Source organism: Gossypium raimondii, chromosome 10 (assembly GCF_025698545.1).
Source record: "Gossypium raimondii isolate GPD5lz chromosome 10, ASM2569854v1, whole genome shotgun sequence".
NCBI lineage: Eukaryota > Viridiplantae > Streptophyta > Magnoliopsida > Malvales > Malvaceae > Gossypium > Gossypium raimondii.
Genome location: NC_068574.1, coordinates 4,294,858 through 4,437,571, shown reverse-complemented (window position 1 = coordinate 4,437,571; position 142,714 = coordinate 4,294,858). Strand labels below are relative to the sequence as shown.

At 32.3% G+C, this 142,714-nt stretch overlaps 15 protein-coding genes, 1 non-coding gene and 1 pseudogene across 21 annotated transcripts; 10 read left to right on the top strand and 7 right to left on the bottom strand.

The window, feature by feature from the left end:
* The first annotated feature begins 1,471 nt into the window (after positions 1–1,471).
* On the top strand, positions 1,472–2,020 carry LOC105776546 (agamous-like MADS-box protein AGL62). Its single transcript, XM_012599259.2, has one exon. It carries the CDS (start codon positions 1,472–1,474, stop codon positions 2,018–2,020), a length of 549 nt encoding a protein of 182 aa, XP_012454713.1.
* A 2,884-nt stretch (positions 2,021–4,904) lies between these two features.
* LOC105776547 (FCS-Like Zinc finger 17) lies at positions 4,905–5,804 on the bottom strand. The gene is made up of 2 exons (XM_012599261.2): positions 5,403–5,804; positions 4,905–5,300 (listed from the first exon to the last, which is right to left on the bottom strand). The coding sequence occupies exons 1-2, from the start codon at positions 5,708–5,710 to the stop codon at positions 5,069–5,071; spliced, it is 540 nt and encodes a 179-aa protein (XP_012454715.1). The 5' UTR covers positions 5,711–5,804; the 3' UTR covers positions 4,905–5,068.
* A 20,442-nt stretch (positions 5,805–26,246) lies between these two features.
* Positions 26,247–35,335, top strand: LOC105777787 (1-phosphatidylinositol-3-phosphate 5-kinase FAB1B). Its single transcript, XM_012601248.2, has 11 exons — positions 26,247–27,929; positions 28,254–28,976; positions 29,134–29,287; positions 29,421–29,765; positions 29,925–30,782; positions 30,865–31,196; positions 31,591–31,714; positions 31,798–31,968; positions 32,290–33,786; positions 34,340–34,603; positions 34,735–35,335. Exons 1-11 carry the CDS (start codon positions 27,316–27,318, stop codon positions 35,056–35,058), a joined length of 5,406 nt encoding a protein of 1,801 aa, XP_012456702.1. The 5' UTR covers positions 26,247–27,315; the 3' UTR covers positions 35,059–35,335.
* A 16-nt stretch (positions 35,336–35,351) lies between these two features.
* On the bottom strand, positions 35,352–36,317 carry LOC105777788 (uncharacterized). Of its 2 annotated transcripts, XM_052622767.1 has the most exons (4): positions 36,195–36,317; positions 35,946–36,064; positions 35,707–35,822; positions 35,352–35,618 (listed from the first exon to the last, which is right to left on the bottom strand). In XM_052622767.1, exons 1-4 carry the CDS (start codon positions 36,232–36,234, stop codon positions 35,504–35,506), a joined length of 390 nt encoding a protein of 129 aa, XP_052478727.1. In that variant the 5' UTR covers positions 36,235–36,317; the 3' UTR covers positions 35,352–35,503. The 2 variants fall into 2 exon arrangements, with proteins under 2 accessions (XP_052478727.1, XP_012456704.1); XM_012601250.2 differs by lacking the exon at positions 36,195–36,317 and having other exon boundaries at positions 35,946–36,183.
* A 5,570-nt stretch (positions 36,318–41,887) lies between these two features.
* LOC105778237 (uncharacterized) lies at positions 41,888–44,893 on the top strand. 3 transcript variants are annotated; one of them, XM_052621746.1, is made up of 6 exons: positions 41,893–42,036; positions 42,162–42,285; positions 42,391–42,961; positions 43,249–43,759; positions 43,838–43,919; positions 44,502–44,893. In XM_052621746.1, exons 2-6 carry the CDS (start codon positions 42,229–42,231, stop codon positions 44,715–44,717), a joined length of 1,437 nt encoding a protein of 478 aa, XP_052477706.1. In that variant the 5' UTR covers positions 41,893–42,036; positions 42,162–42,228; the 3' UTR covers positions 44,718–44,893. The 3 variants fall into 3 exon arrangements, with proteins under 3 accessions (XP_052477707.1, XP_052477706.1, XP_012457349.1); XM_052621747.1 differs by lacking the exon at positions 42,162–42,285 and having other exon boundaries at positions 41,888–42,036; XM_012601895.2 differs by lacking the exon at positions 41,893–42,036 and having other exon boundaries at positions 42,076–42,285.
* A 5,423-nt stretch (positions 44,894–50,316) lies between these two features.
* Positions 50,317–53,559, top strand: LOC105777887 (proteasome subunit alpha type-5). The gene is made up of 10 exons (XM_012601390.2): positions 50,317–50,417; positions 50,505–50,552; positions 50,641–50,722; positions 50,814–50,894; positions 51,486–51,599; positions 51,679–51,780; positions 51,998–52,056; positions 52,842–52,944; positions 53,092–53,157; positions 53,261–53,559. The coding sequence occupies exons 2-10, from the start codon at positions 50,539–50,541 to the stop codon at positions 53,351–53,353; spliced, it is 714 nt and encodes a 237-aa protein (XP_012456844.1). The 5' UTR covers positions 50,317–50,417; positions 50,505–50,538; the 3' UTR covers positions 53,354–53,559.
* Positions 53,560–54,537: 978 nt separating this feature from the next.
* LOC105778074 (alanine aminotransferase 2-like) lies at positions 54,538–58,739 on the bottom strand (annotated as a pseudogene).
* Positions 58,740–70,779: 12,040 nt separating this feature from the next.
* Positions 70,780–72,876, bottom strand: LOC105775078 (pectinesterase). Its single transcript, XM_012597615.2, has 2 exons — positions 71,615–72,876; positions 70,780–71,537 (listed from the first exon to the last, which is right to left on the bottom strand). Exons 1-2 carry the CDS (start codon positions 72,660–72,662, stop codon positions 70,846–70,848), a joined length of 1,740 nt encoding a protein of 579 aa, XP_012453069.1. The 5' UTR covers positions 72,663–72,876; the 3' UTR covers positions 70,780–70,845.
* Positions 72,877–78,529: 5,653 nt separating this feature from the next.
* Positions 78,530–82,676, top strand: LOC105777017 (ubiquitin-conjugating enzyme E2 34-like). 3 transcript variants are annotated; one of them, XM_012600057.2, is made up of 10 exons: positions 78,530–78,674; positions 79,367–79,433; positions 79,959–80,013; positions 80,774–80,812; positions 80,959–81,022; positions 81,117–81,178; positions 81,269–81,308; positions 81,439–81,466; positions 81,588–81,679; positions 82,119–82,676. In XM_012600057.2, exons 2-10 carry the CDS (start codon positions 79,377–79,379, stop codon positions 82,372–82,374), a joined length of 693 nt encoding a protein of 230 aa, XP_012455511.1. In that variant the 5' UTR covers positions 78,530–78,674; positions 79,367–79,376; the 3' UTR covers positions 82,375–82,676. The 3 variants fall into 3 exon arrangements, with proteins under 3 accessions (XP_012455511.1, XP_012455513.1, XP_052478699.1); XM_012600059.2 differs by having other exon boundaries at positions 78,538–78,674; positions 79,375–79,433; XM_052622739.1 differs by lacking the exon at positions 78,530–78,674 and adding an exon at positions 78,757–78,779.
* Positions 82,677–83,581: 905 nt separating this feature from the next.
* LOC105777018 (uncharacterized) lies at positions 83,582–84,911 on the top strand. Its single transcript, XM_012600061.2, has 3 exons — positions 83,582–83,731; positions 83,905–83,991; positions 84,214–84,911. The coding sequence occupies exons 1-3, from the start codon at positions 83,675–83,677 to the stop codon at positions 84,616–84,618; spliced, it is 549 nt and encodes a 182-aa protein (XP_012455515.1). The 5' UTR covers positions 83,582–83,674; the 3' UTR covers positions 84,619–84,911.
* An 89-nt stretch (positions 84,912–85,000) lies between these two features.
* On the bottom strand, positions 85,001–86,756 carry LOC105777016 (RING-H2 finger protein ATL3). The gene has a single exon (XM_012600056.2). It carries the CDS (start codon positions 86,152–86,154, stop codon positions 85,291–85,293), a length of 864 nt encoding a protein of 287 aa, XP_012455510.1. The 5' UTR covers positions 86,155–86,756; the 3' UTR covers positions 85,001–85,290.
* Positions 86,757–92,530: 5,774 nt separating this feature from the next.
* Positions 92,531–92,637, top strand: LOC128034193 (small nucleolar RNA R71). Its single transcript, XR_008190325.1, has one exon. It is a non-coding gene; the product is annotated as a small nucleolar RNA R71 (small nucleolar RNA).
* An 8,989-nt stretch (positions 92,638–101,626) lies between these two features.
* On the top strand, positions 101,627–104,853 carry LOC105776362 (uncharacterized). The gene is made up of 7 exons (XM_012598972.2): positions 101,627–101,823; positions 102,105–102,500; positions 102,594–102,646; positions 102,918–102,955; positions 103,075–103,393; positions 103,563–103,876; positions 104,043–104,853. Exons 1-7 carry the CDS (start codon positions 101,811–101,813, stop codon positions 104,629–104,631), a joined length of 1,722 nt encoding a protein of 573 aa, XP_012454426.2. The 5' UTR covers positions 101,627–101,810; the 3' UTR covers positions 104,632–104,853.
* An 814-nt stretch (positions 104,854–105,667) lies between these two features.
* Positions 105,668–108,403, top strand: LOC105776363 (O-fucosyltransferase 36). Its single transcript, XM_012598974.2, has 3 exons — positions 105,668–107,116; positions 107,381–107,630; positions 108,012–108,403. The coding sequence occupies exons 1-3, from the start codon at positions 105,918–105,920 to the stop codon at positions 108,186–108,188; spliced, it is 1,626 nt and encodes a 541-aa protein (XP_012454428.1). The 5' UTR covers positions 105,668–105,917; the 3' UTR covers positions 108,189–108,403.
* Positions 108,404–108,769: 366 nt separating this feature from the next.
* On the top strand, positions 108,770–110,528 carry LOC105775143 (uncharacterized). Its single transcript, XM_012597675.2, has 8 exons — positions 108,770–108,788; positions 108,938–109,176; positions 109,275–109,339; positions 109,429–109,527; positions 109,716–109,763; positions 109,846–109,915; positions 110,003–110,074; positions 110,214–110,528. Exons 1-8 carry the CDS (start codon positions 108,770–108,772, stop codon positions 110,331–110,333), a joined length of 732 nt encoding a protein of 243 aa, XP_012453129.1. The 3' UTR covers positions 110,334–110,528.
* Positions 110,529–114,067: 3,539 nt separating this feature from the next.
* Positions 114,068–117,857, bottom strand: LOC105776364 (26S proteasome regulatory subunit 7A). Its single transcript, XM_012598975.2, has 10 exons — positions 117,691–117,857; positions 117,314–117,395; positions 116,554–116,645; positions 116,392–116,469; positions 116,147–116,208; positions 115,575–115,719; positions 115,224–115,442; positions 114,957–115,138; positions 114,546–114,721; positions 114,068–114,447 (listed from the first exon to the last, which is right to left on the bottom strand). The coding sequence occupies exons 1-10, from the start codon at positions 117,775–117,777 to the stop codon at positions 114,290–114,292; spliced, it is 1,281 nt and encodes a 426-aa protein (XP_012454429.1). The 5' UTR covers positions 117,778–117,857; the 3' UTR covers positions 114,068–114,289.
* Positions 117,858–121,155: 3,298 nt separating this feature from the next.
* On the bottom strand, positions 121,156–127,198 carry LOC105776855 (protein STRUBBELIG-RECEPTOR FAMILY 6-like). The gene is made up of 16 exons (XM_052622080.1): positions 126,904–127,198; positions 126,060–126,192; positions 125,891–125,962; positions 125,743–125,808; positions 125,577–125,648; positions 125,406–125,477; positions 125,225–125,296; positions 125,077–125,142; positions 124,902–124,964; positions 124,507–124,811; positions 123,510–123,793; positions 122,945–123,216; positions 122,539–122,671; positions 121,932–122,071; positions 121,673–121,829; positions 121,156–121,578 (listed from the first exon to the last, which is right to left on the bottom strand). Exons 1-16 carry the CDS (start codon positions 127,004–127,006, stop codon positions 121,423–121,425), a joined length of 2,166 nt encoding a protein of 721 aa, XP_052478040.1. The 5' UTR covers positions 127,007–127,198; the 3' UTR covers positions 121,156–121,422.
* Positions 127,199–142,714: the final 15,516 nt, after the last annotated feature.

Here is a 142,714-nt window from a genome sequence, read left to right as displayed (position 1 = left end):
ATTAATTCTTTTCGGGTTCGAAGTAGAGCTGTCCGTGGAACGAACTGAGGCACTATTCCAAAAAGAGTTTCATGCTCAGGATTGTTTTTGGGTCAACTTGGCACACCCAAAAAACCCATTAAAATAATAAAATATTTGTAATTATTATTTTATATATTTTATATTAAATTTAAACTTCAAATTATTTTTTTTATTATCTAAACTGAATTTGGTCTAACCAAAAAATCTTGTCCAAATTTAATTCAAGTCGAGCTGTACAGACTACCCGATCTTTAAACAAGTTTAGTCAAAAGGACTACTTTAGTAATACCTTCCCACTGAATATGCAACTTGAAATTCAAACTGAAAAAGCCTATAGCACCATAGGCAATGGGACATTGACGCCCTAATGAAATTGAAAACTAAGGATGGAGGGAGGAGTTTAAGAAGTGGGGTTTTTGCACAACTTTACATGCAAAATTGAAAAGATTGAATGGTGGTAGTAAAGGAAGTTGTAAATGTAGTATCCAAAGAAGGTCCTTGCATCTTCCCCATGCGTCTTTTCTTTCAATAATTATTGTCACCTAATCCGAGTTAATTAAATAATTGATTAAATCGTGCGTGCTCATATATAATATTAACAACTTAATCCACCATTTGTTTTTATGATTATAATGTAATAATAACTTATTACAATATGTAGGTTTCATGAGACATTGATTACAATTTGAAGACTTTATCTACCATAGAAAATGACAACACATTGGTCAAAAGTTCCACATCAAATTTTTGATTCAAAATAAATGCATATGGCATTGGTCATCCATATTTATTTTCACTTAATTGTACAGGGAAAAGAGAGCAGCATTTAAATATTTCATTCATTTTTACGTTCATGTATTCTTTGTTCAAAAGTCCATTCAAATCACCAATAAAATCTTACTACTATTGATAAAAAAATAAAAATTTTGAGGTTGGGTGTTTTGAAATTTGAGTTTTATAACGATAATTATATATGATGGGTAAGTGTTTAGTCGATTCAAATCACCGATAAAACCTTAATATTATTTGGTTCTTGTCAGTTCTTCTTGTGCTATATATTGATTCAATATTTTGATCCGACATATATTTATACTATATAAAAAGTTAAATTCGAATTTATTTTTCTAAAATAAATAGAATTGAAGTTAGTTTTATAAAGAATGGGGTCAAAACATGGAGTAGCAAATATGTAGGACAGGTTCGGCCCAATTTTGGCCCAAAATAGCCTTCTGTTAATTTTATTATTTTATTTTTAAAATTTTTTAAATTGGCATTAAAATAAATAGTAAGCTTGCAAGTCGGTTTCTTAGGACAAACAATTAGCAATGGTTGTTTCTTGTCGTTTAAGTTAGGTTATTGAGTAAACTATAAAAACCCAATCAAGCTCACTGTTGAACTAACAATATGTCTCTCTTGGGTTGATCTTCTCTATTTTTTTTTCTCGGTCGCCATGGAAGACGTCGCAATGCTGATCACAACCGAGGCGAAGAAAGCGAGAAGCAGCCGAGGTCGTCAACGGATCGAAATCAAGAAACTGGAAGTGGAAAGCAAACGTCAAGTAACTTTCTCCAAACGAAGACAAGGGTTGTTCAAGAAAGCTAAAGAGCTTTCGACGTTGTGCGGGGCCGACGTTGGTGTCCTCACGATATCGAAATCCGGAAGAGTATACACCACCGATGATGTTGACATAGTCCTCGATCGACGTCTAGCTGAGTCATCACCCAGTCACGGCAATGATTCGGTGCGAAGGCAGAACGAAGTTGTGGAGCGACGTACTAATGCGGGGTTTGGGTTGGACGAGTTAATTGAGAACTTAGCGGTGGAGAAGCTGGTGGAGTATGTGGCGGCGCTTAAGGAGTTGAGAGAGAAAGCAGCTTTTAGATTGGAGGAGCTTAGCATCCAAGATTCTTCTTATTTATGGCCATTCGTTGCTGATCGAGAAGTGACTAAGGATGAATTTGTAAACAATTTCATGGCTGAAGTAAAAGATTATAATTAGGGTTTTTAAGTCTAGAATTGAATAATGCAATTGCAATATATATACAAGGACTAAATTGCGAAGTATGGTATTCATATATATTATTTCTAATTATGAAACAATTTTAAGTTAGTCCTTTAAATTACCTTTAAATTATCAAAATTAACTATTATATTTTATAGGATAGATCTCATCTCGAACTATACATAAAGCGTGGTCTAATGTGTAATTTTATACATGAATTTTGATTTTGCACAATTTTATATAAAATTTTGATTTGATCAAATTCTCATAAATTATTAACACAATTATTGATATAGCATCATTTTATGTTTATATATTGCATTCACATATAATTATATTTATCCAATATAAAATAAATTGATTATTTATTTCTTTAAATGTGTATGATTGAATCAAAATTAAAATTTCATGTATGCATTTGAAACACAATCAAAGTTACATGTATATAATTACATCTAATCAAAGTTCATATATAATTTTGAGATGGCTTAATGACAATTTTGGCCACTAACGTTTGCATATTTTGTCAAAATGACCCTAATTGTATTTTTGAGCCTTTTTTGGCCATCAACCTTTATTCTTTTTTTTCAATCTGCTTTTTTTAATAGATTTAATAAATAAATTCAAGGTTTCAGTTTTTCTTTTCTTTCAAAAGTTTTCAATCTTTCATACGCCATCGAGAAGTTTTTCTCCTGGTTTGATTTTTTTAGATAATTACATTTATTTACTTTAAATTAAGAGTTATTTTTAAATTTAATGTATTATTGATTTTATTATTTTCCACATGTAATTATCTTATTGGGTTATCTAAGTAATAAATTATATCTCATTAACAATATTTCACATATGAAATTCCACATCCCCGTTAACTTTCTTAACCGTATTTTCATTAAATCATTAAAAAAGTAGATTGAAAAAAAGAATAAAGGTTGATGACCAGTAGCCAAATTTGTCATTAAACCTTTTGAGGTTTATCCTAAATCTGATTAGGTAATATACATGAACTTATAAAGCTAATTTTGATGGAACTGTTATTATTATTTTTGTTAGATTCTTACATATAAATTGCTATTTAACCATAAAATTTAACAATTTATCTAATTAAAATGTATGAGTGACTTCTTAATATTCGTAAATAGAAAAATAAAATTCAAAATTCTTAATAGAAAATTTCATTAAGTAGGAGGTTTTGGTATTACTTGCCACATCATTAATTTGTGGCATGTTGAGATAAAATTGGATAAAATATTAGGAATTAAATTACATTTTATCATCTTTATTTAAAAATGGATAAATTAGTCTTTATATAAACTAGTCATTGTATGTCAGCATAAGATACACGTGGCATGTTATGTGTAACTGTCTGGTTATTTCGTCAGTCACATCAGTTTTTAATAATAGAAATTGATGAAATTTTTAACAGAAAGGATCAATTTACTTTTTGATCTGATGTACAAGAATTAATAAATTATTTTTTAAATAAAAAAAAAAGATATTTTCTGTCTTAAAGTAGGTAGTGGTTTTGAAATGGCATCTGGAGGAGACGGTGGAAGCTACTATTGACAAACAAAATGAAAGTGATATATCTCTCTTTCAAGCCCACAAAGGAAAATGCCAACATACTGCCCTTTTCCTTTAGCTGGCATTGGATCTCTCTCAAAACACACAAAAATCCACCAAACATAGTCAGCATTTCATGCTTATGATTTTTATTTTATTTTTTTTATTACATATATATATCGACTTCTTTTTTATATCTTATTTATTAGAGTTGTTATCCAAATTTTTATTAAAATAAAATATAAGTGACAAAATATGTGATCCACGAGGACGAAGGCCGAGAATAAAGTGTTTTAATTTTATTACATTAATTCTATTAGATGTTGATTAGAATAAGGTTTTTTAAACCTATAAATAGACACAGTTTATACTCATTGTAATTATTCAAATTCAGCATTTTAAATTTTCTTTCTCTTTGCCCGTAGTTTTTTCTTCCAAAGGGTTTCCACGTAAAATCTATGTGTTCTGTTTTACTCTCTTTTCTCGTCATTATCGATGTTATATTTTGACACTTATAATTACATTAAATTGAGATTAAATTTAGATTCGACCCGAATAAATTATCAAAATGAAATATAAAATTTCCTTAACAAGTTTTACGTTTGATATTTATATTTCCACATACATTTTCTGATAACTTGTATTAACACGTAATTTAATATTTTTTAGAAAAAACTATGCATTCATATTAGACAAATATTGGCATTCGCACAATTACATCAAAACTAGATAATGGAATTGTGAACAAAATAAATGATAGTGATTGGCAATACTAAAAAGTGATATATAATAAACTTTTGAAGAAAAACAAAAATTATTAATATATTTATGGTTTAGTCATTCAACTTTAAAAATTTATAAATTGGTCATTAAACTATTTGAAAGTTTTCATTTAAGTCACTGTGACTGTTAAAATTATTGTTGTATGACCTTCTTTGTTCGCACTGCCTTAATCAATTGAAAGCTCTATTTCTCCTTCTCTTCTACAACACTAACCGTCAAATTGAAGTCCAAAAAATTTTGTTATCTGATCTCCAACACTGACCGTTAAATCAACTTGGATCTAATGTATGTTCTACTCATCGATGTATACTGATCCACCATACTGGTTGTCAAACTGTCACTTGGAACGCGCTAGCCGGTCTAACTTGAATAAAAACTTTTGAATAGTTAAGTGACCATTTTGTATGTTTTGAAGTTGTATGATCAAAACGTAAATTTATTAATAGTTTAAATGACATTGGATGTAGTTTATCCCCTTAGAATTTTTTTGTCAAATACCTTTTTATCCACTATTTTCCAATTTCTCATCTCAAAAGAATTAAGAAATAAAAAAATATATATATTTCTTCTCTTTAATTTATAGGTACGAAATCTCCCAAGGCATGCTAACAAAAATCCATTACATGACACCCTTTAATTTACTCGAAAATCTAATTGTAGTTACCAATTTATGGTATATATGAACTTCAAAAAATTATGATTCTATGAAACAATTGCCCAGGGCTTTTGGCTTTCATGAGTTGATGATTGGTTTCTCCGGCGAAGATCCTCTAGGAGGAGATGGACCTCTCGCCGGGCGGAGGCGGCGGCGCTACAATGCCTATAATGACCCCCTTTAGCAATCCTTTGTTTAGTAGACTGTTCCAGTTCCCTCATTTCATCCATCAAAATTTGCTTTTCCCTACACTTTATGCTGCAAAAGCCTTGATCACCCCTGCACTTACGAAATTTTATATCAGAAATTAGCTTACGAAATCCCAAACTTTGCTCAATGAAACACCCAGAACTTAACCATATATGAATCAATATTTGTTACCTGTACATGTAAACTTCTTTATCTAGGCTCAAGTTCTTGCGGCATAAATGACATGATTTGAGAAAGCAAGAATCATCGGCCGGCGACCGGAGAAGGTGATGGTTTCGAGAGCCGGGAAGGCTGATTTTGAATGCGGGTTTAACGACCACGACATTAGATTTGACCAGTGAAGTCTGGGTAAGGATTCTAAGCCCAACAACAACTGATGAGCATGAGCTGATCTTGTTGCTAAGGTTTGCAGTATCTCGAGGCATTGGGTTGCTCTTTTCTTCCACCTTGAAAGGACTACTGTTAAGTTTCACAGCCATTGTTGTTTATTTGAACAATATAAGCAGAGAGAAGAAGATGATGATGAAGAGGCAATTTTGAGGGAATTTGAGGGATTTTCTGAAGGTGAAGGAGTGATGACTATTTAAAGGCACTTTTTTTAAAGATATATATTCTTTTTACTGTACGAGGGATATTTCTTTAGAAAATATATTATTTGATATTTACATCAAAATTGTAAAACTAATATTTCATCAAATGTTTTGTCCTAATAGCAATATGATATTAAAAAATAAAGAAATAATTATGTTGACTTATTTATAATTTGGGTAAATTATTCTTATATCCTTATTTTTATTTTTTCTTTATAATAATTTACATATTAAATATAAAGTTATAAAACAAATTAATTTTTTATTTGGATTAACTTGTTATAATATTAAATTAATAGTCTTTATTTCTTTTTGGAAAGTAGATATGGCCCACCACGAAGAAGACCTTTTGGACTTTTACTTGTTTGTTTATTTTGAACCATTCACTTTGCCAAACATGGGAAATGTGCTCAAATAAATAATGTATTCCTTTATCTTTAATTATTATTTTATTTTGTTTTAGTAATTAATGTTTTTAGCATGGGAAAATTATTATTTTTAATATACGTAAATTAGAGTAATTGGTCGTTTCTTAACCACACGAAGAAAGAAGTTTAGGTAGCTCTATTTATTTCAACAATATTGAATAAAATATATTTAGCTTTTAATATTTAAGTTTTAGTTGAATTGTTTGAGGGAGGAGAGTGTAGAGATATAAGTAGAAGGAGAATTGAGGAAGATAGTGTGTTGGTTCTATCATTTCCTTACAGGTGAGAGTCGTTTATATATAAATCGACTTAAAGGAACACGTGATTATTCTTGATACCTTGGTTGGTCCCTTCAAAGGTCCTAATTAGGTTGGTGATGTGATCGTGTTCAAGAAGTAGTGTATGTAAGTGACAAGTGATTACTGTCTCATCGGTGTAATTAGCTTGTTAGAGGTCCTAAGTTCTGATTGAACACTAGCTTTAGCAAAGGCAGAGTTGAAGACATCAGGCTCTGGCGGATGTAGCTTGGTGGCAAAGGTATCATATGAAACAAGCTTAATTGTTACATTTTAATGACAATAACATAGCAGTTTATATGACAATCACATGTATTTCATTGCTAATGTGGAGTGCTGATGTGTGAAAATTCATTTCGCAAGTGTACATATCGAATCAAGTAATAAAGTGATAAGAAGATATCATTCCCATAATGACCAAATTCTAAGCTGATAAGTACAAACTATTCATTTTTTATCTTATCCGGATCAATAAAATAAATTCTAATTACTATTAAAATTAAACTAAGCTAACTATGAAATTTCAATTAAACTAAAATAATGAAAATCTATAAGTTTCTCAATCAATTTTAAAATCTTGGAACTCTAACTTCACTTATTTCAGTTAAGCAATTATCTCTCGTTCAATTTTCATTATATATAGTTATTGACCTAGGATTCAACGATATTAACTAGACTCTTCCAATATTTAGCTAAGTTAATCCCCCTTCCCCACTAGCTATATCCCCATTTTAGACAAGTTGGACAAAGTTACTACAGTCAAACCTATTGGGTTGATTAGGGTACCAACTATATCCCTATCCTAATAATAAATTAGCTCGTTCGTCGACACTACTAAAGTTAATCCTAATTTATTCAGCCAAAACCTAAATCTTAATTTTCTCTTACAAGACATATCAAGATTATCGAATTAATGCAACTTGGTGATCAAGAAAGGGATTAAATAAGCACTTGACTAAATAAATAATTAACACAAATTGAAATAATTGAAGAGAAATAAATAATTATTTAAGAAATAGGATCCATTATCATTCCAAGAAAATATATTTTAGTTCATAATGATTTGAGAAAACCACACAAGAAGAAATTCAAAACAAACTTGCATTTGGAAAAAGTAAAAAGAAATAGTCTAGAGAGAAAAATAATTATCAAACTAATGTTGGGCACTCTGGATCTCTTTTTCTTCTCGTATTTGCAAGCTTGAAGTTCCCCATGACTGGAGAGAGTTGTTTCTTAGCCTCCAAATTGATTCCTCCTATCTTCCCCCCCCCCCCTTTTTTTTTTCTTCTTAAAATCACATCATCCCTTATTTTTAAGGTTTTAATCGTTTCGTTCCACCAGATGTAGAATTGTGGTGGAGCAAATGGCTTGCTGTTTGAAAATTTTCAGTTGAAGATTATGCTCCACCACACTGAAGTCCGGTGAAGGCGGAAGACTCCTCTTCACTACTTTTTACTATGTACTCCAAGCCTTCTATTCTTCATTCAAAACTTAATATGTCGAGAAGAAAATAACAAGTAAATCCGAGTTAACTCTAAAAATGATAAAAATCAAATCAAATATAATTAAGTTTAAAAATTATAAAATATAATAAAACAAACCTAAATGTTAAAATTATCTCCTAAAATGCTATAGAAACTATACTAACATAACTTTTAAATATGAGAGCTATCAATTGTCGTGCAAGTTATCACGTTAGTACCGTTGAAATTTTAACAGTTCAATCAAATTTTATTTTTATAAAAACAAATTGACTAAAGTTTAAAAGTTGAGAACTAAAATGATAGAAAAAAATCAAAATGATAAAATGGGTAAATATTAGGGGCTAATTTATGATTATAGCTTTCTTCCGATAAACAATTATTCATATGAAAACATTTTTATGAAAGATTACAAATAAGTACATTCAAGATTAAAATGAATTAACTAAACCAAAACTCACACGTTGCAACATAACGTGGTGAGATTGGAAGAGTTACCCATGATGAGTATTAAGCTTAGGTATTCAGAACGCAAGTCCTTGGCCTTTTTCAACTGCCTCAAAGCCTCATAGGAAAGCATTACAGAAACGAAAATGGGGGTAAAAAAATCAATAAATTGAAACAATATGAATTAGTGTCATTTATTAATCGAGTCTGAATTCAATCTGAATTCAATTGTGAAATTATAAAAAATTGGTTCAATTTACAAAATAAAAAAATATTATTTTAATATAGAATCTACAAGATTACACACATATCTATGACGATGTAATTTTCAACATCTCAATTTTATCATTTGAAGTTCGATTTGTTTTTAATCAATTTTAACAAATATATTTGTTATTTAATTGTGTTCATCCACATCCTAAGCATGCTATAATATAATAAATTAAGTTGATATCATCCATCAATCAAATCGAATTCAAATAGAAAATTATTAAAAAAACTCATTCCTTTTTATAAAATAACAAATATTATTGTAAGTATTTTTATATTTTATATAAAATCTAGGTGGGATTTAAAACTAAAACATCATGATCTTTAATATTTTGCTTTACCATTTCAATTAAAACCCCTTTTAATTTTAGGCTTAAGGGTGTAAAAAGTCCTCAAAAATTTTCAAAAATAGCAATTAAGCCTCTACTCTCTCTCTCTCTCTCTTTGCACTCAATTGGGTACTTGAACTTTCAAAATGTATCAAAAAGGCCCTCAAACGTTTTTAAAAAAAGCAATTAGGCCCTTGCTTTTTTTTTCTACACTCAATTGAATACTTGAACTGTCAAAATGCATAAAAAAAAGCTCTTTGACCGTTAACTGTTAAAATTAACTACCCCTAATTTTTTTCAATTAAAACCACCCCATGTCATAACCACAACATGACATATGACAAAAAAATAAAAAATAAAAATCAATAAAAGCTATAAAAATTATTAAATTTTAATAAAAATATTAAAAATATATTAAAATTAGAAAAAAATTATAAAATGCATCAAAAAGACCATTTAACCATTAACTTTAATCGTTGACTATTAAAGTTAATGACCCCCTGGTTTTTTTTCTGTTAAAGCCATCACGTGTCGCAACCCAGAGTGCCATGTGACGAAAAATGATAAAAAAAATTAACAAAAGTTATAGAAAAATTATAAAATGCTTCTTTTGGTATGATAATTTCTATATTTTTTTTTACGAATTTTATACTTCTTTACATTTTTTATAATTTCTTACGACTTTATAAAATTTTATAATTTTTTCCTATATTTCTATATATTTTATACTTTTTTACGATTTTTATAATTTTTTTCTAAATTTTAATAATTTTTTAGATTATTTATTAAAATTTAATAATTTTTATTGATTTTTATTTTTTATCATTTTTTGTCATATGTCACGCCGGAGTTGTGACACATGGTGGCTTTAACCGTTAAAGTTAACCGTCAAAATACTTTTTTGATACATTTTGACAGTTTAAGTACTCAATGAAGTTTTTACACCCTTAAACATTAACTTTATATCAAATTTTTTTATAAATATATTTATTGCAAAAAAAAATTTCATCCTGGTAAATAAGTAGCATATTTGGTAAAATTATTTATTTAAGAGTTTAATTATTATAATTGGATATATAGTAGATGAAAACATGTGATTTTTACTATTTCAAACTTTATTATTTTATTGGATATGCGATGATGTAATGTTAAACAGTTGAGGTATAATTGTGCCGTCCAACACTCTTGCGTAAATTCGGCAAACTTAATAAAAACGTGTTTCTTTCTTTGTTTTTGGGGGGACATCCATAGTATAGGTTAAAATGTAGAAACTATAGTCACGTGAAATTTGAGAAATTAGAAATACCATACCTTAATGATTGTCCTTCACGCATCAAATTTGGGAAACTTCCAATAACAAAGTTAAAATTAGAACTAAAAAAATTATTCCCAAAAATACAGCGTCTCCAATGCGAGTCATATGTCACTGGTAGTGTAAATAATTTTAGCAAAGAATTTGCATTAATACGGACAACATGGACTGGGGAACTTTGTTTGCGGTTGTGTTGGAAATTAAGGGACACGAAATGCATACATTTTTAGAGGGGAGAACTGCAGCTCCCGAGAAGTATTAGCTCAAAGTGTCTCATGAGTACGGAATATTGTTGCCGGGGATTAAATTTTGAAGGCAAGTTAAATGGAGTTCACCACAGATGGTGCAGTCCAATTAAACTCTCCAAGGGCTACAGCAGGTGGGGTTCTAAGAGATCATAATGGTACTTGATTGTTGGGTTATGCTTCGCTTAGTAGTTGTGGAGTGTGACAACATGTATGTAGTGTAGATGCTAACGTCAATGGGAAGTTTCCTTTAAGCACATATTTAGGGAGGCAAATTAAACTGCCAACTACATGGTGAAACTTTCATTGAGCAAAGATCCTGAATTTCAATATTGAATAGAGAAGCTAAATTTTAATAGTATAAAGACTGGGTGAATGATTAAACCAAGATATAATTTGTTTTTAGGAGAACTAATTGTAAGAGGTTAATATATTATTAAGTATCTAAATCTCTTTTGTCCCAACTAAAATGTTGGTATTCTGTTTTCTTTTGATTACTTTTGTGCATAAAAAATACGTTGTAGTTGTTATGGCTTTTATAGTCGATTTACAACATTATTTATCTTTTTTATCTTTTTACTATTTGCTTTTGTTGTTTATGCGCTTGTTTATGACGAAGGGAGTCTCGGGTGGTGTGCCTTCGAAGAAGGAGCTTATTTATTTTTTATTTTTTGGTTTATGGTGGGCCGGACAAAATTGGCTTGTTACAGTATTCTTCACTATTCTTAAATTTAAAATTGGCTTAAGTGTGAGCTCAAGCAACACTCATAGAATGAAAACTTTTATTTACTTTCAGTGGGAAAGTAAATTTTTTCTACAAACTTAAGCTACTTGTTTTTCTCATAAAATAGAATTTATTCTTAAAAATAAATTTTCATTATTTTCTAGTAGAATAACGACGTAAGAAAAGTTGTCTAAGTAACTTAATCGATGATTCCTATTTATAGAGAAAAGTACAAAAGTTCTACTTGAATAAAACTTGATTAAATAATAATATTTTAATAAAAATATAATTCTACTCTAAGTAGCGTAGAGGGAGGGGTCGTGGCATCCCTATAGATTTACTAGGTTGTGGTCCCCTTTGTATCCAATAAGGCACAGTTGGACTTTTAATGTATTTAGTCTAATTATATGTATTTTCTAGATTTTTAATTCAACATTTATAGTTTATCTAACACAATAATTATTTTTATTATCCAAAATATTACTTATTTAATCCTCAATTAAATAATTTTCACAATCCAATTCTAATTCCGTTAAAGTCATAGCAACTTTATTGTAATAGAATCTATGAAAAAATATTTAATTTCTTTATTCAACAAATTCATAATATCTTAATTAATTTAATTCCATCTTTGAACTTCAATTATGTAATTATAATTAATTAAATAATAATTTGAATAACCTTAAATTAATTCCTAAGTTATCTTTTGTACTTATCGAGAAAACACATTCACTGCGGATAGTGATACATGCAATCTATTTCTCTTACTTCATCATTTTCATTCATTCTATATTATTGGTTCTTACATGCAATTTGTTTCTAGTTATCTCGAGTTAGCAAAGGGACCAATTGGGCATATATAATTAGGACTTAAATAATTTATAATTAAGTTTCAACTTTTCACCTATTAATTACAACATCATTTAGTCACAAAGTCATTTCACTAAAGTACCGGGACATAGCTCTCCCTTATTATATATCATTACAAAAGTTACTTAATAAGTGCTTGTCCAATGACTTTGTCATAAGTGTGCTACCCTCATAGGATATCATTAATCTCTTTGGGATAAATCCATTCTTCCAATATGATTACATTTTATCTCACAGTAATCATTACATATTTCTTCAAAAAAGTCAATTACTATTAATTAGTAATTAAATCATTTATAACAAAGACAAATTACCCATGACCATGTTTACTTTTCATCTATCGTGTAATACTGATGAGAGGATATCATTTACCCTTATTGGGATATAAATTCCACTATTGTGGTATGATGCTACATACTGTAGAAGTTGTATACCCAACGCACAACTTTCGATTCCTTATCTATTTGAATTTAGGCTTTCATTTACACCAAGTATACAAGTCACACATAAATAGTCCATTATCCACTCAGGATTAAGGTATGTCACATTATGAACATCACAAGTGAATAAATTTATAAACGGGTCTAGGGTCTATTCTACTTAGCACCTGTTCGATGTATTGTCAATCTAGTAAGTCACATCTATGTCTCTATCTTCCGAGACTCATCTGCTCCGATACCCAAGACAAGGTACCTATTTAATTGGACTTGATAGACGATATATTAGTCTTTCAGTCAATTTGCTCAATCTCGATTAGACTAAGGACGTGTTTAGATTATCTACTAATATAATTCATCTTTTCGTATTACAATCCAACCACATAATATTGCTTAATATTAATTAAACGTTAGATAATTAGTGAATCAATACTTGCTTTTCATTTTGTTTTGCATACAAAAATCATTGAGGATAATATACAAAAGATGTAAATGAAACTGATGAATATTTTATTAAGCCAATTTGTTCAAAAAATACAAGTACATATAGACAAAAATACTACACCAAGGGCACTAGATTCCAACATTTAATTCCTAGTTCGATTGAAATTTTTTTGAGAAAATCATTGCTGTCAAGATAATTGGGCCACACGCTTTTCATTAGTAAGTCCTATCTCCAAATCCACTTCCTTATAGCTGTTAAGAATTTTACCCTCCAAAAAGGGGAGCTAAGCATTCCTCAACGAGATTAGCTTCTCTAACTCCAAAGGAAAGCCTTGATGCAATCGTTCGAACTACTTTCTGCGAAATCCTCATTCTATGGAGGCATTACATTACAAATCATGTTCCCCAAAAGATTCCACCTTAAGGGAAAGGAAACTCGCGAATCAATGGGAAATGAGTATGTATTTCTCTTTATTGAGACGAATATTGCTCACAAAATTATTGAGCAAGTGCTCATTAATCAACCCTCTATTACTTTGTATTTTGGTGAAATATAATCTTCTTTTTTTTTTTTTTTTTGCAAAGGTCAAGTTGAACAAATTTTGGAAAACAACTAGAAGAGAAAGCTCTTTGCGAACATAACAATCTAAAAAGAAAGCCATTAGGTTCCTCTAAGATAGCCTTGCAAGTTGCCTGGGAGCCACACAATACGCCTAAAGCACCTTTGCAAATGAGAAGTCTTTGCAAAGGAAACCAACAAAAAAAGTGCAATTTTGAGCATCCAAAATAAGCAGCCCCTTTTACAAAGATCCAAGGTGTGAAAAACGTGCTATGGTAGTTTCACGATTATGCAATAATGCCTTAAGTGCATGATAGAACAACTTTGAAAAACCACCATTGGGGGCTAATAGGAAGGTAACTCATGACCTAGTTCCCAAACACTACCAACTATAATGCACATCCTACTTGAAATCACACTCTTGTTAACTCAACATTTATTTCACCAATTCAAGATTTTTCAAAATTCAAAACACAAAAAATATACCAAAATTTTAAGTCCAAATACCTACTTCTTAAGGAAAACAAACATTACAAAGGAAAATGCCAAATAATAACACAAATCACCTTGCAACAATCAGGACAAATCCCACTAAAGTGAAGCGTGGATCGCAAATGGCCAACATCTTAAAAGAGTTCACATTATACCTACACTCATTAGATTATGGGGCAACTGTTATACCTACACCTCGTGAACCTAATTCAACTTTGCATTTAATATTTCTATATTATAAATTTATATTTTCACGCTTATTATATTGATAGAACTTAATTATAAACTAACTTAATTGAGCTAAAGTTATAGTTTGAATACGAAAAAGGATAAATTAACTTAATTGAACTTGAACTCAATTAAATATCAACTTAGAAAATAATATATAATTGAGCTCAAACTTAGTATCAAACTTTGAATTTAGAGTCAAGCTCAAGCTTAACTCGACCAGAATATAACCCTAATTAAGAATGTGGAGTATAATTTTTGGACAACTAAGTTTCGACTTATTTGATGATTTTGAGAGTTAATTGGATTGGTTTGGTCCAAAGTCACATTGATTCAAGAACTTTGGACATGTGATGTCAATTTAGGACTTACTAAACAAAGGCTAATACATATTAATCAAAGAAGTTCTAATCTGTATAATAAAGCCTTGGCCGGTTGAACTTCCATTTATTACCAAAACTAACCTTGCAATTTCCATCTCTCCAATCCTTTTGGCCCAACCCATTTTTGCACACTTTTAAAATATTATTGGGGAAAATAAATGTGCTGATAGGGCATTTGGAAAGAAAAACTTTTACTAGCAAATCATGCGAAATTATTTTATGGATTCTTCCTATCGTATCAACGATCCTTACTAATTAAAAAATAATATATATAGGGTAAAGTATAAAAATAATCACTAATGTAGTGATCACGTTCTATTTTAGTTACTAAACTTTTAACTTGTTTGATTTTGATCACTAAACTATACAAAATCAAATATTTTAGTCACCCACCATTAAAATCTGTTAAAACACTAACACAGAGTTGACATGGATTTATGCTTTTTCCACCTAATTTTTCAAATTTCCACATGTGATAAAAAATATAAATAAAATGAATGGACCTGCACTGAGTCAACATCTTTAAATCCAAGTTGTGTACTTCCTTCCCCACCATTCCCTACTCTTTCTTCCCAACCACAATGTACTTTATCTTCCCCAGCATGCTCTATGTTTTCCTCCATACTAATAAACCCAGATCAAACAATGTCTGGCCATAATAAATATAAGTGACAATAAATGATAAATAGATATGGTAATGGAGCGGAACGAGGTGGATGTTGCTAAATCCACCACAGCTGCACAGTTGGTACACGTTGTTCCATCATCCGTCCCGCTCCATTGTGGATGTATAATCTTGAAATCCACAACCATCTGCATGGTTGTTGGATGCATCTGTCTTCGTTTCACCCCGTTGTACTTCAATTTAATTTTTGCTGCTTATTTTTAACATTTTCAATATTTTTAAAGTCAAGTAAATATTTAAACATAATTATTCAAAAAAATATTTGAACATAAAATATATGATTTTTTTATAATACATTATTACATTTTTTTCCCTTTTAATAGTTATATCAATACAAAAATAAAATGTTAATTTTATATAATGGAACAGGGCAGGACAAGCAATTACCATAACCACTCTATACCCACTGTTTAAAAGAATAAATCCACCTCACCCTGCCTCACATCAATTTTTCAAAAAAAAAAAATCTACTCCACATGGAATGGATCGGTTTGAAATTCATGGAACAGTTCAAGTTTAGCTATCCCTAATGATAAACCCAAATAAAACCATTCATGTTTTAAGCACCACAAGCCATAAATTTCAATTAAACTCAAACATTTTATGGAATGGCATCCCTTCTCAAATGTTTCGACAGGCTAGGGGTATTCGCTAGGGGTGTATGTTATCCCCGTATCTCTTTGTTCTGTGTATGGAGTGGCTTGGTCACCTCATTCATTCAACAATTCAGTCTGGTTAATGACATCTTATCCATTTGAGTCATTCAGGTCCTTTTATCTATCATTTTTTTTGCTGATGGTCTTATTATTTTTGGGAAAGCAGATAAATATCAAGCCAAGTTGCTTAAAGGGATTTTGCAAGATTTTTGTGATTTTTCTGGTCACAGGGTGAATGTAAAGAAACCTAACATTTTTCTCTAAAGGAATTAATGAAGAGTTAGGGAGACACCTTAGTGAGATTTTAGGTTTCTGCAAGGTACAAAGCGTTGGTTCATATTTGGGAGTTCCTCCCCTTCATGATAAGGTGACTAATAGGACTCTGAGGTTCGTGGTAGATCAGGTTCATAATAAATTGCCAAGTTGGGAGGCAAGGAAATTGTCTTTAGTTGGTAGGGTCACCCTAGCTCAGTCAATTAGATTAACGATACCCAGTTACTTTATGCAATCGATAATGATACTTAAAGTTCTCTATGATAAAATAGAGCATCTAGTTCTTCAATGCATTTGGGGTTCGTCGAGAGGGGAAAGGAAGATGATGTTGGTTAGTTGGGAGGCTATTTTTTAGTCACGATCTTGTAGAGGTCTTGGTATTAGGCGTTTGAAAGATCAAAACTGTAACACCCCTAACCCGAATTTATTATTGGAACAGGGTTACAGAGCATTATCGGAGTTTACAAATCAAACAGACAGAAAATGCAAACATTTCACATCATATAGCATTCATGTCAAAAACAAATCAAAATCATACATATTGTCCAATATACAGGCCCTCGAGGCCCAATTTACGCATTAGAAACAAATCAGGACTAAATCAGAAACTCAAAAAAAAATTTAAAAACATTGAAAATTTTCAACACTGCAGGGGTCACACGGTCATATGGACATTCGACACATGGGTAAGTATACTAACTTACATTCTTTAAAAGATACAGGGGACACACGGCCGTGCTTCTACCTGTGTGAACGAAAATAGACTATTTTATAAGTTATTTTTCTCAACCAATAAGGCATGTACCTACAATTAACATCGTACAAATAAACAAGCCATATTATGACATCCAAAACAAGTAAAAATCAAGCCTTAAACATATAATATATTCACATACAACCATTATGCCCTTAGGCACATCAAATGACAATTAGAAACATGTTTAAACATGTAATCCATGTAACCAAGAAATCAACCAACTTTTATGTATAATTGCATTAATACACAACATGTAAATCATTTACCAAAACTTACCATTTGGTACCAATTGTACCACTTATTCAATAGCATCGAATACATATACACTTACTATAGCATAGTACCAAATCACACAAAGTTATAAAACAAACCTCATATGTATATTCAACTACTATTTTACCTTTCATCATTCAACCACAAATCATTCCACACATCATCATTATAAGGCAAATTATGCACATACCAAAACACAAGCCAAATAAGTGGCTAATCTCAACAAAACACATATAAGCCAACATTTAGCCAAAATAACATATACATGCCATTATAACCAAAATCAAAACATCTGAAAGTACCGATAGAACCGATGGATAGTGTGATATAACTCTGACAAACTTCCAACCCAATCGAGCTTCCGATAATCTGAAAAGTAAAGGAAAACAACTACGTAAGCTTAGTAAGTTCGTATAAACTTTAATCAAATCAATTCATTTCAAATATGAAATTTATACATATCAAGGATAATCCAATATCGATACCGCAGGATTCATGAAGCTATATTTAACAACTCACAAGGTGAATAAATCCACAGCATCACTTATACATAACTTCCCTAGCATAGTAGGATTTTAAATAACTTTAAACCTTACCACTCTTTCATGAGCTCAAGCATATTTTCATTTGAGCACTTACCATTTCAATGCAACTTATAATTAAACATATGACCATTGAACCAACAGCTTGGTACTTGCCTAAACATTAAACAACAACACTTATTAGCATACTTGAACATATTTCATATAAATTCAACATCAATAACCTTATTATCTCAACATGTCACACTTGAGTTTATTATTCGTCTCAACTTACATAATTTCCATATATCAACATGTCAAAAATATTCATATATGTACATGTCATGATACATATCAATATATCATATACCATCATTTTCATATATTTAATGTATATACCTATATTAGTTCATATCGAACTCATATCGTCTGATAACATAACATTGCTCATTGAACCATTTAGAATATCATTGGATACTCGGGTAGCACACATAAGATGTATTGAACTGTAATCCATCAATTCCTGTACATGTATGCTCATACAAGCTCCTAATCGGTATGCTCTTACGATCTGTAAACGGTAAGCTCATACGAGTTGAATATCGCTAACCCTAATGACATGTCATTTGTATCTTATAAATTCCTAAAGTTCAAACGGGACTTAGTAATCATCGTATGTCTTCGAATTTATGTCATTTCATAACATAATAAATTGCATACTAACATATATATTGATTTAATCACAATATAATCACATATTATCATTCAATTTAATCAAAATTATACAGAATACAATTCATACGAATTTACCTGACTAAATTACAGAAATACCAAGATTCAGGGGCATATTGGTAATTTTTTATTTTTCGATTTTTATCTTGATATGTAAAAGAAATAAGCCAAAACCAAAACCCCTTTATAGCTATGGAGTTCGGTGGAGTGAAAATAATAAATGAAATTAAAGTGTTTTAATTTCACTTTAATTTGATTTAATTTTTCTTTAATTACAAAATTGCCATCAAATTTATATTATTTAATTCATTTCCAACCATTATGCCAACCCACTCATTATTTATGGCTTAATTATCACTTATTCCTTTCCTAATTTATTAATTAAACCACCTAATCACCTAAATATATTAATTAACAAGTTTTGCACTTTTTCAATTTGGTCATTTTCTCTTAATTAACCATCAAAACGTTAAAATTTCTTAACGAAACTTTAATACCACCTTAATGACACTCCTTAAATATTTATAAAAATATTTACGGCTTGTTTTATAGAAACTAGGTCCCGGTACCTTATTCTTTAAAACCACTTGACCTTAGGGTCAAACCACTTAATCTTAATAAATCATTTATATAACATATATTATCATATCAAAAACCTTTTCAAAGTCACAATTAACTCGTAAATATTAAATATAATATTTTTGAGCTTACTCGTTGAATTTGGTGGCCCTGAAACCACTGAAAAATGGGCTGTTACAAAAACACATCCTTTCTGATGAAACTTGGATTTAATATTGTGTCCAACTCCAACGCTTTATGGGTTTGGGTTCTAAAGTCGAATTATGGCGTCCCAAATAGATTGCAAAAGTCTTTAACCCAAGGGCATGCTTTTTTCTTTGGGGAAGTCTTTCTAAAGTCTAGCCACTTGTCAGGGAAAATCTTTTATGGTTAGTTGGGAATGGAAACTTGATCAATTTCTAGCGGGATCCTTGGATTTAGAATTATGGCCCTTTGGTTAATCGTATCCCTGCACATCCAAATATGGAAAAGAAGTGCATACTTTGTGAAATGGTTACGGAGGAAAGCTCTTGGAATCTTGATCTGTTTCGATTATGGGTGTCGGAAGATGTAATTAGGTGTGTAATGAGTATTCCTTCACCCCATCCAGAAGCAGGTTTGAATAAAATCATTTGGGTTGGGTATTCAAATTGATCATTTTCCTTAGAGAGTGCTTATTGGAAAATTCGAGAGGGGTAATGGAATTCGAAGGATGTCATTTGGCAATTCCCATTGAAGTTTCAAGGTCCTTAGAGGGTTAGATATTTTATTTGGCTCATTCTCAAACAACGTTTATTTACTAACTCGGAGCGTATGAAGAGAGGGATTGGGTCAAATGGTTCTTATGGTCTCTGTTGATGTGCCTCTAAAGATATCTTACACATCATTTGTGATTGTCCTGTAGTTAAGGATATATGGACTCAGATGATACCAATAGACAAGTTTAATGTTTTTTTCTCTAGGGGTTTGCATGAGTGGTTAGCAGCCGACTTACAAAATAAACTTATAATGCAATTGGAAGAGGTGGATTGGCAACGTTTCTTTGGAATGATTGCCTGGTACATATGAAAGAATCGTAGCTTATTTATTTTTCAGGGAATAACATGGAGTGCCGAGGAATTGGTTAAAGTTTCATACAGTTGGGCTAAACAATATACCGTATACCATAAGGTAAATATATCTAAATGGTAAGTTTCAAATTCAGTTCCACCTTTATCCAAGAATTGGATTCAATTAAACATTGACAGTGCAATAAAAGAGGATTTCGAGTTTGCCACGATTGGGAGGGTTTTACGAGACAGGTACGGGGGTTGGATTCTTGGTTATAATCAATTTTTGAGAATCTTTTCTATCTTAGATGTGGAATTATGGGGTATTTGGAATATTTTGATAATTGCACTCGATAGAGGATTCAACAGATTGATAATTTTATCATACAATCAAGAGGTGGTACAAGCTATACAGAACAGTCCTATAAAAGGTTTGAATTCTACTTTGGTTAGAAGAATCCAACTATTATTGCCTAAAATGGTGCATTGATTGATTCATCATGTCTCCAAAGAATACAACAAAGAAATTGATAAGCTAGTTAAAATGAATGTTAGTAATAACGGTGGCCTTCAATTTTTTAAAATGCCTCATGCATCTCTAAGTAGTTGATTGAATTATTTTTCTTTCATCAACAAAAAGAAGTTTAATATTTTTTAAACCCACAAAATAAAATTGATAAAAGAACCGACAAATTGAAGAATAATAATATTTTAAAATTGAAAGAACCTAATTGAAAAATTCATGAAACTTCAATTGGATTGAAAACTCAACCACAATCAAAGAAAATCCTTCTTTTAATGAAAATCCAATTAAAAATATGTTAAAACAATCTTTCAATCTAATCAAAGTAAACAATAATAAAACCCAGCAAGAATCAAAGAAAATCCAATGAAGAACAAAATAAATTTGTGAAAATTAATAATAAAACTTCCAAATCGAGTAACAACACAAGAAAATCTTAACTTCCATTGAAGGAGTTGAGATGGAAATAAATAATGAATTCATAAAATTTATAATTACATGTAATATTTTCTTACTAACTACTGATCATGACTTATCAAGTGAACAAAACTTAAATAGCAACGCGATTAATATGACTCGAACCTAAATTATACTTGTGATGATGAACACCTTAATCATCAGACAACACACGAAATTCAAGTTATATTCTATAATTGTTTTTGGTTTGTTTGTGGGATATGGATGAAGTAATAAATTAATGATTAACATGAACCTCTCACAATAAAAGGAAGTTCGCTTGTTTGACCAATCAAATTATTTAAAATTTAAAATTTGCCACTCGGTTCGGTTCTTACATTGAAAACCATAAACTATGAGAAATTTCCAATGTTTCTTTTCTAGCAAGGTTTTGGTTAGAAGTGCTCAGGATTGGGCCGGTTGGGCCACGCAAATTATCTGGGTTAATTTTTTAAGTTTATATTTGGTCCGGCTTAAAAAATAAATTTATTTTTGTTCAAGTATAACTTAATTAAAAAAAAAAGAGAGGGTAAATTTGGATCCAATTTGACCCATTTAGATCTGAATTTTTAAGATTAGTTTTTATTTAGTTGGTTTTTTTTTTGATGTTCTGTTTAATTTTTATTAGGTTAGTGATTTAAAATAATTATAAATATATAATTGTTATTTAACATATATAATTAATATAATATTTTTATAACATAATATATTCATCAGAGACAAAAAAAATATCTTGTTCAAGGTCCGACCTATATAAAAAACAAGTCTTAAATTTTACCCCAACCTATTTTTCAGACCTCGTATTTGTTTAAACCCTCCCATTTTTTAAATAACCTTTAAACCTAGATGAATGACTGACCCATGAGCAGGTCTATTTTTATATAATATCTCAAATGCTAATTAATTCACTTTTTAAATACTAGTCCTATGTTAAACTTAATGTGTGGGTAAAAGAAATAAAAAACAATATAAAAATTTAAGTAGTGATTTTTAAATAATATTAATAATTATTAATAAAGTAATAAAAAATGTAAAAAAAAATATTTTATTGTATAGACAAGCGCGAGACTTAAGTTCTTGCAAATTTAAATATTTATGAGAGTTTTTTTTTATCTTATTTAAAAATATTTTTTATGAATTACAATAACAGGTAAAACTCAAATAATTAACACGTCAAACATTACTCAAACCCAAATCACACTTGGAGCAGTAAACTTTATTGACCATCAAGCTATTATATTGGGTTCAGTATATAGATAATATTTAGATATGAAATGGGTAGCATGTAAAATATGCATTTGCTTGAAAAATATCTACTAAATAAATAATCAATTTCTGATAATGGTTCCTTAATTAATTTTCAATTAAGAATGGGATTAATAAGAAAATATTTAAATTTCTATGTCTGAAAAAGAAGTTAGACTTACCTGATTAAATTTTTAATTAAAAAGAAAGAAAGAAAGAAACGACACATATATGATTTATATTTTATTTTGCCATTATTGAATTATTAATTTCCACGTCAATTCTTGATTTAATAATGTTTTTCAATCTATATGGATAGCAAGTATATGCTTAAAGAAATACAAATATGATTGACTTTTTTTTTTAAAAATAAGATAGCATTATTTATCAAAGCATAATTTAATAATGTATTAAATTATGGGTAAATTTTTGTTTTGTCAGTTAACTGGTTACAATTTGATTATTGAATTATTCAAAAGTTTTCATTTAAGTCACAGGACTTTCAAAATCGATGTTATATGGTTTTATCTGTCCGCACTATCTGCACCAATTGAAAGCTTTTTTTTCTCTTCTCTTCTACGGTTCAATTTCTTTTCATGGGACAGTTTTGAATATCAAAAATCTGCGAATCAAAATTTCAACTACTTTTTTCTCCGATCTCCAACATGGACTGTCAAATAGACTTGGACCTAACGTATGTTCTTCTAGTCGTCGATGGGTACTGATTCACTGTATCAATTATCAAATCGTTGCTTGGAGCCCGTTGGCGGAACTTAAAAAAAAAAAAACTTAACAACTCAACGACTTAAATAAAATTTTTTAAATAGTTCAATGATTTAAATAAAAAATTTCAAATAGTTGAGTGATCAAATTATAACTTTTTTTAATTAAGTGATCAAAACGAAAACTTGCGATAGTTTGATAACTAATGGTGTAATTTACCCTAACATTAATAGTGTTGTTAGAAATTATAAGATGAATTAAAATGTTTAAAATATATTCATCAAATAATTAAAAAACTATTAGTTGTATATATTAAATTTATAATATTAGTTTTTGTTTAAATTTTAATGAATTTCTTCAAAATATCATTAATACATTGAAAAAGCAACTAACTACAAAATATTTTTCAAAATATTCAACTAATTTAGAATAAGTTACATTAATATTATTTAATTTTAAAAATAGTGCAAAAATTCATCATAGTTTGAATATTGATATTAATATATTATGATTTAAATAATATTATTAATAATTTCTTACAAGTTATTTATTTTATATATACAGTTAAATTATATTGTTCTAATATTAAAATTGTTAAAATTTAATTTTTTATAACTTTATCTTTATATTTAATTTAATTTAATTAATTAATGCAATTAACTCTTATTATATTTGAAAAATATAAATTTAATTTGATAAAGGTTATTAATATGTCTTTTTAAACTATATTTTAATTTTAACAATTTAGTATTAATTAATTTTAACATCATAACATTAAAAGCTGGTTCAATTAAGTAAAATTTTAAAAAAAATTTATTTAAAATCAATTTTATATTTAACATATAAAAATCATAAAGAAAAAATTTAAGCAAAAGGCATGGAATAACTTAAAAAATTAAAAGATAAGGAGTAGAGGTGTTCATGGGTTGAGTTCGGGCCATGCCTAAGTATGATATTAACACATTTTATACTTACACAAGCTCGATCTGATTTGAAATATGAGATTAAAAATAAGTCCAACCCCGCTCATATTTGTAAATGGCCAGTTCAACCCATTTTTGACACACGCATATTATTTTTAAAAAATTTAATTTAATTTAACATTTAATAATTTTATATATAGTCATCTTAAATTTTTTAATGTTTACATCATAGTAGCATTATATATTACTAAAGATGTAATTTTCACGTGCTACAAATTGCATAATATATAAAAATAATATTCAATTATTACAAAGTTTATAACAAAAAGGAGTCGAGATTAGGTTTGAACGGGCCTAATTCTTCTTGCCCAAGCTCATTTTTGAGCTTATTATTTTTGCCTAAATCCTCCAAAATTTTTTTAATAGTTATTTTAATTTGATTATCTCTGCATGTAATTTAATATTGATATTATTTGGAAAACCAAACCAGTAGGTGGTCCAGTACAATGGTGGAGTGTATAAGTGTCAAGGAAACCGCAAACGCGGTTTTGGTCTTCGTGGGGGAGAGCCACAGCTAATTGATTGACCTTTCAATGTCCGTTCCGTTCCGTTCCTATTGCAAAATGCAAAGTTGTCTTTAAATGATAATAATAATTAAAATACAAGGGTTAATTTCACCAAAGGCCCTCAAACTATTATCACCCATTCTCAAACTTCAAAACATTTTAATTGAGTTTTTAAAGTATCAGTATTGTATTAATCACATCCTTCTATCAGTCTAGTTAGTAGCATGAGTGTTAAATTCATACTCAAATTTGATGCGAAGCATATTTAAATCACGTGGATCAAATTTTAAATTTATTTGAACATATTGCATCGATAACTCTGATTTGAAGTGTTTAAAAAAAAGAAATATCTCTCCTCAATTTTATTGACAGTATCTTTTTTCTGACATGTCAAATCCAAACTATTTAGATGGTAAGTATAAGTGTTTACAATTAACTTAATTAACAAATTGGCCCCTAAATGTATTCCTATTTCAATTTTCAATTTGATATTTCAAAATTTTCGTAATCAAAAGTGCTGTAAACTGTGAAGGTTGTCTCAATTTACCAAAAGAACAATACCACCAATAAAAATATGACACGTGACACATTTTTATTGGACCTTGTGCACTTTTTAAGACAAAATAGGATAAAATGACAACTTAATCACCATTTCCTAAAAATATTTCTTTAAATTGAAAATAATTTAAGAACAATTTACTAATAAAGCCTTTATAATTTAATTTACACCTTTTAAATATGATCAAGTCAGTTTCAATTGGCATTTAATAAGGTAATACATATGCTGTTTTTAATCTTGGTATTGATACATATTTATTAATGTGTTTTGATGTACCATTTGAGATCATTGATGTATAAACATTTTCATATATATATATATATATATATTTATAGTTTAAGTTCAATTTCATCAATATAAATACATTTATATGAAAATATAAGTTTTAAAATTATTATTTTGGTTCTTAACTTAATTTAATAAATTATATTTTAATTTTAAAAATAAAAGCTAATTTAAAACATTGAAATTCTGTTCCTACCAATATGGGTTGGTACGCATAGGTGTAAGCCGATATTGATCAAAATGGGTCAAATCGACTAAAACACATTGAAATTTGATTAAAATAGAACTTAGATCATTTGGTACTAGTTTAGGACCATATGTGCGATTGATACGGTGCCGACTACAATGGTATTTAAAAACTATATTCATAGATTATTTTAAAGACTTAATTAAAATAATTTTGAAGCATAGAGAACAATTTAAAATTTGAATAATAGTTTGAGGATGTTTAATCCAATTAACCCAAAATGAAAAGGTCAATGCTTCGGACATAAGTAGAATATCTCGGTCCCTTCTTACAAAGTCTTGAAGCCCAACTTTGAATTTTGTCCTTACACAACAAAAAAATAAAAATAAAAAGTAAAAAATGCTTAAAATTCTGATTTGCTACATTATAGTCTACAGTTCGAATCATGTACCCACGTTAAAGAGTGTCGCTTTTTCCGCCAAAATAATATGCATCAGCATGTTAAAAGAATTCGAAAAAAAAAATTTTAAAAGATATTTTTGACTCAATTTTGTACGTTGTGAGATTAGATATAAACATACCCAGGTTTTTTTTTGGTGTATAGATACAATTCAAGGCTTTCTTTCAGGTGTTCTGTTCATACAAATTTGTTAAATATTTTAACAAAAGGGGTTCTGGTTTTCTGATATCGAGAACCAGGTGCTCATGATCAAGAACAAGGACAATAATTTCATCGATTTGTTGGTTTTTTGGTAAAGAAATCTGTTCTGGGTTGGGGGAGCTTTTTTTTTTTTTTCGTTCACCTTTTTACCAACTTTTTAAAAAAAATCATATAACGGTTTGTTTACGTACGTGGCAAGAATCTATCGGTTGGCTGTTTCATTCTTTGAAGAGGTTGACATTGATTGACGACGTTCTGATTGGCGGTTCGAGGTAAAGGTGGTTTTTTTAATCATAATAACACCTGAGGCGCGTATGATTTTGTTGGTTTTATTGTGTGTTGGGGAAGGAAAAAAAATTGATTTTGTTGATTTTTATTTATTTATTGTTTTTGGCTGCTATGAGGAAATGATAATTATATTTGCTGATATTTGGGTGGATAATGAGATTTGTTTTAATTAACGCGTGGGAGTGATTGATTGACAGATAGCTATGAGTTGTTTCATCAGAAAGGGTGTTCTTTGATCTTATTTATAGTCACTGAGGATCAGTTTGTTGGCCCTTTGTAAGGTTTCCTTCATTGCAATTCTTGTGAATTTTGCTCTACTAGTTTTTGGCTCTGGAATCTGTAGATTGCAGAATTTTAAGGTACGTTCATGGAAATTATGAACTTGTTTTAGTTTATTTGAGCATTGATTTGGATTAGTCATTTGCTCTGAGAAGGAAAAGTGAGAGTTACTTTGATAGGTGGATTGGTGGACATAATAGTTCGCTATCTGTTCGTAGAAATTCTGAAATTGTATTGTTGCTGTTGGTGAAAGTATCTTTTGGGTGAATTGCGCGGTACATGGTTTATGGTTCGATATGAGTGTCGAATGAAGATAACATCATGAGTAGGGGCAGTAGGATTGTTTACAGATGGATCCTCCTAATAAGAGATTTTCCGAGATAGTTGGTTTAGTAAAGTCGTGGCTCCCTTGGCGAACAGAGCCTGATGTATCGAGGGATTTTTGGATGCCTGATCATAGCTGTAGGATGTGCTATGAATGCGATTCTCCGTTCACATTATTCAACCGAAGACACCATTGTAGACTCTGCGGCAGGGTTTTCTGTGCCAAGTGTACGGAGAACTCGGTTCCTGCGCCATCTGATGATCCAAGGATTCCACGAGATGAGCGGGACAAGATTCGGGTTTGTAACTATTGTTTCAAGCAGTGGCATCAGGGCATAACTGCAGTTGATGATGGAGTGATGGTGCCGACTCAGGATGTCAGTTGTTCTCCTTCAGCCACTAGTTTCCTCAGCACTATTTCCAGTGGAACTGCTCACAGTAGTTTTAGTCTTAGCTCTCTACCATATCCTGCTGGATCATATCAACAATTTCAACCGAGGTCTATTCTTGTTGCCCATCAACTGTCTGCAATTAATAAAAACATTGATAGGCCCATAAAGATAGCACCAAAGAGGAGCAATGATCTGACAACTGATGCAGAAGATGCATCTTCAAGCCAATTTGAGTTTTCATTCCACAGGTGAGATCAAAATGTCTTGCAGTCTTGATCGCATTTTCCTTTTTTTTTTTTGTTTCGTCTATCACTCAGCATAACTTGAAGTTGGACACCTAAGTATGGATGTACTTTTGCAGCTTTACCCGCGCTATCGTGCTTTTTCCCCCCATTTTTTATTGTTGCTATCTACCGAATAGGTTTTTTTAGGAACAGAAACAGAAAAGGGAAAGGAAGAACTAGTAGTAGTCATTAAGAAGACCTAGTGGAAGAGTTGGAGACAGAAGGAGGTCTTAATGTTTTTTCTGTTTCCTGTTACTTACTTGTTGCTTGCTTTTCTTGTGGCATCAGGAGCGATGATGAGGATGACGAGTTCAGCTTTTATATGTCTGATTGTGACACGAAGCATCTCTCTCTAGAAAGCGGCTATCATACTCCTTTTGAATTTGAGGATATTAGCAATGATGACGGGTCATTTAAATTTCATCCCAATAAAGAAAATATTGAGTTCAAAAGTGTAAGCTGTTCTCCAAGAACCCACGCTTTCCCTTCACCAGCTTTGGAACGAATATCACAGCTTGCGAAGAAAGATGAGCGGGAAGCTGATGATGAATGCAAAGCATCATCTTCGGATGGTCCTATAGATTTTGAAGATAATAAACTTCTCTGGCTCCCTCCTGAACCCGAAGATGAAGAAGATGATAAGGAAGCTTCTTTCTTTGATGATGATGATGATGATGGAGATTGTGATGTTACAGGAGAGTGGGGATTTCTTCGCACAAGCAGCTTTGGAAGTAGGAAGACTCAGTTTAAGGGTAAGTCGAGTGAGGAGCAGAAGAAAGCAATGAAGCATATAGTTGATGGACATTTTAGGGCTTTGGTATCTCAGCTTTTACAGGTTGAGAACCTTCCTGTGGGTGATGAAAATGATAAAGAAGGCTGGTTAGAGATCATCACTGCTCTTTCATGGGAGGCTGCTACGCTTTTAAAGCCAGACAGAAGCAAAGGGGGAGGGATGGATCCTGGTGGATATGTTAAAGTGAAATGCATAGCTACTGGACGTCGCTGTGAGAGGTAAATGTTACACAAGACGATATATGTTTTTATATTGACTGATTATGCCATTTGCTCTTTTGAAATGCATGATACGAACACACCAATTCAGTTTCAACTATGCTATGATTGTCAATATCTTCTTTTTCTCTTTCTGATTTTGCTATGGTTCTTATAGCATGATTGTCAAAGGAATTGTTTGCAAGAAGAATGTTGCTCATCGACGAATGGCTACAAAAATGGAGAAACCTCGGTTGTTGATCCTTGGTGGAGCTCTTGAATACCAGCGAGTGTCTAACCTACTTTCAAGTTTTGATACTTTGTTGCAGCAGGTGGTTCATGTTTATATGTTTCTTTCCGTTTAGGATTATTGCCTTTTGTTTCAATGAGCTTTTATGCTTTTCTTTTTCCCCTTCTAAATTCTATTTTTGGCTTCCTGTTTATTGCTTTGACATCTTTATCCAGGAAATGGACCATTTGAGGATGGCTGTAGCAAAGATACTTACACAGCAACCCAATATCCTTCTGGTAGAGAAATCAGTTTCTCGATTTGTCCAGGACAACCTTCTTGAAAAGAACATATGCCTTGTTCTCAATGTCAAGAGGTCATTGTTAGAACGCGTTGCACGCTGCACAGGTGCTCAAATTATCCCTTCAATTGATCATCTCTCTTCTCAGAAGATGGGTTACTGTGAAAAGTTTCATGTTCAGAGGCTCGTGGAAGATCTTGGTTCTGCTGGACAAGGAGGAAAGAAATTGACCAAGACATTAATGCATTTTGAAGGCTGCCCAAAGCCATTCGGTTGCACTGTAAGTTATCAAAAACTAATAAGAGTAGATGAAATTAAAATTTACACTGGAATTTTTTGGTGATAATATTTCTTTTCACAACAGTGTTGGTTTATATTAAATTTGCAAAAATGGATCATTTAACCAGTCTAACTCTGTGTGCGTGTGTATTTGCTTCAGATATTACTTAGGGGAGCAAATGGAGATGAATTGAAGAAAGTCAAGCATGTGGTCCAATATGGAATTTTTGCAGCTTATCACTTGGCTCTGGAGACATCATTTCTTGCTGATGAAGGAGCCTCTCTGCCGGAGTTGCCTTTGACTGTGGCACATTTGGATAAACCATCAAACGTGGCGAGGTTCATATCAACAGTTCCTGGTTTTGCTTTTCCTGCCAATATAATGTCCCAGGAACAACAAACAGCTAATAGTATTTCCTCTTTAGATCTACCATCATCAAATGTCTTTAGTAACTTTCAGAAGATAAAAAAAACTCCACCATATTATTTACCTAATGGTACAAGCTTGTTGTCTTCAAGCGCACCCCCTTTAGAATTCACTGCCCTTCCACTATCCACTTCTGGAAAAGATATCTCAGATGCATTTTCCAAGGAAAATGATATGGACACCAAAGAATCTTCAATGATGGAAGCTTTTGTGGAGAAAAGTCAGGGTTTCTTGAATAATGATCTCACTTCTAGTAGTGTTGTACCATTAGAATCTTCAGGGCTAGTTTTTAGTGCACACACTGACCAAGAGAATCATAACAAAGCAGTTGAAATTCAGTCAGGTGATTCAGAGTCATCCTCTATGCAACAAGATAGTAATAACCTTAATAACTGTCCTGAGGAGCCAAAAACTTTGAAAGAAGAATTTCCGCCATCTCCCAAAGACAATCAGAGCATTTTGGTTTCTTTATCATCTCGAAGCGTGTGGAAAGGGACTGTCTGTGAAAGACCCCATCTCTTTCGAATAAAATATTACGGCAGTTTTGATAAACCTTTGGGTCGGGTTTTACGGGATGATTTATTGGATCAGGTAAACATTTTTTCCTTGCATTTATATATTGCATTGTACAAACCCCAGCAGTTCTTTGAAACTGAGATTATTAATTTTTCAGAGTTACCGATGCCATTCATGTGACTTGCCTTCGGAAGCACACGTTCATTGTTATAGTCATCAACAAGGAACCCTCACCATATCTGTTAAGAAACTCTCTGAAGGTTTCTTATCTGGTGAAAGACTGGGCAAGATCTGGATGTGGCACAGATGCATGCAATGTCCCAGGGCCAATGGCTTACCTCCGACCACTCGGAGAATAGTGATGTCTGATGCTGCTTGGGGTTTATCTTTTGGGAAGTTTTTGGAGCTTAGTTTTTCAAACCATGCAGCTGCAAGCCGGGTTGCAAGCTGTGGCCATTCTTTACATAGAGATTGTCTTCGTTTCTACGGGTAACATCCGTTTTCTATATTTGTTTTATAGTTATTAACCGAGTATCATATATGTACAAACAGTTTCCTCGTTAAGAATGTGCTACAACTTCCTTGACCCATGATTATAATTAACCACATTGTGTCATTAATTATTGGTGTATAGTTTGCTTGAGTTAAAATCAACCTTTTTGGCCGTACAAACTCGTTGGTCAATGATATCAATAATAGAATAGTATGAGTGCTCTTGAGAGATTTTTTGAATGTTCTAATGAACTGGTTATGAATTTTATATAATTTATTGAATGACATAAATCATGACTTGGCTTATATAATAGCAGGAATTATAAGTGATTAAAAAAGGAAAAACTCCATCTATTATATTCCTCTCTACTCACTGTTTAAATATCTGTAGATTTGGGAGAATGGTTGTTTGCTTTCGTTATGCTACAATCAGCGTCCATTCTGTCTACCTTCCACCCTCACAAGTTAGTTTTGACTATGAGAATCAGGAATGGATACAAAAAGAAACAGATAAGGTGCACGGATATATTTGGTTTTTTGAAGTAGCCGATATAGATCTCTCCGCATGTTAGTAATCTAATCTTATTATTGCAAGCAGGTGGCTGACCGGGCAGAGCATATGTTTTCCGAAGTACTCAATTCCCTAGGTAAAATTACAGAAAAGTTAATTGCCACAGTGGCACCTCATGGTATCGCAAAAATGCCTGAGCTGAGACAACAAACTTCTGAACTTGAAGGAATATTACTAAAGGAGAAAACGGAGTTTCAGGTGAGACTTCCTTAACATGTTTTACATTTTTGCTTTGTGAATTATCTGGACCATGTAATATGAATGAATATGACTGCTGATGATTCAGGCGATAAAATATCTGTTAGAAAAATGCTATGTCCGTATTTTGTGAACTATTCATGTTTAGATATCTGCAACTGTTATTTTGAAAAGTTCATGTGGAATGGAACCTTTAAAAATGGCTAATTCCCTTGCTTCCATTAGTTTGAGTTGAAAGATGACTATAACTGAAAAGCAAATGACATATATTCATTTCTATATTTAGTGTCTGGTTTCTTATTGTTCTTGGACTTGGTTTAGGAATCGTTGCAAAAGGCTTTGAAAAGGGAAGTCAGAAAAGGGCAACCTGTTATTGACATTCTTGAAATTAACCGGTTGAGGCGGCAATTACTTTTCCAATCTTATATGTGGGACCACCGCCTGGTTTTTGCTACCAATTTGGAAAACTACAGCCTTCAGGACAGTGTCAGCGATTCGACTTCAGGACATGAGGACAAATCCCCAACTGGTGACGAAAAGCTCAAAGACATCGATATGCTGGAACTTGGAAAAAGCAATGAATGCTCTGACCAAAGAGAACTGAATGGCAGCACCAATTGGTCAGACCTGATACATCAAGAACCAAACACGAGTGAAAATTTAAATCCAGTATCTGAAGACTGTGGTAATCTTTCTGATAGCCACAGCATGTATGACCGACTGGATTGTGAGAAACCTATGGAAAATGTTCGCCGGGCCTTGTCTGAAGGCCAGTTTCCTGTCATAGAAAATTTGTCAGATACCCTTGATGCTGCTTGGACTGGCGATATTCAGCGAGCAGCAATACTAGCTATGCAACTTTCGTGTTCTCTTTCTGATTCTGCTGCTTTTGATATTGGTGCTGTAGATGCAGTAACAGAGGGGTTAGATTTGGATGTCCACTCTGAAGAAAAGATTGGGCCAAAAGTTTCTCATTCTCTTTCACCAGCATTGTCCACTAAAGGTTCTGAGAATTTGGAAGACGCTGTAAGCTGGTTAAAAATGCCTTTCTTAAGCTTCTACCGTTCCTTGAACAAAAACCTTTTAGGCAATGCTTCTAAGCTCGATACATTGAGTGAGTATGATCCAATCTATGTTTCTTCGTTTAGAGAGTTGGAAATGCAAGATGGGGCTAGATTGCTTTTGCCAGTGGGTATTAACGACACTGTTATTCCTGTTTATGATGATGAGCCCACAAGTATGATATCATATGCTCTAGCATCATCCGAATATCATTTCCAGGTAAGTGATGAAGTGGATGGGCCTAAAGAAAGTGGGGATTTAACAGCTTCAGTATCTTTAACGGATTCAGTGATTCAGTCGTTACTTTCTGTTGATGAGATGAACTTAGATCCTCATAGAAGTTTTGGTTCAACCGATAACCAAACTGGATCTCGCAACTCGAATATGGACCCACTTTCATCTACAAAGTCTTTGCATGTCAGGGTATCTTTTGGAGATGATGGATCGTCTGACAAAGTGAAATATACTGTTACATGCTATTATGCGAAGCGATTCGAAGCATTAAGGAGAATGTGTTGCCCATCAGAGCTAGATTTCATAAGGTCTTTGAGTCGTTGTAAGAAGTGGAGCGCACAGGGTGGCAAGAGCAACGTTTTCTTTGCAAAAACCTTGGATGATCGGTTTATCATTAAACAAGTCACGAAGACAGAGTTGGAATCATTTATAAAAATTGCATCTGGATATTTCAAGTACTTGTCTGAATCAATTGGTTCTCGAAGTCCGACATGCCTGGCAAAGATTCTCGGTATTTATCAGGTGCTTGTTCCTATGCCTTAAGATGCTCTAATGCTACATATCATCATTAATATATAGGATAAGCAAGACAAAGTCCTAAATTTGATCATCAGTTAAAGAAGCTGGAACAGTCCATTCCTGACATTTTCTTTAATATTTGCTCCCATAATTTCTTATAAATGCCCCCAATAACTGTAAGCTGATCTCAAATTTACCCTTTTTACCTTCGTACTTAATCTGCTTGTTTTGTTTAATATGTGCCGAGAAAGAAGATCGTTTTGGATAAATAAACTATAAGCTTACATATTGAGCCTCTCCTGTATATAACCTTGAACCATTACGAGAGAATAAATAGTTTAGATATGCATAACCATGCAATTCTTCGCTTTGCCAGTTGAACAGATTTGGCTGTCATTACCACCTAGAAGTCTGCTACTGTTAGTAGTCCACTAGGAAGTTAATTGAATGAAACCTTTGGTTTTTCCTTTTTCTTTTTTCACTTTTTATAAATGGCACATTGCACATATTTTCCGTGATCGTTATTTACTTCTTGTTTTTGATTTATGTTTGTAAGGTTACTGCAAAGCATCTTAAAGGTGGGAAAGAGGCAAAGATGGTTGTTCTGGTAATGGAGAATATTCTGTTTAGAAGAAATCTCACTCGGCAATATGATCTCAAAGGATCTAGATCTCGTTATGTTCCCAGCTCTGGTGGAAGCAACAAGGTTCTGCTAGATCAGAACTTGATTGAATCAATGCGGACTTCCCCGATTTTCGTGAGTAGTAAAGCAAAGCGGTTATTGGAAAGAGCAATCTGGAATGACACTGCTTTTCTTGCAGTAAGTTTTAGACCTTTGCTTGTGTGCTTGGGCCTCGAGCTCCATCTGCATGACATGCATTTCTAGTTTAGATTACCCAAAAGTGCACAGCATCCCGTTTTTCTCATTTCTTTATCTTTTCGACCATGCAGGCAAGCGATGTGATGGATTACTCGTTACTGGTTGGAGTGGATGTAGAGAAGCAAGAGTTAGTTGTCGGAATTATTGATTTCATGAGGCAGTATACCTGGGACAAGCATCTCGAAACTTGGGTGAAAGCTTCAGGCATTCTCGGTGGACCAAAGAATGCATCACCAACCGTAATTTCACCAAAACAATACAAGAAAAGGTTCCGGAAAGCAATGGCAACTTATTTCCTAATGATCCCAGATCAGTGGTCTCCTCCTCCCAGTTCTGACATATCTCTGTCAGATAGAGGCGAAGAGAACGAACAACACGAGACCTCCATTAAGTGATTTCAGGAGCGAAAATCTGGGAGTTTGAACTCTCCCATTCTGTTTTTATTTTTTTTGTTAATATGATTGGTTTCCATTTTTTCCATTCTTTTAGAGGGTAATTTTTGTTTTACACAACAAAAGAGAAGTTACATTAAAAATTTTTGCTAGGCTTTTCAAAGCCATGGGAATTTCTGTCAGAGGTCAAATATTTAATGACCCCTGCATGAATTTTTTTTGTACGAAATATTTATTCTTGTATTTAGCTTATAGATAATATATTAGACTCTTTTGTGAATCTTGGTATACAATAATTGATTGAAAAACTAGCCTTTGATTACATTATGTAAAAACAAAGTGATTGATTACAAGAGACTTTTTTTTTTTCTTACAAGAGTTCTTTTTACAGTCTGTAACAATCATTCCATGAAATCTGGTAAGAACCAGGCTTCCATTGCTAAAATCATTACACTTGGGAATCATCTTTCACAGTGATAACACCTTCATTAGCACTGCTTAATCCTCCGTCATTAACGATTTGAAGCCATCTATCTTGAAGAAGATCAAGGATCTCTGCATCTCTGGATTTCAGTTCAACAATGACAAAAACTGGTCAGTAACATGAAACATGTCATAACATAGGAAGTTAACTATTACAGGGTTTCTCACCTAAGATGATAAAATGTTCGTTGATGAAACCGAGGGCCCTCATCGTATCCTTCACAAACTATTTCACCATTTTCATCTTCATAACAGATTAATCCCTGAGACTGGTCCTCAAAAACCTGTTTGAACCAAATCAAGCAGACATTCAAACACCGATAAACATGGAAGACAAGGTTTTTGCCAGTTATGTCCTGAAATACTAAACAAAGAAAAGTAAAACAAAAGAAGAGGTAATCGTTGACCTTGTTTTTCTTGGAGAAGGATCTGATCTGAAAAGTGGGTTTTTTGTTGTTAGGAACTTGGTTGTGTTTAAGCATCGCAATCTTGTTAACATGTTTTACAAGTGAAGTAGAAGCTGTAACTGGAACATGAAGAGGAAAGGAGCTTGTTAAAGACATTGATTTCATTTCTCATACTACAGATATAAGGGAAAGGAAGGAGTAATGATGATTAAGACAAAACATGGGGATTAAAGTCTGCAAAGAACATACTTTTAAACAAGCTATTGATTGGTGTGTGATTGCTTATCATATGCTGACAACATGGAACATTATAACTTTGTATTAAAATAAACACAATGAGATGGCATCTAAGTTTTTAAATCATTGAGTTGGTTTATATTATAAAGAACTATAATAGTTGTGGTGTTAAATTAGAAGGAGTCAACTAAATACTAGGTTGTGGATATTGCAGGCGACACGTCAAGGTAAAACTGAAATATTTATTGGGATGAATTTCTCCATTATCTGCTTTAACCAGCCAATCACATTTGATCTGAGTGTGCAAAGGCAGGCTGGCTTTTGATTCAATTCCAGATTTCCCATTTTATGGGCTTTTATTGTGGATCTTATGAATAGTACACTGGTTCATGGTTTAAGCTTCTTTTACCTTGTTTAGCTATCCGTACGGCTTTCACATGGCACAGTTTATATCAAGTCAAATTCCAATGGCAGCAGTTTCAAACACCACCACCACCACAGATTTAGATGTTCGGAGTGGGAGTGAAGTGAGTGACAACACAAAAGGAGAGTTTTGGTTTTGGAAGGTGCCTTTGGACAGCAGGTAGGGCAGGTCTTTCAGGTTCAGTGGTAGCTGAGCTTTCCTTCAAAGTGGGACGATGGTTTGAAACATCTAAACCTGTGGTGGTGTTTGAAGCTCACATTGGAATTGACTTGTCTCCAAAGTGGGTCAGAAAATTTGTCTGTAAATGGGGGTGACATTGCTTTGTCCATAAAAGCCTTGCGTTAGTCTCCGCAGGTGGTTCCTGAATCACATGAAACACACAAAATGCCGTCACCAGAGCCAAACCAGAACCCTTGACAAGAGGTCACGAACTTTTAAGATAATAAAAAAAAATTCTTTTGCCTAAGTTCACCTTCTGATAGACTCCCATTACATTATTAAAAAAATATGAAATTTATTAAATTATAATTTAGTGCGTCTAGATAGAGACATTCAATTAAAAATACTAAAATGGATATTAATGAATTAGGTTTAGACCTGTTGCCATATTTTATAATTTGGATAATTTACAAAAACAGTCACTTTTGTTTGTCTCATATTACATTTTAGTCATTTATGTTTAAAATGTAACGTTTTAATCACTTATGTTATCGTTTTTGTTACGAAGTGGTCACTTTGTCGTTAAGCTCCGTTACCTCCCTAACAACAATCCTACGCGATAGTCCAAATGAGTTTTAAATGCCAACTTGCATTTCCAATTGGGACGAGAACAGATTTTTAATTAAATAAGTTTAATTAATTAAAAATTTTAAATTAATAACTCTTTTTTCTTTTAGTTTTCTTTTCCATTTTGACTAAAAAACTATTATCATCTCAGTTAGACATCCAAGTTGGCATTTAAAACCCATTTGGACTGCCACGTAGGATTACTGTTAGGGAGGTAATGGAGCTTAATGACGAAGTGACCACCGCGTAACAAAATTATAACGTAAGTGACAAATGTAACATTTCAGACATAAATAATTATAGTTTATCCTTATAATTTTAAATAAATTTTTCAAGGGATCAAAAGATCGATATATCTTAAAGGTGTATTAAATTTTTCAAAATTTGAAAAATAAATTTATTTGTTTGGGTAAATATATCGGAGAATTTTAAAATTTTGAGTAATTTCAAAAGTAAATTTTAATATGAATTTTAAAAGTTTTGATTTTTTTAAAATGCTAGCATTTTAAAATTCATCAATTCAAAATGCAATGATTTAAAATCATCATTTTTAAAAATTTGAAAGTCTTAATACAAATGAAATCCCTTCTATAAATTTCTCACCCAAACGCACCTAAAAATATTTATTTTTTTATTTTTGGTTTACCTCATGTCCGTTTTATGATCCATGTTCTAGGTTCGTGGCCGTCCCTCTCAACAATGTCGTTTCCAAGATTCGAACCTGAGTCATCCCTTTGAGAGTGCAATGTACCTTACTATTACACTCAACCACTTATCGATAAAAGTTAAAAATTTTGAAAACACCAATTAAAATATTATAATCCATACCGTATAAAACAATTGATAAAAAAAATTGGGGCAGCCTTCTTTGTCTACTACCTGTGACCGAAAAAGAAAAGACGAAGGAAAAAAAAACTCAACAACAAACACAGAATAAAAAGCAAATGTGGTATCATTAAGCTCAAATTACGCATTAGATGGGAAAAAAAAAGTGGAGCTTGGAAGTATTTGGGACATCCAACATCCATGTTTTGTTCAAGATAAACTGATTAATGATTAATTTTGTAGTTTTTAGTATTTAATTAGATATTTATAATAATTAATTTTTTATTAAAATTATTGTTATAATTAATTAATTAATTAATTAATTGAAACTTTAAAAAAATCATTGGCATGTATAACTTTAAAAAATTTCAATTGACATAAATTTTAAATTTAGCATTCAACAATTTTTACTTGTATCTAAACCTGTTCATGGGCTGGGTTACTCGTTTAGATTCGAAGGTTTGTTTGAAATTTGAGATGATTTGGGTAAAAATATTAGATCCGAAAAATGGGACTGGGAAAAAAATTAGGCCCGTTTAAAATATGGGCTAAACTCGAGCTTGAACATTCAATGCTCGAGCACAGCCCCTTTAAAGTTTATAATATTTTATATTATATTATTTTTTTATATATTATGTAATTTAGAACACGTTAAAAAATAAATCTATACTAAATATATCATACTACTCTAATGTAAACATTAAAATAATATTACGTTTGACTGTATAAAAATTTCAATAAATAAAAAATGTATAAAATTATTAAATATTAAAATAATATAATATAAATATTTTTTTTTAAATATGGGCGAGCCTAAAATGAGTTTAAGTTAGTCTTTTGCAAAAATTGGCAGGTTGGGATAAAATTTTAGACCCAAATTTCAAGCCAGATCAAGCTTAAACGAATATAAAGTATGTTAATATTATGTTTAGACCCGACCCGGCCCATGAACACCTCTACCTATACCCTTATTAAAAAATAATTCATATTATATTTAAGACAAAACACGTCAAAATTTAAATAATTCCTATAATTGTTTTAGTTATGTGTATTGAATCAAGATTACAGAGGAGAGTCTCCTTTCACATTTGTGAAAGAAAAAACCAAAACTAACGTAATTTATTATGTTGAAAGTTTATCAAATCGAGTTTTTCAGATTTTGATGCTCCAAATCATGGCCTTTGTGTTGGGTTGATTTGCTTGTAATTTTTGGGTATAAAATTTCTTTAGTTTATTTCCATTTTCTTTTCAAAAAATCAAAGCAATTTAATTCTTTCTAATTTAAAAATGAGTAAATAAGGACAATTAATTATGGCGTTAATGTTTTCTATCAATTATACATGATTTTGATTGGTAGCCTTCAAAGTTTACATATTCTATCAATTTGGTTTGAATTTAATAAATTTATCCTGCAACATTTATATAAATGTGTAAATTAAAAATTTTAAAGTTAAGGCCAAAATCATAAAATATGCAAATATCAAAGGTTAAATTTGTTACTATACCAATTAAAATTATATATAATTGACGAGAGATATTAACGTCGTGACTAATTGTCCTAAATTGCTCACTTTCGAAATTAATATAAATTAAATTACTCTAAAATTAAAAAAAATTAATTTACTTAATTTCAAAATCGAAAGAATAGAAAGATTTTTTACCTAATTTCTTTGGTTTAATAAAATGAAATGAATGTTAAAAATAAAAATAAAACTGTTTTAGCCTTTAGGAACCCATAGTTGAGGTACCTTGTGGGTCCTGGGCACTTGCAGCTATAAGCTAACCTGGGCCTATCCAAGTTAACTTCCTGTTCAATCAAAGCTAACCTGGACCACATTAGAAATATAATGTTAGATAATAAGATCTCAGCCAAAATGAATGAGAATTTAAGTCACCATATGCAAAGCTGCATTTTCCATCAATTTACTACTCTTTAATTAATTGGTCGGCCACTGGAAACGGTTTTTTTTTTAAATCAAAATCCAATATATAAAAACTCCAAACAAATTGCAATTTTTTTTTTGCTGAAAACCAAAAATAATAAAAACAAATGAATAATTAGTTAAAATATGAAAATTAAAAAATTAAAATTTCTAGAAAATTTTTAATGAATTAAAAAAAATTAACTATAGATACCAATTTGGAAAAAGAAATTAAGTGTCAAATGAAAAAGGTGGGGAAAGTATCGCAGAGGCCCCTGTACTAAGGATCAGAATGCATTTTGCCCCTTGTATTAAAAAAGAGAGTAAATTAGTCATTGTATGTTAGATCAAAGAGTAAATTGGTGTTTTTGTTAAAAAATTCATTCATTTCTACCACTAAAAACCGGCCATTGTATGTCTACATGAGATATACGTGACACGTTATACATTATTGTCTAGTTATTCGATCAACCACCCAGTTTTTAACAACATAAATTGATGAATTTTTTAACAGAAAGGAATATTTTACTCTTTAATCTAATGTACAAGGACTAATTTATCCATTTTTTGAGTAGAGGGAATCTGATTCATAGTACAGGGACTTCTATGATAATTTTATCAAAAAAGAATATAATTTAATACCCAAATCATGCTTCTTCTTCTTCTTCTTCTTCTTTTAAGCCATTTTAGAAAAAAGAAAAGAAAAAGAAAAAGAACTTGATGGTCTCATTAACCATTAATAATCTATAGCTTCCAAGTTCCACATTTTCGGTGCTTAAATACAGCTCTAATCTGTATGATGATATTTCTGCAGACCCCTATTATTAGGAACCGGAAAAACAAAGTCCAACATAAATGTATAGCCTACATATGTAACTTACATACTTTATTCAACAAAAGGTACTGAACACTTTAATACTGTATTAAGTTATTTAGCCTATGTTTACTGACATGTTTCATTAAGTTGTTTTGAATTTTCACAGAGATGCTCTTATAATTCATTATTCATCTACCTGTTGTATATTTATTTGAAAAAAAAGTTAAATCAGGGTTTGAATTTAATAATTATTTTTTTGTCTAAGTTAACTCCTGAACTTAGTAATTATTTTATATTGGGACTTAAATTAAATAATTATTTTCATGTTAAAGCGGGAAATTTTTTTAGTCCAAAATACGAGAATAATTACCAAATTCAGAATTAACTTAAAAAAACAAATGCTAAGATCATATATAAAAAAAAAGTGATTTAACCCTAAAAAGAATTGTTGCAACTCCCAACCATCCAAACTCCATAGGGTCACATTATCTTTCTCAAGAAACTGTTCTAAAAGGCTAAAACTAAAGTTAAGTCCGAATAGGAATTGAACAGAATACTTCAAAGGGATTTCATGACAATAGAGAGAGAAAGGCTTTTAAGTATTAACAGCGCTTACCTGCAATGCTAACAGCTTATGAGCCTATGAAATATGAAATGCTCATTATAAACTGAAGATGAAATCCAAAAGAAGGTTCTGAAAAATAATCCATAAACATATATATAAACCAATAGAAATGATATTTTTTTATCCTTGTCCATTTCTTTGCTTTTAGCTTAGAGAACTGATGATGACTCTCAAAGAGTCAAGGGTTCAAAGGGTTCTATTTTACTTTATATTATATTTGCGTGTGTAGTATTAAATTATGTTCACCTCCCAAAGTTCCTCTTCTTTTGATGGAGTACTATTTCGTCTCTTAGCTTATTTTTATCTAATTTCGTGAGAGTGGGACAATGTGTCACTGTTGTTTCATTTTGAAAGGGTGAGGCATTTTCAGACAGATATCAAAAGCTTTTGTTTAGTGGTTATCTAGCCCCATGTGGGTCTTATGAACAGTACATTGGTTCATGGTTTCTACTCGTGTAAGCTTCTTTTTTTTTTTAATCCTTGTTTAGCTATCTGTTCAAAAACCTTCAAACCCATCTCCTATCGCTTTCACATGCCACAGTTTATATTTAGTCATTATCATTTTCAAACATTGATGCAGCTCGGCAATTTAACTTGACCAAGTTTGCCAAAAAGAAAAAAGAAACTCAGGTTATCTTCAAGAAAAAATGGATCTTGCAAGTCCCAAATGCTTTCAAGCTCCACTTTTGTTTCCATCTAATGGGGTATTTGAGCTTAAAGATCCCATTTTTTTTTTTTGTTCTTTTGTGTTTCTTGTTTTCGTTTTCAGTCACAGGCTCACAACATGTGTGTGTTTTCATGTGATTCAGGAACCAGGGGTGGAGACTAATGCAAGCCTTTATGGACAAAGCAATGGTAACCCCTTTGCAGACACATTTTCAGACCCACTTTGTAAGCTTAATCTCAAGGAGACATCTGAGTTTGTCAAGTCATTTCCAATGGCGGCTTCAAACACCACCACTACCACCACCACCACAGGTTTAGATGTTTCAATGCAAAGGAGGAGAGGGGTGAACTCAGTGACAACACAAAGGAGAGTTTTGGAAACTCCTTGTACACCAGGTAGGCCAGTTTTCAGCTTCAGTGGTGGCAATCTAGCTAGAAAGAGCTTTCCTTCAAAATGGGACGATGCAGAGAAATGGTTAATCAGCAGCTCTTGCCATGAATCTCCTGCTCATACCATTAAGTCACTCCTTGAGTCATCAAAGGTAACTAAACAATGTGATAACTTTAAGCAACAAGCTGAAGTATTTGCTGAGAAATCAAGGGTCACTGAGGAAAAAATTACAAAGGTTGTAAAAGGGCCAGTTTCATTGGAACATCATAATCCAACCAGAGGTTTTAGTGGAATCCCAGGTTCCACTGATGTCTTTCTAAAAGGTAGTATGGTATCTAACAATTTTTTGGGTCATTATGATTGTCTTTTTCTTCACCTTTTTTGCCTTTTGAAAGCTTAATAGTACTGTTAAACTGCACCACTGTTTGCTCATTTTGCTTTTTTTAGATAAGAACAAAAAATTCCAGCTTTGAAATAAAGAATTTGGTCTTTTTTGCATGAATGATGAAAATGGGGGGTTTTGAATCAATAAAATAGTTTATTGAAAGCTTATAAATTTTGGTTAACATTGAGGAGAGCACTTAGTTTTGCTTTTGATTAATGAATGTAGATAAGTTCACGGATGAGGTAGAACCAATTTTACCAAATTTCAGATGTTCAGAGCCTTCAAGGGAAGGGTTTCTTTTCAGAAACTCAGTGAGTGAAACCATGACAGATGCAGGCACTGAAATGTACCATGATGTTAAACATAAAGATGCTGGGACAGAGATGACTCCACTAGGAAGTTCCAGAACATCTAGATGCCACACACCGTGCAAGAGCTCATCACCTGCTCGGCATAACACACCGGCTAATAGGTCAGGTCCGTTGGCATCAGGCAATTCGAATAGTTCTAATAGCACTATCGACATTTCCCAGCTGCAAGAATGTCATCTAGCTAAACTACAGCTAGGGTCTCAATACGATTCCATCACATCCAATTGGAGCTCGAGGGAAGAGGAGGAGGAGGAAGTGTCAAAGAGCCTTAGACATTTCGAAACCGGCAGTGCGTGCCGGAAAAGTGTGTCGGATTCGAGAACTCCTGCATGGGAAGAAGAGGAAAGGACTAAATGTTGCCTGAGGTAATGATGTAGAAATATATTTGTTATCATTGTCCATGTTATGTAACATATCAACAATGACTGTAATTTGGGTCACAGGTACCGAAGAGAGGAAGCAAAAATCCAAGCTTGGGTGAACCTTCAAAATGCAAAAGCAGAAGCTCAATCAAGAAAGCTTGAGGTACTTTTTTTCAATCCTTTCTCGGCCATTCAGCATGTTCCTATTCGAGCACTTTATTAAACCTTAAAGTTCAATCATCAATGGCTGCCTTTGAGCCTGAATTTCTTTTGCTGCAATATGGATATGCTCTTGACAGTTAAGACTAAAGATTTTCATGCTGCTTGGACCATATCCGAACTTATTAAATCGATATTTCTTCCTCGAGCCACTCGAAGATACATCTCATCTCTTGCTTTTCTTGACTAGCCCACCTCTGCTGGAGTGTCTTCCCTCAATTGAATATACTTTTATCTGCATGCTTCAACCTTAAAATATATAAATGAAGAAAGCTAAAGTCATCAAGTCCCTATTTTTATATTGCAACCCGTGGTAGTTGTAACTTGTAATTCCATGTGAAGTTCCAGCATTAAAAAATACATGGGAAATTGAAATGTTTACTTCATCTAAGTTGTCTCCTACTTGGAAGCTTGGTTTTTAGCCATTGTTGAAAATAAGCTCTATAGGGCATTTAATAAAGGACCATGTGACAATGATCCCATTAATGTACTGACATATAATGTTGTGAACTGAACCCTTTTGCAGGTGAAAATACAAAAAATGAGATCAAAGTTAGAAGAGAAATTAATGAAACGAATGGCGGTTGTTCATCGAAAAGCCGAAGAATGGAGAGCTTCAGCCCAACAGCAACATGCTGAGCAAATGCAAAAGCCAAACAACATTCTGATTAGTAACCGAAGTAACTTGCAATTTTCAGGCAACATTTCATGTGGTTGTTTCCCTTGCAATAACAGCAGCTAATCCAATGTCCCATTGTGTGTAATCCCAAAACCCCATTCTTGCAAAGCTTTTTCATGTAAGAAAAAATCACATCAGCAATATTGTTGTCAACTGTTGGCCTGAAAATGGGATCATATCCGAAAATTTTCTCCATTTCTGATATAAAAGTAGTACAGATATTGTTATGCTGCCAATAACTTACCATTGTTGTGCCATTTCATTTGCCTTTTATCTTCGAATTATGTTGTTGGTGACCCACCCCAGGATTAAGGAACTTGTCTTTTTATGTATTTTTTTTTTGGGGGAGAAGCACAAGGATTAAGGAACTTGTCTGGTAATGCAGCCTCTGTGGACCAGAAGCTTTAGGATATTATTACTCTAGAGTTTGGTCGAGTGATGAACATAGTCTCAACTAATTAAGGACCTATGACAGCCATTAAACAAATGCATCACAATTGTTTAAGAATACCAATGGGAGGAATGAAAAAGGGAAGTCTACCAAGTTTTGTCTAAGTTGTTTTTAAAAGCAAAACGGGAACTGAAGTCCCATACAAACAAAAGCCAGTAAAGCTATAGATACAGTTAGATTGAATAGAGAGTGGTAGAGGATCTTGGTCTTGTATCAAAGCTTGGAAAGATAAATAAACCTAAACTTTATCACGAAGAATAGGAACTTTTATTGCTTGAATCAAGCCTCCTGCCTAAAATGGCAACAAAGAAAAGATTTGGCACGTTATATCAACCTTCTCAGCCAATGGTACACTCAACCATCAATTAACATACAATTAAACCTCAAACAAAATCGAATTCTTACAAAAACTCAATGATCTATTAATTGATTTATAAAACAATTTCTTTAGAAAATAGTTTTTGGTTTACAATCTTAAACTTTTTTTTTCTACTTTATTCTTAAACTAATACAATGAACGAAAATATCGATAAAAGTAGTATTGAGACCTACTAGGAGATAGATTGCATTTTGTCCCATTTACTAAAAAAATAAGTAAATTAGTCTCTATACATTAGATTAAAGAATAAAAAGGTCTTTTCTAGTAAAATTTTCATCAATTTCTACGATTAAAAACTGATGTTTCTGACAGAATAATCAGACAATTACATGTGGCATGCCATGTGTATCTCATTTTAATACACATGGACAATTTTAACCGTAAAAATTGATGAATTCTTTTTTACAGAAGAATCAATTTGTTCTTTGATCTAATGTATAAAGACTAATTTACTCATGTTTTGAAAGAAGAGAACAAAATGCAATCCACTCTTAGTACAAAAATTTCTGTAGTATTTTTACCGAAAATTTCTTATTAATGTTACATTTGAAACATAAATACACATAAATTTTGAAACTATGCTCTCTTTTTTTTCTTTTTTTTTTTGTCTTTTTATTGTTGTCTATGTCTGAATCATCAGCCTTTGTATACACTCCCCATGTTGCAGCTAAATTACAATAAGCCTATTGCTCAGCTTCACCCCATTCGCGGTAGAGTATGGACTGGCAACGGCAGCCACAGTATCTTAGGCAAAGATATGGTAAATGTCATGGAGCGCAGTTTTTTCGGATCCAAAAGAACAAGTTACTATTATCACGATAAACACCCAGAAAAAACAACACACACAAAAAACCAAAGCAGGCAAAAGCAGTAGTTGCAGAAGAAGCACAACACATCTGACACTACCTAAGCCTATGATCTAGAGATTAGCTAATTGCATGTGTCCATCGTATACTGTCACAACTTGCAACTTTATGATACATCTGTTCCTTTTTAACGATTAACAGTAATAAGTTAGATGCCATTGTTTTTTCAAAAAAAACAAAACAGAATTAGATGCCATTGTTAAGCTTGAAGAAGAACACCAAGCAAAATTTTCAAACTTTAATCAATTAAAATATGAGAGTAACCTTTTTGGTAAACTGTAGAATTATTCACCCAATATTAATTTCTTTCTATTTTAGTTACTAAATTATAAAAAATTTAATTTTAATTGTTTATGTTTTGATCACTCACGTTAAATGGTTCTTCTCTAATTAATAGAATAACACATTTAGTCTTTAATATTTACACATTTTATTAATTTGATCTTAATTCTAAATAATTCAATAAATTTAACTGTCTATATTTATAAATTCTATCAATTTGATCCTTAAATATATATAATTAATATTTAATATAATTAAATGATTATATATATTATGAATGCAAATTTTTGAATTTTCTTAGGAAAAAATGTGTTATCCTTGGAGAATATGTTAGCCGTGAAAATTAGATTTAAATAGAACGTTTAAGCAATTGGCTATAGATTTAAGTACGATCCAGCGAACATGTTGGTGTGGGATTGATGGTCGCATTGTATGGTTTTTTGGGAAGAGGAGAGCGTGATAGTGGATTTAGCTCCATGAACTGCAAACTTCCTGGCCATGTTTATCAAGGGGATTTGATGGACTCCTCTTATGATAACTGCGTAATTTTTTAAATTTTTTGTGGCATTTCTTTTATTACATTATACTATGTTCATAAATATATTATTTATTTATATATTTTATTTATTATGTATTTAGAGAATAATTAGAAAAAAAAGTAACTTAAAGTTTATTTTGGGTAAATTTTTGAGTTTGGATTTTCAATACAGGTATAGTAATTTCAGTATTTTGGTCATAACTTAATTTATGAAATTTTGTTTTGATCTCATAAATTCGAAGAAAATTGAAAGATCTAATTGAATTTGTTTCACGACTCAAGCTCAAAAAATATTAAGAATGTGCCCCAAAATGATCTGGAAGTTCGATGTAAAAAATGCCAAGAAACCTAGAAAAATTTGGGGACCTAAACATAACCACCTTAATTTTATTCTGTTTTTGCGCTTTATTTTTTTTATGGAGTTCTAAACCCTCCGTTTTAGTCGAAGGATCTTCTAAATTTGAAGTTTGTGAGATCTAATTATTCTTAATTTTTTTTGTTATTTAGTATGTGCGTGTCTCCTACTTGAATTACAATTCTTCTATTTTACAACATGTTTAAAATTGTTATTTTATTTTTTAAAAGTATTTTTGACAATAATGATAAATACTATCAAAATTTTTAAAAGCTTTTTCAAGTAACTTTTAAAAGCACTTTTCAACATTAATAGTAAACTAGCCTTACGTAGTGTGTGCATTCATTCTAACTTATATAAAGCATGATTGTATGTTTGTTGGCTAGAATTAAATAAATTATCAAAAACGTAAGAAGAGATTAAATTATTAGGCGATCATCCACAATTATAATTAATTTATTAAATCACATTAAAATTATTTTATATCCTTGAAACAAAAATTTACTTTTGACTGGAGTTTTTTTTCATTGATTTTTCCCAAATCATTTTGTATGTTTTCTTTTATTTAGTTTTTGTTTTATAAAGCTCCTCACATCTTTACTTTATTTATTTTTACTTAATAAAATTATTACTGATTTTCTATTAATCTTATATCTTCAAATAAGTCTTTATTTTTGTAGAACTCAATAACCTATAATCGATACTTACAGGAAGAAAAACATTTCCAGGAGAGGGGATGTTGTTGAATCTATGGGTTCCAAAGAGAATGAGATTACCAAGTTCCCTTTTTAGTTCCAAAAAGAACACAATTTAGGGTTGGAATTTAAAGAACAGAGAATGAGAAGCTGGTAATCAAATTGATAACAGGGTCTTAAAGCGAACACTTTGGGGGTTATGAAAGTCAGCATGTTTGACTACATATCAGCCACTAAATCTTTAGTTTCATCACCAATATGAAGGGTGTTATATTGAAATATGATGTCTATCTTATATGTGTAACTCGATTGATATCCATACTATAATTAATATAAAAAAATGTGAGTTTGAACCCATTAAAATATGTTTATCTTCCTATTTAATTATAAATAATTCTAAATATTGTATAAAAAATCCAACTCGAAATAAACAAATAAAACTATAAATCTATAAACAAAGCCAAAACCAATCAAAGGCACTCGTTTATATAGCCAAACGCCTTTTTGATGTGAGATTAATGAACTCTTCTTATTCTACATAATTTTGTGATAGTAAAAATTTTTCATAATATATGATATTATTTTTATATATTTTGAGGAAAAATATAATATAATATTTTGTACTTTTTCATAAAATATTACAACTGTTTAATTATCAAATTGATAGAATTTGTAAATGTGAAAAGTTATATTCATTGAATTGTTTAGAATTTTGATTAAATTGATAGAAAGTGTAAGTATTGAGGACTAAATCTATTATTATACTAATTAGAAAATGTTACATCAGTTGACCATTTAACCGAGACATTAGTGACAAAATTGAATTTTTTATAATTTGATGACCAAAACAAAAACACGTTAATAGTTAGGTAATTAATTATACACTTCCCTTCTTAAACATATCTAAACTAACCTCGGATGTCAAGTGATATTAAGGTTTTGATAAATCATTGAAAAAATTAGATCAACTAAAAAATAATATTTTCCACAATTTTTAATGAAAAAGTGTGAATTTTTAAAATTATTTTTATTTTATTTTAACTTTATCTTTTAAATATTTTCTCTTTAAAATTATATTTATCAAATAATTTATTTATATTCCATCTTTAATTTCAAAATATACCAAACAAAATTTACAACTTAAATTTAATAATTAATTTTTAACGCTTACTTTTTATTATTTAAAATTCCAATTTATTAATAAGGGAATGAATTATCCAACGAAGTCAAAGCCTAAATTCTTGGGCTATGGGTAGATCTCTTTCTCAATAAATGAGTTGAAGATTGAAACCTGCCCAATCTGTTGACGATAATTCTCTTTTAAGAAATAAGCTAAAATTCATTTAAGCGGTTGGATATTTGAAAATAAATCTGAACCGTTAAAACATGCCAACTCAGCATTTATATAACCTGAAACTACAAGTTAAATTATTTTCGACATGAGTGAACCCATTTATGTGGAGACCACTTAATTTTTATTGCCTCCTTTGGTTAAAAATAATTAATACAAATATAAATTTAAAATTAAAAATAGTAGTAAGCTTTTATAAAATTAAAATATTTTTAAAATAAACGATAAAAATTTTCTTCTTCTATATTAAAAGTAAAGTAGGAAAGGTTAAATATTATTAATTAAATTAATTTATTATTAATTCATATATTAAAATATGTGTAAATCCCTACCAAACATGTCTAAAAAATAATATGTTACAATTTGTGGTCAGCATTTACCCCTTAATGAATTTACTGAATGTAGAGAATTAGTTATTGGACTCGCTCAAATAGACATATTGGGAAACTAAAAAAAATCTAGTAAGCTAATAAAAATAATTAAATAATAGATATGATTAAAGAGATTAAATATGAAAATAAAATAAATAATTTTTTTAAGAAAACTTTAAAATATCAATTCAATCCCTCCTACTATTTTTAGCGTAACAAACGGATCCCATTATCAAAACATTGATCCGAACCTTAGAAATTCAAAAAACAAAAAAGAAATGTAAGGGAATGATATCCAACAAAGTCAAAGCCCAAACTATTGGGCATATGGATTGCTTATGATTTATGATTTATTCACGTCCTGAAACGCAGCCGTTTTACAGGCTGTCTTGTTTCGCAAGAAGACTAGAGTACTTTAAGAAAAGCACTCTCTTTCTTTTCGCTCAGTTGCTCTCTCTTAATACTCTCTTCACAAGTAAATCATCTTTCTCTCTTTTTTCTTTTTAAGTTAATTTTCTTTTCAGAAATAAGCTAAAAAATTGTGGGTTTTTTTGTTCTTTAGGGTTTTGTTAGATCTAACATCCAATCGATCCAAGATGTTTCTCACCAGGTACCATAGCAAAACATATTGGTTCCTCATCAAGTGTTTTTTTTTTCTTTTCTTTTTTAAATAATGTTTTGGTGATTGGTCTATGAAGGACTGAGTATGACCGTGGGGTGAACACATTTTCTCCGGAGGGAAGATTGTTCCAGGTAGAATATGCTATTGAGGCCATCAAGGTAAAATCCATTTTTGCTATTGTGTCCTTTTTTGTTTTATAAATTTTTGGGTTGCTTTGATGTTAATGGGTTTTTATTAATTGAACTACAGCTGGGTTCAACTGCAATTGGGTTAAAGACGAAAGAAGGTGTTGTGTTGGCTGTCGAGAAGCGTATTACTTCGCCATTGTTGGTCTGTACTCTTACTTGATTTAATACCATTACATTTGCAGATTATTTTTCCTAAAAGGGTTTTTTTTAATCCCCTTTTGCTTTAATTTGTTATGAATTGTTTGCTAAAATGCAATTTAAGGATATGTTTTTTAAGGTGTGGAGTTCCATTTGGAGAATGAGGTTATCGCTAGCTCTTAGGGATATAAGGAGTATCTTTTGACCTACGACCTACTCTTTAGTTGCAAGCATGTCAATATGTTTATTAATAGTCAATACCCTAGAATTGAAAATCTGGGTCCAAGCGACAGAGTTTGCTGTTGTCGACTCGCATAATGTGATAGACAGTATGCTGGTTCTATGTGATGTAATGAAATGTCTAAGACATGTCAAGTATTCTATCCAACTAGTTATTGCCTTTTTCTTCTTCTCTGTATGCTGCTTGATTCTCCCTAAGATTCCTTCACCTGCCGCATCTTTACTTAAGACTTAACAATTGAAGCTACATTCTTCTTAAAAATGATACTTGACGTCCAGCACGTATAGTAGATTTAGTGGGGTGTAGATTATTGCAACTTCTTCCCAGCCTCATAAGTACTGGACTCTCTTTCAGGAGCCCAGCAGTGTTGAGAAGATTATGGAAATTGATGAACATATAGGATGTGCTATGAGTGGCTTGATTGCTGATGCCCGTACACTTGTTGAACATGCTCGAGTTGAGACTCAGGTACCGTAGTTGTTATGCCCTACCCTTTGATGTGAAATTTTTTTGCAACTTTATGCTGATATCTTCTACGGTCACACAGAACCACAGATTCTCATATGGCGAGCCAATGACTGTAGAGTCCACAACACAAGCTCTTTGTGACCTGGCCCTTCGATTTGGTGAAGGAGATGAAGAATCCATGGTATGGTTGCATATAATTTCTATACATAGTTATAGAAATTTTAAGCTCCTTTTTCATGATGCTTTTTGCTCATTTTAGTAAGCAATAAACAAAGAGCCACAGCCAGTATGACTTCTACAATTGTGCATTTAGTTTCTTTTTTCATATGATACAGAATTCTATCCATGGCATTACTTTTTAAGTGCTTATTTACATGTCATATCGTTTTCCTATGCAGTCCCGTCCATTTGGGGTGTCTCTTCTCATTGCTGGTCATGATGAGAATGGGCCTAGCTTGTAAGTATCATATGAGTTTTCGTTATGTTGATTTTCATGTAGAAAAATCTCTTTCAACATATGGAAAGATGAATGAGTTTCTTTTAGGATGAACATTTATCTTAATTATGTCACTAGATAATTGTATCATCACAATTGTGATTTTTTAAAGTTTATTCACTGAACTGCCCTTCCCTGAAGAATGCAATCTATTAAAAAATTGTCACTACAATTAAAACTGTTCCCAGGGTCTATATGTTGTCATTTGCAATTGGTAATTTGGTAGAGATATAATTATAAGGTACATACTTATTACCGCATGCTTGTTTTAAATTGTAAGGTTTTAAGAAGTTAAAACTGTAATAAGCTCTAATGTGTCATGTACCTGATTTCACTGCCATGCTGTGGCATATTTTTGCAAGACTGGATGGTTACAGATCAAACACTGTATTTCACTAAATCACCTTTCAGATAAGTGCTTCATTTGCTGTTGCTTGCCGATTTACAATTATAGCATGGTTCTTCAAAACCTATGCTCTTCAGCATTGTTATAAACTTTGTATTAGGTAGTTATAAATCCCGAAGTATTTAAATTAGGAGGTTTCCAAATTATTATTTTCAATTAGAATGAGTTATGGTTTCCTTGGTTGGACAGATAGAATGAAGTATCCAGGCTCTGTTAGGGAAAAAAAGAAAAACCAATAGCGTTCCCTGTAGAATGCAGAACAAAATTGACTGGCATTGTACTGATAGGCACTAATATATTCTCGTGCTGTCATTTACCAGTTCTAACTTCTCTTTTGCAGATACTATACTGATCCCTCTGGCACATTTTGGCAATGCAATGGAAAAGCTATAGGCTCAGGTTCCGAAGGTGCAGACAGCTCTTTGCAAGAGCAATACAACAAGGTATATCTTCGTCTCTGTTTGTATGTTGTTTTTCAGCTTTAGGAGTGCTGATCTTGGTGACCTTATCCGTTTAGGATTGTTTTACACACATATTTTTGAGTATTTTTGGTGCTGAGTTACCAAGGGATTTTTCACCCTCACCTGCAGGACCTGACTCTTCAAGAAGCTGAAACTATTGCTCTGTCCATTTTAAAGCAAGTAATGGAAGAGAAGGTAAAGTTTCACGCGAAAACATTCAGTTTTGAGGTTCCGCTATATGTTTTTGTTTAATTTTGCTGACAAATGTATGCACCATTGAACAACGATATTGCTGCAGGTGACTCCCAACAATGTTGATATTGCCAAAGTAGCACCAACATACCATCTATACACCCCTTCAGAGGTGGAAGCTGTCATTACTCGCCTATGAGAATGCGCTGCCATCATAAGATCTTACCATGCAACAACCTGCTTTACTGTTATAACGATGCATGACTTGAGGGGGAGAAGCTTGTATTTGTTTCTTGGGATTCAAGCTGTGAAACGTTATTTTTGGTGTGGCACTAAACTCATCTACTCTTTCAGTTGGATAATTTAATTACACCAGATCGGAAAAAAGAACCTTTTTTATTTGGATATTATGTTCTCAAATTCATGGACTCGGTTACGGTTACCCATATTATTGCTTTTTAAAGTCAATTTGGCCTTGCATTGATAAGAAAGATAAGCAAGGACTAAGGTGGGCAAACGTGGTTAGCATTGTCAAGTTGAGTGAAAAGACCTCGGTGAAAGTGAAAGTAAAACCATTCTCAGAATGGTCCTTGACAATGCTCATTTGTTCTGATTGCCGTTTATATATCATCCCATCTCAAAAGAGTACACATGTTGACGACATCCAAAACATCAACCTCGAACAATTGTACTAAAGTAAAACAATTCTCAGAATGGTTCTTGACAATGCTCACTTTTTCTGACTGCCGTATATATGAATTATCCCATCTCAAAAGAGTTCACAGGTTGACAACATCCAAATCATCACCCTCGAACAATTGTACTCTACACATCAAAGTTTGGCATTGATCCCTGCATAGCTATTAGGGATTCAATTGGAGAAATAAATAAATAGATTTTAAAATTTTAAAATAAATAATTCAATTTTTTCGAAGTTTGAAGTTAACTCGAATAAATAAATGTACAACTCAATTAGTTTGTGTAAAATTTTGATCAAATTAAGGATAAAAAGATCATTAATGATCTAATCCATCAAGTTGGTGTTTCTTTTACGAAAACAAAAGACTCGTGGATGTCAGTATTGAATAACCTAATTAGTTATCTATCCGAAATAATTTTTCAATCTATACAATTAAACAGAAGTCATTGTTTCCTAAATTACTTGTAGATAGTTTAATGTAGAAGTAATATGCTTACTATGATAGCTGAAAAATTGTGATAGTGTAATTTTGATGAAACTTCTTAAGAGATTGTTTTTTACCTTTTCTATTAAATGATTTCTAATTAAAATTGAATCTCTCGTACTATTAATTTGAAAATTTTAAGTCAACTCATAAGTTTTATAAAATTTTATGACTTACTTTATCTTAATTCAGTCAATTTAAAAATTTCAATCAATTCAACTTAGTTCGATCGATTTTAACAAACAGCAACAATGATTCCAGTGCATAAGTCTGGCAATCCTTGTAAATAAAATGATCACAAGATTTTCTCACTAAGACATCAAAATTGTAAAAAGACTTGGTGAACGACTAGAAAACATTGGTATATCTTTCCATTAAATAGGAAAGGACAAAAAAAGAAAAGGAAGGAAAAGATTAACAGTGTCCATGTCTATATGGGAGAAGTAAAGGACACGTCTTATCGCGAATTCTTGCAAAGGGTACCTCAAACTTAGTCACGGAATTCATCCATGAAACGTTTATGGAAATCTGTTAAGCGGGTGACGATGGCCGGAATCTTTTCTTCTTGAGGGAGTATTGTGCACCTAAAATGCCAAGTGCCAGGCACCTATGGCCAAACCCCCATGTTACTCATTGTTAGAGATGAAAAAATGGCAATTCAATTGGCATAAAATTGCTATATTCTGACCAAACGAAAGCCAATATAATGGCAGGTCAACTTACCTGCCCAAAGCCAGAACCAGGAACAAAAACGATTCCGGTTTCATTGAGGAGACGACGGCAGTAGAATAAATCTGGTGCTGTTTTCACTTCTTCAGCAGCTTTGATTGCCTTTTTAGGCAGATTAATTCTGGGGAAAAGATACATTGCACCTTCTGCCTTGTTGCATGTTATACCTTCCAACTTGTTGAATGCATCTTCCAGTGTCTGCATGCATTTGGAATTTTGTTACAAGTCATATAATTTAAATCTACTACCTCACCAACCTCCAAGTTCCCAAATTTCTTGGTTAAGCACCATTTTAGAATGGGGGATTTAGCATCCATTCAGGCTACAACAAAGCATCAATGGCCACTTTGCACCATGTTCATGTCATTTGAACCAATCAAACCTAAGAGAGGACTAACCTTTGCCCGCCGTGCTAAAGATGAAAGGATTCCATCTCTTTCAGCAATGTATGACTCGTATGATTTGTCTCCAACCTGCAAGTTTCATATGTTCCGTCATTTGCAACAAACATCATATGTCCATAGAAGGTGGTAGAAACTGGAGATGATCAAGATTTTTAGTAGCTTTTACATGCCCCCTATGTAAATTGTCACCCATGACAAAGCATAATAGTTGGGAGATTCAAAAGCTTTCTCCAATAATGTGTTTCTTCTATAAGAAACAATGCTTATAAGCAGCTTGTCAAAGCTCAAAATCTATTTAGTCCTATGTCATACATCCAATGTCATTTGAATACAAACAGATAACTGGCTTTAAATGGCAAAAGATACAACCTTAGGTGGACTCATGACAAGACTAGCAAGAATTTGACCAGTGATGTTAGAACACAGATTCACAGATGCTAATTTGTATATATGCTCCCTCACATCAGCACCAAACCCAGTAACCTCCATGTAACCTCCCCTTTTTCCACACTCTCCATAATACCCTGGAGACAGTAAAAGAGTTTATATTCTGTGTCAAAATTCCAAACTTTGAATAAGCTCATTCACATTCCGTAAATGAAATAATAGAAATAAGATAAAACCAATGTTACCTTTCGAGACCGACTGAAAAGATACCAAGTGTATATCCTTCTCGCCGTAACCCATAGATCGGGCAACCTTCTTAAAAGAGTGGAATTTCTTTTCAGGAACATAAACATTCTCCTGGTAAACCTGTGAAACCGAGGTGGCTATCAAGGTCAGTGCAAACTTGCCCTTGGGAAAGCGAAGTCATTGTTAACGAATGGTAAAGCAAGAACATATGCAAATCAACCTACCTCATCTGCTAGCAAAACAAGACCTTCTTCCTTGCAGAACTCCACGATTGCCTTCTGGTTTTCCTCAGCAAGAACCTGCAATCAAAATGAGAAAAATGAAATTGCAGGAACCTTTTTCATTTATAATATACTTTTCTGAAAGCATTTCATTGATACCTGTCCTGTTGGGTTGCCTGGATTTATTACAACCAAGGCCCTAACAGTGATGCCATTAGACTTGGCTTCCTGCAGTTGTTTCTTAAGCTCAGATACTTCCAAACCCCATCCTGTAGCTTCATCAAGATAGTAGGGAACCTGTAAAATCCAAAAGAAAGTTGTAATTACAACAACTGGCCGATCAAAAAATGGTTGGACGGTTAAAGGAAATCTCTATTGCCAATCATTTAACAAGTTCTACCGGGAAAGACAGCTAAGAAGTAATCCTCAAGAAACATAACGCAACTTGATATAGGTCAGTTAAAGCTTGGTCAATGAAGCAAAAAGTGAGTACTTACTTCACTAACAGATAATTAAAGACAGCTTACAAATAACTAAATACTAAATAATGCTTTAAGTTATTATATGCATACCAAAGTTCCACCATGCAGCGCAATTGAAGCGGAGTATAAAGGATACTGAGGGATGGGACAGAGAATTCCATCTTTCTCAGATCTTATCAGTAACTGCATCATCATATGCACCTGGAAACAAGGAAGAAAAATCCAATCTGTCATACATGCTTTCGTGAGGAACTCATGAAACATGTAACAAGAAAGTTTGAGATGGAAACTTACTGCAGGGCTGGCACCATCTGTCATGAAAATATCATTTGGATCAGCAGGAAAACCATCACGAGCCTCGATTGCAGCAGCAATAGTATCACGTAATCCCTTAATTCCCTGATGTGAATAATATGCAAGCATAAATTGATTTCCAATAATAATAACAAGTTGTCAAAATTCCAAGATATGAGCAATGATCAGAACCTGGCTGTGACTGTATGCACCAGTTGCTTTTCCTGGAATTTGATCAAGAATTTTCCTAGCCCGCTCTATGGAGTCCGCACTGCAACAAGCCATGAACCAAATTACACGAGACAAAGGAATGACTGTAAAAGAAAAACTGATAATCTGCCAAAGTATTCTAGGCTAGATGAAGAGAACATCTCTATATGTTAAACTTTCACAGGGCTCAATAGAAGCTGTTAAAGTTTTCTCACAAGAAATCTAGAAATTTAACAGAAAAAACAGCAAAGCTGATGGATAATATTAAATCTCAGTACCTGAATAAAGCCTGTGTTTCACTTTTGGCCAAAATGGCTGGATGGTCACACAATGCAAGAACCTATAGCAGAGATATCCTATTTAGAATTGCTTCATTCACAATGACACAAACTCGTGGTAATCAATATCATCTAGTAACAAAACCAACCTCTCGGAAAAAGGTTATTGACTTCTGACCAAGAGACTGAGGATTTCCAATGTTGCAGTACAGAATCTGCAAAAGAGAACTAGCATTTAACCCCAAATACAAAAATAAAGGTACGTCAAACAATAAAAAAGCCTCTTCATTTTATTTCAGGATTGCACACTCCAACTCTACAAGTGTTGATTAAAAACCTGTAAAGGAAGAAAGTTATGTACCTCTTGAAAGGGATAAGCCTCTGGCTTAGCCTGTATCTCTTGTTGCAATTTCTGCGAGAGATATTCAGCAAATGTCATTAAAGAACTATTTCACAAAATTTCAAAGTAAATCCATCTTCATATACCAAACTGTATCAGCAGAATTTACTTTAAAATTTCTAAAACATAATGAAACTGTCAATCATATGGACACCGATGCTGTAATGACCCAAAAGTCATACTTAGGGTGTGCACATAGCATGAGATATATAACGTGACAGAAATAAATTTATTACAAATACATATAAGAGATTATGCAAACTGGCATACAACCTGCGCAAGGATGACAATCTCACCACGTACAGCATACTGGCATTCAATGACCTGGTAATAAAAGAGAGGATTAGTGATAAGGAAACAGATTGATAACAAAACAAGCACAACACACAAAGCATAAAACCAGATTCAGAAGTATCGATAAAACAATATCCAACAACAAATCAAACACTAAATTTAAAAAAAAAAAAGAAAGAGAAAATAAGATAAACCCAGATTCAGAAATAGTCCAAATTGAAGGAAAAAGAAAAAGAAAATAGTACCTTGGGGTTAATACTATCAACAGTAACCTGAGGAGCCATTGTTGAAGAAGAAGAAGAAATGGAAATCAGCTACAGTAGTAGGGGAGAAGAAAAGGGTATAGAGAATGAGAAAAGGAAGTTAGAGAACGTTGAAAGTGATAGTTTTGACGTGACCTTTGAAGGAGATTTCTTGCATTGCAATCACAAATTTCCGCATCGCTGTTTATATATACACACTACACGCGTTGTTAAACCAGAGGCGAAAAGTAAATAAGTGGCCTTTGAAAGGAGAGAGAGAGAGAGAAACTCAAAGCCCATTCGTTGGAAGAAACGAAAATTAACCTGAAATTGTCAGGTGTCCCTTTGCGCCCACGGTTTCAACATTAATGATGTAGCATTCAGTCATTCATCACGTTTAAAATTAAAACTATACATGGTAGAAATTTTAATTTTAGATTTTTTCCAAAGAATAATTTTAGATTTTTTAAAATTAGCTAAACTATTAAAATAGTCTCTTTTTTTTTTTTTTGTTTCAGGTTAAATTTTAATTACTTTTGTTTAAAATGTTATGTTTTAGTCACGCACGTTGTTGTATTGTAACATTTTAGTCATTGAGCACTAATTGTTGTTAACGTTGTAACGTTAAACATATCTCAAACGAAAACGATAATTTTAAATTAAATTATACAATTGGTCTCTATATATTTTTTCGTTTTGAACAATTTAATTTTTTCTTTTGTGTTCTTTTAACTTTCTTTTTTTTCTCTTTTTTTCCATTCTTTTCTCCATTTCTTTTAGTTTAGTTTTTCTATATTTTTCATTTGCTAAAACTTTTTTATGTTTATGAAAAAAAGAAGAATGTGAAATCTGAAATCAAAATAAAAAGAGATGGAGAAAAGAGGAAGACAGAGAGAGAAGCAGAAGAGAATGAGAAATAAAGAAAAAAGAAAGAAAGTTGAAAGAACGTAAAAAAAAAATTTACTCAAAATGAAAAATATGGAAACCAATTGTATAATTCAACCTAAATTTCTTTTATTAAAATGATGATTTAACATGCCAAATCATCTTACCATTACACCGTTAACGGCAATTAATGACTTAGTGGCTAAAATGTTACACGTTAATATAAAAGTGACTAAAACATAATATTTCAAACAAAAATGACTAAAATGTAACCCGAGATAAATAAATGTGACTATTTTAATAGTTTATCTTTTAAATTTTGATTAAATGGTAGCAAGTTACGTTATTTTGAAATTTTCATTTTATTTATAACGCCATGTGAGCCTTTAATTTTCATATTAAAGTTTTAAATTTTAGAGAATATAAGAATAAAAACAATTAAATTGATAAATATAGGTATAGTATAAGATTAATAGTAAAATTGAACAAAATTAATTTAATTTAGATTAATATTGAAATTTAAAATTGATTTAAGACTAAATTTAAAACTTGCACTTAGCACAATGATTAATAGTAGATTTTGACGTGAAAAAAATGATAATGGTTCTTTGCCCAATTTTAAGTTTATCGTACTATAAGCGTCTTCAATTTCATTATGTGTAGTTTTATAGGTAAATTTTTGTTTGATATATTTTATTTTTAATTATTTATTCGTTTTTGTGTTTTGTATCGATTTAATTATACTTTTAAGTTATTCAAACATATATTTATATCTGTATTATTTTATCCTTTGTAAATTTTAAAAATCATATTATTTTCTAAGGGAATTTTATATTAATTAAATATGTATTGTTGTACATATCAAGAACTAATTATTTACTTCTTACAATGTATGTTTTGGCATTACCATGTGCTTCGTCATGGCACTAAGCACGCTGTAACAGTAATCTAATCTACCAAGAAGATTGTTTTATATTACCATTTATTTATTTATTTATTTTTCTTTCAATCTTGTTGTAAACTATGGGTTTGTTTCCTTCGTGTAAATTGTTTTTCAAAAAATATATATTTATTTAATATATAAAAATTATTTTTGAGCTTAATACTTTTTGTGAAACCCTCTCAAATTTTGAGTGAGCTCTCGAATTTAGACAAGTGTACTATACATACATTTTCGTGAAAGGAGAAAACCTCTCATGGAAACATTCAAAGTCTTTCGCATATCTTACTACTATTTCCTAGCCTTTCAGATGGACCAAATTATTTTTCATCAATCCTAATGATGATATGCTTGGAATAAATTCTGAAATTTCAGCCCATCAAAATCGCTTAAGTACTTTCGATAAAAAGAAGAAAAAAACCTTAAATATTAAAAATGCTTCGTAAAAATAATTAAAATTTAAAATTTTAAATTTTTAATCGAAAATTAACAATTACTTGAGTCTTTTCAATTTTATCAAAACTTTTAACGGACTGTTAAATGCTAAAGTAGCAACTATGGTAAAAAAATGATTACATGGCATTTGATGTGAAAAAATATTAACGTGGTGGGTTTAATTTATATTTTAATTATTTAAGCTTAAACAAAATCAAAAATTATAAAAATAGAGAAAATATAAAATTATTAAATTATAAAATATTATTGATATATAAAAATACAAACAGATATTAAATATATAAAATATTATTTACATAAAATTATTAAAATGATAAAGAAATTTATAAAAGCCATTAAAACAATTATAGAAAATTTTTGTTATATCGAAAGTTTGAAGTTTTTAATTTCAGTAATAAAAAAAATGAAGAAGTTATTGTACTCAACAGCTTATATCCCTACTTTTTTTTATTGGTTGTGGAATACTGCAGAACAACACGAAAGTTTGAATGAATGAAATGAAGAAGCTGAGCAACATTCTCTTTTGGTAGAATAGAATGGTCGGAGTCAGAGAGGCGAATGAAAGGATTAACTTTCATTCTAAAACAAATTTTGTGATTATACTGATAAAAATTAGAATTGTCAGTCTAATTATATATTGTCAAAAATTAAATTATGCGACATTAGATATTTAGAAGAATTTTCTAAAAATTTCATCATGAATATCAAAAATTTAAAAATAAAAATATAGAATTCTGGAAAACTAATATTTTCATAAATTACCTCTACCATGGGATGAAATTTGTATAAAAAATACAATTCTTATTTAGAAAAGCATAGTAAATTAGAATTAATTTTGCAAAAGAAAGAATAACTTTATATTATTTACAAAGTAAGGCTTCTAAACCAGTTAAGCATAAATTAAGTAATTAGCATTGTACAAAAAATTTAGAAAATGAATGGGAATTTGGATGTAAACCGATACGTCCTAGTACTTAAAAACATAAATAGAAAAATAGAAGATATAAGCTAGTTAGATGGAAACCAAGAAATAGAAAAATACTGGTTATAATAAAAGAAAAGATTTGTTAGAAGAAAACTTCTAAAAATCTAAAAACAAATATGTAAGCGTTTTATATGTGATGAAGAAGGACATATAGCACCAAATTGTCCTAATAAAGGAAAAAGTGCAAGAAAATGATTAAAACACTTGAAGAACAAGATTTAGAAATATGTTAAGAGGAAATAAATCATGAAGAAATATTATACTAATTAATATCATAAATGATTCGATACATGATGAAGAAAATATATATTTATGTTTAATATGAGAAATAGTTCTAATAATCAATTAGAAGAAATTCCTAAGAATGAACAACAAGATATAAAATTAGGAAACATAATCGGAGAAGAAAAATACTTTTTGATAAAATGATAGAAAAATTAATAAAAATCATATTTCTAAAGAATAAATTTATAAAATATCTAAATATAGGATATGGTGTCAAAGACATATAGAAAAAATAAGTGGTAATACAAGAGCTAAAGATGCTAGAGGAGGATTAATGAAATCCCATTATTTACTAAAGATAAAATTAAGAAGATTAAAAGAAATATCCTCAAGTTAGATATATACATTTAGGAATAATAATGATAACAATAAGAGCTTTGTTTAGAAAAGGTCATGATATACCAATAATAGCGTTTTATTAGATAAAAGATTTGAAAATCCAATAAAAGTACTTATTGAAGGAATTCAATCAAATTTACATACAAGAGTAATAGGATTTAAAGTTAAATCAAACTACTTTATATCTATTACAGATCATTTGATAGAAGAATGTTTATGTCTTAGAATTGCATAAAAAATTTGAAATTAATGATTTAGCAAGATCTAGCAATAAGTTGGAATTTTATTAATAAATATACTAATACAACGAAGTTAAAATCAAAGAAATTAATAATAAAATTATTAAGCTCTTTGAACCTAATAACTTCACTATTGAAATACAACCAAAATTATTACATTTAAGAGATTTATCAATATCAAGAGATTGGATGATAGAAAAGATAAGTAGTGCAAGTACTTCTAAACCTGTAAGTACTATAGAATATATGTCGTCCGGGATAAATTATATTTTAGAAATACTGCTATAACAAATACAAATGATAATTTAGTTTTACCTCAAATACTCAAATAGAGGAAGATGAGGAAAATACAAGTGCAAGTTTATACCTTCAACACCAATAGGAATGAAAACAATTCATATTCCTATTTTTCCTACAGAACCAAGTAGAAATTCTAGAAACACTAGAATAGAAGAAATACAAACTTCAATAATTATCCAACAAATGAAACTTGGAATAAGTGATGTAATTACATTTTCAAATTTCTAATATCTAGGAAATATTACACATATATTGAAATTACATTTCAATTTAGAGAATATAAAACATATTCTTTGCATGCTTTATTAGATAATCTTGAGCTACAACTAGTAGTTGCGAAAGAATGTTATTCCTTTAGAAAAATGGGAACCTATGATACATCCAATAAAAGCCATAGGAATAGATGGTAATGAAACCATAATCCAATATAAAGCTAGAAATGTATCAATCTATATAAATAATGTAAGATTTGTGATACCTAAAGTATTATACTTTCCGCAATGCATAGAGATATATTATTAGAAAATAATTTTATATACCAACATTTGCCATTTTCTATTGATAAAAATTTAATTATGTTATTTGTAGAAAAAATTCTGTAGAAATACCATTAGTAGAAAATCATAAATTTATTTGTGATAAAAATTTTACACCACCAAGAAAAGAACAAATTAAACAACTTGAAACAAGTCATTGGTTGATTAAAATATTAGAAAATAATTTTAGTGAAGGACCATTAAAATTATGACAAAATAGCCCTAGATATTGTGAAATTAAATTGGAAAATCCCAATAAAATTATTAGAGTTAAACTAATGATCTATACTAAACAAGATATAGATGAATTTGATATACAAATTAAAGAATTATTAGAAAAGGATTAATAGAAATAACTAATAGTCTACATTCTAATTCAGCCTTTATGGTTAGAAATCATGCGAAATAAAAGAGAAAAACCTAGAATGGTTATTAATTATAAAAGATTAAATCAAAATATTATTTTTTATGAATATTTTATTCCAAGAAAGGATTTTTTAATTAATCAAGCTAAACAAATAAAATATTTTAGTAAATTTGACTATGAATCAGGATTCTGGCAAATCACGCTAACAGAAGAATCCAAGCCTTTGACAACTTTTAGTGCACCTAATGGACATTATCAATGGAAAGTAATACCATTTAGATTATGTAATGCACCACAAATCTTTCAAAGATGGATGTGTTATATATTTAATAAATATAAAATATTTTGTGTAGTCTATATAGATGATATTTTAATATTTTTCAGATATATTAGAAAAACATAAAAAAACATTTAAATATCATTTCTCAATAATTCATAAAACATGGAATCATACTAAGTCCAAGAAAATAGAACTAGGAAAAATAGAAATAGAGTTCTTAGGATTAAAATTATCAGATATGGTCTTAAACTACAAGATCATATTGTAGTAAAAATAAAAAGCAACTTCAACAATTTTGGGGAATTATTAATTATGGAAGAAATTTTTTTCCTAATTTATCTGAAAAAATAGGTAAGTTATATGAAAAGCTGAAAAGGATAAACCCTTTATCTAGTTCAGATGACTCGAAAATCATAAAAATTTAAAATCTAAAATAAATCATATTCTAAAAGTTTATTTACTTAAACAAGGTGATAAATTAATTTTAGAAACAGATGCCTCACAAAAAATTTTTTTAGGGGGCCGAAATTAAATTATAATTTTTACAATAGAAAAAAAGAAATTTCACTATTTTAATAGATTATATATTTATAATTTTTAAAAGATTAAATCAAACTTTTATATTTTTAGGGGGGGTTAAAGTATAATTTTACCTTTATTAATTTAAAATTTTAAAGGGGCCATATGCCAGCTCCTAGTTTCGCCACTAGGGGGCTAGCAGGGGTCCCGCCCCCTAAAATTTTCTAAATTTTTCTTTAAGGCCCTTTGTCTAAAAATAAGATAAATTTGTGTTTGGCCCTCAAAAGTTTTTTGAAGTTTTTTATTTAATTTTTTTTATAAATTTTATAATTTTTAATGATAAATTTAGTAACATTTTAGTTAGTTTGGTAACTTAATACAAAATAGTATCTAAATATTAATTTAGTAAAAATAAAGTTAAATGATTATAATATCTAATACAAATTGAACATTTAACTTATTTTGTTTTTCTAATATTTTGGTACCGAATTTAAAATTACCTTGTTGAAAGTAGGCTCGACCCATGCTTTGAAGATATATATTTTATAAAGATATCTCGATCCCCTATCAACCATTCTGGCTTTGTCTTTGATGTTGCATATATTTTTAGAATATAATCATATTAGAAGACCATTAATTGTCGAATCATTTGAGTATTACATTACAAATGTATACACCATGTATCGTAGGTATTACTAGTTAATTTGCAACTTTGAGCAACATCATGTCCATCACCTAAGTGGGTCAAATTATATTAATATCTATTAGCTAATTAAGTTATAAGTTTGTTAGTTAATCTAGCTGTTATCTAGTCAGTAATTTCATCGTTAGCTTAGTTAGCTGTTTACTTCATGTATATAAGCATTTTTCCTATTCTGTAAATAATAAGGAAAATCATTTTCATATTTTCCACGTTTTCTACATGGTATCAGATGTAAAATTCTTTCTTTCTTTCATTTTTCTTTTCCGCCAAACACTCTGTTTTTCTTGATTTGCTCTTTCAATGGCAACTTCCGATCCATCGCTTCCTTCCAGTCCGTATTTTCTTCATCCAAATGAAAATCCATCGCTTGTTCTTGTTACTCCAACATTAACCAGCCTTAATTACAATTCTTGGTCAAGAGCGATGCGAATGGCTCTTCTTTCTAAAAACAAATTGAAGTTTGTTGATGGTTCTATTCTTCCTCCGGCGACCACAGATTCAATCTATCCGGCGTGGGAGCGGTGTAACAACATGGTGATTTCATGGTCGCATCATTCTATTTCACAATCCATTGTTAATAAAGATTCTTTGGATCGACATCGCGATGATATTTGGCGCGATCTTCATAAGAGGTTTTCGCAGGTGATGTCTTCCGTATATCCGATCTTCAAGATGAAATTTCTTTTCAAACAGAAGAACGCTCTGTGACTGATTACTTCACTGAGTTGAAGGTTCTTTGGGACGAGTTGTTAAATTTCCGTCCACTTCCATCGTGTTCGTGCCGTGTTCAGTGCTCGTGTGGTGCTTTTACCACCATTCGAAAGTATCATAATAATGACTATGTCATCCGTTTTCTCAAAGGATTGAATGAGCGATATGCTTCTATTCGATCTCAAATTATGCTTCTGGATCCTCTTCCGACCATCAATAAAGCTTTTTCTATGGTGATTCAACAAGGGCGACAGCTTCTTGCTCCCTCTTCTACTGTTTTTGCGAGTAATGCTGTTCGTCAACCTTCCAAGAGGCCATCTCAGGCTTCTTCTCAGGTTTCTTCTCGATCTTCTGATTCCAAGATTGATACTCGAAAATGTACCTTTTGTGGTGGTTTACGGCACACAGTGGATACTTGTTATCATAAGAATGGATTTCCACCTGGCTATAAGTCTCATAATTCAACCTCTCGTGTTCATAATATGTTTGAGGAAATTGATGCAGACACGGTTGATTCTTTTACTGGATACTCTCAGTCTGTTACATCACAAGGTTCTGGTGTTACTTTGACTCAGGAGCAGATAACTCAGCTGTTGGCATTGCTTCCTTCTTCTTCGAACCAATCAACCAATCCCACTCACTCACAACCTACACCACACCTCACCAACCAAGTCCTGGCTACTCCATCTCTCACCCTTGCTTCTACTGAAGGTATATTTTCTACACCTATATCTTTTCATTCACCCTATTGGATAGTTGATACTAGTGCTACTGACCATATCACACACACATTAACCTCTTTTGCATCCTACACTAAAATAAAACCTATCTATATTACATTACCTAATGGTACTAAAGTCACTGCTCGTTTCTCTGGCACTGTTATATTTTCTGCACATCTTTACCTTACCAATGTTCTATACATTCCTGAATTTGCCTTTAACCTGTTATCTATCACTAAACTTACATCCACCTTATCTTGTTCTTTTGTGTTTCACAAATCTTCTTGTGAAATACAGGCTCTCCCTTCTATGAAGATGATTGGTACAGCTAGAGTGATGTCTGGTCTTTATTTGTTGGACTGCCCTGTTGCTTCTTTTTCAGTGTCAACCCCTACTGCATTATAAGTTTCTTCATCATCCACTTTGTGGCATTACCGACTTGGCCATCTTTCAAATTCAAGGCTCAAGTTGCTGTCATCATCTATTCCCAACTTGTCTTTTTCGAGTGATTCTCCTTGTAAAACTTGACATTTGGCAAAGCAAAAGAAACTTTCTTTTCCTGTAAGCCATTCACTATCAAATAAATTTTTTGATTTGATTCATGTTGATATTTGGGGGCCTAATGCTGTTGTTTCTATTACTGGTCATCGTTATTTTTTAACAATTGTGGATGATTTTAGTCGTTTTACTTGGGTTATCCTTATGAAAACAAAATCTGAAGCTCGTGTTCATCTTCAAAATTTTTGTCTCTTGGTTGACACACAATTTGGTTGTAAAATCAAGACTATTCGAAGTGATAATGGTCCTGAGTTTAATATCCCACCTTTTTATGCTTCTCGTGGTATCATTCATCAAAACTCTTGTGTTGAAACTCCACAGCAAAATGGTTTAGTGGAGCGTAAACATCAACATATCCTTAATGTGTCTCGTGCCTTGTTGTTTCATTCCAAATTACCTGAGCTTTTCTGGGGTCATGCCATTTTACACTCTGTATTTCTTATTAACCGTACACCAACACCATTATTAAACAATCTTACCCCTTTTGAAAAACTAAATTCCACTCCACCAGATTATCAAGCCTTAAAAGTTTTTGGTCGCCTAAGCTTTGCCACCACCTTACAATCCAATAGACATAAATTTGATCCTCGTGCCAGAGAATGTATTTTCCTTGGTTACCCACCTAATGTCAAAGGCTATATTTTGTTTGATCTTGCTTCTCATGACATTTTCATCTCTCGAAATGTCATGTTTCATGAAACTACCTTTCCAACTGTCATACCTTCCTTTGACACTATCCCACACATTACTTTTGATCCTTCCCTGTCTTATGATACTGATATACCATCTCCTGAACCTATTCCCTCACCTCAATCTGACTCTTCAACTCAATCCTCTCGGCCATCTCGCACTCGAAAACCACCATCTTACCTCCAGGACTATCAATGCCATTTATGTCCACCAAGCCAACCTTACTCCACTCTTTATCCATTAACTAATTATCTTACGTATGCCAACCTCTCCACTTCTCAATTACATTTTACCTTAACCATCACTGCAGCCATTGAACCTCAAACTTTTAATCAAGCCAACAAACAGTCCCAATGGAGAGAAGCAATGCAGGCTGAATTTTTAGCTCTTGAACAAAATAACACTTGGGTTCTTGTTGATTTACCACCTAAGAAACAAGCCATTGGTTGCAAATGGGTGTACCGTATTAAGCACAAAGCAGACGGTTCTATTGAGCGATATAAGGCTCATTTGGTTGCTAAGGGTTACACGCAAACTGAAGGTATTGACTACTTTGACACTTTTTCTCCTGTAGCAAAGATTACAACTGTCAGATTGTTACTGGCTATGGCTGCTTCAAAGAAATGGTTTCTCCAGCAGTTAGATGTTAATAATGCCTTCTTACATGGAGACCTTGATGATGAAGTTTATATGTTGCCTCCTCCTGGATTTGATTTGGGTATGAATAAGGTTTGCAAACTTCAAAAGTCACTTTATGGACTTAAACAGGCTAGTAGGCAATGGTTTTCAAAGCTTACATCAGCTTTGTTGTCTATTGGATATGTGCAATCCATGGCTGATTATTCCTTGTTTGTGAAAAAGGAAGCTACTTCATTTACTGCTTTGTTAATCTATGTTGATGACGTGATTCTAACTGGTGACAACATGGATGAGATTAACAAAGTCAAAGCCTTCTTGGATACCTCATTTTTTATCAAAGATCTTGGAGATTTAAAGTATTTTTTGGGGTTAGAGGTAGCTTGAAGTTCATCTGGTATTCATTTGTCCCAAAGAAAATATGTCTTAGACATTCTTTCTGATTTTGGTTTCTTAGAGTGCAAACCTGCTAAAACACCTATTGCAACCAAACTGTCAAATGATGCTTCTCATGAATATTTTTCTGATGTTACTGCATATAGACAACTTGTTGGCCGATTGATTTATTTGCAGTCTTCTCGACTTGATATATCATTTGCAGTACAACAACTGAGTCAGCATTTAGATAAACCTACACTCTCACACTTGCAGGCAGCTCATAGAGTGCTTCAATATTTGAAAGGATCTCCTGGATCTGGTTTGTTCTTTTCTAGTTCAACAATTCAACCAGTTCTTAAAGCCTTTAGTGATTCAGATTGGGCGGGTTGTCTGGATACGCGACAGTCAATCACTGGATATTGTATGTTCTATGGTGACTCATTGATTAGCTGGAAGGCAAAGAAACAAACTATTGTTTCTCGTTCTTCCACAGAAGCGGAGTATAGAGCACTTGCATCCACAACATGTGAAATCCAGTGGCTACATTTTTTGCTGACTGACCTTCATCAGCCTGTTTCTCATCCAACTTCATTGTATTGTGATAATGCTTTTGCTTTACAATTGGCTGCGAATCCTGTTTTTCATGAGAGGACAAAACATATAGAGATAGATTGTCATCTCATTAGAGAAAAGACTACTCAGGGTGTTATCAAATTGCTTCCTTGTTCATCCAAAGATCAACTTGCAGATATTTTTACCAAGGCCCTTGCTGCAATTCCTTTTGAGGCAAATTTGGCCAAGCTGGGAATGAAGAATATCCACTCTCCAGCTTGAGGGGGCGTATTAGCTAATTAAGTTATAAGTTTGTTAGTTAATCTAGCTGTTATCTAACTGTAATTTTCTGTTAACTTAGTTAGCTGTTTACTTCATGTATATAAGCATTTTTCCTATTCTGTAAATAATAAGGAAATCATTTTCATATTTTCCACGTTTTCTACAATATCGGTATTTCTATTCTCACGAAATATTTGATTCATGGCTTTTAAACTGAATTTTTATTTTGTGAAATTTATATATAGGATTTATGTAAAGGGTATATTTTATAATATATAAGAAAATTTTATTAAAATTTTATATATGTTTTAAAAATAGGAATAATAAAATAACAATCAATTGATTATAAAAAATTAAACCACCTCATATTCCTAATTAGATTAATTTAAAAGAAAAAAATCTATACTACGATATATAAAATAAATGCCCTAAGGCTTTCCACAGTGGACACCTGTCCATTGTTTTTTTATCTTGACATGAGAACATAATGTAATTTCAATTCTAATCCTTACTTTTTAGATTATAAGAAGGTTAAATTTTAATTTGATCCTCATAACTTTTTCTAAATTTGAGATTTAATCTATATGTTTTAATTTTGACACAATTTAGTACCTCAATCTTTATAATGTCATTAGTTTCTCTAAACACTTTATTCAAATTAAAATGATGTGAATTCTTAAGAATTGTTAGCACTGTTAAAATTTTTATTAAATTTAGATTCGTTAAAATGTTAAATTTTGTAACATGAACATTAAGTGAGTTTCTTTTATTCAAAATGCTACATCAACAAATTTAATAAAAAATTAATTTAAAAGGTAGAAGAAATAAATTACTAAAAATAAAAATAGGTAGATTAAAGTTTAAATATATAAAAACTACAAAAACCTTTAAGCAAAATATAATTATAATTTAATTAAGAAATAAATAACTAAGCCTGAATAACCATACTAGTTTAACTTATAAATCAAGAGAGAAAGGAAAGCCTGTAGAGTATAACCAACTTCCACCAGAAATGAACTCGCCGGCAGTATACGATTGAGCCTCACTTTCATTAGTGATCACCTTGTGTCCATCCCATTTCACTCTAGCATGAGTTCCGGCAGATGCCCCGGTGTTCTGGTACTCGCCATAGAACAATGTCTTCAAGGCAAAACTCCCATTCCAGTCGTGCCACCCTGCAGGGTGGATCACATCACTAATGTCCGATTGCAGTATCACGGTCCTTGAATATTCCTTCCAGGGCCTGCCGAGATACGTCGGGAATTTGTTCTTAACGCTCTGCAAGTCAGAGGTGGCACCTATTCTACATTTCTGAAAAACAATTCCGGTGTTTTGGTTGCGGTCAGTCCTGCCTTGTGCTGTCACCATGTTTTTCTGCCCTCTGTGGGGTCTTCGAGCACGGATGTCGCAGTTTTGGAATACCGCCGCTGCATTGCCGAAGATAAAATCAACGGTTCCTGTTATGAGGCAATTTACAAAGAATTGTCTTTGGGAGTGAACATAGAGAGTGTCTTGGTATGCTATCATGTTGCATTGATAGAATGCTGTAAGATCAGCGCTGACACGGAGGGCAACGGCTTGGTGCTTGGACGGACCGGCGGTGTTCTCGAACGTTATGTCTCGAGCAAGGAACCCTTCACCGGCCACAGCTACAACCACAAGCAGAACACCAATATTGATCAATATTTGTATATTCATACAATACTAGTAAATAATAAGGACTTACCAACGGTGGCAGAGCGGAAAGTTGTACTACCATCGACCACGTTCCTTTTTCCGGTGATGACCGTTCTACTTCTTCCATCTCCAATGAACATTATGTTAGTCTTATTACTGGGGATTTCCACGTTTTCTCTATAGACACCTGCTTTGATTCTAATGATATATCTTTTCCTGCTGTTTACCGGTGCTTTGGCCACCGCTTCCGACACTGTTTTGTAGTCTCCGCTACCATCTGCGACCACAACCACGTTAGGGATCACCGAAGACGATCGAAGCCTACGCCGGTCTCCAGTGGACAACCACCTTGGCCAGCCAATGCCATTTCCTTCCTCCTCGAGCTTCCTGTTTGATCTCTTGATGAGCATCTCGTTTGCAATATCCTCGTCCGTCATGTTCTTGATCATTGCAAGCGCATTGCTGCACATCTTCTCAACATACTTCTCACCATCAATCAGGGCTTTACGGACTTCCTTATCGGCATTTTTATGAGAGAAACCATCCAAGCAAGTTTCTTGGTTGGTCATGGCGGCACTTATCAGTGTCTTGAGATCATCCGCATGTTGAGTCAATGGTTTCTTGTAAGGATACCCATGCAGATCCTCAACAGCTTGGTGAAGCTCGTCCAGGGTCTCATTTATGGTCTCCAAACAATCGTGGAGAGCAGTAACTCCGCGCTCAGTGAGTCCCTTTCGAGCCAACAGCTTCTTGATTTTGTAGAAGTTGTGTTCAACGGCGCTGGCCGTGATGTTCAGTGACAATCTGATGACGTCCTTTTTGCGGGTAACCTTTTTGGCGGCGGCGGCAGCAACGGCTGAGAAGCATAAATCAGGGTAGAATGTGCTGCTACAAGCAGATTTCACTATGGCATGATGGGATTCATTGGTTTCATCGAATTTATTTCGTGAATTCTCTTTCGCAACAATGCCGATTAATGCAGCAACAATCACTAAACATGCTAAAACTGCCAAGAAAATTTTCTTGTGCCTTTTGGTGGAGGAAATGTGTTTGGCAGAATCGAAATTTTTGGTTAAAATTTCCTTGGATTCGTTCATTTTCCTCGGCTACTAGAAAAAGAGACAAGAAAAGATTTATGGACTACAAAGCAGGATTGGAAATGGAAGGGTGCAGTGAAGAGAAATGGAAGCTTGGCGGGAGGATTTATAGAGGTCTGTCCGCAGATTTAAAAAAAAAAATCAGTAATTTAAATTTTAAAATTTTTGATGAATACTGAATATTATATGATAAGCAGATAAATTTTATCTTCTTTTTATTTTCAAATTACAATTTTTATAAAAAAATAATTATCAATATTAAATTTTCAATAAATATATTATTTTCATTGCTTTAAAAAATTTATCCTTTTTTTATTTTCCATTTTCTTTTCTATATCATCATCAATTGTTTCCCATAAGATTCATAACAATATTAACAATAAAAGCGGCCAACAACATATGCTTATGATAATAATTATTTGAACTGCAAAAGAAAATCTCGATTGAAAAAAAATACATTTATTATAACTTTTGTCACGTCTGTCTGTGTATATGCAATATCTAATAAATATGTCTGTATGGAAACTATTAAAGAAAGGTTATAGTTTACATTAGGATTTATAAAATATGTAAATTTTATGGGTTCATGACAAATCTGTCAGTTTGTAAATGAATTTTTATTTTTTAAATTTAAAAGTTAGGATTAAATTGATACATTTTGTAAATACTGAGAATCAAATTTATTAATTTTTTTAGAATTAAAACTAAAATGATAAAATTGTAAACATTGAGGGCTAAATATATTGAATTTTTATATTTAGAATTAAATTGATGGGATGTATAAATATTAGAGGGCTAATTTTATAGTTTACCTATAAAAAATTTAACATTCAAGGACTAATTTCCATGTTTTGAAATGTATAAGGGCTAATTTGCTATTTTTTTCAATAGAATGACCAAAATGCAATCTACCCCTAAGTACAGGGGCTTCCGCGGTACTTTTACCAAAAAAATCACTTGGTTTTATGCTAAAATGGGAAAAAAGATTAGACATACATACATACATAACATGGATTTGATAGTTGATGCATGCTTGGCTATTTATAACCTTTTTTTGGTAATCTAAGAGCTGTACATCACAAATTGGTTCTTTTTCTAATGACCAAGGGCCATAAAGCTCTTACTCTACATTAGCAGACAATGTAACAGAGACAAAACTACATGTCTTAGAGATCTTGGTAATGTAGGTACATACAGACAACAGTATATCTAAAACCAACTACAGTAAAAGCTTCAATTTTGCAGAAAATCATGAACTGTTGATTTGAATGGCGAGGGTTTAGTTTACTTGTTCTGTATAGGATTTGAAGTGCTTGGAGGTATTCTCCTGAAGCTGGAACCAACCAGTTTCTGAGGATTTCTCTTGTGATCAGCTCGCAAGTTTCCAAGACCCTGAGAAGATGAACCCTTAGCCTTGTTTGAAGCTGTTGAAGCATGAGCTGTATTAACCCCAGTAGATAGAAATAAAGAAAGTAAGAGAAGAAGAGTAAGAACAGCCAGTGCTGGACTAGTGTTTGATTTCATGGCTGTGTTAAAATGTTAGGAATCCTTGTTCATTTAGTGAAACAAAGTTGTTTGATGTTTTGGTTTCTTTCTCCCAATCTTGATGCTTATAAAGTCGTAGAAAATTAAAATTTTAAAGTGAGATATCATGTGCAGTTCAGTAGTGGTTTTATTTTTTGTTCAGACTTCAGAGGGTTCATGTGACTAGGCAGGTTATTTTTGACTAATTTTGTTGTTTGTTTGTCTTGGGGAGATAAAAGTGATTGGTTTTATATTGTTAAATGGTAATGTTGGATCTGTATAGTTGAAAAAGAAAATTACAGGTAAAACAGCTGTTGGGAAGATATGCAAAATATGATATTAGTTAATGTAGCGGCTGGTCTTGTTTCTCCATTAGTGGAACTGTATCAGACTTGGTACTTGGTGCTGGTCAGACTTGTCTGTCAGTGGTTCGGTGCTAATCTCTCTCACACACACATATATACTATAACTAACAGTTTAGTAACCAAGCCTAAATTCTCGTAATTCGTCATCATAAATTGTTAAACACAGTTATGGGTAAATTATTAAAATAGTCTTTTTTATTTTTCTCGGGTTACATTTTAGTCACTTATATTTGAAATATTATGTTTTAGTGACTTACGTTATCGTGTTGTAATATTTTATTCACTAAACGTTAATTGTTGTTAACGTGTAATAGTAAACTAACGTGATACGTTAAATCATTATTTCAAACAAAATTTTAGGTTAAATTATACAATTGATCCCTATATTTTTTTCATTTTAACAATTTAAAATTTTTTCTTTTACGTTGAAAGAGATGAAGAATGGAGGAAAATAGAGGGAGAAGAAGAGAATGGAAAATAAAGAAAAAAAAAAGAAGGTTAAAAGAACATAAAAAAATTGCTCAAAACGAAAAAATATGAGGACCAATTGTATAATTTAACCTAAAATTTTCGTTTGAAATGATGATTGTAGTGCTACATCAGCCTATTGTTACAACACGTTAACGATAATTAACGACTAAGTGACTAAAACATTACAACACGTTAATGTAAGTGACTAAAACATAATATTTCAAAAATAATTAACTAAAATATAATCTGAGAGAAACATAAGTGATTATTTTAATAGTTTATCCCACATTTATCAAGTTATAGAAAACACAATTTTATTTTCAAATTATTACCTAAAATAATATTTAAATAAATCATAAATCATTCCTCTTCCAATTTTACTCTATAGTTTTTAATAAAAATAATTTATTATGATCAACTAATTAAATATAAGAAAAAATCTTTAAAATCAGATAATGATATTTAAAGTAATATTAAATTATTATTGTTCAATTTTTTAAAATATTAATAACATATGACGTAATTTTAATATTATTGTGAACCAATAGTCAATAATTGACTAAGTATTGGTCAAAAATTTAATAAATGACTTGCATCAAGGTACTCACAACTTTTATATTTAGACAAGTTTGGAATTTACTATTATATTGATTTAAAATTGGTTTAAATGGAAAACTAATCTCATGATAATATTGAATCAATATTCAAACTGAAGCTCATATGTCCGTAGAAAATTCAACATATTCTTAGAGAAGAAAATAAAATCGTTGATAGTATTGTTGAAACGATCCGTGACAAAAGTAATGTGTTAAGATTGATAGAGGATCCTATTCCGATGTGTTATACTTAATGTTTATCTTTTGATTTGCATTTCTTTCACCAAGAAAAAAATATTGAATTCAAATTTATGGGATTGATTTAAATTAAATTGCAATAAATTCCATAATATTTGTTTAAAAACAAAATTATTTGAGTGATTAATTAAAAATTAAATACTAAAATTAATTATAAAAAATAAATGAGAAAAAATGTTAAAGTTGATCAAATTCTAATCATCATAAGTGTTTAAGATTTATTTAGATGTTTTTAAAAACTAAAAATAATTAAAATTTTAAAAATTATTTTATTTAAATTTAAATAAAATCTACCGAAAAAGGTAACTAATCTTACCTTCTAAATAATGAATATCTTTAGATCATTTTAACAATACAAAAATAAAATGCCCGTTGTTTTAGTTGGTTTGTTATTATTTGGAAATGAAATATGTTGCTATTTTATTTCTGTATTACATGATAGCAAAATAGATTTTTATTTACAAACACGTATTTTATAATTTTATAATTTTATACTAATTATAATTTATTTATTTTTGGTTTTGGATGCAATAAATTAGTTTAAGGTAATTTTCTATTTGAAGCACTTATTTACGATTTGGATAAATTATTTTTTACTCATCCCTTTTAATTTTTAAGTTATTCCATGTTTTTTTAAATTATAATTTTGTACCTCAAATATAAAGTTGATTTTAAATAATTTCTCTTTATTTTAATACTTTACTTATTTGAATTAAATTAAATTAATGAATATTAAATTGTTAAGTTTAAAATCTAGGTTTTTCTTAAGGACACATATTAATACCATTTCTCAAACAAATTTATGTTTTTCAAATATAATAAGAGTTAATTACATTTATTGATTAAAGTAGAGTAAAGATAAATATAAAATTATAAAAATCAAATATTAACAATTTAACATTAAAATAAATTAATTTAACAATATATATAAATTAAATGATATGTAAGAAATTATTAATAACATTATTTACATTATAATATGTTAACATTAATAATGAATTATTGTATTATTTTAATATTAAATATTTATAAATTAAATAATATTAATATAATAGATTCCAAATTAGTTAAATATTTTTAAAAATATTTTATAATTGATTCTAAATTTAATATATACAATTGACTCATGCATCACATGAGAATACAAACTAGTTATATTTCTAACATTGCGAAGATTATTTCCACTTTTTAGGTTTTTTACATTAATAATACGAAAAATATTACAAAAACGAGGTGAAAAGTAAATTATTTACAAGAATGAGTCATTTTAAACAGTAAAATGTGGTGCCGCCAATGTGTTAGACCACACCACTTATAAAAATGATATTTTAATAATAATAATAATAATAATAATAATAATAATAATAATTGAATTTTAAAATGAGTCTCCTCAACCAGGTGGCGGCACCGGCACCCTTTTTTTCTAACAGCTCTTTTAACTTCTTCTATTTTATGTTTTGAAAATAAATTTTATATTTTATTAATTTTATATTTATAATTTTATTTTATTTAATAAAATGGCTAAATTATTTTAATTTCATAATTTTAAAATTTTAAAATTTTGAATATTTAAGATAAGGATCAAATTGGTAAATTTTCGGTAAATTATTTTTTTAAATTTAAGTTTTTAGTTTTAATATTTTATATTTAAAAGTTATAATGATAAAATATTAAAAATAAAATTATGAAAATAAAAAACTTAACCATTTTTATTAAATAAAATAAAATTAGAAAAATTAGAAAATATAAATATAAAATTAATAAAATATAAAATTTATATTGAAAATATAAAAAAGGCTACTGAAAAGGGGTGCTACCCTAATTTGCAACACCCTTTTAAATTCAAATATTTTATTTTATTTTTATTAAAATATTATTTTATAAATCGGGTTATATTGACGTCACCATTTTTACTATTTAAAATCACTTATTCTAGTAATTAATCTGTTTTTCACTTTATATTTATATTATTAATGCCCCATTACCCACGCTATAATAAACAAAAAAAGAAAAAAGTTATTCTTCAAAAAAAAAAAAAAAAGTTAAATATAAAACCTCTCATCTGCTTATTTGTATTTATAATAATTACTTGATTGATCTAAGATATGATCCTTAAATCTTATCAATTTTATTTTTATTTTTTAGAAAATATGTTTTCAATAAAAAATGTCATTTTTCTTTTCAAATAATTACATATATGTATATTTTACTCCCATCCTATTTGATTTATATTGCATAAGATATAAAATTATTTAACTATTAAATATTGACATGTCATTCACACAATAATTTACATATATGTCATATTCATAAAATTTAAAATATTAATTTTATTCATTTTGAGGTGATTTGATTAAAAATATAAATTTAAGAACTAAAAAATAAAAAAATTAAATAAAAAGCTAAAATATATTTTTTACAAAGCTAAAATAATATATCAATCCAAAAGCAAACTTCAACTAAAATTTTATTTTTAATAATTTTTAATAATTTCAAATCCTCTTATTAAATTAAAATCGATAGTCAGAACAGCTCATTTTCCAATATTTGGAGACATAATCCAATTTTTGGACGCGTCAAAATAACAGTAATAGCAGTAATTGTACGTTACGGTACAAGCATATAAAGCAAAAGCCAATAACGAGCGTCAAAATAACCGTCCCCTCTGACCCCTCTCGCCATCTCTCTCCGTTAGATTTTTTACTCTTTTATTAATTTCCAATCTCTCTCTCTCTCTCTCTCTTCTGTTCATCGTTCCTTTTCTTATTCTAATTCCATAAAATAACCTCATTCCCCCGGTAATTCTATATTTTTTAAGAACAAAATGTTCTCTTTAATTTCGTTTTTACTTTCGATTTTGGAATGATTTATTAAAACTTCTTTATTGTATGAATTCCGGTATTGTAAGATCGATCTCCTTTTTATTGATTTTTTTTGTTAGGTTTTATTAGGGAGATCCTGATTTAGACTTTTACGTTAAACTTAGTTTAATTGATCATCGAAATTAGTCATTCAATCAATTTATTAGTTTCTCTGTTTATTAATTGATTACGGTTCTGGTAATTCTGTTCCCAGTTCAAACTATTGTTTTTATAAGAAACAAAAAAAAATGAAAATTAGAACCCTTAGGTAAAATTTTAGTTAGGATAAATTCTGTTGTTATATTAATCAGCTGTAAATTAAAGTAACTTAAGAAGAAAAATTACAAATGTATGTTGCTTTGGATTCTTGAGGTCTTTGATTACTCGATAATTTCACTGGATCATGTTTCTTTTAATAAGCCGATTTGCTTGCTTATTTGCATCTTTAGGTAGAGGATTTTAGTCAAATGGTTGTGGAATATATTGCATAGTTTTCTGTTTGACTATTTGTTCTTTTTTTTTGTTTTTTTTCCTCTATTTTGTGTCAGTAAATAGTTTTAATTTAAAAGTTGAACGAACAAAACAGAGGGTGGGGTTTTATTTGGTTGTGGCTAAGACTGTCTTTTTAGGTTTCAAGGAATGGCAGAGAAATCGTGCATTAAGCGCCTTCAGAAAGAATACAGAGCACTTTGTAAGGTATTGTTTTCTCTCTGTATTTCCTGCAATTCCTTTTATTGTTACCCATGCTTTTTATATGAATTGCTGAATGCTGGAAATGCTTAGCTGTTGTAGAAGTCTTGTTAATATTATATAGTTAAACTTTCAGTCATTCTTGTCAGTGCAATTTTCAAAGTATTCACGTCTGTGTGATTTATATACTCCTTTTTTGAATAAAAGGAAAATTTATGTCTCTGTTACCCTGTCCATGAGGCTTGTTACTGCAGAGCTTGCATCAGTGGTGATTGGACTGGAAATTTAGTTTTGTATGATATGGTAGTCTATTATCTGTTTTGTTTGGTATATCAATCAGCAGTTCAGCATTATGCTTAACTAACTTTGAATTTTTTTTTTTCAAAAAAGAAAGTTGGATATCTTTTCACTCCCTTCATTAATAAATTCGATAAGAAAATATGTTGATGCGAGAATGTGAAATTGTTATTAGTTTAACTTAATTCTATTTTTTTTTCAGATAATTTTAACAGTTATTCTATGAACTTATAGGAACCAGTTTCTCATGTTGTTGCTCGTCCATCCCCAAGTGACATTCTCGAATGGCGTAAGTTTATTGAATCTTCCTCTATCTCTTTTCTTTAGATAAAGCTCCATATACTCTAATACTAATGTGAAATCATCTTCTATAACAACAAGGAATTCGCATGCTATCCTAAGATTTTAGCCTTATAAAAGAATGAAAATGATTGTTTTCATGTTTTCCCAAGCTATCAGAGTGATTCATATTAACCTAACTGTTGCTTAATTATTTATAGGGATCTCAGTTGAGATTCAAGTTTATAAAGCTTCCTGCTAGCTAAGTTGTGGACTGTAAGTTTGTGCCTGAGTGTGCAAAAGGCACTAAGTTGTGGACTGTAAGTTTGTGCCTGAGTGTGCAAAAGGCACTTGTTCATTTAGCAGACTTATGGAATAATTGTACAATGAGCTAGACTCCAATCTCTGTTGTCTTATAATCTTATTTTAAACATATCTAATTAAAACTTCAAGAAATTGACTTTATGGAATTTGAAGTCGGCCTTAATTTGATTAGTTAATTTTCTTGCAAGGGAGTTCCGATATTATAATGATCAGTAGATGGCATGTTATTCTTATGCTCATGCAGTTGAATGATAAAATCGGCTTGTTTTCTAGTTATTCCTAATGTTGGACTTGTAATCCAAGCTTCGCTAGTCTTTTTACACTGAATTGAGGTTGCAGCCCTGGTTGATTATGATTAAATTAATTTGAGCTTCTTTATCTAAGTTATAGTGCTGATGTAGTAGATTTTATGGACTTCATCTAATTTTTCTGCTTCACTCTTTCAGATTATGTGCTGGAAGGGAGTGAAGGAACACCTTTTGCAGGTTGGCTAGTTTATCCCATGATAGCTTGTGATTGATTTTATCTCACTCATTGTTGTGTCTGGAAGCAGCTATATGATGCCGCTATCTTTGTTCTTTTTCTTGTCTTTCTTTTCTTTTTTCTTTTTCCTTTAATTTGATTTGCTAAGGTGGATATTACTATGGAAAGATCAAGTTCCCTCCTGAGTATCCCTACAAACCTCCTGGAATCACGTATGTAGTTTTTTGCGGTTTTGATCTTTACAAACTTTATGATAGAAAACACACAACTCTTTCTGACATCAAATTAAAATTTTCTTTCATGTAGCATGATCACCCCCAATGGACGGTTTATGACACAGAAGAAAATATGCTTGTCCATGAGTGATTGTAAGTCTTTTGAAGATTAACTTAGATATTCCTTTTTATGTATATCCTTATAAATGATTCCCTTTTAACCTTGTTCATGTACTTTTTCAGTTCATCCAGAAAGTTGGAATCCAATGTGGTCTGTATCAAGGTACAGGATTTCAGTCTAATTGCATTTTTTCCTGCGCCATATTTTCAAGCACTTATACTTGTCACAGAGTATTTTGACATGTGAAACAATTGTCAAATGTTGATAAATGCTTTTTTATTTTATAATGCAGCATACTCACAGGGCTTCTATCTTTCATGGTGAGACTTGGAGTCTTTCTTGTTTCTTAATTCACTTAAATAGCAGTTTTGATAAGCTGCAGGTTCTACTTGCTTGCATTGGGAATATGCCCTTAACCCAAGCTGCCTTTTTCTTTTATAGATGGATAACAGTCCTACCACTGGCAGTGTAAACACTACAGCTGCTGAGAAGCAACGCCTGGCAAAAACATCCCTTTCTTTTAATTGTAAAAAGTAAGTTTATTATTATTTTCAAAAAAAGAGCAAGTTTATTGCTTTGCCTGCGTGGATTTTTTTCTTTCCATTTTTCTGTTTTTGAGGATCTAGGGCTCTTCAAATTAGTTTTACCTATTTTCTGCTACTATGAATGTGCTTTCACTCCTGTTAATGTTGTGCTTTTGAAGCTAAATTTACTAGCATTGGCTGAATTCTACATTGTTATTAGCTAAGTAGTTGCACATGATGTTAAAAGTGTTAAGTTGCATTAGTAATTTGCTTCTAGCTAGATCTTGGCACACTTCCAGTTGTACTTCCCTTTTTTCTTTCTTTTCAATTTATATTTTAAACTGTGTGTGGTTAGTATGAGGAAAATATTGCCATAGTTTTGTTTTCTGAACTTCTCTTGGGAATTCCTTTTCAAAATTGAGAAACACAACCTGTCTTTCTATGGCAGCCCGACATTCAGAAAATTGTTTCCAGAGTATGTCGATAGGTACAAGAAGCAGCAGCAGCTCATTTCAGAGCATTCCTCACCTGAATCACCTCAAGGAGAAAATTCAAAACCCAAGACGGAAAAACTTGTAGACTCTTCGGGGGAAGATGTTAAAAAAGTCATTCCAAGAAGAAAACAGCCGTTCCCAACATGGATGATGCTGTTGCTAGTTTCCGTCTTTGGAATCGTGATGGCATTGCCGTTGCTTCAACTTTAGTATGAACTGGGGTACAACACGGCAAAATTCGGTTATGGTTAGTGATATATACAGTGTCTAGTTGAGGGAATCCTCTTTCAATGCTCCTTAGGGTTGTGATGTTCTGAAAACAATGTATAGGGGAGTTTGATACAAGATTCCTAGGAGAGTAAGTTGGATCTTGACTGATTATTTCTTCTATGTGAAGTTGGTGTTGGTAATTTAACGAGTGAGATTGAAAAAAATACATGGCTTGAAATGTTGGTCGATTTTTAGTTCGACTGTCATAATTTTTATACTTTTATCCTCTTTATACTCTGAAATTAGCACACTATATTTACCGAATTATTCCTCATTGCATATTAAATTTTATTGATTAAATGAGTGTATTGATGACCAAATTTGAAGGAAAATACAAATATTATCAATTAAGAAAATTTAATTTTTTACTTTTTGAGCACAAAAATTGAATCACACACTTCATTCAAGTATATGAACAAGATAATTTGAGCATATTGTTTTACAAAGCAGGCACAACTTGGGATTAAAAGATAAAATAAAATTCGAAACAACGGAGCATTTTTCTTCCTCTCCTGTTATGTTAAACACTGACACCAGTATTTCCCTATCATCATTATACAGTCCATTTTTCGTTTTTGTATGAACAAAACACGCTCCTCATCTCTTGCTTCGTCTTCCTTTACTGGATTCTTTAAGTTTCGTTTGGATGGTTTTCACTAATAAAATCTCTGGGAATGCTTTAAATTTTCAGCTAAAATGGTGAGTGAAACTTCATACAGGTGGCAAGTTTTTATTTTTATTTTTTCTGTAAATAAATAAGCCCTGTAACGGTCAAAGCTGTTTTATGGTGCAATCAAATGTGAATATGTGTCAGAAACTTACCTAAAATTTCAGGGAGAACACTTCACCTCAGCCTTAATGAATACGTTTAAATTGAGCAAACACAAAATAATGATTATTATTCCTTTCCAATCTTTCTTTTTTAATTTTTATGTTGCTTCTTTGGTTAAAAAGTTGGTTAGCTGGCTACATATCTGCTGGTTTTGCAGTATCAGTTTTGGTTTTCCATTAAAAAATAATAATACTAATAATACAAAGGAATGAATTCACTTGGCTATCCACCCCATTGCTATACTTCACACATACCAAATATACATAAAAGTTGGAACTTGGGTTTAGTTAGTTCATGTATATATACATCTAATGTTTTAGCAAAAAGAAATGTGTACATGTAAAAGCTTCTGTCATTTCAACTACCAAAACCTTTTTGGATTTCCATAATCTCCAATTTAAGGGTTTGATGGGGTTTCAAGTTTGGTGGTTGGACCCTTTTGCCTTAGATGAAATCATCCAAGTGGTTGGAATTCAAAAGATATCATTTGCCTTCATTTCTCATTTCACCTTTCATTTCCTTGCATATATGAATAGCATTCATTTATGATCTGTATCAACCAATGCCCTTTCCGTTTTTTCTTCTTTTAATGAGGCTTATGTTGTAACTTAAATTTTTATTTCTTTTATAACTTACAGGAAACCATGAACAAATCTCCAGCACATCAGCAATATGAGACAAGTGATTGTTCTTATGAATTTGATCCTCAGGTGAACTTTTCACAGGTAAATACACAAACCCTTTTTTCTTTTTTTCTTTTTTGGTTCTCTTCCACTTTTCTCTTTGTGAATCATCTTCCAAGGATCTTTTTAACCATGAACAAAGCTGCCTCTTTGTGAAACAAATTTGTTTTGACTTGTTTGCTTCAAAATCAGAATTCCTGTTAAGGAATTATGTGATATGTTCATTTATCCGGTTTTGGCTTTCGACCCCTTTTCCTCCATCAGTTTCTAGAAGAAGCAAGACAACATGCAAGAGACATAAACTTGCAGCGGTCATCTTCATGTTCAGAGGAAGTGGGGAAGAAAAGGTTGGGAGCTGAGAAAAAGAGCAAGAAGTCATGGAGGATTTCACTCTTCTCATGGTGGAAAATTAACGGAAAGAGCAAACCTGGTTCGGATCCTGTCCATGTTCCTAATCCTTCCAAGCCAACTAAAGGTTATGGTTCGGGCCCATTGTGTAGAACCACAAGGGGAATCAAAACACGGCACCAGCGTCCATCATCAGGGCCAGTCTCCATCCTTTTCACCCCCACAAGGAAAATGGAGAATGAGGTGCCTTACATGAGTCTTGACCAGCCTAATGATCCTTATCATATCAACACCTATGGACCTGTTTATTTGGTAACATAGTGTATCAAATAGAGTGTACTTGACACGGGGTTTCTGCATTAGTTTAGCCAAGAAAAATGTTGCCCCACCTGCAAAAAACTAGGAAACTTTTGTGACATTGAATGAGGTAAGTAGTTGGATCTTTCAACAATATGAATCTCAGTTCTGAAAAAAGATACATGGTGGGACATTTGACGCAGGATTTTGTAAGTAGTAACTAGAACCAGCTCTCCTAGTTGTGGAAAATGATTTTTGTAGCCATTGAACTTCAAAGACTCAATGATGGTTACACCATACTAGCACCTATTGTTGCAGTTCAATTCTAATGCACATTTGGAAAATCTAACATAATCAGTAATAATCTAATAGCATAAATTATAAGGCAGAATAAGCAACAAAAGAGTTGCGGAATTGGATTAATAGCTTTACACTACAAGAATCCAAAGAAGCCATTGTTATACACATTTTGCAGGTGAAGAATTAAGATAGATTCTTTCCCCTCTTCAAAGACAGACATATCACCATTCCAAACATTTGTCTATTTCAGCAGCTTATATCATTAGTAAAACTGTTGTTTCCCAATAGAATCCCACAGTTTTCAAGGATGATAAGGGTGCAATTTGCTTATCTCAAACCATTTTCATGCTCAAGAAAATCAGTTCCAAATACTTAAAACAATCTATTTGGTAAACTTCAAGCATCAACTGAACAACTCCCTGAACTATTAGGAGCTACCCTTCTTTCCCTGCTTAAAAGTCTCTTCAAAGACCTTAATCTTGTAGGCATTGCAGACTTTGATTCTTCCTCTGGTGGATTCTCATTTCCATTCATTGGAACATCTATCACCAACATCCCTTCTTGCCTACTACTGGTAGATGCCATGGCAGAGGAACCAATAGAAGCGGATGATGCTGAAGAACCCTCATCCAAACAAGAACTACCGCTACTAACCTGCGTGTCATTACCCCAAAACAACACATTCGTAGGGAAACTAGGAGAATCTGTTGAATACCCAGAACCTGAACCATCATTTGGAGACTGAACATGAGCTTGAACATTGGTTTCATCAACAAGATGACTTGGATTCTCAAACTCACCCCCAATAACAATGGGGTTTCTACAAAGAGGACAAGTCGAGTGTGATTGAAACCACATATCAATACAATCAACGTGGAAACCATGGTTACATTTAGGAAGCAGCCTAGCTTTCTCTCCTTCTATAACCTCACATAAACAAACCGCACATTCAAGGCCTTCTTTAAACTCGTCTTGACGGAAAATTAACGCAGGGAGGGAACCGATAATTGTTGAATCAAGACCTTTACTTGTACGTTGAGGATGAGTAGTGTCTTGCCCTGGAGCAAAGACGAAACGGCGTCTGCTGCTACGGCGTGAAGGATGGGAAGTTGGTTCTTCATTGCGCCACCAAAACCATTTAGCATAAAGATGAAGACCAAGCACAAAAATCACCACTAAGAAGAGAACTATTATGCCAATGGCCATGATCTTCCCTGTTATCGCCACTGCTGTTGATTCATAGAACCCAGGCTTATCCATAGCTTTGAAAAAAAAAAGAAAAGAAATTTTGCAAAAATTAGATTTTTATAATTTTTATGGGTAAATAAATGACAACTAGCTTAATGAGAAACGGTCTAAAACTGCAGAACTCAACTGGGAGTTTTTTTTTCTTAAGCAAATGAGGGATACCCAAATGGGAAAAGCTCTAATTTTTTCCTCCTAAATCAACTAAAATTCAACACCAAAAGAAATTAATCAAAGAAATAAACAGAAATGGAAGGAAATGAGGGAAACCCCAGATGAGAAATGGGAATAAATTCTGAAAACCAAGATGTTGTTTAAGCAATGAAGACAAATTTTAAGAGGTGGGTTTTAAAGGGAGCAAGATAATGTATATAAAAGCTTGCAAGAGAATTCAAAGAAGGATCCCTAAAAGAAAATGACTATTTTGGGGACCTCAAAATCTTGAAAGAATCAAAGGAAAAATATAGATTCTTTTTAGGTATTTTGCTTTGAAAGAGATCAAAAAAGTAGGAGGTTGAGCTGAAGTGAAGAAGATGATGATTCTTGGTGTCCAACTTTATGACTCTTTTATTAATAGCCCTTTAACATGATAAGCTGTGTATGGGACACTTGTAATCCTACCATTTCTTCTTCCTTTTTTTCTTTAAAAAAAAAAGGATCTTCCTTTAAATTAATGTAAACCCTCATCCCTTATCAAAGCTCTGATCCCCATTTTATAGGAATTTCTTGCCACTAAATGACAATCAAAGTTTTAAACTTTTCTCAAATCCTTTTTTCTTGTTATGGTGTTGCTGAACTGAAAAATAATAAAAAAAAAAGAAATAATTTCCAAAAATTTTGTAGTTTAGAAGCAGAGCCGATCAACTACTCAACTAGAAAGATGAGATTTTCCACCACAATTAGTAGATTTGCAATGGCCATTTGAGGGGGTCTTTTGCCCACCACTACCTATAAAATTTCCAATCTTCACTTCCATTTGTCAATTTACCATCATACCTAAAGCCAGTTTCTGGGAGAAGGCTTCTACTTTGGACCACTTGGTTCATTTTTTTTCTTTACTTGCTTATATTTTAGGTGATGAAATAGCTACCTTGCTCCCATCTTCCCTTCCACCATTTCACCTCACAATTTTCATTTATACTATATGAGTCAACTGAATTAGTGATAATGCTTCAATAAAATCAATCTAATATCATATCAGGATGAAATTAAAAGTTTATAGTGAAAGCTAAAACCGAATAGAAAAAATTAGTTTTTATTAATTAAACTTTTCTAAAATTCAAAGGTCTAAAAGTCAATGTCAAAGAGACAATTTTACCAAATTCATATCCGGAATCATGGTTCATTACTAGTGTTTAAATCCGTATTCTCGCTTTAAAATTCAATATGCCTTACAATGCATCTAACATTTATCTAACCTTTATTGGTAAATTTTCTTATATTATAATTATAAACTTTTAAAAATTTTATTACGATGCATTCAAGATATTATTTTAAAAATATTTTTTTGCTTGTGATTGGTGATTATGTAAGTACTCATCTCACTGGTCTGATCTTTGTAAGTAGAGTATAAGAACTTTCCGGTGATTTTTATAACTCATCATCTTTAGGCCTCATAGTCAGGGGCAAAGGCAGAACAATTTTTCAAGGGGTCGAATGAAATTTTAATTTTTTATAATCTATATCTTTATCATTTTTAAAAGATTAAATCAATTTTTTTAATTTTAGGGAGACCAAAGTACAAATTTACCTTCACTAATTTTAAATTTTAAATTTTTAAAAAAAAAATTAAATAACAATTTTCCATTTTAGAAAAGTCGCAGCTCTGTCAGCCTGTTAAATTTGCCTCTGCTCATAGTGAACTATTGAGATAAATATGTCCAAAATTAATGTTTGTATGCACTGTGAAATTGGGAATTGATGAATAAAGTTTTATTATTTTTTAATGATTAAATTTAATGTAGGAAGTAATGTATCTAGAATCAAATTCCATTTCATCATAGCAATGGGAATGGAGGATATAAAAAGTGGGGGAAGATCCAAACACAAGCTTATTGCCAACCATTGAACTTGTAACAATGGGAGGCAAATAAAGGTGAAAATAGCTTCTGTGGTTTTAAATAAATAAATAAAAAAGGTACAAATATTTTATAGGTGAAAATTTAGACTTTTGTCGTGGCATTTACTGCTAAAAAACCATGCATATAGACCAGTACTAACCTTGGAGAAATACATCCAAGAAGAAAATCCCAGGTAAGTAAATAATATTTTTCTATGTATAAATATGAGATTATGAATATTAAAATTAGAAAGACATCTCTAAATATTGATGGTATGAACAAATGAAAAAAAATTATGGTGTGAATCACTGCACAAGAGTGTGGAGAAACCCATGGTGCAGTAGGGAGTCAACCCACCCTTTATATGACGGTTGGAGGTCAAGGAAAAGGAAAAAGGGGCTTGGATTATGTTGTTATGAAGCATGAGGTTGGCATGTACTCCGCGGAATTGAGCCAACCTTACATTACAGTGGGAGAAGGAGTAAAAGAGTTTACAAGCACAAAAATTGAACTTTTAACATCATGCCATTGTCATCGAATTATATCAACAAATTAAATCCTATCAATTTCTTCACTTACTTAAGAATGTATCGGATTAAAAGTTAATTATATATAAATTCATCTTTCCTTTTTCCCTTAGAGAATCTTGAACTACATTAACATTGCAGTGGAGTTAGAAGCTGTAGGATAGTTGTTGTTTGTAGTTAAGTATAGGATGACCTGAATCACCAAGTGGGTTTTTTGACATAAAATGAGCAGTGTACCCATGCTTTGTCACCATTTTTGCACAAACATAGAGCTTTTGATGTGTAACGAGGAATTAAAAAGTCTATGTATAGGCTCACGGGTGACGTAAATTATGCAAAATCTTTCCTTGTTACTTTTGTTTCAACACAAATTCTCAAAAGAGAACCGAATCCTTGGATTCTTCATTGCTTTGCTGCGAAAATACCGCTGAATTTGCACCTATTTTTCAACTTCGGAGTCCATTTAAATTTGACTTCTTTTTTCTCCACCAATTGGTGTTTTAAACGGTGGGGTGATTTTTAATATAAAAAGTATGGTGGGGTGATTTTCAACTTAGGCTGCACCAAAATCAAAATAGTTTAGCCAACCTAATACCCCGTACTTGAACTTGAATTTTGACTATATCTAAATATGTGTAAATTATAAAAATAATCACTTTTATTTACCTCAGATTACATTTTAGTCACTTATGTTTAAAATGTTACGTTTTAGTCACTTGCGTTATCGTTTTGTTACAAAGTGGTCACTCTACTGTTAAACTCCGTTACCTCCCTAATGGCAGTCCTACGTGACAGTCCAAACGGGTTTTAAATGCCAACTTGGATGTCCAGTTGCTAGGATGAAAATAGGCTTTTAATTAAATAAATTTAATTTGGATTGCCACATAGGACATCCAAGTTGGCATTTAAAATCCATTTGGACTGCTACATAGGACTGTCGTAAGAGAGGTAACGGAGCTTAACGGTAGAGTGACCACTTCGTAACAAAACGATAACATAAGTGACTAAAATGTAATTTGAGGCAAATAAAAGTGACTATTTTTGTAGTTTACCCTATAAATATAGGTAAAACACTTTTCTCAATTTTAATATTAAGAAAATTGGTCCCTTCAAAAAAATTGAAGTAATTTAATCTCGTTAATTTTGAAAGTGAACAATTATAGACAATTAACCATGGTGTTAATGTTTTCCTTCAATTGCATATAATTTTTATTGGTATGATAACAAATTTAGTACTAAATGTATATATATTCTATGCAAATGTTGCAGACTAAATTTTCAATTCAAGACCAAATTAACAAAATGTGTAAATGTTGTGTAATTTAGAGTGAGCAAGGTGGCAGTTGGAAGAGGTGCACTGGTTCTATGCAGCTGAAAGGGGCGCCGGTGGTTGCTGGAGGTGACGGTGGCTGCTGGTAAAGGTCGGGTATGTGTAAAAATTAGCAAACTCTTTGCCTAGTTTCGCTCAAACGAAAATAAATTTCGCTCCAACGGAACAAGTCCTTCATTTCTCTTCTTTGTAGTCGCACTTCAACTTATTATCATGGAATTATATCATCAACAACCTTCGTACCTTCATAAAAACAAATTAAAATAAAAGATAAAAATAAAATAAAATGATTCGCCAATCTAAAAAAAAATAAAAAATAAAAATAAGTAAATAATAAAAGGAAATAAAAAACTAAAGACTTGGGTTGCCTCCCAAGAAGCGCCTTAGTTATAGCCATGGCATGACTCTCTCAAAATTTAAGCATTTCGAAACTTGATGACGACGTCTTAATGATTTACACATTCTCCCTAATAGTACTTGAGTCTTTGTCGAAGAAGTTTTATTGCTTCGTAAAAAAACATCTCTAAAACTCAAAAATTTTAACATACACAAGTTCAACTTTCAAAGACTTAGCTTAAGTCGTGATTTTAATAAGAAAATATATCGCATTGGCTCAATTCGTTTTCGAGCAAACTTTTTTACCATGCCCCCGCTTTACCTTCTAGCATTTTTGTACTAGCTCTTTAATTGAGAACTTCAAATTCTTTAGAGATCCCAAATGTAAACTCAATGATTCAAACTTTGATATTGGTCTATAATACTTTAGAATATAATCGAAAGTGCTCATAGATTCCTTAACCACGTCATCTTTTCTTTTAGCTTCAAAAATTAAAGTAGTTTGCACAGAATCAATCGAATAAATGTTCTCAAAAGAATCATAATTAGCTTTGTCTATCACACTAATTGAGAAGCATTCTTCTTTATCATTCGAGTATTTCAAATAAGAGAATTTTTTTAAAATTATTTGCTCATCATTGACCCTTATGGTAAGTTTACCTTCTTAAACATGATTTTGTGCTCTTCCAGTCGCAAAGAATGGTCTGCCAAGAATAAGTGGAACCTTTCTATCTTTCATATATAAGATAATGAAACATGTCGGAAAAATAAACTTGTTCACCTTTACTAGCACATCTTCAACCATCCCTTTGGGAAACAAAGAGTTCTATCTACCATTTGTAACGTGACTGAGCTATAGAGAGTGGCATCAAATTAGTGTTCGCTCCCAAATCGAAAAGTGCCTTTCCAAAAGTATGCGAGACGATGGCATAGGGAATTGTGAAACTCTTAGGATTCTTCAACTTAGGAGGAAGCTTCCTCTGAATTAAGACACTGCACTCCTAAGTAAGTGTTATATTCTCATAATCACCTAGTTGTCTTTTCTTCGAAAAAAATATCTTTCATAAATTTTACATAGCTAAGCATTTATTCTAGCGCTTCAACAACATGAATATTAATGGATAACTTTTTTAACACCTCAAGAAATTTTTGGAATTGTATATCCATCTTATTCCTTTGCAATATTCGTGGGAATGGTGGAGGAGGATATTTCGATTTAATCGCCTCCGTTGATGGCTTCATTGCTTCTGTTTCATGGTAAACATATTCTTTAGGGTTTTTGTCAAACTCGACGGTACTCTCGCCAATGTGTGGAATAGGCAATTGATTCTTTGAATTATCTCATCTGAAGGAGAAGCGTTAGGTATCTCCTTACCACTTTTAAGGGCGATTGCCTTGCAGTGCTTCTTCGGATTATTAGCATTAGGAGGAGGCTGAGTGTCTTATTACTCTTATAGTAATGCTCTTAAATTCTACTATTGATAGCCTAAGCTAACTGACCCATTTGAGTTTCCAAAGCCTTCATCCTAGCATCAGTTGCCTGAATGAATTGTTGAAGTAGCTCTTTAGTAGCCGATTTCTTCTCCACTGCCTGCTGTTGTTGCCAATGTGACCTTTGAAACTGGTTTTGAGAAAAACCTAGAGGTCCAATCGGCCTAACTTGTGAACAACTACTTTGATTATTTCCCCAAGAAAAGTTGGGGTGAGTTCTTCATCCCGAATTATACATGTTGGAAAAAGGGTTATTCTGTTGTCTTCCTGGATTTCCTACAAATCCAACCAGTTCTGCTTCAGTTATGCACTGCCAAGAATGATGGTCATCCCCACACTGATCATAAATGGCATAAATTGGTCGCTTCCTGAACCCCGATTTTCTCATCTACATCACGTCTCAAGGCAGCCACTTCAGTGACAAGGGTAGTCATCACATCAGCCTCTACTACTTCAATCAGTTTCTTTTGATTGCCCTAATTCTACTTGAAATCCATTGCGAATTATTTTCTGTCATGCCTACAATTATCTTGGCAGCTTCTTTAGGTGATTTACTCAACAATGCCCCATTAGCTATTGCATCCAGATCGCCTTTAATGGACTCCCTAAACCCAGTGTAAGAAGTCTGAATAAACAACCATTTGAACACTTGGTGGTGAGGATATTTCTTTTGCATGTCCTTAGAACGTTCGCATGCCTCATGTAAAGTTTCCTCTTCATATTGCTAGAAACTAGTAATGTTATTCCGCAATTTTGTTGTCTTTGCTGGAGGAAAGAACTTAGCCAGAAACTTTTTCACCATTTGATTCTAAGTTGTAATCGACTCATTGGTCAAGCTATCTAACTGGTCTGCAAGTCGCCCAGTTAAAGAAAATGGGAACAACCTTAATTTTACAACTTCAGTAAAAACGCCATTAAGTTTGAAAGTATTGCATAGCTTGATGAACTTCTGCAGATGTTGGTTGGGATTTTCATGAGAGAAACCAGAGAACTGATTAGCTTTGACTGTCGGTTTAATCTCAAAATCATTTGCTTCCACTGTCGAAAAGCAGATACTAGTACGAAGCCCTTTGTCATACGGGATGACATAGTCTCTGATACACCTAAATGCAACAGGGACAACAGAAGGAACTCGTACATTATTCTACTGATTAACATTTTTATTCTTATTAGAATCAACCATTATTGACTCTTTGTGTTTAACCTCGGAATTGATCCTTAAACGTCTCAGTCTTTGTGGAGTCCTTTCAATCACCAAAAGTGGTAGCAAATTTAGATTTTGACTTCTATGCATACAAAAGCCAAAGGTACCAGAAAATAAGACAAAAAATATATTTGACTTAGGCAAAAAGTAATTAAATTGATGTTAACAAAATTAGCAATTAGCTACTCGACAACGACGCTGATCAAAAACCGCCCATGCAAGTATATGTATTATTCCAAGTAGTATAAAATACCGGTCCCGCATAGAGTTATTACTAACCAAAACGCCAATCACCAAATCTTACTCTAAAAACCTATCCAGATTAATCGAGAATACAATTTTCTACTAATTTAGAAGTAAATAAAAATAATCAATGCAAATTAAAAAAAAATCAATAGTAAAACCCTAGGATTACAATTTCATCCATTGTGTTAGCTAATTGATCTATCTCCACCCAATTTATCCTAATAGAATTGATTATTAACCTTGGGAACTAAGATTCCATTAATTCTCTTCCGAGGAATTAAAGAACTAATTTAATCTAACTATTGAGCTATATTCCTATGTCAATAATGTAGACCAAGTTGATTAAGAATAACCTCAATTGTGACTACCTAAGATAAGCAAGTATATTCCTATTCTAATTACGAACCACGAAGTGACTCATCTAATTAAGACCAAGATTTATTCATTCTAGACCTAAAACGAAAAGTCTTCTTTCGGTTTCTTTAGGTTTTTTCAAACTAATAGTTGGTCATACTATTATCAAAGAAGAACAAGAACGAATAAGTAATTGAAAATCTATCAATAATAAAAAGAGATGAAAATAAATAACATTCAATTAATTAAGCATGAAATCCATTGTAACCCTAAAAATTTGATTTAGTTCATGGAAAATTTGCAAAATATCTTAAAATTAAAATAATAACCAAACATAAGAAAAGGAAATAAGAAGGAAAAACGATGGAGAAGCTCCATCTTTTAATTGAAATCTATTGATTCTTGGTGCGTGAAAGCTTGGGCAACTCCTCCTTTTTTACTCCTCTTTTAAAGTTTATTTTTCCCCCTTTTTATAACCCCTAATAATCGTAACTTTTAAAAATTATCAAGTATATGCTTCGTTCCGTTGGAGCGGAAAGTTGTCTATTTACTTTCGTTGGGGTGGAGACATTTTTCATTGGAACAGAAATCTGCTTATGTCAAGTTATTCTTTCCCATGCTTTGTCGGACTTATATTGAATAAGAACACATAGAAAAATTAGTCCAATTTAACACTAAATATATACTTATAAACTTAAAACATGAATGAAATAGGATTCCTAAAATCTAACAAAATTAAATTATAAAATAACTAAAAATCCTAAATTCCTACTAAAATAAAGAACAAATAACTCTAGAATATTAGAGTTATCAAAGACCAAATTAATGAATTTGTAAATATTGTGGGCTAAACTTATTAAATCAATAGCAAATTGACAAAAATATAAAATTTGAGTACTAAATTTGTTATTATGCAAATAAAAATATGTACAATAATATAACATTAGCTTTGAGATTAATTATCCTTAATTACTCACTTTTAAAATTGACAATAATTTTCTCTAATTTTTTTTTAATATTAAAATTTATAAATATATGGTTTTGCATTAAGAATTTTCTTACTTTTGGTCGTTACAATTACAGACCACATCAAATGAAATTATATCTAACATGCTTTTGGTTGGCATTCAAATTAAAGCTAAAGTAATTTACTACAAAAATATATAATCTTGCTTGCATAATTGCATACCATATTTTCCACCGTTAATGCGGTGCTATTTGTAACATTGCTTTCGTTGTCCATTATTGAGAATGGTGTAATAATAGCTAAAGCAATCATGGCGCCTCTTGGGTACTCTAAGAAATCATTCAGTTTTTGAATGTTCATACTTTACTCTTCACATTACCATAATATTTGTAAGCTTGAATTAATAGGCTTAATCATTTTCTATAGCTAAACTCGATTTTTTTAATGTACGCAGAGTGACCTTTTTGCATGCAATTAACCGACCAATGTTGTGAGTTGCTCGCATGATTTTACCACAATTTCGGGCTTTTAAGTGTTACTGTGTAGTGTACTGAAAAAGAGAGGGGGGATTAGACAAAATGATGAACAGAGAATTATTTTCAACCTCATAATGGCCAGCCGCTAACATAAATAAAAGTGGTGGTTGAACTGTGAGCATTGATTACCATCTTTTTAGGCTTTTGAGAAAGTGAATTATATAGAAAAACTTAGGGGCATAAGATCTCAGGCCGGATTTTTACCCTAAGTTAATGGTTGAGATTACTCTCAAGCTTTTCATGTTTTGAGGTTGAAAACCCTCCATTTTACACCATGGAGAAAATAAAGAATCTTATTTTGTATTTGTAATATTTAACTTACAAATTATATGGTTCTGTTGGTAAGAACAATGAACAATGGGGGGATTTGAGAGATCTTCAAAGATAGTAAGTAGTTAAAAATAGAATTTTGCCTTGTAAAAAAAATGCTTCTTAATTACAGTCTACCTGCTTGTAATTTGTAAGCAAAATCAAACGATGAATAAAAAGAATATGTATGTATATAGTCAGGCTAATTGCCCTACCATTCTCTCTAAGAACAACCCATTAAAGAATGAAATCCGGGTTTGCAGGCTGCTAGGCTTAAGCTAATTAACATCATTACATAAAGCCAAAACTCTCACAAAATGCCACTGTAAGCTCAGACGAAAGTGGGTTTTCAATCCATTGCCCGACTCTTTTAGCTAAAGAAACCATGGAAGAAATGATAAAGTTCCGTTTAGGGGCAACGTTAACCCTGCAAATAGGGCAAGTTGTGCCAACTTTAAGCCATGCATCGATACAGTGAACATGAAAACAATGGCGACACCTTAGCCACCGGAGCTTTTCCCCCTTGGAAACCTTGCTAAGGCACACCACGCAATATTCAACTCCATGGCTGTTCCCAGTACTTCCGAACCAGTTGTTATACACATGCAGGCAGCTGACGACGAGCAAAGCCATGAAAACCAAGATTACTGACAGCATCTGCTTCAAATTCAGGCCAATTTGCTTCAATGGGGTTGTTTTGAAATTGAAAATATGAAAGGTTTGACTCAAGTTTTATGGTTGTATTTCATGGACTGGTAATTAAGGCAGGAGGGTGGAGCTGCTCATTACTGCCGTGTCAACTGTAGTGGCAAGTGCCCGATACGTTAAGGCAACTAGTTGGAACTTGGAAACGGTAGATGATGAGCTGGAAAACTTGTGACCCTAATCTTAAACTCGTTGAAGATTTATGTTTATTCTTGGTTTTGACGTATTATAATTTTGTCTGCTATCAACGATAAGGATAGATGTTCATTCAAAGAAACAAGCAAATGTTATTGCTTAAGGTTAACATTCGCTTTTAATTATACATGTGAATTGATTAGGTCCCTTCAATCTAACTCAGATTAGTTTTAAGTTTTATTTTTTTTCTGATGATGTTCAAGTTTTTTTCATTTGGATTTTTGGTTTACATTATTTGATTTCAGATCAAATTATGAATTGGGAATAAATTTAATGTAATAACTTTTAATACGTGTTAATATACAATTTGATACCTGAAATTGGCTTCAATATTTAATTTGGTTCTTGAGTTTGGCTTCAATGTTTAATTTTGTAGCTTTTTTTCAATTAAGTACTTATGCTTTTAATACCAAGGCACCAAAATAACCATTAAAGCCAAGCTTAAGTACCAAATTGAATATTAAATCAAACTGAAATACTAAATAATATATTAACTCTTTTAATACTGTTCATGAGCCTTTTACACATGGTTTCTTTTCGAATAAAACCCACCAAATAAACACGCCTTTTAACATACATGATGAAGTTTCAAACTTTAGTAATGAATTCCAGCATTTTTATTAGTACAAAATTCTAATGTATGATATATTTGTTTTATGATTAAATTATTATTGGGTTTTGTATTTTAATTTGTGAGTTTTAATATGAAAATTATCATGTTTAAAACCAATGAGAAATTATTGTAAAAAATCTTTGATAGAAAGATTTGTAACCCGAATTACAAATTTGTATTGTGATTTAAACGAGTTAATTAACTCGGGTTTAGTTAAATAAAATATTTTTGTAATATAATCCCGATACATGGACTAATTAATAAATAAAAAATAGAAACAAAACTTGTTCTTAGCATGAAAATAAATTATTAATAAAAACCTTATGTGATGACTTGATGGTTAAGGGTGTTTATCACCCTAATTGTAGCTTGGGTTCAAGTCGCACTAGTTGCATTGATTGTTTGAATTTTACCTTATTATTGTAATTCACCAAAAATAAATTATGTTTAACTAAACTTTAAGATTTATTAAATTATACTTTAATACATGTTGTACTTAAACATGTTATGTATGTCGATTTGATTTAGTAGTTGTAATCCTTAAAAGAGAAAGGGTTTAACCCTTTTGCAACTACGGATAAAACGTTTCAAAAATTTCAAAACTAAAATTTTATAATATTAATTTTTCGTGGAATTAACTCAAATATATATAATTTCCTAACAATTTTGGATGAAATTAGCTTTTTAAATTTTAGTTTGTTTACTATTTTGTTGAGTTACTTTCTAACTAAAATTAATGTTTTAATGAGTGTTGTTTTAAGAAAAAGGTAACATTATTAAGTCAAAATAGGACAAAACAGTGAAGGTGAAAACAAGAGAAGTACCTAAAGCTTAACTCCCCTAATTAACATCCGTATTAGCTAATTTCTCAGCGTTTACAATACCAAAATAGAGGAGGGGCAAACAACATGGTTACAAAGCCACCCTTACCAATGAGCGACCTTATTAGCACCTAATAGAAGTTAAAATATTGAAAACCTGGGGAAATAGTGATATAATTTTTTAGCAATAATCCTTGAGTACGAAGTATCTACATGCCTCAAACAAAACGCTTGTCAAAGACGTTGGGCTATTTGTTTCAACGAACACTACCCAAGTACACAACGATCTAAGCCAAAAAAGAGACTCACGCACAACCAGAATTTTCATGAAACCCGAAATACACATCACAAAGCCTCCGGCATCATTGCGCACAACAGCCGCCCATCCCACACGTCCGCTATCAACAAAAATAGCACCATCAACATTACATTTGAGCATCCCAATAATCGGATTCCTTCAACAAACACCACCTCCCTCAGCCCTCGGACACAGAACCGACAGAGAGATAGGCTTCCAAACCAGTACATTCCAGCTATACCAAATACCCCACAGCATCCCAAGCACACGCCTCCTCAATTCATCTTGTTGGTCAATCAACATATGAGCAACAAACTCTTCAACCGAATCGTGAATAGATGCTAGCCCAACTTCTTGCTAGACAATGGTTGTAAAAGGGCAGTACTGAAAAAGAATATGCTTCAAATCTTTGTTGGCTTGACGACATCTGAAACAAATAGGATCAATAGAATACTTCCACGAGTCAAAAGATTGTTATTACAAGGGATAAAACCACGTAACAATCTCCATAGGTGTTCTTTTATCTTCGGGGGCAAAGATTGGTTCCAAAGAGCAACTTGGTAACCTGATTTGACAGAATAGCGATCATTTGTGGTAAATTGCGACATAAAACTGTTGTCGATAGGGAACCTGCTTAAAGGCATAGCAAGAATTCGCTTAGCATCATACCCTTCATTAGAGTGAATTAAATAACAAACTTGCATATTTTCACACCCTTCAAGAGGAGCAGTGTCAACATAAAAGTTTTCACCATCATTAATCCATGGATCATTGGAAACGTTTCTCAAGTTCCCTTTACCAATTCGCCACCTAATATCTTTAAGAAGCACACCTTTGCCTTGTAATACTCTTCCAAATAAAAGAGAGAGCCGAACCCTCCGTCGAATCAAGAAAGTCACTATCCGAACAGTATCTAGCTTTGAAAACCTTACATGAAAGAGACTCGGGCGAAGTAAGGAATCGCCATCCTTGCTTAGCAAGTAGCGCCAAATTAAAACAAAATAGATTACGAAACCCCAAACCACCATATTTCTTCAGAACACAGAGCCTATCTCAAGATGCCCAATGAATCCTCCTACAACCACCCTAAGAACTCACTAGAAAGAATTCATCATTTTTTGCAAATCGTCGGATGAATTATAAACAGGAATAGCTTGAGCCACCATTTTATTCACCACTTCCTTCCCAACCCTTGAAAGCAACTTGTTCTTCCAATATTTAAGGATACGCTTAGACAACCATTCCTTAATAAACGAGAAGACTTGGTTTTTATTCCAACCAATAAGAGATGACAATCCCAAATAATCTCCCATGATTAAGAGGTTCGGTTACAGCAAGAACAGCTGAGACATGGATCCGCTCATGTTGTTAGTGTTAGAACTAAGCATAATACCGGATTTCAGAAAATTAATGGTTTGCCCAGAAACAACCTCATACCGGCCGGAGTAAAATATTTTTAACCACTTCAGCCTCAGCCTCAGCATCAACCTCAAACGCTTGAAAAAATAAAAAACTGTCATAAGCAAACAACAATTCAGAGACAATGGGACTCCCTCAACCATGAAATCCCATGCAAATTCCCATTTTCTTCAGCTTGGTGCAACAGATAGCTAAGACCTTCAGTGTACAATATAAACAAGTATGGTGAAAGCAGGTCCTATTGACGAAGACCTGGAACAATAGAGTGGACTCTCTTTTCATGATGTTTTCTTTTTCGAGTTCAATGTCGGATTTAGGGTGTGAGCTAGATTTGACTTTTTAGCTTGAAGAGTGCGCTAGATGGCACTATCATATGGTTGAGCTTATGAAGTTGAGATCATCAGATAAAATTAGAATCGATGTGATAATTAATTTTGATGAAGTTATAACGATAGTGTTATAGTATTGCCTCCTAAGCTATTCTTAACTACGTGGGCTTTGTACACATAAAGATATTTTCGTTGAATGATATCAGGAATTAACTAAATACCAATTCAAATAGGGGAAAATTAAAATACCAATATTTATTTTATTTTAGAATATACATTTTACATATATTTTTCAACCAATATTAGTAAAAAAATCTACGATTTATGATTTGAATCAAATTTAAGACATCCTGCCATATATACAGTCAGGGTAATTGCGCTGCCGTTCTCTCAAAGAAGAACCCAGCAAAGAATGAAATAACAGGCTGCTAGGCTATGCTAACTTCATTAAAGAAAGCCAAAACTCTCACAAAATGCCACTGTAAGCTCCGACGAAAGTGGGTTTTCAATCCATTCCCCGACTCTTTTAGCTAAAGAAACCATGGAAGAAATGATAAAGCTCCGGTAAGGGGCAACGTTAACCCTGCAAATAGGGCAAGTTGGACTAACTTCAAGCCATGCATCAATGCAGTGAGCATGAAAACAATGGTGACACATTGGCAGCCACCTGAGTTCTTCCCCATTGGAGACCATGCTAAGGCACACCACGCAATATTCAACTAATTCATGCCTGTTTCCAGTACTTGCGAACCATTTGTTATAAACGTGGATGCAGCTGACGACCAGGAAAGCCATGATAATCAAAGTTACTGAGACCTTCTTGGATATATATATTATATAGGAAAATGGAAGGTTTTGAGTCAAATGTTGTGATTCTATTTCTTGGACGGGTAAGGAAGGTGGGAAAATTGTTGGGAAATATTTTACTCATTGCTGCCGTGTCTACTCCACTGGCGACTGCAAGTGCCTGTTACGTAATGGAAGTCTTGTGGGAAAATTGTGACCGTAATCTTAAACTCGTCGAATGGCTTTTGAAATTATAAAATTGGCTAATTATGCTATTGGTCCCTATATTGTGAGTAAGTTGTGGATTTAGTCTCTATAAATTTGGTCATTTTCAGTCCCTGTACTTTTAAAAATTTTAACTTTTAATCCTGACCACATGATAGTTATTAAATTCATGCAAAGTTTTTTTTCAAAATTTGATATGGTAAACACATTATTACAAATGTAATGTTATGTCAACTTGCTATTTTCAAATATAACAAAAAAAATCACTTAATAGATTTAACAACAGTTGTTTATGTTAAGACTGAAATTTAGAAATTCAAAAATATAATGAGTAAGAAATAAGAATGAACCAATTAAAGAACATAGACTAAATCTACTACTTTACGCATAATATAGGGCTAATAGTTAAATTTAACCAAGTAGATTTAAATGCTACGGTTTGATTAGGGACTAAAATTGATCAAAATACAGGTACTAAATCCATAACTTACGCAAAATACAGGGTCTAATAAAACAATTCGACCTGATAAAATTTTGTCTGCTATCATAGGATGGATATGTTCATTGAAAGAGACAAGCAAACTTAAACTTACTGTAGGCTGAAGAAGTTGTGGTCTGAATGTAACCCAACCCATAAAAAACCAGGCCCTTTAATATCAATGGGGGCTTTTCACAACAGGCCCTTTAATCTCTTGTGAACTTCCCCGTGTGGTTCTCTATCTACTTCACGTTCATCTTTGTTCCTCATAAACAACATCTTCGTATGTTATTCTAATGTTATCAGCATTCTGAAAGGAAAAAAACAAAGAAATTTTATTTTTGGGGCTGCTTAAATGCTGGCGTCTCAACTGTGTTATTATTTTTGTTGAGATAAGGTTCCAAGTTCTGAGTTTTCGATTCTTTAGGCTGAATGAGCTTCCATGGCTTTACTTGGTAACTGGGTTTCTCTTTTTTTTTTTGGCCATTATTTTTATTTAGTTCAGAGTTTTTACTGCCTTGAAAACTTAAAAAGAAGAAACACATGAAGATCCTTTTTTTTCCTGTTTGCTTTGTGATTGGCATGTTTAGCTTCAATTTGTATTTGTTGAATTAGTCTTTTGGAAGACAAAAGTGGTTTAATTTCATGAATTTTCTGAGTTTAGGGTGTTAGGAATTCTTGGTGTTGTTAAAATTGACTATGAGCATCTTTATTATGCTTGGTTGCCCTGAAACAGATATTGCCACTGCTCAACCTTCCTTGCAAAGTCCACTGGTTCCAGTGAGGGCTCAAACCCTTATCCATGCTCAAGTTTTATCAAATCCATGGAAATCCTGCCCATTGCCTTCCAGGATAAGTTTTCATGTAGGGCACCTGGAAAACCACAGCGGGAAACTTCAGGTTAAAGCTGTTGCTACCCTTGAACCCAAGTGTTCAGTTCCAAAACAAGGTGAACATAATAATAAGTCACAGCTTGGTGGTGATTCATGTCCTTCACCAACGCAGCCTGAATCTTGGAAGACCGGAGACTCGGATGATGAGTTGGACGAGAGGGAAAAGTTAAGGCGGATGAGGATTTCTAAAGCAAATAAAGGGAACACACCTTGGAACAAAGGCAGGAAGCACAGTGCAGGTAATTTCCATTAATCCTGATTTCTACTTTTATGTATTGGATTGTTGACTTGTTACCATGTTACCACAAATGCATATATATTTTTATCTGCAGAGACCCTTCAACGGATAAGGGAGAGAACAAAGCTTGCAATGCAGAATCCTAAGGTGATGTCATGTAAGAGAACTTTTGTTATTACAGGGACTGAACTTTGTGAGTTTTATGTACACATTGAGTGAAACTAATGACATCGATAACGTTTTCTCCTATCTGAATCAATAAATTCATCCTTAACTGGTCAATGTAATTCGTTTATTTTTTCCATCATAATCCCCTGAGGGCAAATGATGGATTGATGGCAATTTGGATTGTGGAAATTACTTAAGCACAATAGCTGAAAAGCAAACAATTGAATGCAAATTCTGTTTCAAAATGCAGGTCAAAATGAAGTTGGTTAACCTAGGACATGCTCAGAGGTGGGTGCTTCATTGTTCTTAAGTTTTTCAACTACGATATATCAAACTTCTTTAATTTATATAGGCCTTTCTTTCTACCTTTTTAATTCTGAAGTGACTGTTTCATAATGATCCTACAGCAAAGAGACGAGAGAAAAAATTGGAGAGGGAGTGCGAATGGGATGGGAAAGGCGCCGCGAGAAGTTAATGCTGCAGGAAACTTGCCACTTTGAGTGGATGAACTTGATTGCTGAAGCATCTAGAAAAGGCTATCTTGGTGAGGAAGAGCTACGGTGGGATTCTTACAAGATACTAGATGAGCAGTTGACAAAGGAGTGGTTGGAAAGTGTCGAACAAAGGAAATCGATGCCTAGACCAAAAGGTAGCAATAGAGCACCAAAATCCCCTGAACAAAGAAAGAAAATTGCTGAAGCCATTGCTGCCAAATGGGCTGATCCTGTAAGTGCTTGCATGATTGAATTTTTTTTTTTATCCATCAGCAGTGAAAATTATGACATTGATCATAGGCATCTACAAATGTCACTTTATGGATGATATTGCTGACAAGATATCCTTATGTCTTTGCGTCTGAATGTGGATTTTCCATTTCTTGTTATATGCTGAATAGGATTACCGCAAGAGAGTTTGCTCTGGCTTGGCAAAATATCATGGCATTCCGTCTGGGGCTGAAAGAAAACCAAAGAGGAAGCCAGCGGCTGGTACACAGTCCAAGCAGAGCCCTCCAAAGAGGAAAGCTAGTGATACAAACTATTCTTCTGGTAGTGAGACTATAAGCCCAATTGAGCGGTTAAGGATACGAAGAAGAAATAAACCACTTTATAAGGATCCTATGGCAAGCTCCAAGCTCGAGATGTTGAAGAACTTAAGAGCACAAAGAGCAGCAGAAGAATTAAAGAAAACCGAAGCTGTTGAAAGAGCAAGGTTAGCATTTGCTTACATTCCGCAAGCATACATCTGTTAGAACCTTCATGGATATCTCCCTTAAGCATTCCCATGCATTATCATTTTCCTGCATTCTAAGTACCAATGAGAAAAGTAGGCTGCTAATTCTCTGGATAACTCAATGCTTACATATATGACACTGCAGGCTTTTGATTGCTGAAGCTGAGAAGGCCGCGAAAGCCCTTGAGGTCGCTGCAATGAAGAGCCATGTTGCTCGAGCTTCCCTTATTGAAACCAGAAAACTTATAGCCGAAGCAATTCAGTCAATTGAATCGATAGAGATCAGACACGTTTCATCCGATGAGAATAGTGGATACATTTCTGTTGACTCGGCTGAACCGGTTAGCCATGTCGAGAACAAAATGCAATCAGAAAGCAGTGGTTCGGACCAAGCTGAACAGAAAGAAGTAAATGGGACAAAGCATGAGGAGTACAATTTCTCTAACTTTATTTTCCCGAAGATAGTGAATGGTGACAACGCCAAAGAACTTACTTCTCCATGCTCGAATAATCACAGTATATCAACTCTCAACTTTGAAAGTTCGATAAACTCTGATTCATCTAAGCAAGTTGGCCATTTGGAAACAAATGGGATGATCCAACATGAGAAGAACCCCATGCTAAATGGAACCGAAGTTGAGCTGAAGAATAATGATGTGCCATCTAAAGCAGTCGCTGTAACTAAGAAATGGGTCCGTGGTAGGCTTGTGGAAGTCACTGAAGAAGCTTCATAAGTATCATAAACTACACAACGGATCTTCATATAGAGCTTCTTCAACGTACTTTGCTGTGGAGTTTGATTCCTGTTATCAGCTATATTTTAACAATTGCAATTTGCAAAATCTCTGTTAATGCATCTTTTTCAGTACTTAAATTATTTATTTGTTTTAGATACTAATTTTAGATTAGCAAAACGGGTATTGCCCTTCAATCTCTAAGCTTGTTCTTCTTTGTTCTTTCCTTCTTTCCATTTTACTGTTTCATTGGGAGAGCAATTAGCAATTGGTCGGTTTGGTTAAAAGAATCGATTTAATCCACTAATTTTCTATCTTAACCAATTCATTGTCCAAAATAATCCTTAATCCATCTAATTGCTCACTTATATTTTTGTAATTTTTTTAAGCAGGAGAAATGAAAAGTAAAACGCTAGTAAGAGTTTTTTTTAGTTTTGATTAAATTTTTATATGACTTTATATAATTATTATATTTTTTAAATCTATTTAAAATAATATATATTAAAATCAATTAAATCTATCTATTCAATTACGAAAATTTATAATGATTTAATTTAGATATAATTATAAATTTAATTCTCAATTTTTTTGTTAATTTGATATTTACTTTTTAATTAAGTTTGACCATTAATCTTTTTAAAAGAGTCAAATTATTTTTCTTTAATGGAAATACTAACTAAAATATTAATTTTTAAATATATGTGTGGCAATCTAATTGACATTTCAATAAATAATTTAAAAAGTATAAAATTCAAAATTCAAAAATTATAAAATTTTCATTAAAACTTTAAAAAGAATTTACACATGAATTATCATATAAATTATTATATTTAAAAATTTAACATTTTAATTAATATTTTCATTAAAAATTAATTTCTACTCTTTCAAAAAAAATTGATAGTTAAATTTTATTTTCTTGAAGGTGAATTTTAAATAAGAAAAGAATGAGAAATACGCCTTAATTTATTTTAATCGAGGGTTTGCTCAGCTGTCATGTTCGCTACTTGGCAATCTCTCACGTGTGAGGGCACAATACGAGGTCGTTTCCTTGCAGGAAAATATCAGATCGGACCGGTAGTGAGTCTTTTTCCACCGACCGTTTCTTCCTTCTCAACCTTCGCCATCTCCAACTCCACAGACGATAAATTGTCTCAAAATTTTTTTATCAAATCCCTAAATTATAAACCAATAATCACCGAAACCCCAGATTTCCTTAAGTCCCTAGTTATATCGTCACCGACTCGGCCATTCACTCCTTCACTCGCTCACTAACTCACTAGCAAAAAATGGACCGAGATTCATCCGACGAAGACGACGACCGACGTAACTTAACCTACCGAAACGACACCACAAGATCCAGTTTCAATGTCGAAGAGCTCGAACCACAAATGCGGCGTCGTTCCAAGCTCACTTTCCACAAAGGTTATCTCTTCGCCCTTGTGCTCCCTCTGCTCATCGTCTTTATCTACTTCTCCACCGATATTCGCTCCCTCTTCACTTCCGATATCTCCTCCTTTAAATTCAATACGGTGTCGGATCAAATCAGAGAATCCCAACTCCAAGCTCTTCACTTGTTGAACCAGCAGCAAAGTTCCCTTCTTTCTATCTGGAATCACACTTTCATTAACTCTAATAACATCACGACCGTCCAATTTGATGATATCAAAGCCACATTGCTCACCCAGATCACGTTAAACAAACACATGCAGCAAATTCTATTATCCCCTTACAAAGCCGGAGACACCCTTCAAAACGGCACTGCTTTGGATCCCAGTTCTGCCGGTTACGGTTTCCACCGTTGCAGAAAAGTTGACCAGAAATTTTCTGAAAGAAGAACCATTGAATGGAAACCCAGACGGAATAAATTCTTGTTCGCGATTTGCTTGTCGGGTCAGATGAGTAACCATTTGATTTGCTTAGAGAAACATATGTTTTTCGCGGCGATTTTGAATCGGGCATTGGTGATTCCGAGTTCGAGATTCGATTATCAGTACAACCGGGTTCTGGATATCGAGCACATCAACGATTGTATTGGTAAAAAAGTTGTTGTACCATTCGAGGATTTTATGAAATTGAAGAAGAATCACGCTCACATTGACAAATTCATTTGCTATTTCTCGACCCCGCAGCCGTGTTACATGGACGAAGAGCATTTGAAGAAGTTGAAGTCGTTGGGAATTTCGATGGGGAAATTGGAGGCTGCTTGGAAGAATGAGGATGTTAAGAATCCGAGTCGAAAGACGGTCAAGGATGTGGAGGAGAAGTTTGGGTCTGATGATGATGTGATTGCAATTGGGGATGTTTATTTTGCCGATGTGGAAAGAGATTGGGTGTTGCAACCAGGCGGTCCGATTGCTCATAAGTGTAAGACGTTGATAGAGCCAAGTAAACTTATCTTGTTGACTGCTGAACGGTTCATTCAGACGTTCTTGGGTAGTAATTTTATCGCTCTTCATTTCCGGCGACACGGCTTCTTGAAGTTCTGGTATGTTTTTCTATTTTATTGTGATCTATTGCTTAGGAAGACAAGAACCTTCATAGTTTTACGCTACAGAATAAAAACCAAAACATTGAAATGATGGCATTGGGCGTATTTTGCTTTGATTTCGAAGTGTTGGAAATTTGCTAGAGCATGAGCGAGAGTTTGTTCATAATTATTGAGAAACTCAATTTGAGTCAAAAATGTTTTGGGATGATGATTGATGTCGGTTTGTGTGAATGCCACTAACATTTCTTGCTTATTCCCCAGCAATGCTAAAAAGCCAAGCTGCTTTTACCCTATTCCTCAAGCTGCGGATTGCATTACTCGGATAGTTGAAAGGGCCAACTCTCCAGTCATATACCTTTCAACAGATGCAGCAGGGAGCGAAACTGGTTTGCTGCAATCAATGATCATGCTGAATGGAAAGACTATACCGCTGGTTAAACGTCCTCCTCGTAATTCAGCTGAAAAATGGGATGCCTTATTATACAGACATGGCCTTGAAGGTGATTCTCAGGTGAGAATTTGATACTATAGTGTTAGTAGGAAGAACCATAGGAGTTGATTCTCACGTAATGTGGCTTGAAACAACTTTATTCATTTTCTATTTCTTACTAAGGTTCTCTCACATTTCCCTTGCCCTCGTTCTAGTTTATACTGGCCGATGATCAAAGTGTGGCTGGTTTTGAAAAGTGCAAATTTGTTCTTAATTTTCTTTGCCTTCAATCATCAAACTAAGCTTTTGAAGTTTCTGAAGTGCATTTCATTTACATTATTGTTCAGTACAGTTCAGAGTTCTGTGAATCAATGAACATGCCCCCGAACTGCATGTAGCCTTAGCATACATATCATTGCTATTTTGCTTGGATCAATCTAAAATTGCTCTGTGATACTGAAGGTGGAAGCTATGCTGGATAAGACCATCTGTGCTATGGCGAGTGTGTTCATCGGAGCCTCAGGTTCGACTTTCACGGAGGACATTTTACGACTCCGAAAAGACTGGGGAACGGCATCTATATGTGATGAGTACTTATGCCAAGGTGAAAACCCAAACTTCATTTCAGGTGAAGAGTGAAGAATATGCAGAATTGGCAATCTCCTGACATAGTCTATTTGCAAAGGATAATGTATCATAAGAGCAATTAATTGATTACTTTAGTGTGTTCCATGAATTTAACCCCCCCCTAAACCTTTATTCTTTTATTGACTTTGTAAATTACCATCATCAATCAGTTCAGTAGTTGAGGAACCATGTTTATGAAATAAAGCCCAGGGATACGACGTTAAATATATAGTTGAAGCGCAATTTTCATCTGAACTTTTACTTCAGTTGCCATTGTTTCATTGTTCACATGATTGGCCAACCTCCACTTTTGCATTAAAACATCTCCTCTAAAATTTATCAACTTGCAAATAAAATAAAATAAATTTGATATATAACACTAATAATTTTTTTTTTTAATTAACGTTTCATCTAATCAGACCTCTTGACTCGGTCTTTCATAGTTTACAGGCAAATCCATGCCTTTTTTTCCCTTTAAACTGTTTGATTTTTCACAAAAGAGATCTGATTTGAGAATAAAAAAACGGATTGGAGATATTAGGAATTCTTAAATCTTAACGTATATGTCATTTTAAGAACAATGAATGAACTGAATGAAGCTTAGGCCTATTTGTAAATATATGTTTTCATTCTTGGGAACTTTTTTTGATATAAGGATCCCTTTGCTTCATTTTCTATACCAATTCATCTACATTAATCAATACCCAAAACAACATAAGGTCTCATCTTTTTATCTGTTTTATGTTGTTTTTGTATTGAAGCATATATAGTTTATAATAACAATATAAAGATATATATCATAGTGAAGGCAAGATTGGTAGTGTTCCCAATTAAAGGGAAAATCTGGTGCTTTAGCAGATCCATTGACCATTATGCATCAAAATCCACCGCAGCTAACACCCCTTCCACTGCGAAAGAGCTTTGGAAGAAAATGTCATCCAATTCCAAGCAGCCCCTCAATGCCAATGCTGAACTTCTTGTTGATTTCGTTTCGAACAAGGTAATAATACCCCTTTTATTCCATCCTTACATTGACTTCAACGTGTAAGTGAAATGTCCTGTGTGTTTCTTTTACTGCGTACATGGTTTTTGTTATAGATGAATAAGGCTTGGATTGGTTTGGAAAAGGCACCTGAGGGTAGTTTCAAAAACAAGCTACATGGGTACTTGAAACCCAAACCTGGTTTGTTTAAGATTTTGATTGACATTTGTTTTTGCTGATCAAGTTTTTCTTTGGTTCAATTGTATGTAGTTTCGGGTTGCCGCTATTAGCTCGAGTTAAACCATCTGAGATTTTCTTGAAATCTATAACCAAGGATGTTACCAATGTTCAGATTACATACCCTTGCAGGTTCCTTTTCTTGTTCCTTACTAATGCAACATATTATGTTTTTTATATCTCACAAAAGTAACATTGCAGACACTATTTTACAGTTGTCTAGTGTCTGAAAATATGGATATTTGCAGGGATTGAACTATGTTGGTTCAATGTGCTTTTCAGATTACGAGTTTGTTCCCGTTGCTTCTAACGTTTTGCAGTTTAAATGCATGGTTTGTGCGGCGAAGATTACGACATACAGCCTTGAGGTAATCAATCGATCGACAGATTAGAAGATACAAAGATTATTTTAGCATGAAAATAAAGTGTAGAATGTTTATATGTTTTCAGGGGTACGGTTATACACAGGAAATACTATTACAGTTCGGTTTCGTTGCTTCCACTGACTACGGCATTCGCTGTACGTATGTGTTGTTTCCCCCATCATTTACTATGCAACCAAACCTCTTTGGCTTAGTCTCAACACACTAAATTTCCTTTCATACAGGTGCTACCTCTGCCGAATGTTATATTCTTTTGGGTCTTGTTTCAAACTTATTCACATTGGCAGGCTCTCCAGGTCGGCACTAGTAGAAGGTTCTATGAAACCATAATCTGTTTTAAACATATGATTAGAAATATTCATAAGCTTATATAATTCATCAGCATACAATATTGGCATCTGCTCACCCATTGTTTTGGCTTTGTTGTTGTTGCAGGGAAGTGAGAAGCTCCTTCAGCTAGTCTCAGATGACTCCATGGTTTCAAACTTGAAGGAGAATGAATCTGAGCATAATGATTCCAAGTATGGAACCAAGGATTCTTCATGTTACCAATAGGTAAGCTCATATATACAACCTTGAAAACAATGGACATAACATGGGCATGTTCGGTTCTTCCAACTATGGGTACTTCAATGATGCTTTTATGGTTTGGCAGCTTCACATGCATTAATATTATCCTTTTATGTTCTTTTTGTTTGTTTAATGTGTGAATGGTAATGAACAGGTATTGGAGCCATCCAAGGAATTGGAGGAGCTTCTTCGCAGGGGTGCTATTTTAGACATATGCATGACCTTTAGTTTGAACAAGAATGATGTTTTAAAATGCAGACATTCTACGTGATAAACATTCCTTCTTTCTGTCAATTTTCATATAACAATATTGTGATGAAAATAAATAAAAAAGCATTTCTATTTTCCTTTTTAGTACCCCATATGGAAACACATATTGTTCTGTTTTTCCTTTTAATAGGAAAAATAATTTTCTGAGTAAAAGGCTACATGCATTTAATGGAGAACGTATACAAATTCTTTTTTAGATAGGACAGTGGGGCAAGGAGGATATAATAAATGGTGTTTTGCAATTTGAATCTTAAATCGGATATGGATTAATTCGTTGGGTCTAAATTAAATAAATTATTACACAGTTTTTTTTAGCTTTCCTCGTATTTGATGTACTCATTGGTTCGAGTTAGAGTTGTTCATGGTCAGGCCCTATCAAAATTTTAGGCCCGTTTGTTAAGTTTGAATTCGGCTTAAAAAATGGGCTAAAAATTTTACTCAAGTTCGACCCAAATAAAAATGTTAAAACTTGGGTCTGACTCGACTTGTCCGTATTATTTTTTTATATATTTTTAAATATATATAATACATCAAAATACTAGAAACATTAAAATAAATATTTCCCAACAATTTGAAAATAAATTAAAAAATAATATGTATACTTAAATAACACTAAGATGTGCAACTTAACAAGCAAATGCTTCTAAAATACTAACAAAATTAACAATAAAATAAGAGTTATACAATAACAACAAAATAGTAGCAACATAATAGTGAAATAGTAGCAAAATAGTGAAAAAAAATTTTAAAAAATAGCAACAAAACAGTAAAAAAAAAACCAAGAAAACAGTAATCAATTTTTTTTTTTTGCATATTCAGGCCAGGCTCAAGCTAAAAAAGCCTTACCAGAGACTCAACCCGTTTTCGAAATGGGTCTTATTTTTTGCCCAAGCCCATTTTTCGAGCCTATATTTTTACCCAAACCCTCCCACTTTTCAAGCAAACCTTCAAGCCGGGCCATTCGAGCCAATTCAATCTATTTTCAACAACTTTGTAAAAATGATGTCATTTTACTAATTTCAAAATGAATTCTCAAAAAGATTTAGATTACCCAAATTTCCTTAAGTAGTGTTTGAAAAATCATCTAATAATTTGATTTGGATATGATTGTTTATAATTATACAAGAGAGGCATGTCCGATAATGTTTATAATTATACAAGAGAGGCATGTCCGATAATTACACCCAAATTCAATTTTAAAAAATAATTTTATACAAGTTATAAAAATTAAATTATAAGTATGAACATATATGAGTGGTTGGGATGATTATGGAAAAATTGTATTATAAAAATAATTTGTGTATTGTATAAAGTTCTAACAAAAATATATTATTTAAATCCTAAAAGATTTTTAAAGTTATGATCAAAAGTTTATCATAAAAAAATTACATGTTATAAAAAGTTATATAATATATTTGTTGATAAAATTTATGGCCAAGAAGTATGAACATAATTTATTTGTCTTTCAATGTTATATATTATAAAAATATAAAAATAAAATAAAATTTTAATGATATGATATGATAAAATTTTATATTATTTATAAGATGTGACATTTTTATAGAGGCTATATATTATAAATTTTATATTACTTTTTCTTAATTTATTTATTATAAAAAAGATATAATTTATCGTAAGTTTTTCTTCAAATTAAGTTTATATAGGTTTTTATAATTAAAACTACTAACTATTTAGGCTGTGATTGTGAACCCAAATATTATAAGGTCAATGCTAATTATGCAAATAGAAAATATTTTCTTAAACTATATCGTGAGATATGATACCATTTGAGAGAATGGTGTCAGACACAAATACCATAAACGACTCACAAACTCTTTGATTTGAAACATCTGAGGCTTCGAAATGTGATTGAGAAGACATTCGGTGTTCTAAAAAAATATTTTCTATCTTAACATCACCTTAGTATCATAAAAAAAATTTTAAAAATTAAAAAAGTTGGGTTATATTAGCAGGTTGTGTATTTCATAATCTCAATCATATGTGGAATTGAGTTCATTCATAATTCAAATAGTACATGAAAGAAGGAGATCTCGATAATCTTAATGATGCAAATTCAAATGATGATGAACTCGATCAAGAACCAACAATTGATTATAAGAAAATATATTAAATATTAGAGAGAGAATAATCCGATAAAAATACATTAAAATAATTAGATGAAATTGCATATGATGTTTATTGCTTTTATTTGTAATCATATATAATAAATATAATAATTTGATTTTAATTTTTGTTACTTTTTAAAAATTATTTTATTATACTAATACTTTTATAATAATTGATATTTTTAAAATACAAATTATATAATTGTGTAATTATAATTTATATTACAAAATATTATACCCGGAAATTATAATTCAGTAGAGTTACAAAATGTAATTATTACCCTCATAATACAATTTAATTCAATTACTGTACAAACATTTAACAAAAATGTTAAATTTCTTTGGAATTATAAGAGAAAATCTATAGGGACACTGTAAAATTGAAATGGAAACAACAAATTTAACTTGTCAAATACTTTACTGTTCTAATTCAGAATCTAGACGTTTAAATTAATTTCTTTTCCAAAATTAAAATAATCATATTAAGCATCATATTTTATTTACATTTTTTGGCCAAATATTTTATTTACATAATAATAAATGCTTTTCATGTTAATGTTAAATACCTTTTCGGTAGCTATACTAATAAAAAGAAAGTAGTATTAAATGCTTTACTTAAAATTTGAATATTTAACACATTAAATTTAGAGATATTCATGAATCAAGTCAGATATAATTTTTCAAGCTCATGAATCAGGTTGGCTTGAAAATTTGACTTACTTTTTATTCAAGCTTGACCTAATTTAAAAAAGTGAACTCAAATCTAACTTGATTCACTGATTTTTTAGATTAATTTTTATTTAAATTTTTTTAAATACAATACACTAAATGTATTAAAAAGGTTAAAATAAATTTTTCTAACATAAAAATATTTATAAAATATTTATAAAAAACTATCATAAATATAATAAATAGTTAGTATATTAAAAAACACATAAATATAATAAATATTTTATTCTACTAAATATAATTTTAAAATTTATATTTTAAACTTAATTATTTAGATGAATAAGCTATTTTTATGTTTAGGGTAAAAATTTAATTATTATTGAATTACTAATTTAATAAAAACATATTAATTAATATAATTAATTTTATAATATATATTCAAACCTGGGTTTAAGTCAAAAAAATCTTACTTAAAACTCGACCCATATAAAAATAAATTTTAAATTTTATCTGAGCCCATTTTTTAAAACTCGTAATTTTGTCCAAGTCCTCAGAAATAGACAATCCTTCAAACTAGAACGAGTTACCCGGGCTCCCTCTTTAAAAATTAATTATATCCATACGCGCATATAAATATAGTTTTAAAAAGAATAGTAAATAAACCGCCACAAATGCCTTTAATTCTGTTCTTTGTTTGGATTCATCCCCCAAGTACGGTAGCTTTTCAAGGGGAGAAGAAATGAAATTGCAACAAATTAAACATAAAACATCATAAGTATAGGCAACTATGAAAACAAATCCAGGGAAGCAGCATTGAACAAGATAGAACCACATACATGTGTTTTACGAGTTGAGAGAGTGGCACCAAATTTTGGGTTAATTGTAAACCATGTATTTTGGGGTTGCACTAAACTTTTGATATCCCTTGATGACCTTGTTCACCGCATCTAGGAAATCTTTCTCTGTCACTGTTTTTCTTCGAGCCCGAATAGCATACATTCCAGCCTCTGTGCACACACTTCTTATGTCGGCCCCTGCAAATAAAAAAAATCACAAATATCAAGACAAGACAAAGTGGAGCATGTCTAAAACAAGAAACAAGAAACAAGAAACTTGACAAGACGACTTTTACCGGTAGAATTTGGGCAAAGTCGGGCTAAAAGTTCAAATCTAATATCACGTTCACAGTTCATCGTTCTTGTATGAATTTTAAATATCTGTGTTCGACTCTCCAAATCAGGGAGACCAAACTCAACCTTACGATCTAATCGTCCAGGACGTAATAATGCAGGATCTAGCGTGTCCGGCCTGGAAAATGCACAAAAAGAAAGAACCACAAATGCATAAGCATCGCCCGTGCACAATTCAAATACTTTGTAGAATATTGTATCAACAAAAAAAAAAATCATAGAATAAATCAAAATAAAACCTTCCATGAACATTGTCTTAAGGTTGGGATGGCTTAAAGGGAAAAATGGGGATGCGTTGCTTCGCAAAACAGAACTAGATATAAAGAGTTGAAATTATAGGTAGTAAGTTTAACCTGTTTGTTGCCATCAGGACTTTGATGTTTCCACGAGCATCAAAGCCATCAAGCTGGTTGACAATTTCAAGCATGGTACGCTGAACCTCATTGTCTCCACCCACACCATCATCAAAACGTGCACCCCCAATGGCATCAACTTCATCAAAGAACACAATGCATGCTTTCTTTGAACGTGCCATCTGCAGTATTCAACAACGTCAAAATGAACAAAAGTATTATAGAATAACTCCAAGAGAAAAACAACAATTTTTAGCAGCTTATAACCTGAAACAGTTCTCGAACCATTCTAGCTCCTTCACCCACGTATTTTTGAACAAGCTCACTTCCAATAACACGAATGAAGCAAGCATCAGTTCTGTTTGCAACAGCCCTCGCAAGAAGTGTCTTACCAGTTCCAGGAGGACCATAGCAAAGAACACCCTTAGGAGGATCAATCCCGAGCTTGACAAATTTCTCAGGATGAAGCATCGGTAGCTCAACAACCTAAAAGAACAAAATTCATCAACATATGCGTGTTAGCCTCAAATCTTAACTTACTATAACAGGACAAGGAATAGTAGAAAGGCTTCAGTTTTTCAGTGTGTGCATGTACAAATTAAAAGGTGTCATACATACTTCACGCATCTTTTCAATCTGCTCCTTGCATCCACCAACATCATTATATGTCACGTCTGGTTTCTCCTCCACGGTCATCATGGTGACACTTGGGTCAATTTTTGGAGGCAAAGGAATCTGTATTTGATATTTGTTGCGATCAACCCTGCAAATGCAGAACAATGATGAAGAGATGAGAAGCTAGTTCACAATAAAAGAAAAGAACATACAAGGATGTAAAAACATGATTGGCTTCCATGAAAAAATAAATAAAGGAAAGAATGAAAATATCATAACACATTCAAATGCAACTACTATTTCTAGTAAAACCTATACTCATCCATTCTACAAAATGAGGTGGATGTATCACAAAGTCGACCAAACAGTTATACTAGGTGACAACGAACTGAATGATCATTGCCCTGGTCACAGTTTTTGGTTTAGCAAGTTCTTAGGGTTTTCCATACTCCCCTAATAGTGGAAACAACAAATAATTTATATATTCTAACTGAATTGCAAGCAAAAACCTATCAAAAAAATATTCTGAAGACAACAAATGAAGGCAGCAACCTTTTAAGAAACTTAAAACTTACCCCACCCGCATGCCTTCTTCTATATCAGTTGGTGAAACTTTGTCACCAAGGCCAACAACGAACTGCAGTTAGAACCCAAATGCATATCAGACCAAAAAATTTTAAATGTCTATTCTTCTGAAAAAGAGACTATTTTCACAAAAGAAACAGTATGTTTAATCATTAGATTGGCTTCTTTTAAAAGAATATAAAAAAAAAATCATCAGACTGGCAAACGTTAAACTCAGGGACTTAATGGTACATACCTTGGCAATTTGCTTAACATTGATAACGTATTTGGCATCTTCTGTATTTGGATTAATTATCTTTGTGCATCTTGCCACCTGGATGAAACTATAGTCAATAACACAATAAAAAGAACAGAAATACACTGTTTTATAGAAACCCATTTTAGAAAAAAACAATACCTGAAGCGGTTGTTCCTCCTGCATCATTTGCTTATCTGAGACGAGATCCCATTGGCTGGGTGCAGCCAATCCCGTGTCTGACTCCTTGATGCCTATTTTGCAAAGTATACCAGCATAAAGACATGAATACATTAAGAATAGACCTATTCCGCAAACAATTAGTGAATAGTGGCAAACAAATAATAACTTGAGGAACCATAATCATCGGATATAATTCAATTTTTCAATATGACAACCACAGCTGCTAAACACACTGATGTAATAATATGTTAGCAGCTGAAAATCAAGAAAACACTACAATTTAGAGAGAGTGCATGAAGGTGATGATGCTGAATTTGCATGCTATAGGGATAGCTTCTCCTAGTGAACATTGGCCAGATACTGGAAACTATCGAATCTAGGGACAAGCAGGTATGTTACTACCTGAAGCTAGCTTATGCTCCATAGACCACAATCCTTTATGCAAAATTTTTATGTGACAATATAAACTATATGCCACATTAATAGATTTGCTTTTCCTCCTTTACTTTTTTTTTTTTTATAAAGATACATATAATGCACACATGTAATGTCTTACTGCATCCTATGCTGTAAAAATTATCAAATACAAAGTTAATACTTACTCTTTATTTAGCACCCTACAACAAAAGTAGCCAAATAGAACCCTTAATCTCATGTTTAAACCTAAATAATACAAATGCAGCCAACAAACAGCGTCCTAACACAACACAAGCACTGGAAAAAAGGGTAAAACACATACCGCATAAGTCATTTACTTTCTTTGCCATTTCCTTAATCTCCTTCTCAACTTTCTTTATGCTCGTTGAATAAGGCCCTAACCCCTGCAAAAAAACGAAAGCAAATTTGCATTTTAGCTGCCCAAGAATATCAGCGCAGCCTAAAAGAATGGCGTATAAACATTATCAGGTCCTAAATTATATAAAAAAAATTCATAAACCCTAGAAATTGGAGGTTGATGCTATCAGCACATCTCAACCAACAGATACTGTAAAAAAATAAAGAACCAGAACCAAACTCCTATAGCCAACATGTTGAGAGAAAAAAGAAAAACAAATCAAAGATTCAAAATCGGAAAGTAAAAAAAAAAGTAAAAGGAGAGAAAGAAGTTAGAATTACATAGGTTTTGAGAAGCGCGATATCGTCTTCATCAAGAGGTCGGGGATTTTTCTCGTCCTTGATCTCGTCTTCTGCTTCTGGTGCCATTGTTTGGGATCTCTAGCTTGGTTCTCTGAGCGGAGATATCAGGAACTGCGAAAGTTAAAAAACAGAGGAAACAAAAACAAAGAGAGTTTTCTTTCCCCCTTAAAGATGGGCCTCGGACTCACCAGCTCTGAATCTTGGCCTGCTATGATTTGGATTATAAAATTGGACCGGTCATTATTGGTTTTAAGTGGAGTTAGGGTGGGTTTGGATGGGCGATTAGCAGCGGTGCGGTGCGTTTAATTTACTTTTTGTCTCACGCTACAGTATCACTACAGTATCTAATCTCACCGCCACTGCTGTTTTTACACTAAATGCAGGTAAACGCACCGCCCATCTAAACTCACCATTAATTTGGATTATAACATTTTGGGTAAACTCCACTCAAAGTTACTAAACTATTAGCAAGTTTACGTTTTGGTCATTCAACTTCAAAAAGTTATAAAATGGTCAATGAATTATTTGAAAGTTTTCATTTAAGTCACTAGACTGTTAAAATTGTTGTTGTATGGTCTTCTCTATTTGCACTGCTTGCACCAATCAAAAACTCTCATTCATTTTCTCTTCAGTTCAGTTTTTTTTTTATGAAATAACTTTAATGTCACAATGCTATGAGCCAAAATTCAAATAGTTTTCTTCTCTAATCTTTAACATTAACCATCAGATTGACTTGAATCTAAGGTTTAAAACTTATCTAAAGAGGATAAAAAACTACAAGCAAAAGGAGATTTCACTATAATAATAGAATAGTGCAAGAGAAGAGAGAATCAAAACAAAAACCCAAAACCCTGAAAGAAAGACCCTTTAAAACAAATAATAGAATTCTCTCAATTTAAATATTTATGTTATTAAATCTAGAGTAACTAAGGTCTATTTATTGGCTAAAATTTGTAGCATATATGACTAAAATATCCTTAAGTTAACCAGAGTTTAAATGGGAAACTAAAACAAAGATTAACTGAGAGAATAAAATCGAGAAACTTGAGGGACATGTCGTCACGTCGTTGAGACGAAATTCTTATTCTAGTCATGACATAGACTGCTTATCGGGACGAGGAGTATTCCCTCGTTGTGACGTCACTCGCTGTTTTGGTCGAAATGCGAAGCATATTTCCACAAATCTCCACCTTGACTCATATTTCACTTAACTCCCTTGCCAAGTGACCGCCTCTAGACGTACTAACATCCAGAGTAAGAATCCTGCACAACAGATATGAAATAAGCAATATTCGCAAGTATACGAGTCAAGTTGTAATATAGTTACAACGAAGTAGGTAAGTACCTTGAGAATCGCACTCAATAGAGGCTAGCACTAAATTAACTTTAACCTAAGCATAAATAGATCTAATTAGTAATTTAAATAAATTATAGTACGATAAAACATAAAAGAAAATATTTTTAGATTTTTATAAATAATGAAATAAAAATAACCTAAATATAAAAAACTTAGGAAAACTCTAACCTAAGCACAAATAGTTCATCGCGATGTGGTGACGATTTCGGCTCTTCTTCGGTAATTATAGTCGCACTAGTAACCGTTGAACCTTGCAAAACATATAGGCTGCCATTTTTCTTTCCTCTCATTACAACGAGAGCTCCACAAGAAACTTTAAAGCCATTTGACTCAATGATTATCCTGCAACCATTAGAATCCAAAAGTCCCAATGAGATGAGATTTTTCTTTAAGTCAGGTACATACCTGACATCTGATAGTGTCTGAATTATTCTATCGCGCATCCTAATTTGTATTGTTCCTTTATCGATTATCTTACATAGAGAATTATTCCCCATCAGCACTACTCCACCTTCAACTGAATTGTATATGGAGAATCAGTCCCTATTGGAACACATGTGATAAAAGCACCCTAAATCTAGAATTCATTCAGAAGTAAGCTTGGAGCTTTCACTCATCAATACTAACAAGAAATCAAAACCTCTATCTTCGGCTGCACTAGCATCAACAACTTCGACTTTATTCTTATCTTTCTTGTCGTTTCGACATCCCTTTTAACATTTTTTGAAGTTTGCAGCATTCCGACTTGATGTGGCCTTTCTTTTTGCAGTAGTCACATTATTTGTCTTTGTTTCTGGATTTAGATATCGCCCTAGACCTACTTTGATCTGGCTTTTTGGATTGTTGCCTGCCCCTTGTAACTGAAACTGAGACTTGCTTGTCTGACATTTTGTTTGGACCTAACTCGTTGTCGTGCTTATCCTTACTTAGTAGATTCCTCTTCACGTCCTCAAATGAGAGGTGATCTCTCCCATAAATTAGAAGGGTAACAAAACTCACTAATATGAGCTCTAATAGACTCACATTCGACCATTCTAAACGTTTAGAGATGATGTTTTAACACTAACTTGTTGGCCAAGGATTTCGTCATATACAAGGTTTCGAGTTTCTTTCATAATGTATACGTTGTTTTCTCCTTCAAAATCTCCTATAACACATTATTTTTTAGATATAATTGAATTATGGATAGAGCTTTTTTATCTAACCTACTTATAGGCTAAAATTCGTAGCATATATTATTAGAATATCCCTAGGTTAATTAGAGTTTAACTGGAAAACTAAAACATAGTGTAATTGAGAGAAGAAAACAGAGAAACTTGAGGGATACGTCGCCACATCTTGACATGGTGTTCTTGTTGTCGGAATGAAAGTCTTCTTCTTGTCGTGACGTTGGCTACTCGTCAGGACGAGGAGTCTTCCCTCGTTGCGACATCACTCACTGTTTTGGTCGAAATGCGAGGCATATTTTCATACGTTCGTTGTCGCTTGAAGTTCACTAGCTAAACTTTTTTTTAATTAAAAAAATTCCCAATGGCTTAAATTAAAAAATTCAAATAGTTCAGTGACTTAAATGAAAACTTTTGAAAAGTTCAATAACCATTTTGTAACTTTCTAAACTTGAGTAACCAAAACATGAAGTTACTAATAGTTTAATGACTTTGGGTATAGTTTACCCTAAATTTTTTTAAGTTAATTTGTATTTAGACCATTTTAGCTTAGAGTCATTTTTAAATCTGTATTAATTTTAGATTTATCAATGGAGTTTTCAATCAAATCATTTAGCATTTTGAACTTAAGATGAGTTATTTCTTAAGTTCAAAACATTCCTAAAATTCCTTGCTTAAAGTTTAAATTATTTATGTTTTATAATCAATTTTATTTAAGTTCATATTATTAATTTTTATAATCATATCGATATAAGTCAAATTTAAGGTAATCGGGTTGGATTTTGAGAGCTATCTAAGGACTCATTATTCGTTCATCTAATTGAATGCCAAAAATATATACCCAATTAACATAGCTTGGAATGAGCATGCAATGCTGTGTAATGTGTATACACAATAAATATTCAAAAATAAAATTGAGAATTAAGAGAAATACTGGGCCTTATTATTGTATTGAGAAAAAAAGAAACACTAGAAGTTCAACATGTACAGAAGGGTGAAAGAATTTCAATGGATGGGTGTCACCAAATGGACCATATGGCAACATATTACAAACTGAAGGGCTGAAATTGAAACTGAAACTAAAGGGATGTATAATTATTTTACAATAAAAAAAAAAAACCATTCAAACATGATTACAATCTCAGAGTCCTCGTCACCAAAACAATCAAGCAAGAATTGTGCAACCATTTAAGACATGTAGTCGTGTGTATCATCGGGGTTTCCAGTTCGTGGAGATGCACCTTGGTCTGTCCCTGTTGTTCTCTTACTCATGTTAGCTCGCTGCACTAGTCGAACCAATGCTTCAACCACTTCTGACATAGGCGGCCGAAACTCGGGCTCCGGCTGCACCAAATAACCAAGTAAAAGGATCAGTTTAGCGTATATGAGAACACAAAAAGAACACAAGTGATCTTTCATTTTTCAGCCAAGACATTACCTGGACACAAAGAGCGATCACATCGGCAAAACGTGAGAGAGATTTAACGGGGTAAAGCCCTTTAAGTGCCGGGTCAACCATCTTGGATAGAGCATCGATATCGTGGAGTTGAGGTGTTGCCCATCGAACCAAAGATTGCTCCAGTCTATGCCTTGTGCTGTAAAAAACACTCAGCATGGTAGTTAGAATTGAGGTCAACTAAGATGAACGTAACACCCTGAATGATGCAATACCCTATTCTTCATAGATCATTCCTCACCTGTCAAATGGCTTACGTCCAGTGAGAAGTTCCAACATAACCACTCCAAAACCGTAAACATCACTCTTAAGAGAGTACTGTCCGGACATAGTAACCTCAGGTGCACTGTATCCAGACCCCACATCGTCACGATTTAGTACCTGCATACCAGAATGAGATGGGTTCAGTTTATGCGCAAGCAACCATTGAAACCCTTACGCACTTGAGCAAACATCATGTGTCATACAAAGAACCATATTATTCATAGACCATGAAACACCCTAAGTTTAGTTCATGTTACCGAATATAATGAACTCTTTTTCGAGGAAGAATACAAAGCCATTTTACGATTTTTCTAACCGATGCTTCATTTGCGATAAAAAATTGTTAAGAATAGGATATAAACATACAAAGTCCGAGATGGTAATAGCCAGCACATCCTTTGACAAATGCTAGTCAACATGCGTGGAATGAAGAACTTTTATCAAACAAAAGAGGCAAGATAATTCAAAAACAAATTATGGACAACATAGTTTCGTAAAGCTAGTGGGAAACTCAATAACTAACATAAAATGGAATCATATTAGTTCTTGTAGGAACAGTGACTTCTAGAATGTACAAAATTTACCTCATCTGCATTTGGAATAAACGTCGCCAATCCCGAGTCTGAAAGGTGAGGGTTGAGTTCAGCATCAAGTAAGATGTTAGCTGACTTGATATTTTTATGAACAACAGACGGCGAGCAAACTTCATGGAGGTACCTGGGGGGAAAATCATCCTTTCATGAATTCCGAGTAGCCATTTCCCCATTTGCAAGGGATAATTATCACTGTGGGAACAAAAGTCTAACTTCCTACTTGAATTTTACTCAATACATGGTAAATATCAGATTTTAACCGGCAATTCCTCAAGTTAATTTGGAGTTATAACCAATTGGACATCACCAGGTACGCCAACTTTTTTAACCTCATCAGTGATGATCTAAAATGAGAATAAAAAATAGATCGTTACCCATCATTGAAGTTTCAACTTACTCTAATGCACGTGCAGTCCCGAGAGCAATTTTGACTCGGGTGTTCCAAATCAATGGCTTGCTGTACTCATCTGATATATGTAGGAAATCGTAAAGTGAGCCATTTTTGTGGAACTCGTAGACAAGCAGGTGTTGTCCATGCTCTGAACAATAGCCAACCAACTCGGTTACATTTGTGTGATGCAACTGGGATATATTTGAAACCATCTCCATGAAATTGTCAGACATGTTACTGGGAAGAGCCGATGAGTCTATTTTCTTCACCGCAAGAACCTACGGCAGTACAAACACAAGATACCTGCTAGGTAAGCACTGAGTATAACATTTCTAAAAAAAATTAAGGCAAGTAGAAGACGAACTACGGGCAAAAAATTTAATTGCGATAAAGGCAGATATCTCATATGCCTCACATAAAGGTCACAGCTAAAAAAGTCTCACGTACAAGATTAAACATGTGGATCGCGGATGAAAAGAGTATTTCTCAAGTTAGAGCATGTTAAAAACTATAGATTACGTTTTCTTTGTTTTGACATGCCTTTGGATTTTTATAGGCTGGAATATTCTACCTTGCCATCAGCAAATTGAGCTCGATAAACACGTCCAAATGACCCTTCACCGAGAAGATTTTCAACACTGAAACTGCCAGTAGCTATCTGGAGGTCTGCTATCGAATATGATGTAACATTTGTAGGAGCCGGTACAGCTTTCTTAACAACAACAGGCTTTTTAGAAAACTCTTCATCATCGAATGATTTGAAACGGTCAATAGGAGGGGGTCGAAGGCTTATTGAAATGGGTGTATCAAGTGCCTGGCTATCAAATGAAGAGGAGGACTTGACTGATTTTATTTCTGCAATACAATTTTAAGCATAAGAAGAGAAACAAATAATGAGATCAAGAGGATTAAACATGTGTTCAAAGCCGAAAGATTTAAAGAAAAAAGTTAACATAAACTATGATGAAAAGCAAACTAAATTTGTACAATTTATGCACAGTCAAAAGCGGCCTAGAATTTGTAAAAGTCACATGGTTCAATAGGCATCAAGCAGCATTTGGTAGCATTTTGACATGATGAAATCAAACATTTTGTGAACATAATATAGTCCTCGTCTTAGTCCATCCTCCCCCTCCCCACACGCCAAAAAACATGACATGAAAAGGCATCAATGTCTCCTATTGGCTAAGATTTGGTTTCAGTTATAACAAGCCTTTATCAAAGCAAAAAGCTTGAATCCACGTGAGAATTCACAAAAATGAGAGATGAAGAAATGCCCACCAAATTGTGGGGCCAAGAGAAGTTTTTACATTATCAGCATTTCAACTATCTCGAGCATACACTCAGCATATCTCATGCTTCAAATGGAGTCTAGAGTTATAAATTCTAAAATGAAATTCCTATATATTCTTCAGAAATTTAATAACTACAAGAACAAGGTTATAACTGTTTGTAGCTAAAAGTTAAAGGACACACAATCTCTTCATTAAGAAATACAGCAAAGATAGATTTATGGTGACATGCAACTAGGCCACCATGCAGAATTGCAGATAGACTGCAAGTGGTACCTTGCACTTCATTAGAAGCAAGAGGAGCAAGGGGTTGATTGTCGAGCTTTTCGACATCCGAGGATGACTTCCTGGATCTTCTCTTCACCAAAAAAAACGCTACTATAGCCCCAATAATAAGGATTGATATCACTATTCCAGCTATGGCTCCACCTCCAATTCCTGAGCCACTACTCCCACCACCAGAACCACTATCTGATGCAGAACCATCGCTGCCAGATTTGTGCTTTCTGTTTCTAGTGGCAGGAGGAGTACCAGGTGGAGGTGGAGGTGCAGGCCCTGAGCTCCATGAATTACCATCCTTCCTGTCATAAAAGATTATTCAGATTGAAATCACAAAGAATTTTCTTACCATATAGAAGCCTCAACACTTGATAAGGCAGTCAAATGCTTACTTCAAATTGATACTTTTCAGTTGATCAGGTACCCAGCCAGTAAATTGGTTGTTCGAAACATCTCTGCAAGACATAAATACAACTATCAAAAAGAGAAGTATTATAGGGTCCATTGCATTATAAGAAAAAAATATATAACGTGTAGCATTTTTGAAATGATATACTGGTTACGCACAGAGTATCGAGGGGAAGATTTGCAAGGACATCAATAGTGCCTGAAAACTGGTTGTTTTGCAAGTACCTATAAGAAGGGTAAATAATACATATGAGGAAAATTCATCATATAAAAGTGTTCTATAAAAGATGTCTCCTCTTATACTTACATAGAGCTTATACTGGTAAGATTCTTAAAACTCTCGGGGAGACCACCGTTCAGAGAATTGAAAGAGAGATCCCTGAAGCAAGGAATAAAGATAAATTCAACTAGCTCTTTCAGTTAAATTAGCTTAAACACAGGCAAAATATATATTATCTGCTTCGTGGTTGGTAGGAAGAACATCTTACAGTGTGGAGAGGGAAGAAAGTGGTCCAAACATGTCGGTCAGCGCATTCTGCAACTGATTATGAGCAAGATTTCTGAATTTCCAGAAATGGAAAAGCAGAAAGACAATGTGTTAAGAGTTTAAATGTCTACGGACCTCATGACAAGAAACAAATAATTGGAATATTACTTACAGGTACTGAAGAGAAGGCATCTGACTGATGGCAAAAGGGATGCTGCCAGTAAATTGATTATACTCGAGATTTCTGCATGGAAATGAACATTATATTAAATCTAAATCAACTTAAAAAAAAGAGAGGTAGTAATAGGAAAGGCAACAAATGCGCAAATGAAATATACAATCGCTGCAAGTTCGGAAGAGTAAAATATGGTATATCTCCTGCAAAATTGTTGTGGCTCAAGTCCCTGCATGTTTTGTCAAATATCAGTATGAATCAAATAAACATAGAACAAATGAACACATAATTAAAGATTACAGGTTTCTTACAATTCTTTCAATGATGTCAAACTTTGAAAGCTGTAACCCACCGACCCGGAAAGTCCAAGATTTGACAGTTTACTGATAAAAAGGACAATATAAGAACCTACTATAGTTGATATCAGCAAGATATAGGCTAAGATGTCTCGAAGGAAAAACAGGGAAAACAGAATATCACATTTCAGTGACGCGTTTGTTCGAGCAAGTAACACCTTTCCAGGACTGCCCACATGGATCACCATTGCTAGCAGTCCAACCTGTTAGCTGCTGTGGTGAATTTAAGCTGGTATACATAACCCCTAGAGCAGAAGCTGCACATCGAACATCCCACGTGCAGAAAATAAGTGAGAAAACAACATTTGTCCGGAGAGGAAAGACCTTTTCGAAACTAAAATATGTTACTGTCCTAAGAAGACGCTTAATGAGGGGAAAAAATGAAAAGGAGGTAAATATGTGAATCAAACCCAATCCTCAATGCTGCTCTTCCAACATTTTGAAACATTGGTTTTGGAAGTAGCAGGGTAAAATATCATTACCAATTGGAGTAGACCATTAAAAGAAACAGATTTTATTGACATCTATCAGCAAAAGCCTTGCCCTCAACAGATTGCATTGGATCCAGTCAGCAGCAATTAAGAGAAGAGCTAAAAAGATCGTAAATTTGTCCAGAAACTCGTGTACTAGCAAGTTATGATTTAAACTAACAACTAAAAATAAACCCAAATTTTCCTCATCCTTAGTTAATCTCCATAATCTAAAAGAACTCACCTTTGAGAAGCAAGGTCAAAACTTTATAAACAACACCAACAAAGTTAAAATGGCATTGTAATTAAACAAGTCCATTTGAAGCCACAAGCAGCTCAAAACAGATAAAACATATCAGAAAAGCAAAGGTAACCAAAAAAAGTAAAACCAAAGATCACAGATTTGGCAAACGGTAAAAAAAAGAAGAAGCAAGCAACTGCAAAATCTATGAATCTAAAACATAATAAAGCAGAAAAGTAAAACAAAGTAACACTAACCATCTGCTTGATCTGTTTCGCCATTGACACATCTTGGCTTAAACCCCAGAATGCAGACTGTAAACAGCACCAAAATCAAAGCCTTTTTCCACTTCTTCACCATCTTTGCCCAAACTGGTCTCTCCCCAGAAACCAAAAGAAAGAAAAAATGGCTTTGGCCTTTGGTCTTTAACACCCTTTTTTCCTTATTCGTCTTTCTTTATAATTTTTTTTTTTTTTAGTTTCTGTTAGAGATTTTATACTTATTTAGCCATAAGTCCATACCATAACCAAGCAAAAGCTGGCAGGCACGATTTGCCAGAAGAATCCAAAGCCACACATATGCTTTATATTTACCATTGCCTATGTCTACATCATTATCATTAACATCAATATTAATATATATATACACACACAGTGACTACAAAGCATCACAAATTCCATACTTTGTAATTTGGGTTTTTGTTTTTATTCTTTTTTACGTTACTGAAACTGTTAAAAAATTGAAAAAAAGTTAAACAGATGTTTATGCCCTTGGTGGGTGGTCCTTTTCCTTGAAACACTGTTTTTGCAACAACAACAACAAAAAAAAAGTTTGATTACATTCTTTAGACTTATTACATCTAATAATTCTAAAATATTGATATAATATTATTTTTACCCAATGATAAAATACCAGGTGTACTGATGCAACTTTCACACGGTATTTGGGTTAGGGTCTTATTTTTATTTTCGTGATGATGATTATACAGCTTTTAAGAGTAGTAGTTGGCATCAAATATATGGCCCATGGTATATTTTATATGGACAAAAAATAGAATAAAGACATGATATATTGCATTGCTTTAAAGATTGAATGACTCATAAAATAATAACTGGAATATTTCATTTTATACCCTCCCATTTTCAAGTTCCACAAATTATTTATCTCTAGAAAATTTTATGGTTGTTTTCCCACCTCCGTTCATGTTGTAATTATTTTTGTTTCATGTTATTAAATTAATTCGAATTTTATTCAAATTTTAATCATACAAAATATTATGCAATTAAAGATTACAATAATTTATTGTGTAATTAAACACTTATACAAAACATTAATTAATTGTACAAATAATTATAAATCTCATAATTATATAACATTAAAGTTTACCAAAAATTCATCCTAAACCCTAAACAACTTTCTTGGAACTTTTTAAAGTTATTATAAAATTTATTAAGAAAATTTTTAAAAAAATGATTGTCAAAAAAAGCCTAAATTTAATGTTAGCTCAAATTTGTGATTAGTCCCAACCATTTTCAGTTGCCTAGTTTACGTAAATGCTTGAAGAAACCCTTTAATTTGGTGTGTGTGACATAAAAGCTTGCATTAATGCCGTAATTATGTCACATGAGTTTTAATTGGGTATTTAATGGTGGGGGCTCTGGCCTCTGAAGGTTCTCAATTCTCGTGGATCTTTAAAAAGTCGATCGTACGCCTCTTCTTCTTGCTGTTGTTTTTTTTTATGCCCAAAAACCCATGTCATTTCCTCAAAGCTATTAACTACCCCCATTTCTAATTTTGTCATTTTAAAGTAATTATATTTTTAAAAAGTTAAAATTTTGAGTAAATTAATTTTCCGGTGGCTAGTTATTTATTTAGACTTGAGAGACTCAATTTCCTTTTATTTTATTTTATTTTATTTTATTTTATGTAATTTTTTTAAATAATGTTAGCTTTTTAAGGAATTGAATTAATGTTAGCTCATCCTTCACATAATTTTTATAATGGAATTTATATTATTATTTGAGTGTTTGATTGAGTTGAAATTGCTCGAGTTAGTAAAATATTTTCTTTTATAAAATAATACTCAATTGATAGAAATACATATGCATGATAAGACGTGAACTGAAACATCATAATTTTAATATGTTAAATTTATCGTTTTAACTAAAGTTAGGTGTGGAGCTAGAAACTTTGGATGGTGAGGTGAATTTTTTAAAAACTAAAACATTTATAAAAAGTATATAAACTAATGCTTATTTTTTCTTCATGATATTCCTCTACTTCAAATTTTCTTTCAAAATTAAACATAACTTAAGTGTTTTTGGTGTCACGAGAATGCAATATATCAATTTTTCAAATGCAATGTTCACAATAATCACACTAAAACAACAAATTCTAAATGAAAATGTTAAATTTCTAATCAATCCTAATTTCTTCAAGGGTTTGTATTAATCAAACTTAATTTTTTTTGTGAATTTATACATCAACTATGTAAAAATAAAATAAAATTTGTAAGTAATGTATTTGGGGGTTAATTGACCCCATGCCATTAACTAAAGCCTTATTTAGGTTTTTGTTATACCTACAAATCACAAACTCATCCCACATGCCACCGGCCTCATAAAACAATACCTTGCGAGCCCACATTATAGGCTTTACGTCTTCATTATATATAGAACACTTACCACTTGTCCATCACATTTATCTATTGCCTTAACATAACAATTGATACTTACGAGGAAAATGACATTAATAGGTTGGCTAAATTCTAGTGAATATGAGACCATTCCAAAAGGCAATACTTGGCGTCTCGAAAAGAATTGGTGATGCCCCTTTTTAAGACTCGTAGGAATGATCTCTCTCCCTCGACATAGACTCCCAAAAAATTTACCATTCCCTTCTAATTTAGATTGTAATACCCAATTTTAGCCCAGGCTCACATATGGAAACATAATTTTTGAGGATATGCAATCTTAGATATGATATGCAATCCTAGATATGATATGCAATCCTAGATATGATATATGCAATCTTAGATATGATATGCAATCTTAGATATGATATATAATCTTAGATATGATATGCAATCTTAGAATATATGATTTTGTAATCTTAGAGATTTAATTTGTAGATACCCTTTAATCTCAGCCGTTGATGTAATTGATCTGTACCGTTGGATTTGGGGAGGCTCAACTATAAATAGAGGTCTCTCCCTTCATTGTAAAAAAAGAGGGGGGAGAAAAAGATGAGGAATAAAAAAAGAACGATTGGCAGTTTTTTAAAGGTGGTTTACTATTTTTTTCTTTCGATTATATTTTTACTTATTTACGATTTTAAAAAAGGGAGAAGGTGATACCACTGCAAATTTTATTTATTTATTTTATTTAGCCCCTCCGCCTTTTAATGTTTTTGTAATTCAGTTTTCTTTATTTTTTTAATTTACCCTTTTATTTATTTTAAATTCCAATTTAATCCTTTTGCACGACACCGTTTTAGAGGAGAAGGAAAAATTTCCCTTCCAGGCCCTCTATGTAATTTGCGCGTTCAAATCGAGCCGCAAAGTTGATTAAATTTTGTCTTACGGTCGAGAAATTTTTTTTTAAAAATTCATGACATCCTTTCGCATTCATTATCTTATTACTTAAATGTTGTTTGCATTATACATTTCATGAGTTGAACAATTTTACCTTTTTAAGTGGGAGTAAGAAGCTATGCTTTCGTGAGGTTTTCACCTCCGTGTAGGGTAGTGGATTGCTTTCGGGATACATCCGTACCTATGTCTTCGTGAGATTTTCATCTCCGTGTAGCCATAGGAAAATGTATTCCCTTGAACCGAACTCGATCCATATGAGCCTATAATGGGTGAGGATTGAGGAATCTGTTGGTTCGGGTACCTTTACTCTATAAGCCAAACCTCATATAATGAACCTTAGGAATCCACCTTAGGTAGAACTATACTAAACCCTAGTAGATATCCTAGTAGGTGTTTTACTCTTTCTTGATTATTTTCTATGTTTATATTCGATACTGACTTTTTGTGTTTTATTTTAATAACATGACATGACATTTCATTTCATCATAAAAAAGGAGGTATTGATTCACGTTCAGTTGCTAAATAGAGAGCTTGTCATAAGGAAATGAGTTTCTTGATAAAGTGGATGACAATATGGTTGTCCGAATAATTTAATGGAAGACTACACGACTATGGCTCCGTTGCCCAAGGATTCAAGATGACAAAGATTATTTGAGAGCTGCTGAACCTTCTTAAAGAGAAGCCAACGAGCATCATGAGGATGAGTGAGCAACAAGTTACGACCTGGATCGAGCAAAAAATGAGATAGAAGAGACGTTTTTTTAAAGAGTTCATCTTAATGCTCAAATGAAGAAGAGGATTGAATATCTCCACCTATGAGGGCAAGGCCATATAAATATCCATTTTATGTAAAGAGATTTGTTTTCTAGTAAAGTTTTCTAAATGAAATTGAATCAGAATCAACGTCTCTTTATGCATTCATTTCATGCATTCATATTACATGATATCATATGCATTAAAGTCCACTAAAAGATTCTAATTGATATAAATCATTCCTCAATTAATCTGGAAACCAACCAGCCTACTAAACACCGCTACGGTACTCGATTGAAAACTAAGGATATGGATCAAATGATGGAAAGACTAGAACAATCCCAAAAGGAAATGCAGGAGCAGCTTCAAAAGTAAATGAATGAGCAGCAAAAAATGATAGACAAAATGATAGAATCTCAAGGGAGTATGATGGCTCAGTTAACTCAATGGTTCAACAAAGGAACTGATAAAGGAAAAGCCTATGTGCTCAATATTGAAGAAGGAGACAATGATAGACCTGTTTATCCTCCGGACTTTACCCCCCAACAAGTTGAGATATACCCGCGTAGGTCCTCTGTTACCATTAATCCTCTAGGTGACGCTGCAACGCTATTGAATCTCCAAGCAGGATCAGGCTCTGACCCCGGAGCCAACTTTGTTAATCCTGCTATCCCTAATTTCGATAAGACAGTTAGAAAGGAGAAAATGAATGATGAATTGCCAAAATAGCTAGAGGAAAAGTACAAATGGTTGGAAGAGAAATTTAGAGCGATGGAATGTGCAGAAGGCTACTATGGGATGGATGCTAAAGAATTGAGTCTGGTTCCGGATTTAGTGCTCCCTTACAAATTCAAAATGCCAGAGTTTGAGAAATATAATGGAACCAGAGTCCCGGCGCATATTACCATGTTCAGAGCGAATGACCGGTTATGTCAATAATGACCAACTCTTGATTCATTGCTTCCAGGATAGCCTCACAGGGGCAGCATCCAAGTGGTACAATCGATTGAACCGTACCCAGATTAATTCATGGAGAGCTTTGGCACAGGCATTCACAAAGCAGTACAGTCATGTGACAGATATGGTTCCTGATAGAATCACCTTACGAATTTGGAAAATAAATCAAATGAAAGCTTCTGTAGTATACAGAGGTGGAGGAGGTCGTAGTCCAAGTTCAACCACCGCTCTTGGAAAGGAAATGACAATGTTATTCATAAATACATTGAAAGCTCCGTTCATCACACATATGTTAGGGAGTGCGATAAAAAGCTTTTCTGACATAATCATGAATGGTGAAATGATTGAAAGTGCCATAAGGAGCGAAAAGATTGATGCTGGAGGAAATAACAGAAGGCAAGCCTCAAAAGAAAAGGGAAATGAGGTGAGCGATTGTGAATACATACGGCAAATCGATTGCTAACCAACAGGGTTCATCAAGACAAGAATTAGGTGTGAAGCCAGGTACTGAAAAGCTCCAGTTCACGCCAATTCCAATGTCATACAAGGAGCTGTATCAAAGCTTATTCAATGCGCATGTTGTTGCTCCTTTACATGTGAAGCCTCCATGCCCCGTATCCCAAATGGTATGATGCAAGTGCACAATGTGATTATCATGCAGGAATTACAGGGCATTCTATAGAAAATTGCATTACCTTCAAAAAGCTAGTTGAAAAATTCATCAACATGGGTATTGTCAAGATAGATGGTTCATCTAGTACCCAGTCATGATTGAATATGAAGGGGTGTCGAGAAGTGTTCACGATGAAACAACTGAAGAAGAGACCTTGTCAGATTTTTGCCCTTATAGACTTGGGAGTGTTTTAAATAATTAGACTGCAGAAGAAGCCCCTGTAGTATTTAAAGATTACTCAGAGTAATGTTTAAAACACACTTGTTGCCTTCAACCTAGAGGCAATAAGAATTCATTTATGAAATAGGCTCATGTCTGAACGTTGTTATTATAATAAAATACATCTTTGCATTCATTTTTGAAGCCAATATTCTTTCATTCTTTTCGAATAATTATACTTTTATTCTTTCGGATCTTTTTCCATATTATTCTATTCATTCATAATTGTACAAATGATTATTCATACATTCTTTTGTATATTCTTTGGTACCTATTATGAGTCCCCGGATATCAACGACATGAGTGATCTTTATATTTAATTGAAGTTCCTTTTAGTGGGATCGTGTTTAGAGGGATCTCATGACTTTAAAGATGGCATAGATTGTAGCCTATTTTCAGACTTGTTACAGATGGTCGAACAGGAATGAAATCTTACCTCATGAGGAGACAATGGAGATTGTGACCTTAAGGGAACGTGCATAACCGAAGAAATGAAGCAGAACCTTATTGAGTTATTCAAAAAGTTCAAAGATGTCTTCGTATGGTCATGCTTGGGTATGCATTGACATTGTAATCCGAACAACAATGCAATAAAAAAAAATTTTTACAGTATGTTCAAGATTAACATCATGAACGATGCATTCTTTGCCGGGGCGATGCCTTCTTCTTTGGCTCATAATGGTTTAGCTCGTTGAAGTCAAGTTGTCATTTCTTCGTTGTTGGATTTCATATTAATTGAAGAGGAAGATCCAAAGTTTTCGTTATAGTTAAAATTATGCCCTAAAAGGCTCTATCAAAGAAATTTGATCACAAAGAAGATTTTACATTGGTTCTGATCGAAAGGGATAACGAAGACTTGTCTAATTCTATGAGTTCAGATTCAAAAAAAAAACAAAAAAGGAAAAAAAAGGAAAAATGGAGAGGCCAAAGTGAAAACTCGCAAAGGGCACTTTGAGACCAAAGGGGATTTGAGTTGAAAACCTGAAATGGGCGGCTCAAATATTGATCAGAACGGGGCACGAGGTGATTAGAGCAACTTGGGGCATGTGGTGATCTTGGTATACCTGAATTATCAAGAAAAGGTAGGCAACATCTTGGTGCATTGGCAGAGTACTGTGGATCTCCTAAACACATGTCAAACTCAGATGGATCTTCAAAAAAAAGTTTGTACAGAGAAGTTCAAGCTGCGATATCTAGGGCACCCAATATTCATATTATTTATACTAAATTTGTTATTCTCGAAACACTTCATTCGTTTCCAAGATACGTATTCCCAATTAATCTCTTTGTTATTCTTCTTTACTATATTTGATAATTTATTTCAAGTTATGCTCAGAATTATATCTATTTTATCCATCGTTTTGTTCTTTTTGCAAGCATGTTGCATTAGAATAATGATCAATGGACTAATAAAACTTTCACGAAGGAAGTTTTGCATATTACTCTAGAAGTTTCTAAATAATACAAGAGCCTGAAATAGGACTATTATTTAGAAAGCACCGGGTTTAAAGGTTGGAAATCTGAAAATGAACAATCTAAACTAGGACTTTCTCTTTGGATTTTGTTATCAAAAAATCGGATGTCGTGTTGATGACAAAGCCTAGATCAACAAGCAATTAATGATCACCAGGCAATAGAAAGAGGTTACCTCAGGGAAGAGAGCATTCAGTTGCGCGTGAGCCTTTGGTACGACACCTTAGGAATGGTGTAAGAGACTAGAAAGATTTAGATCATGTATCTTTGAATTGTGATAGGAGAGGATTGAAGAAAAGTCATATACTCTTGGGTTACAGTGTGAGAACGATGGTATGAATTTTTGCGCCCCAATGGATTAAACTTGGAGGTTCACAGTGGAGGGCAACCTGGCTAGATGTTTTTTTAGAAAAGCCAGTCAAGCAAGAAGGCGTTGTAGCACGTTAGTCACAAAGCCTTAATAAACTTCGAGTAATGACAACCTAAGCGGGATCATTCTCGGAAAAATAAAATTTTGCATTCATGCAAGCACCATTCATACATGTCTAGTTAGGAGCATTTGATGCATTTTTGATCATGTCATTCTAATCATTAGGCATAATTAGGTTCATTATACAAGTCATGCTCCCCAGAGCTACAGATCTTATCTCCCTAAGCAGTAGTGGAGCAGATCGAAGATGGCGGATTTTACCTCCCTGTGGTTATAGTGGAGTACATTGAAGCCAGTAATTCTACTTCCCTGGACAACAGTGGAATAGATTGAAGATTTCAGATCTTATCTCCCTAAGCAGTAGTGGAGCAAATTGAGGATGGCGGATTTTACCTCCCTGTGGTTATAGTGGAGTACATTGAAGCCAGTAATTCTACTTCCCTGGATAACAGTGGAATAGATTAAAGATAGCAGATCTTGCCTTCCTGCATTGACAGCGAAGCAAATCGAAAATGGCGGATTTTACCTCTCCGTGGTTATAGTGGAGTACATTGAAGCCAATAATTCTACTTCCCTGAGCAGCAGTGGAATAGATTAAAGATAGCAGATCTTGCCTTCCTGCATTAACAGCGAAGCAGATCGAAGATGGCGGATTTTACCTCCCTGTGGTTATAGTGGAGTACATTGAAGCCAGTAATTCTACTTCCCTGGGCAGCAGTGGAATAGATTGAAGATTTCAGATCTTATCTCCCTAAGAAATAGTGGAGCAGATCGAAGATGGCGGATTTTACCTCCCTGTGGTTATAGTGGAGTACATTGAAGCCAGTAATTCTACTTCCCTGGGTAACAGTGGAATAGATTGAAGATTTTAGATCTTATCTCCCTAAGCAGTAGTGGAGCAGATCGAAGATGGCGGATTTTACCTTCCTATGGTTATAGTGGAGTACATTGAAGCCAATAATTCTACTTCCCTGGGCAACAGTGGAATAGATTGAAGATTTCAGATCTTATCTCCCTAAGCAGTAGTGGAGTAGATTGAAGATTGCGGATTTTACCTCCCTGTGGTTACAGTGGAGTACATTGAAGCTAGTAATTCTACTTCCCTAGGCAATAGTGGAATAGATTGAAGATTCCAGATCTTATCTCCTAGCGAGAGTGGAGTAGATCAAGATGGTGGATTTTACCTCCCTGTGGTTACAGTGGAGTACATTGAAGTCAGTAATCCTATCTCCCTGGTCAGCAGTGGAATAGGTTGAAGATTGTAAGTCTTATCTCCCTGCAGTTGCAGTGGAATAGATTGAAGCACTAGCTCATATACTTCTGAAGATGCAGTAGGAAGGAATGAGGCTACTTGAAGAAGAAGAGTTTCATGCTCCAGCAAGACCGGGCAAAATTGGACATTTTTAAAGTCTTTGCTCCGTTCCTGTTACACGACAACGAGCAAAAAGGGGCAGCTGTAATACCTAATTTTAGCCCGGGCTCACATATGGAAACATAATTTTTGAGGATATGCAATCTTAGATATAATATGCAATCCTAGATATGATATGCAATCTTAGATATGATATATGCAATCTTAGATATGATATGCAATCTTAGAATATATGATTTTGTAATCTTAGAGATTTAATTTGTAGATACCCTTTAATCTCAGCCGTTGATGTAATTGATCTGTACCGTTGGATTTGGGGAGGCTCAACTATAAATAGAGGCCTCTCCCTTCATTATAAAAAAAGAGGGGGAGAAAAATAAGAGGAATAAAAAAAAGAACGATTGGCAGTTTTTTAAAGGTGGTTTACTATTTTTTTCTTTCGATTATATTTTTACTTATTTACGATTTTAAAAAAGGGAGAAGGTGATACCACTGCGAATTTTATTTATTTATTTTATTTAGCCCCTCCGCCTTTTAATGTTTTGTAATTAAGTTTTCTTTATTTTTTTAATTTACCCTTTTATTTATTTTAAATTCCAATTTAATCCTTTTGAATGACACCGTTTTAGAGGAGAAGAGAAAATTTCCCTTCCAGGCCCTCTATGTAATTCGCGCGTTCAAATTAGTCCTTTTACTTTTATTTATTTGCAGATTTACCCCAGATTTTTAAATTGCGATTCAATTTAGTTTTTTATGTTCTTTTTATTTATTTTATTAATTAATAGTGTAATTATTATTTTTATTCTATTTTTTTATCTATATATATTCCTTTTATATGTACACATATATATATTTTAAACGAATATTTTCCTATATTCTTTTTAATGAATATTTTCATATTTATATGTATATATTTACATTTTTTAAGTGATTAAATACTCACCCTTTTTTTTTCTTTTTTTTTAAATATACTTATTTTTATTATTTTATATATGTACGTATAATTATATTTTTTCTTTATTTTCATAAGTATATTATGTATTGTATTTATATATAAATTCTATGACCTAAAATTTTATTTGTAAATTATATGTATATTTTAATCTTCATAATTTCCATGTGTACATCTTTTGATCCTTATTTGTTTGTTTGCTATCCCATCCATTAATAATTGTGTTTACATTTAATATTTTGCATGTCGTGGATTACCTTTTTTTATTTCGTTTATTCATTTGCTTATATTATTTTTATGTCGATGATGTATTTATTATTGTTATTGTTATTATAGCATTTGCATGTATAAAATCACGTTACATCATTTTTTTACTCAAATTTAAAGATAGAAATTTTTTTAAAATTGAGATAATGTTCGTATTTAGGATTTTCAAGGGAATTGAGCCCTAATGTATTGGGTTCCAATTTTCTTCGTTAAATCCGATAATCGAACATTTCTCTTCAATCAAAAAATAAAAACTCATTATTGGGAATTCAACACGTTGTGTCCTAACGTATTGGATGTGACGCATTGATTTCTCGAAATGAAGATTTTTTAAAAATAATAAAGGAAATATTCCGAATTTGGGATTTTAAAGGAATTGTGACCTAACGTATTGGGTGTGATTTCTTAAATCTTGGATAAGTGGATGTTCTTTTAAAGTAAAGGAAATATTCCGAGTTTGGGATTTTAAAGGAATCGTGCCCTAACGTATTGGGTGTGATTTCTTAAATCTTGGATAAGTGGATGTTCTTTTAAAATTTTATTATACAAGTATTTTGGCCCAATTCATTTTGGGGAAAATTAGAATGCTGTGCCCTAACGCATTGGGTGTGGTATTTTCTTTCTCTGAAATAATAAGGGTCTTAATACGTAGCCTTTTAAGTTTTGCTAAGGATTACGTTTTTTTCCAAATTCTCGACCTTAAGACACTAATTAATTAACTAGGTACCAATTTTGGGCGTTACGAGGGTGCTAATCCTTCCTCATACGTAACTGACTCTCGGATCCGTTTTTCTAAAACTCGTAGACCAAAGCCGTTTTTTTAGGTGATCCAATCACACCCTAATAAAGATTGGTGGCGACTCCCAATTTTAATTTTTTAAAAGGTCGACAACCTAAAATATTTTTGTTTTTCAAAAGATGGTTTCGACAGCTTGGCGACTCCACTGGGGACATTATTTTTTAAAAAGAGAGTCGAGCCGCAAAGTTGATTAAATTTTGTCTTACGGTCGAGAAAATTTTTTTAAAAAAAAATTCATGACATCCTTTCGCATTCATTATCTTATTACATAAATGTTGTTTGCATTATACATTTCATGAGTTGAACAATTTTACCCTTTTAAGTGCGAGTAAGAAGCTATGCCTTCGTGAGGTTTTCACCTCCATGTAGGGTAGTGGATTGCTTTTGGGATACATCCGTACCTATGTCTTCGTGAGATTTTCATCTCCGTGTAACCATAGGGAAATGTATTCCCCTGAACCGAACTCGATCCATATGAGCCTATAATGGGTGAGGATTGAGGAATCTGCTGGTTCGGGTACCTTTACTCTATAAGCCAAATCTTATATAATGAACCTTAGGAATCCACCTTAGGTAGAACTATACTAAACCCTAGTAGATATCCTAGTAGGTGTTTTACTCTTTCTTGATTATTTTCTATGTTTATATTCGATACTGACTTTTTGTGTTTTATTTTGATTGCATGACATGACATTTCATTTCATCATAAAAAAGGAGGTGTTGATTCACATTCAGTTGCTAAATAGAGAGCTTGTCATAAGGAAATGAGTTTCTTGATAAAGTGGATGACAATATGGTTGTCCGAATAATTTAATGGAAGACTACACGACTATGGCTCCGTTGCCCAAGGATTCAAGATGACAAAGATTATTTGAGAGCTGCTGAACCTTCTTAAAGAGAAGCCAACGAGCATCACGAGGATGACTGAGCAACAAGTTACGACCTGGATCGAGCAAAAAATGAGATAGAAGAGACGCTTTTTTAAAGAGTTCATCTTAATGCTCAAATGAAGAAGAGGATCGAATATCTCCACCTATGAGGGCAAGGCCATATAAATATCCATTTTATGTAAAGAAATTTGTTTTCTAGTAAAGTTTTCTAAATGAAATTGAATCAGAATCAACGTCTCTTTATGCATTCATTTCATGCATTCACATTACATGATATCATATGCATTAAAGTCCACTAAAAGATTCTAATTGATATAAATCATTCCTCAGTTAATCTGGAAACCAACGCCTCTTCTATCTCCTTTTTTGCTCGATCCAAGTCGTAACTTGTTGCTCACTCATCCTCGTGATGCTCGTTGGCTTCTTTTTAAGAAGGTTCAGCAGCTCTCAAATAATCTTTGTCATCTTAAGTAAAATCAAATCATCATATGTTTTATGTTAGTCTATAAAAGTAGTTGATAATACAATTATTGACAAAAATAACTGAAAAAATATCATACGCATCATTAAGATTATCAAGATCATCCTCTTCCATGTGTTTTTCGAAGTATGGATCATCTCAATTCCACCTATTATTGAAATTATCAAATATGCAATATACTAGTACAATCCAACCCTATTTTTTTATGTTATACTAAAGTGATATTGTTAATATGATAAATATTTTTATAGAACAACAAATGTCTTTTCAACCACATTTGAAAGCCTTGTTTGTCCCAAATTAAAGAGCTCACAAACTATATACCGTGCTTCTATCTGGCATCATTCTCTCAAATAATGTCATACCTTACAATTTGATGTAAGAATTTTTTTTGTAATTTATATAATTAGTATCGACCTTATAATATTTGGGCTCACAATCCAAATAGTCTGTAGTTTTAATAACTTATATTAACTTAATTTGGAAAAAGGCTTATGATAGATTATATCATTTTTTATAACACGTAAATTAAGTAAAAATAATACGAATTTATAATATCTAACATTTATAAATTGTCCCATAACTCTCATAACACTTTTTATAAATAATATAATTTTTATGATAATTTTAGAAAGTTATTTTTTATAAATAAGTTATGATAAAAAATATAATATTTTTTACTTATTTTTATAATATATAGCATGAACACATAAATAAGTTATGTCAATACTTTTTGATCATAAATTTTTATAAATAAACATATTATAACATTTTTATAACATGTAAATTGTTTTTATAACAATATTTTGACTATAATTTTAGAATTTTTTAAAGACTTAAATAATATAAATTTTTTATAAAAAGTACACAAATGATTTTTATAATATAAATTTTTGTTATAACCATCTTAAAAACTCATATATCGTTCATGCTTATAATATAATTTTATAACTCATATAAAATAAATTTTAAAATAAATTTTAGAATTGATGTTAGCTCATCCTTCAGATAATTTTTATAATAGAATTTATATTATTATTTGAGTGTTTGATTGAATTGAGATTGCTCGAGTTAGTAAAATATTTTCTTTTATAAAATAATACTCAATTTATAGAAATACATATGCATGATAAGGCGTGAACGAACACGAAACATCATAATTTTAATATGTTAAATTTATCGTTTTAACTAAAGTCGTGTGGAGCTAGAAACTTTGGATCGTGAGGTGAATTTTTTAAAACTAAAACATGTATAAAAATTATATAAACTAATGCTTATTTTTCTTCATGATATTCCTCTACTTCACCAGTAATTTTCTTTCAAAATTAAACATAACTTAAGTGTTTTTTGGTGTCACGAGAATGCAATATATCAATTTTTCAAATGCAATGTTCACAATAATCACACTAAAAACAACAAATTCTAAATGAAAATGTTAAATTTCTAATCAATCCTAATTTCTTCAAGGGTTTGTATTAATCAAACTTAATTTTTTTTTGTGAATTAATACATCAATTATATAAAAATAAAATAAAATTTATAAGTAATATATTTGGGGGTTAATTGACCCCATGCCATTACTAAAGCCTTATTTAGGTTTTTGTTATACCTACAAATCACAAACTCATCCCACATGCCACCGGCCTCATAAGACAACACCTACGAGCCCACATTATAGGCTTTACGTCTTCATTATATATAGAACACTTACCACTTATCCATCACATTTATCTGTTGCCTTAACATGACAATTGATACCTACGAGGAAAATGACATTAATAGGTTGGCTAAATTCTAGTGAATATGAGACCATTCCAAAAGGCAATACTTGGCGTCTCGAAAAGAATTGGCGATGCCCCTTTTTAAGACTCTTAGGAATGATCTCTCTCCCTCGACTTAGACTCCCCAAAAAATTTACCATTCCCTTCTAATTTAGATTACTCGCAATCAACTACAATTCCCTTGTCTTTTGAATGAACCGTGACAATCCCATCTTTGTATCAATAATTTTACATTACTCTTTTTATAAATATAATCGTTAGATAAATTTTCTCGAGTTATGCTATAATCCAATAAGTATTTAAACATCTAAATTTTAAAACCAAAAGATCATATAGAAAATTATTATATATTTTATAAGTAAAAATAAAAAATAATTAATTTTATTTAGTATGTTATTTAAGAGACTAAATATTTTGCATTCTTCCTTCCTTGTTGAAATTTTGGTTTTACCAAGAACACGTTTATCATTAAAAGAATCTTAGAAACACGTTAAAATGTTGACTCAGTGGAAAAAGTCACCTTCAAAGGGTTGTTGAAAAAAAAAATGGAATGATTTGCTTAAGCTTTCAAAATAACAAAATTAAATAAACTAGTTTCGGTGTTAAAATCAACAAACCTATAAACCAAAGTCTTGTAATAAAAGCAAAATTGTCAGTTAATAAAACAATGGAAACTAATGTTGGACGAAATATAAACAAATTCACAAACATTAAACGTATAATAAATAAAAATATTATTATTATTAATTTATAATTATATAAAAATTAAGTGATTTTGGTTTTCAATGACAATGACAACTTTAAACCTTGCGTTGAGTATGAAAATAAGGAAAGGTATTTGCTATGTTATGAATGGATAATTAAATAATTAGTATAAATTAAAATAAATAAAAAGGGTAGGAAAAACGGGGTTGTCAGAAAAGGGACAGGCAGAGATGATGTTGCCTTCCATTTCTACGCCGTGTGGCATTTTATATTACTATTATAAAACCTGGTCTTGCTACCTCATTTCTGTATGTGTCGGTGATACTTTGATTTCTATTTAGTATTTCTTCAATTAATGCTCTTCTATTTTTTTAAATATTTCTAAATAAATAATTCAAAGTATAATAAATATTTTTTTATGGTGCTGAATTAAGCTTAAATTATTATTTTTTCATGAAATATTATTTCAGTTATTTCAGTTTATATTTTATCAGATTGTCCAGGTAAAACTTGTATTTAAGAGTGGATAGTGTTTCGGTCTTTTATTAGAAAATAGGTAAATTAGCTCTTATATATTTCAAAATATGCATTAGCTTTTCTGTTAAAATCTTATGTTAAATAATGACGTGGAGCATGACTATACTTTTCGTTCTATTTTGGTCATCCAACTATTAAAATTTTTATTTAGTTACTAAATTTTTGAAATTAAATATTTTACTCATGG

Excerpts from the sequence above, each read along its gene's own strand:
- LOC105777018 (XM_012600061.2), top strand. The coding sequence starts at position 83,675 with ATGGGGTTTCAAGTTTGGTGGTTGGACCCTTTTGCCTTAGATGAAATC. Across the intron at positions 83,732-83,904 it reads TAGATGAAATCATCCAAGTG|GAAACCATGAACAAATCTCC; the intron begins GTTGGAATTCAA and ends TATAACTTACAG. Across the intron at positions 83,992-84,213 it reads CTCAGGTGAACTTTTCACAG|TTTCTAGAAGAAGCAAGACA; the intron begins GTAAATACACAA and ends TTCCTCCATCAG.
- LOC105778237 (XM_052621746.1), top strand. The coding sequence starts at position 42,229 with ATGGATCTTGCAAGTCCCAAATGCTTTCAAGCTCCACTTTTGTTTCCA. Across the intron at positions 42,962-43,248 it reads CACTGATGTCTTTCTAAAAG|ATAAGTTCACGGATGAGGTA; the intron begins GTAGTATGGTAT and ends TAATGAATGTAG. Across the intron at positions 43,920-44,501 it reads CTCAATCAAGAAAGCTTGAG|GTGAAAATACAAAAAATGAG; the intron begins GTACTTTTTTTC and ends ACCCTTTTGCAG.
- LOC105776362 (XM_012598972.2), top strand. Across the intron at positions 102,647-102,917 it reads TTGCAATGCAGAATCCTAAG|GTCAAAATGAAGTTGGTTAA; the intron begins GTGATGTCATGT and ends TTCAAAATGCAG. Across the intron at positions 103,394-103,562 it reads CTGCCAAATGGGCTGATCCT|GATTACCGCAAGAGAGTTTG; the intron begins GTAAGTGCTTGC and ends TATGCTGAATAG.
- LOC105775078 (XM_012597615.2), bottom strand. The coding sequence starts at position 72,662 with ATGAACGAATCCAAGGAAATTTTAACCAAAAATTTCGATTCTGCCAAA. Across the intron at positions 71,538-71,614 it reads TTTCCGCTCTGCCACCGTTG|CTGTGGCCGGTGAAGGGTTC; the intron begins GTAAGTCCTTAT and ends TTGTGGTTGTAG.
- LOC105776546 (XM_012599259.2), top strand. The coding sequence starts at position 1,472 with ATGGAAGACGTCGCAATGCTGATCACAACCGAGGCGAAGAAAGCGAGA.
- LOC105777787 (XM_012601248.2), top strand. The coding sequence starts at position 27,316 with ATGGATCCTCCTAATAAGAGATTTTCCGAGATAGTTGGTTTAGTAAAG. Across the intron at positions 30,783-30,864 it reads GGGATGATTTATTGGATCAG|AGTTACCGATGCCATTCATG; the intron begins GTAAACATTTTT and ends TTAATTTTTCAG. Across the intron at positions 33,787-34,339 it reads AGATTCTCGGTATTTATCAG|GTTACTGCAAAGCATCTTAA; the intron begins GTGCTTGTTCCT and ends TATGTTTGTAAG.
- LOC105777016 (XM_012600056.2), bottom strand. The coding sequence starts at position 86,154 with ATGGATAAGCCTGGGTTCTATGAATCAACAGCAGTGGCGATAACAGGG.
- LOC105777017 (XM_012600057.2), top strand. The coding sequence starts at position 79,377 with ATGGCAGAGAAATCGTGCATTAAGCGCCTTCAGAAAGAATACAGAGCA. Across the intron at positions 80,014-80,773 it reads AAGTGACATTCTCGAATGGC|ATTATGTGCTGGAAGGGAGT; the intron begins GTAAGTTTATTG and ends TCACTCTTTCAG. Across the intron at positions 81,680-82,118 it reads CTTTCTTTTAATTGTAAAAA|CCCGACATTCAGAAAATTGT; the intron begins GTAAGTTTATTA and ends TTTCTATGGCAG.
- LOC105776547 (XM_012599261.2), bottom strand. The coding sequence starts at position 5,710 with ATGGCTGTGAAACTTAACAGTAGTCCTTTCAAGGTGGAAGAAAAGAGC. Across the intron at positions 5,301-5,402 it reads AAAGAAGTTTACATGTACAG|GGGTGATCAAGGCTTTTGCA; the intron begins GTAACAAATATT and ends TCGTAAGTGCAG.
- LOC105776855 (XM_052622080.1), bottom strand. The coding sequence starts at position 127,006 with ATGGTGAAGAAGTGGAAAAAGGCTTTGATTTTGGTGCTGTTTACAGTC. Across the intron at positions 125,478-125,576 it reads ATGCCTTCTCTTCAGTACCT|AAATCTTGCTCATAATCAGT; the intron begins GTAAGTAATATT and ends CTGGAAATTCAG. Across the intron at positions 121,830-121,931 it reads GGACGTAAGCCATTTGACAG|CACAAGGCATAGACTGGAGC; the intron begins GTGAGGAATGAT and ends TGTTTTTTACAG.
- LOC105775143 (XM_012597675.2), top strand. Across the intron at positions 109,528-109,715 it reads CAGATTACATACCCTTGCAG|TTTAAATGCATGGTTTGTGC; the intron begins GTTCCTTTTCTT and ends AACGTTTTGCAG. Across the intron at positions 109,764-109,845 it reads TTACGACATACAGCCTTGAG|GGGTACGGTTATACACAGGA; the intron begins GTAATCAATCGA and ends ATATGTTTTCAG.
- LOC105776364 (XM_012598975.2), bottom strand. The coding sequence starts at position 117,777 with ATGGCACCAGAAGCAGAAGACGAGATCAAGGACGAGAAAAATCCCCGA. Across the intron at positions 116,209-116,391 it reads ATGTTAAGCAAATTGCCAAG|TTCGTTGTTGGCCTTGGTGA; the intron begins GTATGTACCATT and ends TTCTAACTGCAG. Across the intron at positions 115,720-116,146 it reads GAAGAAGGCATGCGGGTGGG|GGTTGATCGCAACAAATATC; the intron begins GTAAGTTTTAAG and ends CTGCATTTGCAG.
- LOC105777887 (XM_012601390.2), top strand. Across the intron at positions 50,723-50,813 it reads ATGCTATTGAGGCCATCAAG|CTGGGTTCAACTGCAATTGG; the intron begins GTAAAATCCATT and ends ATTGAACTACAG. Across the intron at positions 52,057-52,841 it reads GATGAGAATGGGCCTAGCTT|ATACTATACTGATCCCTCTG; the intron begins GTAAGTATCATA and ends TCTCTTTTGCAG.
- LOC105776363 (XM_012598974.2), top strand. The coding sequence starts at position 105,918 with ATGGACCGAGATTCATCCGACGAAGACGACGACCGACGTAACTTAACC. Across the intron at positions 107,117-107,380 it reads CACGGCTTCTTGAAGTTCTG|CAATGCTAAAAAGCCAAGCT; the intron begins GTATGTTTTTCT and ends CTTATTCCCCAG. Across the intron at positions 107,631-108,011 it reads GCCTTGAAGGTGATTCTCAG|GTGGAAGCTATGCTGGATAA; the intron begins GTGAGAATTTGA and ends GTGATACTGAAG.
- LOC105777788 (XM_012601250.2), bottom strand. The coding sequence starts at position 36,110 with ATGAAATCAATGTCTTTAACAAGCTCCTTTCCTCTTCATGTTCCAGTT. Across the intron at positions 35,823-35,945 it reads CCTTCTCCAAGAAAAACAAG|GTTTTTGAGGACCAGTCTCA; the intron begins GTCAACGATTAC and ends TGGTTCAAACAG. Across the intron at positions 35,619-35,706 it reads CGAACATTTTATCATCTTAG|AGATGCAGAGATCCTTGATC; the intron begins GTGAGAAACCCT and ends ACTGAAATCCAG.